General features: G+C 42.6%; 1 protein-coding gene and 1 long non-coding RNA gene across 2 annotated transcripts in view; one reads left to right on the forward strand and one right to left on the reverse strand.

Annotated features, from left to right (window-relative positions):
• Positions 1–8,869: 8,869 nt before the first annotated feature.
• On the reverse strand, positions 8,870–102,716 carry LOC135553115 (C-Jun-amino-terminal kinase-interacting protein 1-like). The gene is made up of 11 exons (XM_064985233.1): positions 102,636–102,716; positions 100,039–100,296; positions 70,702–70,783; positions 68,271–69,374; positions 36,878–36,953; positions 32,299–32,471; positions 25,200–25,303; positions 23,045–23,161; positions 22,065–22,135; positions 21,701–21,799; positions 8,870–12,375 (listed from the first exon to the last, which is right to left on the reverse strand). Exons 1-11 carry the CDS (start codon positions 102,714–102,716, stop codon positions 12,303–12,305), a joined length of 2,238 nt encoding a protein of 745 aa, XP_064841305.1. The 3' UTR covers positions 8,870–12,302.
• A 6,170-nt stretch (positions 102,717–108,886) lies between these two features.
• LOC135506066 (uncharacterized) overlaps positions 108,887–115,866 on the forward strand; it is a 9,237-nt gene continuing 2,257 nt past the window's right edge. Inside the window, exons 1-2 of the long non-coding RNA XR_010450340.1 lie at positions 108,887–109,522; positions 114,238–115,866. The exon at positions 114,238–115,866 is cut by the window's right edge and continues 2,257 nt beyond it. This is a non-coding gene — a long non-coding RNA (uncharacterized LOC135506066). The remainder of the gene's footprint in view (positions 109,523–114,237) is intronic.

A 115,866-nucleotide genomic window follows, 5' to 3' on the forward strand; every position in this document is an offset into this window, starting at 1 on the left:
AAGGTGGCCAAATGGGGTTTTGGCTTTAGGGATGATCAGTGAGATACACCTGCTGGAGTGTGTGCTATGGGTAGGTGTTGCCATCGTGACCAGTGAACTGAGATAAGGCGGAGCTTTACCTAGCATAGACTTGTAGATGACCTGGAGCCAGTGGGTCTGGCGACGAACATGCAGCGAGGGCCAGCCGACTAGAGCATACAGGTCGCAGTGGTGTGTGGTATAAGGTGCTTTAGTAACAAAACAGATGGCACTGTGATAAACTGTATCCAGTTTGCTGAGTAGAGTATTGGAAGCTATGTTGTAGATAACGTCGCCGAAGTCGAGGATAAGTAAGAAAGTCAGTTTTACTAAGGTAAGTTTTACGGCGTGAATGAAGGAGGCTTTATTGCGAAATAGAAAGCCAGATTTGATTTTGGATTGGAGATGTTTGATATGAGTCTGGAAGGAGAGTGTACAGTCTAGCCAGACACCTAGGTACTTATAGATGTCCACATATTCTATTGCTGTTTGGCCGAGGTTGTAGTAGCCAGGAGGAAGGCATGGCCAGCCGTTGAGAAATGCTTGTTGTTGTTTGATTATCACGGATTTATCGGTGGTGACCATGTTACCTAGCCTCAGTGCAGTGGGCAGCTGGGAGGATGTGCTCTTGTTCTCCATGGACTTTACAGTGTCCCAGAACTTTTTGGAGTTAGAGCTACAGGATGCAAATTTCTGCTTGAAAAAGCTGGCCTTTGCTTTCCTGATTGACTGCGTGGTTGAGGTTTAGTGAATGATTTATCCCAAATGCAATGCTTTTAGTTTGAAATATTTAGTACTAACTTATTCCTTGCTACCCATTCTGAAAGTAACTGCAGCTCTTTGTTAAAAGTGTTGCTGTCATTTCAGTCGCAGTGGTAGCTGAAGTGTATAGTGTTAAGTCATCCGCATACATAGACACATTGGTTTTACTCAAAGTGGCAGGTTGTTAGTAAAGATTGAAAAAAGTAAGGGGCCTTAGGCAGCTGCCCTAGGGTAATTCCTGATTCTACCTGAATTATGTTGGAGAGGCTTCCATTAAAGTCAGACAGGTAACTCTTTATCCACAATATAGCTTAGAGCCATAATTCACAAGTTTTTCCAGCAACAGCCTTGTATTATTTCTTACATTGTTAGTCCAGAAAATCTTAAGTGTTATTACATACAGCTGGGAATAATTTTTTGGATATCAGAGTGACATCAACTTACAGGGAAATTGTTGCTTTCCAGAGAGACATCAGGGGTTGTAACATACTCTGTTTCATGGAAGCATGGCTCTCTCAGGATATGCTGTCGGTACAGCCACCTGGATTCTCATTGCGTGGCGCCAACATGACTAATGACTCAAGGTGTGATTGTAACAACATACAGGAACTCAAATCCTTCTGTCCACCTGACAATAATTCTCTTTGGTTATTGTCACAGCCGTGTATATCCCCCCTCAAGCCGATACCACGACGGCCCTCAAGGAACTTCAATGGACTTAATGCAAACTGGAAACAATATATGCTGAGGCTGCATTTGTTGTAGCTGAGGATTTTAACTAAGGAAATTTGAGAACAAAGCTACCTAAACAGCATATCGACTGTAGCACTCGCGCTGGAAAAACACTTTACCACAGTTACTCTAACTTCCGCGATGCATACAATGCTCTCCCCCACACACTTTTGGCAAATCTGTCCACGACTCCATTTTGCTCCTCCCTTCCTATGGACAGAAACTCAAACAGGAAGTACCTGTGCTAAGGAATATTCAACGCTGGTCTGACCAACCAGAATCCACACTTCAAGATTGTTTTGACCACGCGGACTGGAATAAGTTCCAGGTAGCCTCAGAAAATTATATTGACGTATATGCTGATTCGGTGAGTGAATTGATAAGGAAGTGTATATGAGATGTTGTACCCACTGTTACTATTAAAACCTAACCAGAAACTGTGGATAGATGGTGGAATTCGCGCAAAACTGAAAGCGCGAACCACCACATTTAACCATGGAAAGGTGACTGGTTATGGCAAGGCAATCAAGCAAGCTCTATCAGTATAGAGACAAATTGGAGTCACAATTCAACGGCTCAGACACAAGATGCATGTGGCAGGGTCTACAGACAATCACGGACTACAAAGGAAAACCAGCCACGTCACGCACACCGATGTCTTACTTCCAGACAAACTAAACACCTTCTTTGCCTGCTTTGAGGATAATACAGTGCCACCGATGAGGCCCGCTACCAAGGACTGTGGGCTCTCCTTCTCCGTGGCCGATATGAGTAAAACATTTAAATGTGTTAACCCTCGCAAGGCTGCCGGCCCAAACGGCATCCGAAGCCGCGTCCTCAGAACAGGCGCAGACCAGCTTCCTGGTGTGTTTATAGACATATTCAATCAATCCCAATCCCAGTCTGCTGTCCCCACATGCTTCAAGATGGCCACCAATGTACCTGTGTCCAAGAATGCAAGGGTAACTGAACTAAATGGCTATCGCCACGTAGCACTAACTTCTGTCATCATTAATTGCTTTGAGAGACTAGTCAAGGATCATATCACCTCCACCTTACCTGTCACCCTATGCCCACTTCAATTTTTTTACCACCCCAATAGGTCCACAGACGATGCAATCGCCATCACACTGCACACTGCCCTATCCCATCTGGACAAGAGGAATAACTATGTAAGAATGCTGTTCATTGACTTTAGCTCAGCATTCAACACTATAGTACCCTCCAAGCTCACCATTAAGCTTGAGGCCCTTGGTCTTAACCCTGCCCTGTGCAATTGAGGCCTGGACTTCATGACGGGCCGCCCCCAGGTGGTGAAGGTATATGAGGCCATCATTTAAAATAAGAATTTGTTCTTTAACTTACTTGCCTAGTTAAATAAAGGTAAAACAAAAAAAACATAGGAAACAACATCTCACGCCTTCTATCTCAAGGCCATCAGACTGTTAAACAGCCATCATTATCACAGAGGCTGCTGCCTTGAAATCATTGGCCACTTTAATAGATGGAATACTAGTCACTTTAATGATGCCACTTTAATAATTTGTACATATATTACCTTACTTATCTCACATGTATATACTGTATCAAATCAAATTTATTTGTCACACACACACAGAAACATACACACACACACGTGTTTCCAAGATTGTAGGGAGCCCATTTCACTTTCATGTCTTCTGAAGTGCCAAAATCCTGGTTTTGGCCCTAACTCACTCCAACTCGCTCATTCACTGATTTCTGTAGCCAGGTAAGCTGTTAGTTCTGGAACGGGGATGTCGACCCCTGCCTACCTCTACAATGGCCTAAAGTGTTTCGCCCATTCTCTGGTTAATGGAGGGATAGTCGGTTCCTTTAATGCGAGTGTAGCGAAATGCTTGTGCTTCTAGTTCCGACAATGCAGTGATAACCAACGAGTAATCTAACCTAACAATTCCAAAACTACTACCTTATACACACAAGTGTAAAGGGATAAAGAACATGTACATAAAGATATATGAATGAGTGATGGTTCAGAACGGCATAGGCAAGATGCAGTAGATGACTGGGAAGTTAGAAAACTATTCTAACTTCCATTTATTGCATCTTAGCCTATGCCACTCTTTCATTACTCATATAAATATTTATATATTCTTATTCCATTCCTTTACTATACTAGATTGGTGTGTATTAGGTAGTTGTTGTGGAAGTGTTAGATATTACTCATTAGGTATTGCTGCAATGTCGGAACTAGAAGCACAAGCATTTTGCTACACTCGCAATGACATCTGCTAACCATGTCTATGTGACCAATAAAATGTAATTTAATTTGATCGATAATGTCAAAAGCCGCACTGAAGTCTAACAAATGGTTAGATATCGCAAACCCTTGGAATTCTGCATGAACCCTAGCCTAAATCATGAATCAGCGATATAAAAATTGGCTCAATTATTTATTTACTGGCTCAATTATATATTTGGGTTACTACATGATACAAAGAAAAAGTCCCTAGCGGACGTAGCCTATATGACGGCTTGGTAGACAAAGGAAAGGGATGGGGACTGAGAAAGAGTGGCAAAAACCAAATGGATTCACTACTCATTCGAGTATAATTGCAATGTATATATTTACGCCCGTATGTCTTCTCTGTTGGAATCCGGTCCATCTGCTGGAGAGTCAGTTCATCAGAGAGTCTCTGGTTGTGTTCATAGTGGATACATCAGGCGTACCCATGGTTGTCGGATAGAATAGTTGTTTTGGCGGTTGTCGGAATTCTCGTACTAGACTTTTCTGCAGATTTCAAGCTGCAGACTAGTAATTTCAAGCTGCAGACTAGTAATTATACGTCTAGGATTTGCTAGATTTGCAAGAGATTGATAGTCTCAGAGTTGAACCTTTTCCAGCCGTGTAGACAAAACTACAGCTGTATTTTCTTCGTGGCCTATAGAATTGTAGCCATTCCAACATAAGGACTCTGTTCTGGCGTTCTCTGACTTAATGTAGGAAGTGGGTTTCATACTCTGTGGAAAAAGGGGCGATTCCATGACGCCAACATAATATCTATTTTCACGTGGGCATGACCAAAAATATGGTTAACTAATATAAAACCCCATGTTCTCTCATTTAAAAAGGTTACCTTCTTGGATATAGGGGGCGCTATTTTAATTTTTGGATGAAAAACGTTCCCAATTTAAACAAGATATTTTGTCACGAAAAGATGCTCGACTATGCATATAATTGACAGCTTTGGAAAGAAAACAAAACTGCCAAGATATTGTCTGTGAGTGCTACAGAACTAATGTTACAGAAAAAACCCAGATAAAAATCCAATCAGGAAGTGCCACATTTTTTGAAACCGCCTCATGGCAATGACTCCTTATATGGCTGTGAAGGAGCTCGGAGTCAGCTTATGATTTCCACGTTTTCCCCAAGGTGTCTGCAGCAGTGTGACGTATTTGTAGGCAAATCATTGGAAGATTGAACATGAGAGACTACATCTACCAGGTGGTCACTTGGTGTCCTCCGTTGCAATTATTGCGTAATCTCCAGCTGCAGTATTTTTCCGTTTGCTACTGATGAGAAACCAACTGCCACAAATGATTTATCATCGAATAGATATGTGAAAAACACCTTGAGGATCGATTCTAAACAACGTTTGCCATGTTTGTCGATATTATGGAGCTAATTGGACAAAAGTTTGGCGTTGTAGTGACTGCATTTTCTGGGTTTTTTCTTAGTCAAACGCGTTGAACAAAACGGAGCCATTTCTCCTTCACAAATAATCTTTTTGGAAAAAATGAACATTTGCTATCTAACTGAGAGTCTCGTCATTGAAAACATATCCGAAGTTCTTCAAAGGTAAATTATTTTATTTGAATGCTTTTCTTGTTTTTGTGAAAATGTTGCCTGCTGAATGCTAGGCTGAATTCTTACTTACATAGCATAATGCTATGCTATGCTATCAATACTCATACACAAATGCTTGTGTAGCTTTGGTTGAAAAGCATATTTTGAAAATCTGAGATGACAGTGTTGTTAACAAAAGGCTAAGCTTGTGTTTCAATATATTTATTTCATTTCATTTGTGATTTTCATGAATAGGAAATGTTGCGTTATGGTAATGAGCTTGAGGCTATTATTATGCTCCCGGATACGGGTTTGGAGTCGCAAGAAGTTAACCTCACTAGGGGGTGTGAGACAGTAGCATCCCACCTGGCCAACATCCAGTGAAATTGCAGAGCGCCAAATTCAAAAACAGAAATAATCATTATAAAAATGAATCTCGGTCGTGCCCATGAAAAAGCTCTGGGCCACTGCAGTGTCCACTCATTCAGAGAGGTCTTACTCCCTCATTTTTCAGAATACAAGCCTGAAACAATTTCGAAAGACTGTTGACATCTAGTGGAAGGCATAGGAAGTGCAATTTGAGTCCTAAGTCAATGGATACTGTAAAGACATTCAATAGAAAACTACAAAAATTAAACAATCCTACTTCCTGGATGGATTTTCCTCAGGTTTTCACCTGCCAAATCAGTTCTGTTATACTCACAGTTTTGTAAACTTTAGAGTGTTTTCTATCCAAATCTACCAATTATATGCATATCCTAGCTTCTGGCCCTGAGTAGCAGGCAGTTTCCTTTGGGCATGCTTTTCATTCAATATTCCGAATGCTGCCCCCTACCCTAGTGAAGTTAACATCACATCTTTTCACAAATAGTTTCATGTTTAACCACATACATTTTACAATATTTGATGTAAACTTGACTGCTGGGAAATGTACACTTTAAGAGACAGTTGTGTGTTTTCAGTCCTCATGAGATCACCAAATGAAACACACTCGTCATGACTGTCCCTTAAGTGTCCACAGACCACTCCCACATTCTTAAACATATAAACATTGTTTAATTATTCATACTTTTGATATCCAAGGGTCTCTCTATGTTCCCAAATTTACATTCCAATCTCGAACACTACAGAGCATAGGGGCAGCGTATTTTATGACCGACCATATAACAGCTGATTTCCCGCTCTCCCCCTCTATGAGAGATAGCACACTGTAGAGTGTACCCCCTTTAACCTCTTGGGGATAGTGAGACGCTAGCGTCTCAAGAGGCCAATAGCCTCGGGAAATGCAGAGCGCCAAATTCAAATAAAACGCTATAAAACTCAGACTTCATTAAATCATACATGCAGGGTACTACTTGTGAATCCAGCCAACATGTCAGATTTAAAAAATGCTTTTCGGCGAAAGCATGAGAAGCTATTATCTGATAGCATGCACCCACCTGAACCAGTTGTAAACAAAAGAACTAGCGTAGCAGGCGCTACACAAAACGCTGAAATAAAATATAAAACATGCATTACCTTTGACGAGCTTCTTTGTTGGCACTCCAATATGTCCCATAAACATCACAATTGGTCCTTTTTTTGATTAATTCCATCCATGTATACCCAAAATGTCCATTTATAAAGCAGGTTTGATCCGGAAAAAAACAGCTTTCCAAAACACAACGTCACTACAAAACATTTCAAAAGTTGCCTATAAACTTTGCCAAAATATTTCAAACTACTTTTGTAATACAACTTTAGGTATTTTTAAACGTTAATGATCGATCAAATTGTAGACGGGGCAATCTGTATTCAATAGAGCAAGTAAACAAAACATGCACCATTTTCCCTCTTGCGTAACTATCAACAGTGTAACGTTGTTCCAGGATGTGCCTCTTCTTCGTTTCACCAATGATTAACTTCAACCCAATTTCAAAGACTGGTGACATCCTGTGGAAGTCGTAGGAACTGTAAAATGGTCGCTATCAAATTTCCCTTGGCAAAGACAACTTAGGGAACAGAGGAAAAATAAATAATTCTGAACCGTTTTTCCTCTGGGTTTTTGCCTGCTACATAAGTTATATTATAGTCACAGACATGATTGAACCAGTTTTAGAAACTTCAGAGTGTTTTCTATCCACACCTACCATATGCATATAATATATTCCTGGCATGAGAGTAGCAGGAAGTTGAAATTACCCTGTTCCTCAACCGTCCGGAAAATGGTGTTAACTTCTACTGCTTCCATTACAAAACAGGAGAAGCATACTGAACGTGAACAAAACCAATACTGTCTAAAGACTGAGGCCACTGAGGGAAAAATAAAGGGAATTAATCAGTGTAATGCTGAAGTCCAGGTGTGTAAAACGATGGGGAGCAGGTGTGCGTAATGATGGTTGCCAGGTGTGTGTAATGTGGGTTGCCAAGACCGGTGGTTAGTAGAGAGAGTGAACAGGAGTAGGCGTGACAGCTGATCCATGGGGCGGCAATGTAGCCTGGTGGTTAGAGCTTTGTGGGCCAGTAACCGAAAGGTTACTGGATCGAGTCCCCAAGCGTACAAGGTAAAAATCTGTTTTTCTGCTCCTGAACAATGCAGATAACCCACTGTTCCCCTGTAGCCAGTCATTGTAAATAAGAATTTGTTCTTAAATGACTTGCCCAGTTAAATAAAGGTTACACACACATTCTAGCTGAGAAACCTGGCCATCCCTACTCCGGACCTCAGTGAAGACCAAATAACACCACTGCTGAAAGGTGAAACATCACATGCTCACTTAATGTGTACGGAAGGGTCATAGTGAGTGTGTACTTCATCTGAAGTTATTGAAGGGTTCTCTGAAACTGTATTCACTGTAAATGTTGCATATTTCAGATCAATTGGAGCTTGTTTACCCTCAAGCAATCTGTACTTTGTTCCAAACAAAATGGAGAACATGAAAACTATGATCCCTTATTGATATCACCTGTTAAATTCACTTCAACCAGTGTAGATGAAGGGGAGGAGACAGATTAAAGAATGGCTGTATGTCTGCCATTCAGAGGGTGAAAAATCAAAAGTGCCTTTGAACGGTGTATGTGTGTCAATAACTGCAATGCTGCTGGGTTTTTCATGCTCAACAATTTCCCGTACATATCAAGAATGGTCCACCACCCAAAGGACAGCCAACTTGACACAACTGTCGGAAGCATTGCAGTCAACATGGGCCAGCATCCCTGTGGAACGCTTTTGACACCTTCTAGAGTCCATGCCCCAACGAATTTAGGCTCTTCTGAGGGCAAAAGGGGGTACAACTCAATATTAGGAAGGTGTTCCTAATGTTTTGTATACTCAGTATATAAGGAATAAGAGCGGCACTAAAATGTATCCCTACGGTACTCATGAGGTACAGCCTTCTCACTCATCATGAATAATAATGAGTGAGAATTTTACAAAGGCTACAAAAAGAAGGCAAACCTTTCACCATTACCAATAACTTTCTCTCTCATTATTATGCACTATTCATTCATGATTATCCATAATAATGTTAGCATTCAAATTAATGTAGAAGTGTTCAGAAACATATTTTATTCTTACTTACAATAATTAAGTAAATATCAATAAACACAACCAAAACGAACTTCAAATGCATCCAATAAGTTTGTAGTCACAAGCTTGGTGTAGTCATTGATTGCAAGGAATATTGGACAAAGTTCTACACTTCTGTTTACTTTAATAGACTATACTTGAATTTATCCAAACACATGACTTCTTCAAATGTGAGGGACTAGATATGTAAAGTGCTTTAATTTATAAATGGTAAAACAGATATGTATGAAAATACCCTCAAATAAAACATTTGATCTCAAATCCTATATGCTGGAGTATAGAGCCAAATAAAATGTTTTAGCTTCACTGTCCAAATACATATGGAAAATAAGCCATTTACAGTCCCTCTTATTGCCATGAAGCTCGTTGATTGGCCAATGAGTGACCAAGTACTTGCCACATCTCTAATGTATTAATTAATTGAAACACCACATCTTTTCCACCACCGCTAGGTATTGCACCCCTTATTCCAGCTGTGCAAATTTAAAAATATTTCTGAAATGCCCTATAAATTTAGTGCCCTAGGACAGTGCTAAATTGTACCTATTTGTATTTATTACTACTCCTCCTGGTTGAAGACAAAGGACCCTTATTCTATCCGTGCTACAGAGGAGTAGCTGCATCTAAGCGGATGAATTCAAGGCGGAACACCCGGCCTCCACTCCCCATCGAATCGTATCTACACTGTTTCATTCCTACGCTGTGAGCCCTGAGCTACGGGGCTGGCTGTCCTCAGAAGATCTCTTTCAGAAGAAGGGCGAGAAATCAGACCACTAAGCCAAAAAGGACACTGACATCGTGAGGACAACCAGAGAGTTGCACCAGAGAAGTTCGTCATTGAGAAGCCTAAACGGTCCACGGAGACTCATCGGAGACCTTCTACACGTAATTACATCATTATATTCTGACTGATGTCAATGCGGCAGTTCGGGGCAAGGTTAGGGTTAAAATAAGCATAGCTGACAAATTCACCCAAATGTATATTTCTCTCTGTACTTTCTCCCTTTCTCTCTCTTTCATATCCCCATTTTGGGTAACACACATCATAGTGTGTTGGCCCGTTGTACTAAGTTCTAATCAATAGCCTAGACTGTGTTTTGTGTTTTGTGTATGTGTATCTTTTATTATCATTTTAGCTTTCTAGTAAATAAATAATCAACTAAAATTGGTGTGGTACGAACTCATTGGTGGGACACCGATGTGTGCAGATTCCCGGATTATGCGATGTTCAGAATGAGACTGTAGAGGAAATTGATTAATTAGTGACTGTTGTAAAATCGATATTCTTCTAGTTAATTTTCCCATGGTGCCCCAGGTTAATGAGTTAATAATTGCCTGATTAATTTAATCACGCAATTATAAACCGTTAATCATTCGATGAGCAGCAGTTGTCACATTAACTAATACAACGTCACGACAGCAGTATGGGGATGGATCCACCTAGCCTTCCAGTGAACTTAGGGCATAATTGTGGTTCCATCAGAATCTACAAGCAACAAATGGGTAAGAGCGATTGGCTGATTTCAGACCAGGCCATTGTTTCCAGAAACAAAGAACTGGCCATGGGTTGGCCATTTTGAGGTGAGGTCCTATCTTATTATGTTGAACCTTGATCTAGTCTTACTTTACTCTTGTCTTACTATCTCAACACACATGATATCTCCTCCGCAAAAACAGCCTGTTTTCAACCTCTCCTATCAACACACCATGTGGTATATCTAAATGATATAGTAATAACTACAATGATCCTTCAAAGAGGCATTACTTGTAACACCAGTCTCCCACTGCCTTGTACTTCCTAGGCAGATCACCTCTGTAATAGACTTAGGCTTTCCTTTAAAACTACATCTCCCATCATCCATTTCATACACATCATCCTATTTCCTACAAACCTTTCATGTCCTTTTTGTGAGGGTCAGAGGTAATTCCCTTTTATGTTACCAGGGTAACAGCTTGAGTAAGCGTCTTTATCTTATACCCAGTTATCTGAATAGCAACCCCATCTGAACTCTCAATATGAACTCTCATTTCATGTTGAAACTGAGCATGAGAAGAACTATGAGGCAGTCCACAGTGACCCCTCCTGCAAATTAGAAGGCTAAAACATCCTTGAAAGCAAGCCAAAGCGGTTGACTGGAAACTCTGTGGTCCACCTCTTTGTTCCTGATCATGGAATTACAAACCTGTAATTCAATTAAGGAGTGTACCCTTAATGATTTATCAAGAATCAATCTTCCCACAAATAAAATAATAACTAGGGTCATGTTCAGCACAAACAAAAGGAAACATTTTCGAACAGAAAACAACATGAGCGCTTTTATTGGTAGGAATCTCCTTTTTTTTAAAAATGTTCTCTTGATTCCTTAATGTGAGGGTAATATTTGAGGGTCCTGACAATGTACCAGAGATAACACCAAAGGCTTTGCAGCATATTAAAGACACATTCCTGGTCAACAGTGTGACACTAATGCTTACTTGTTTTTGTTTTAGTGGGAGCAACCACATGGAAAATAATTAACAGAGTTAGCCACTGATAATTTGGCAGATCATTTGTCATCCCCTCAATTGTAAAGGTTGGGGTAGGGTAATCTGATCCTATATCATTAGTTACCTTCGCCCACAGGACTCTCCAGTGAGGCCTTATCACCCTCTCCATACACACTGCACCATTAGCTCATGCAGAGTCAGTTTCCCTCACGCAATGTATCACACCAACATTAGAGATTCCAAAGAATTAGGGATTAGAATACTCAAATACTAGTCATTTATTAGGATCTTTATGGCAGGTTCATTAATTTATTGATTTATTTTTCCTGACCTCCATTTGCTGTTACCTTAGTGACTACTGTTTTTTCTGGGGTTCACCAAGTCCACAAAGCCCAGTGTTCTACCTGGGACTCAAGCTCCAAGTCCACAAAGCCCAGTGTTCTACCTGGGATTCAAGCTCCAAGTCCACAAAGCTCAGTGTTCTACCTGGGATTCAAGCTCCAAGTCCATAAATCCCAGTGTTCTACCTGGGATTCAAGCTCCAAGTCCACAAAGATTAGACTCAGACTACTCCAGTCCAGGTCACTATGATTTGAGCATTGTGCTTTGAGTGGACAGCCTGAGGACACCATAGGCACATTAACTTCCTCATCAGTGACTCCATTTTGCATATTTTGCAACCCTCTCTTCAACGTCTCCACTATGTTTGGATCAATTACTTGTTCAACCTTCATACTGTTTGACATATTTGGATAAACAGTAGACACCAATACCTCTCCTTCTTTCTCCCTCTCCTTATTTTTGTCAGATATATTAGTTCATATTTGTTAGAAATGTTTTCTCCGCCATGCAACTTTATGTTATGATAATCTGTAATGTACAGGGTTGTGGGGGAAGTTGAGGCGGGTGCTATTCCAGGTAAATATCCTCTGTTGGACAGGAGTAATCTACAAATTCCTTATAGTACAACTGGAAGGCTTTCCTGTAGAAGAGACAAGAGGGGAGAACAGATCGGGGGGGGGGGGGGTAGATAAACAAAAAGGTTATTCAATCATTCAGTTCCTTGACAGGTATGACAACTCTCTACAGAAACATACACTCAGTTATCAGTTTATTAGGTACACCCATCCTGCACCGGGTCGGAGCCCCCTTTGTGTATAAGGTGGCTGTTGTGAAATTGTTAGGTTAGATTACTCGTTGGTTATTACTGCATTGTCGAAACTAGAAGCACAAGCATTTCGCTACACTCGCATTAACATCTGCTAACCATGTGTATGTGACAAATAAAATTTGATTTGATTTGTCTCCAGAACAGCCTTAATTCTTTGTGGCATGGAAACGTTGCTCAATTGGTATCAAAAGACCGAACGTGTGCCACGAAAACATTTCACACACCATTGCACCACCGATACCAGCCTGTACAGTTGACACCAGGAAGGATGGGGCCATGGGCTCATGCTACTTACGCCAAGTCCTGACACTGCCCACAGCATGATGCAACAGGAAGCGGGATTCATTGCACCAGGTGATGTTTTTCCACTCCTCAATTGTCCAGTGTTGGTGATCGCGTGCCCACTGGTGCCACTTCTTGTTTTTAGCTGATTGAAGTGGAACCTGATGTGGTGTGGTTGTCTGCTGCAATAGCCCATCCGTGACAAGGACTGACGATTGTGTGTACCGAGATGCCGTTCTGAACACCACTATTGTACTGTGCTGTTATTTGCCTTTGTCCCACATGTTAGCTTGAACGATTCTTGCCATTCTCCTTCGACCTCTATCATCAACGAGGAGTTTTCGCCCACAGCACTGCCGCTAACTGGATGTTTTTAGTTTGTCGCATTATTCTCGGTAAATTATGGACACTGTTGTATGTAAAAAGCCCAGGAGGGCTTTTTCTGAGATACCGGAACCGGCGAGCCTGACACTGACAATCATACTATGCTCAAGGTAGCTTAGTCACTCGGTTTGCCCATTCTAACATTCAATCGAACATTAACTGAATGACTCAATGCTTGTCTGACTGACCATGTGACTAACTGTCTAGGAGCGAGCCATTTTCGTGAACGGGGTGGTGTACCTAATAAACTGTGTGTACTGGGCCAACTGCAACCAACAGGCAGAATTTAGAGCTGGATTTCTTAAAATGCTACTAACAGGATGTTAAAACATTTGCTTGCAACCAAAAGCCCACAAACATTAACTAGCAGATCAGTTGATGTCATGTTGTCACTGTTTCAAAAGACTTACATGCCAGACAGCTGCGTCTAGGTTCTCTACTCTTGGCCCAATGAAGTATTGGGAACATTGAAAATAGCAAGGCTGGTAATTAATAACACATATTTATTGTTAGAATATAAACCGAATTAATTTTAAGAAACTCGAGGACAGTAAACTCAAGCAGTGTATAGTTCAGTACAGGAAAATACAGTATAGGTCAGTACAGTAGAAAATAGTTCAGTAGAGCACAGTACTGTACTGAAGTGAACTATTCTGTACTGAACTCTACTTTCCTGTACTGTACTGAACTGTACTTTACTCGAGTTTACTGTACAGTAGAGTACGATACTGTATAGTTCAGTACAGTAGAGTACAATGCAATATAGTTCACTACTGTAGAGTAGAGTATAGTTCACTTGAGTAACGTACTCTACTCTACTGTACTATACTCTACTGAACTATACTGCCTGAACTATTTTGTACTGTACTGCACTGAACTATACTCTAGAAAAAACAGTATGGTACAGACTGTACTGAACTCCACACTACTGTACTGAACTCTTCTCTACTTTTCTATACTGAACTATACTCAGGTTTATTGTACAGTAGAGTAGAGTACAGTAATGTGCAAGACAGTACATTATAAATACCTATGTTTGGGCCACAGAATATAATTTGTAATTTGACACCTTGATTATACTATAATTAATACACATATAGATTATATTAACTCAATCATGATTGGCTTGATTAAGTTACTAATTTTAGATGTAGGCAGTTCAGGAATACTTTATTTTCTCCTTTTCATAAGAAATGACCATTGTATTAAAACGTCTTTATTAATGGATAAAATACATTTGAAATGAAAAGTAAACTAACACAAGCTGTACATTAGTAAAATGTGTAGAGTAAAGATATAAAGTTTAATTTATACCGATGACAATACCCACCAGAGGGCTAAATAGTCTTGAAAAATCTTGGAAGCAAACAGGACTTAAAGGTCAACTGCCCCTTAGAACCACCCTTCTCTGGGTTTAAATGTGGCATAGATATGAGTTAGAAACATTAATTACAGTGTCGAAATTGATTACAAAGTTTAAATCGGATAATTTTGATTATAAAGGCAGTCTTGTCCAAAACTGAGTTTTGTAAGTTAGTTTGTTACGACTTGGGTATGGTTGGGTATGGATTACTTACTTATCATGTGGACATTTGCTGTCAAAGTGCAACGCAAATGCACACACATTTAGCTCGGCAAATAGGAGTTAAAATGGGCTTCCATAAAGTTGGTCCAAACTTCCAATGCATTTCAACAGTATGATAGATTTGATCCGACACGGTCACTTCTGCTGTTAGCAAGCCAGGCCAGCTATGATACCACATATTAAAAGGGGAATGATACTATATCTAGCTAAATACAGTGCCTTATGAAAGGATTCACACAACTTGACATTTTCCATATTATGTTATGCTACTGCCTGATTGATTAAATTGAGATTTTGGGTCACTGGCCTACACAAAATACCCCATAATGTCAAAGTGGAAAATGTTTTAATTTTTTCACAAATTAATAAAACATTTAAAGCTGAAAGAAGTCAGTAAGTATTCAAACCCTTTGTTATGGCAAGCCTAAGTACAGGATAAAAAAATGTCCTTAACAAGTCACATAGGTTGCATGGACTTCTGTGCAATAATGGTGTATTAACATGATTTTTGAAGGAGTATCTCATCTTTGTACCCCATACATAAAGTTATCTAGTAATCTCAGTTATCTATCTTAGTCGAGCAATGAATTTAGAACACATATTCAACCACAAAGACCAGGGAGGTTTTCCAGTGCCTCACAAAGAAGAGCACATATTGGTAGATTAGTAAAAAAAAAAAAGCAGACAAAAAAATTAAATAAAAATACCTTTGAGCATGGTGAAGTTATTAATTACACTTTGGATTGTGCATTAATACACCCAGTCACTGTCACTCCCTGACTTTAGAGATCCTTTTAATTCTGTATTTGGTTAGGTCAGGGTGTGACTAGGGTGGGCAATCTATGTTTTCTATTTCTTTGTTGGCCTGGTATGGTTCCCAATCAGAGGCTGCTGTCTATCGTTATCTCTGATTGGGGATCATATTTAGGCAGCCTTTTCACACCTGTTGTTTGTGGGATCGTGTTTTTGTGTTGTGCCTGTGAGCACACAATTACTTCACGTTTTGTTTGTTTCTGTATTGTTTTGGTGAGTTTCAATAATTAAACATGTGGAACTCTACGTACGCTGCGCCTTGGTCCATTTATTCTTCCAGCGATCGTGGAAGTCACTACAAAGATACAGGCGTTCTTCCTAACTCAGTTGCTGGAGAGGAAGGAAACCGCATATGGATTTCACCATGAGGCCAATGGTGACTTTAAAACAGCTACAAAGTTTAATGGCTGTGATAGAAAACTGAAGATGGATCGACAACATTGTAGTTACTCCACAATACTAGCTAATTGACAGAGGGAAAATACATCTGTACATAATTACCTTCTTTGGGACTGGGGGGCAGTATTGAGTAGCTTGGATAATAAGGTTCCTAGAGTAAACTGCCTGTTACTCAGGCCCACAAGCTAGAATATGCATATTACTAGTAGGTTTTGATAGGAAACACTCTGAAGTTTCTAATACTGTTTGAATGATGAAATAAAACTGTGAAGGACCTCGGCGTTACTCTGGACCCTGATCTCTCTTTTGAAGAACATCAAGACCATTTCAAGACCATTTCAAGGACAGCTTTTTTCCATCTACGTAACATTGCAAAAATCAGAAACTTTCTGTCCAAAAATGATGCAGAAAAATTAATCCATGCTTTTGTCACTTCTAGGTTAGACGACTGCAATGCTCTACTTTCCGGCTACCGGAAAGTAAAGCACTAAATAAACTTCAGTTAGTGCTAAATATGGCTGCTAGAATCCTGACTAGAACCAAAAAATTTGATCATATTACTCCAGTGCAAGCCTCCCTACACTGGCTTCCTGTCAAAGCAAGGGCTGATTTCAAGGTGTTACTGCTAACCTACAAAGCATTACATGGACTTGTTCCTACCTTTCTCTCTGATTGGGTCCTGCCATACATACCTACACGTACGCTACGGTCACAAGACACAGGCCTCCTAATTGTCCCATGAATTTTTAAGCAAACAGCTGGAGGCAGGGCTTTCTCCTATAGAGCTCCATTGTTATGGAACGGTCTGCCTACCCATGTCAGAGACGCAAACTCGGTCTCAACCTTTAAGTCTTTACTGAAGACTCATCTCTTCAGTGGGTCATATAATTGAGTGTAGTCTGGCCCAGGAGTGGGAAGGTGAACGGAAAGGCTCTGGAGCAACAAACCGCCCTTGCTGTCTCTGCCTGGCCGGTTCCCCTCTTTCCACTGGGATTCTCTGCCTCTAACCCTATTACAGGGGCTGAGTCACTGGCTTACTGGGGCTCTCTCATGCCGTCCCTGGAAGGGGTGCGTCACCTGAGTGGGTTGATTCACTGATGTGGTCATCGTGTCTGGGTTGGCGTCCCCCTTTGGGTTGTGCCATGGCGGAGATCTTTGTGGGCTATACTGAGCCTTGTCTCAGGATGGTAAGTTGGTGGTTGAAGATATCCCTCTAGTGGTGTGGGGGCTGTGCTTTGGCAAAGTGGGGTGGGGTTATATCCTTCCCTGTCCGGGGGTGTCCTTGGATGGGTCCACAGTGTCTGCTGACCCCTCCTGTCTCAGCCTCCATGCTGCAGTAGTTTATGTGTCGGGGGGCTAGGGTCAGTTTGTTATATCTGGAGTACTTCTCCTGTCCAATTCGGTGTCCTGTGTGAATCTAAGTGTGCATTCTCTAATTCTCTCCTTCTCTCTTTCTTTCTCTCTCTTGGAGGACCTGAGCCCTAGGACCATGCCTCTCAGGACTACCTGACATGATGACTCCTTGCTGTCCCCAGTCCACCTGGCCGTGCTGCTGCTCCAGTTTCAACTGTTCTACCTTATTATTATTCAACCATGCTGGTCATTTATGAACATTTGAACATCTTGGCCATGTTCTGTTATAATCTCCACCCGGCACAGCCAGAAGCGGACTGGCCACCCCACATAGCCTGGTTCCTCTCTAGGTTTCTTCCTAGGTTTTGGCCTTTCTAGGGAGTTTTTCCTAGCCACCGTGCTTCTACACCTGCATTGCTTGCTGTTTGGGGTTTTAGGCTGGGTTTCTGTACAGCACTTTGAGATATCAGCTGATGTACGAAGGGCTATATAAATAAATTTGATTTGATTTAAGTTGGTTAAATTTTGGCTGATGTAACTGAGCCAGGTCTGTAGGCCTCCTTGCTCACACACACTTTCTCAGTTCTTCCCACAAATTTTCTGTAAGATTGAGGTCAGGCCTTTGTAATGGCCACTCCAATACCATGACATTGTTGTCCTTAAAACCTCTTGAAGCTAGGGAGCACTATTTTTATGTTTGGAAAAATAACGTTCCCAAAGTATACAGACTATTTCTCAGGACCAGATGCTAGAACATATTTACATTTAAGTCATTTAGCAGACGCTCTTATCCAGAGCGACTTACAAATTGGTGAATTCACCTTCTGACATCCAGTGGAACAGCCACTTTACAATAGTGCATCTAAATCATTAAGGGGGGGGGTGAGAAGGATTACTTATCCTATCCTAGGTATTCCTTGAAGAGGTGGGGTTTCAGGTGTCTCCGGAAGGTGGTGATTGACTCCGCTGTCCTGGCGTCGTGAGGGAGTTTGTTCCACCATTGGGGGGCCAGAGCAGCGAACAGTTTTGACTGGGCTGAGCGGGAACTGTACTTCCTCAATGGTAGGGAGGCGAGCAGGCCAGAGGTGGATGAACGCAGTGCCCTTGCTTGGGTGTAGGGCCTGATCAGAGCCTGGAGGTACTGCGGTGCCGTTCCCCTCACAGCTCCGTAGGCAAGCACCATGGTCTTGTAGCGGATGCGAGCTTCAGAATATGCATATAATTGACAGATTAGGATAGAAAACACTCTAAAGTTCCAAAACTGTCAAAATATTGTCTGTGAGTATAAACAGAACTGATATTTCAGGCGAAACCCTGAGAAAAATCAAACCAGGAAGTGGCTTCTATTTTGAAAACTCCATGTTCCATACCCTCCCATTGCTCCATTTAGAGGGATATCAACCAGATTCCTTTTCCTATCGCTTCCTCAAGGTGTCAACAGTCTTCAGACATAGTTTCAGGCTTTTATTTTGAAGAATGAGCGTGAACGACCACATTGCGTAAGTAGATAGGTGGGGGCTCTCAGAGTGAGTTGTGCGCAAAACAGAAAGGTGGCCATTGTTACTCCCGGGTCCTAGTGAAAAGCCAACTGTCCCGGTTGATATATTATCAAATAGATATTTGAAAAACACCCTGAGGATTGATTATAAAAAACGTGTGACATGTTTCTGTGGACATTATGGATATAATTTGGAATTTTTGTCTGCGTTGTCTTGACCGGTCCTGGGCATAACGCACCAAACTAACGGAGGTATTTGGATATAAAAAATATCTTTAAGGAACAAAAGGAACATTTGTTGTTTAACTGGGAGTCTTGTGAGTGAAAACATCTGAAGATCATCAAAATAACATCAATAAAATATTAATTTTATTGCTTTTCAGATTTTCGTGACCAAGTTACCTGATGCTAAGTGTACTTATTGTTTTGTTGAGCGATCGATAAACTTACACAAACGCTTGTATTGCTTTCGCTGTAAAGCATACTTTCAAAATCTGAGATGACAGGTGGATTAACAAAAGGCTAAGCTGTGTTTTGCAATATTGCACTTGTGAATATGAATATTTTCTAGTAATATTATTTGACTGTGGCGCTACGCTATTCAGCGTTGCTGATGACAATTATCCCGGATCCGGTATGGGTGGTTCAGAGAGTTAAGCCAAGTTTGCTTGAGGTCAATGTCCATTTGGAAGACCCATTTGTGACCAAGCTTTAACTGATGTCTTGAGATGTTGCTTCAATATATCCACACAATTTTCAATTCCTCATGATGCCATCTATATTGTGAAGTGCACCAGTCCCTCTTGCAGCAAAGCACCCCCACAACATGATGCTGCCACCCCCGTGTTTCACGGTTGGGATGATGTTCGGGCGGCTTGCAATCCTCCCACTTTTTCCACCAAACATAATGATGGTCAATATGGTCAAACAGTTCTATTTTTCTTTCATCAGACCAGAGGACATGTCTCCAAAAACTACCGTCTTTGTCCACATGTGCAATTGCAAACCGTAGTCTGGCTTTTTGGATGACGGTTTTAAAGCAGTGGCTTCTTCCTTCCTGAGTGGGCATTCGGGTTATGTCGATTTTGGATTGGGATTGATTTGCACTTTTCACATCAAAGTACATTCATCTCTAGGAGACAGAACGCGTCTCCTTCTTGAGCGGTATTGTAAGGGATTTCCTTCTTCCGAAGAGGAGAGGCGAAAAGGATCAATATGTGGCGTGGTAAGTGTCCATGGTTCTTTTAATACGAAAATGTACACATGAACAACTGAATACAAAAACAATAAACGTGGAATGAACGAAACCCAAAACAGTACCGTGTGGTGAAAAACACAGACACGGAAACAAACACCCACAAACACACAGTGAAACCCAGGCTACCTAAATACCCAAATCATAGAAAAACAAACATAGACTGCCCCCCCCAACTCACGCCCTGACCATACTAAATAATGACAAAACAAAGGAAATAAAGGTCAGAACGTGACAGGTATGATGGTTGTGTGGTCCCATGGTGTTTATACTTGCGTACTATTGTTTGTACAGATGAACGTGGTACCTTCAGGCGTTTGGAAATTGCTCCCAAGGATGAACCAGACTTGTGGAGGTCTGCAACTTTTTTTCTGAGGTCTTGGCTGATTTCTTTTGATTTTCCCATGATGTCAAGCAAAGAGGCACTGTGTTTGAAGGTAGGCCTTGAAATACATCCAAGGGTACACCTCCAATTGACAATTGAAATGATGTCAATTAGCCTATCAGAAGATTCTAACGCCATGACATATTTTTGGGGAATATTCCAAGATATTTAAAGGCACAGTCAACTTAATGTATGTAAACTTCTGACCTACTGGAATTGATACAGTGAAATATAAGTGAAATAATCTCTCTGTAAACAATTGTTGGAAACATTACTTGTGTCATGCACAAAGTACATGTCCTAACCGACTTGCCAAAACTGTAAGTATTGTTATGAGACTTGTTTCTACACCTTGATTACACCACCAGCTCTGGTAAATTCAATTGATTGGTCATGATTTGGAAAGGCACACACCTGTCTATATAAGATCCGACAGTTGACAGTACATGTCAGGGCAACAACCAAGCCATGAGGTCAAAGGAATTGTCTGTAGAACTCTGTAGAATCTTTTACATTTTAAAATAAGGCTGTAACGTAACAAAATGTGGAACAAGTCAAGGGGTCTGAATACTTTCCGAACGGACTGTACATGTAATTATTTTTCTGTTTTGGTTTTGTTCGGTATTACTGCTAGGTATTACAGCTAAACATAAGCATTTTGCTACATCCGCGATAACATCTGCAAAATATGTGTATGCGACCAATGCAATTTAAAACATATGTGTATGCGACCAATGCAATTTAAAACATTGTTCTCTCCATAGCAACGCTACCTTACTCGCTGTACTCATTACTGCACCCAAGAAACATCCACATCAAACCACACCCCCAAGATAACTCTTGTTCACCTTCCGCATTTCTTCATGGGCCTTGATGAAAAACGAGGCCAAATTACAAAGTGCAGTTTCCCTTTAAACACTGACATTAGCTTTAGGGAGCGATAATATAATGGCCAATAGTAGTTGTAATTGAGATCAACTGTTCAGGTGAATTTAACGCATATTGGTGGTTTAACGAGAGATCACCCCATGTTGAGACATTGTTCAATGTTGGTTGTAATTGACCCACTATGGCTAAGAACCTCTTGAAACCTCTGGCAATATAAAAGAGGGACAAAGAGCAAAAGAGTGACATGATATGTATATTTTTTAAGCCAGAAACAAACAAGTCCTCAAACCTCACCCAACAGACTCTGCCAGGGGTTTAGTAGAATCTTCAGACACAAACACATGACAGGCAAATCTCTGGTCAGCTGGGTGTTTTGTGATGAAGCCAAAGTACCTAAGGGGAAAACATACAAACCACACATGGGTAAAAAAAAAGAAGAAGAAAGTACAGGGGTCAGAGGAGCGAAACCCCAGAGGGAACCAGGTTCCGGGAGTAAAATAATTTTGACATGTAAAAATGCAGATTTTACAATGGAAGGTACCCAGAGTGATTATTTTTTCTCCATTTCCTCCACTGCTTGCGCTATGACTCTCCCAAAAAGCACATTTTTATTTGAATACAGTGACTGTCATAATTTAATCCAGGTCCAGGTACTTACTTGCTGTTCTTAGGGTGATAGCCACAGAAGGAAACATTCTTCAACAGGAAGAAGTGGCTGCACTGGTTTCCCTGTGATGACAGACAGACACACATCTATACTATAAACTAGTGGTGGATTTGAGTCCTTAAATTTTGGAAGGAATTTCTTCATTTTGGGCTCAAAATAAGCGCATCGCCTGGGACCATGAGGGGGGGGGGGGGGTAACAATGGGAACAACTGTGATGTCCCAAGGCAATGCACACTACATATGAATGCAACACAATTATTTGGTACAAACCTCATTGACCAAGTTCTATGGCTCTGAAAAACAGGTGTTGGGGGTAAAAATTATCCACCCTCCATGTCAACAACTGCATTTCTCATGGAATTTGCTATCTGCTTACACCACATCATCTGTAGGAGCTGTAGCTAGTGAACCTTATGATTGGCAAATTAGATTAGCTATTAAAACAAATCATAGCCTTAATGTCAACAAAGAACCCACTGATGGTTACATAGCTTTACTTCAGTTTAGGTGGGCACCGCTGTTGCCAGATGAAATTCTCACTTGCTTCTATACAACACAACTGGATTAAGATGTGTGGAATGCAATACCCTGGAGTGCCCACACTGAGGGGTTATCAACCTTCTTTACTGGGAATATTTCCCTCAGTGTGATCTTGCTGGTCAGCGGTTTGGATAAAACATCTCTTTGTATCTAGTCTTGCAAGCCAGACGCAAAGTTTTGTAGTTGTACTTTGGTCCAAACTAAACTGCTGTCTTTCTAATATGCGCTGAAGGTGTGCCTTAACAAGTGTGTGTGAGTGTGTGTGTGATGCAAATGCATGTGTTGAGTGTGTGCATAAATCTGAGTATGTCTGTCTGTGTACCTGTCCCGTGTGTCCGTGTGTGCACGCACGTGTGTGTGTATGTGGTGTACATGTGCAGATGCGCGTGGATGTTTACAATGTGTGTGCATTTGAGTGTGGAAGTCTTACTCTGTCAGAGGCATAGTAGTCATCCTGGACTAGGAGCTTCACGCCTTTCATGTTGATCTCAAGGATACACGATGAAGGTGGGTTATACTGTACTGTTATACTCCTATTGGTGGCAATCTGGTGACAATCAAAACAGCATTAGCATCCCGGTTTAGATATTGAATTTATATGTTTAAAAAAAGCACCCTTATTCATTTAATTGGAATTTAGAACATTTAGAACATGAACAGGGAAAGAGGTGAGTTATTGGTCTTAAAATTATAGTGGCATCTCAGCTAGAAATGCACACTATATATACAAAAGTATATAGACACCCCTTCAAATTAGTGGATTCAGCTATTTGAGCCACACCTGTTGCTGACCGGTGTATAAAAATGAGCACACAAAAAATCAATCTCCATGGAGAAACATTGGCAGTAGAATGGACTTACTGAAGAGCTCAGTGACTAGAGCTGCCCCGGTCAACTGTAAGTGCTGTTATTGTGAAGTGGGAACATCTAGGAGCAACAAGGGCTCAGCCGCAAAGTGGTAGGCCACAAAGCTCACAGAACGGGAACGCCGAGTGCTGAAGTGTGTAGCGTGTAAAAATTGTCTGTCCTCTGGAAGCAACACCAGAACAACAACTGTTAGTCTGGAGCTTCATGAAATGGGTTTCCATGGCTGAGCAGCCACACACAAGCCTAAGATCACCATGCACCAATGCCAAGCATCAGCTGGAGTGGTGTAAAGCTCGCCGCCATTAGACTATGGAGCAGTGGAGATGTGTTGTCACCATCTGGCAGTCCGACAGACGAATCTGGGTTTGGTGGATCCCAGGAGAACGCAACCTGCCCCAATGCATAGTTCCAACTGTAAAGTTTTGTGGGGGAGGAATAATGATCTGGGGCAGTTTTCATGGTTCAGGCTAGGCCCCACAGTTTCCAGTGAAGGGAAATCTTAACGCTTCAGCATACAATGACATTCTAGACAATACTGTGCTTCCAACTTTGTGGCAACAGTTTGGAGAAGGCACTTTTCTCTTTCAGCATGACAATGCCCCTGTGCCCAAAGCAAGGTCCATACAGAAATTGTTTGTCGAGATCGGTGTGGAAAAACTTGACTGGCCTTCAGAGACCTGACTTCAACCCCATCGAACACAATTGGGAAGAATTGGAACGCCAACTGCAAGCCAGGCCTTATCACCCAACATCAATGTCTGATGTCACTAATGCCTAGTTAAATAAAGGTTAAATAAATTAAAACGAATAATGCTCGTGGCTGAATGGAAGCAAGTCCCCACAGCAATGTTCCAGCATCTAGTGGAAAGCCTTCCCAGAAGAGTAGAGGCTGTTATAGCAGCCAAGGGGATACCAACTCCATATTAATGGATTTTGGAAAGAGATATTCAACGTTCAGGTGTACACATACTTTTGGTCCTGTAGTGTTGCTTTTGAGCAATACCTCTTTTCAACCTGCCTCTGCCTCTGTCCTCTTTTCTTTTCTATTATGTTTTAATGATTTCCTGTCTTAACCTTTCTAATTTGTGATCTAACATTATTATACTGTCAATGCTTGTTATACAGGGTTGAGGTCAATTCTGAAATGAGTTGCGAATTCTATTCTTCAATTTGAATTGAATTTGAATTGCCCTCACCCCACAGGAAACAGACTTTGAATTGAATTCAAATTGCTTATTTATTCTACACATTACTACACGAATACAAAATTGTAACCAATACTATGTATAATAATCAAACTATGTGGTTGAATCAAAGGAATGACACTCATGTCTTATTTGAATTGCTTTGAATTAATTTACTTCCTTTAATTAAAATTAAATTACAATTTTCTTCCTTAGGGATGTATGAAATGAATACGTTGAATTCAATTCTGAATTCCGATCCCAACCAAGGTGTAATAGAATACTATTTTCATAGAGAATGTACTATACTGTTTACCTCTCACACTTTCACCCCCATTATTTCCCATCTTCCTACTCAATCCATCTGTCTCTTCATCCATATCTGTCTCTTCTTCCTCCTCTCTCTCAGTTAAAGATTATGGTTTTCATTGGTAATGTGCCAGTTGACATCTCTCTCACACTCTTTCTATCTTCTCAATCTTTCTACACTCTCACTCTTTCTTTCACAAGCACACACACAGCACCTCCCCATACCTTGTGCATAGCTGCACACAGAACATCGTTGCCTTTGTGGTAGGGCACTTGGACCGAGCCCAGGAATGTCATGTGGTATCTGTCTATCCATTCACTGCTCTTCACTGTGGGAGAGAGATAGAGAAAGATAAAAATATATATATATAAACTATGGATGCTACAGTACATTTAAAGGCGCAATATATAGAAATAGCTCTGCCATTTCATGGTTTCTAATGACAAAAGCAAAATATAACATAGAGAATAATTGTGCCATCAATAACTATCATGGACCGCATAAAGATTTACCCTCACCTGTTTTCGTATATTGCAGCATAGTAACTCATAACCACCATACTATCCTAGAGGTAAGCAACATTCCATCCTTCACAATCCTGTAACTAATAATTCGACATCTGTAAGTATTCATATTCAAATCAAATTAAACTTCATTTGTCACATGCGCCGAATACAACAAGTGTATGCTTACTAACAATCCCTTAACCAACAGTGCCGTTCAAAAAGAGTTAAGAAAATATTTACCAAGTAGACTAAAATAATAATAAAAAATAACACAATAAGAATAACAATAAGAGGCTATATACAGGGGGCACCGGTACCGAGTCAGTGTGTGCGGGTACAGGTTAGTTGAAGTAATTTGTACATGTAGAAGGGGTGAAGTGACTATGCATAGATAATAAACAGTGAGTAGCAGCAGTGTACAAAAGGGAAGGGTTAATGTCTGGTGGCGATTTTATTGATTGTTCAGCAGTCTTATGGCTTTGGGGTAGAAGCCTTTTAGTCCTAGACTTGGCGCTCCGGTACCGCTTCCTGTGCGGTAGCAGAGAAAACGGTCTATGCTGTGTGTCTGGAGTTTCTGACAATTTTATGGGCTTTCCTCTGACACTGCCTATTATATAGGTCCTGGATGGCAGGAAGCTTGGCCCAAAAGATGTACTGGTGTTACGTGCCTCCTAGAATGAGGGAGGTGCAGGAATCAGGAGCAGGAAAGCAAGGAAGTCCCAGTGGCACAATCGTTTATTCAGAAGTCCCACATCAACAACAACATGGGGGGGGGGGGGCATGCCCAAACGAGGTCCCCACATACAGGGAAATAAACGCCACACGGAGGAGAACCCTCTACTCCTAAACACATACCAAAACGGTACAACTGCCGTGAGAAAGAAAACCCTGTGGTGCAAACACGCACCCCAAACAAAGTAACCACAGCAAACAATCCCGCACAAAGACTAGCAGGCAGCGGTGGTTAATAAACCCACCAAAATCAACTAAATGGACACAGGTGTAAACAAAACAGACAGAGACAAACAAAAAGGAAAAATGGATCGGTGGCAGCTAGTAGGCCGGCGACGACGACCGCCGAGCACCGCCCGAACATGGAGAGGAGCCACCTTCGGTGGAAGTCGTGACAACTGGGCCGTTCGCGCTACCCTCTGTAGCACCTTATGGTCAGATTCCCTGTGCAGTTGTCATAGCAGGCAGTGATGCAGCTGTAGAACCTTTTGAGGATCTGAGGTCCCATGCCAAATCTTTTCAGTCTCCTGAGGGGGACACGGTTTTGTCGTGCCCTCGTCACGACTGTCTTGGTATGTGTGGACCACGATAGTTCGTTGGTAATGTGGACACCAAGGAACTTGAAACTCTCAACCCGCTCCACTACAGCCCTGTTGATGTTAATGGGGGGCCTGTTCGGCCCGCCTTTTCCTGTAGTCCACGATCATCTCCTTTGTCTTGTTCACATTGAGGGAGAGGTTGTTGTCCTGGCACCACACTGCCAGTTCTCTGACCTCCTCCCTATAGGCCATCTCATCGTTGTCAGTGATCAGGCCTACCACAGTTGTGTTGTCAGCAAACTTAATAATGGTGTTGGAGTTGTGTTTGGCCATGCAGTCGTGGGTGAACCGGGAATACAGGAGGGGACTAAGTACACACACCTAAGGGGCCCCAGTGTTAAAGATCAGCATGGCAGATGTGTTGTTGCCGCCCGTCAGGAAGTCTAGGATCCAGTTGGAGAGGGGGTTGTTTAGTCCCAGAGTCCTTAGCTTAGTGATGAGCTTTGTGGGCACTATGGTGTTGAACGCTGAGCTGTAGTCAATGAACAGCATTCTCACAAAAGTGATTATTTTGTCCAGGTGAGAAAGGGCCGTGTGGAGTGTGATTAAGATTTCCTCATCTGTGGATCTGTTGGGGCGGTATGCGAATTGAAGTGGGTCTAGGGTGTCTGGGAGGATGCTGTTGATTTGAGCCATGACCAGCATTTTATAGCACTTCATGGCTACTGACGTGAGGCGGGGCGGTCATCATTTAGGCAGGTTACCTTTGCTTCCTTGGGCACAGGTAGGTCAAGCAGACTACAGTGTGGTATTTACAGACTCGGTCAGGGAGAGGTTGAAAATGTCAGGGAAGACAGTTGACGGTTGGTCCGCATATGCTTTGAGTATACGTCCTGATAATATATCTGGTCCAGGATCTTTGTGAATGTTGACCTGTTTAAAGGTTTTGTTATTCCTTGTTAATGTGTGTTCATGTACTTCTCATTATTTCACCATGTATTACTTTAATGATGTTAAAAAGATTGCTAGATAAAACGGGATTAGCCGACCCCATTGAAATGTATGGTGTTTAGCTTGGCAGTTAGCTAGCCCCATTGCTATTAATATTTCTCTCTTTAATTGTCATGTAAACTAATCAGCATGGATGTGTGTATATGCAAATGTATATTTGTGTTAGTATACTCACCTGTGTCCTACCTGTTTAGTCTATTTTGGTTCATCCTGGATGTTCACCTCCATGTAAAATGCCCTATCTACAAAGGACTATTGTAGCCTATATCTACTTTGTGAGACCTGTAAATCATTATTCTCTCCAAACATGTTATGTGTTACTGTTTAGCTTTGATACATCCAATTCTACATGTATCTATATATACACTACCAGTATACCTACTCATTCATTGTAGAAAAATAGTGAAGACATCAGAACTATGAAAAAACACATATGGAATCATGTAGTAAACAAAAGTGTTAAACAAATCAAAATATATTTTATATTCGAGATTCTTCAAATAGACACCCTTTGCCTTGATGATAGCTTTGTACACTCTTGACATTCTCTCAACCAGCTTCATGATGTAGTCACTTGGAAAGCATTTCAATTAACAGGTGTGCCTTCTTAAAAGTTAATTTGTGGAATTTCTTTCCTTCTTAATGCATTTCAGCCAATCAGTTGTGTTGTGACAAGGTAGGGGTGGTATACAGAAGATAGCCCTATTTGGTAAAAGTTCATGTTATGGCAAGAACAGCTCAAATAAGCAAAGAGAAATGACAGTCCATCATTACTTTAAGACATGAAGGTCAGTCAATACAGAAAATTTCAATAACTTTGAAAGTGCAATTGCAAAAACCATCAAGCGCTATGATGAAACTGGCTCTCATGTGGACCGCCACATGAATGGAAGACCCAGAGTTACCAGGATAAGTTCATTAGAGTTACCAGCCTCATAAATTGGAGCCCAAATAAGTGCTTCACTGAGTTCAAGTAACAGACACATCTCAACATCAACTGTTCAGAGGAGACTGTGAATCAGGCCTTCGTGTTCGAATTTCAGCAAAGAAACCACTACTAAAGGACACCAATATGAAGAAGAGACTTGCTCGGGCCAAGAAACACGAGAAATGGAGATTAGACCAGTGGAAATTTGTACTTTGGTCTGGAGTCCAAATTGGAGAATTTTGGTTCCAACCGCCATGTCTTTGTGAGATGCGATGTGAGTGAACGGACGGTCTCCGCATGTGTATTTCCCATCGTAAAGCATGTTATGGTGTGGGGTGCTTTGCTGGTGACACTGTCTGTGATTAACTTAGAATTCAAGGCACACTTATCCAGCATGGCTCCCACAGCATTCTGCACCGATACACCATCCCATCTACTTTGGGGTTAGTGGGACTATCATTTGTTTGGACAATGGCCCAACAACCTCCAGGCTGTGTAAGGGCTATTTTACCAAGAAGGAGAGTGATGGAGTGCTGCATCAGATGACCTGGCCTCCACAATCACCCGACCTCAACCTAATTGAGATGGTTTGGGATAAGTCAAACCGCAGAGTGAAAGAAAAGCAGAATATGTGTTAACTCCTTCAACACTGTTGGAAAAGCATTCCAGGTGAAGCTGGTTGAGAGAATGCCAAGAGTGTGCAAAGCTGTCATCAAGGCAAAGGGTGACTATTTGAAGAATCTCAAATATTTTATATATTTAGATTGGTTTAACACTTTTTTGTTTACTACATGATTCCATATGTGTTGTCATAGTTTTGATGTCTTCACTATTATTCTACAATTGACAAAATAGAACTCGAAAACTTTTGTCCGGTAGTGTATATGAGAATATCATACTTACCTTTTGTCATGCTGTGCTTATAATTTTTGTGCGTACAGTTTTAGACTTCTGAAATTCAATCTTCAAATTATATCTCCAGCCTGGTTCTTGGAGGATTAGCGTTAAGAAAAGTTTAGCTGGCTATCTACCTAATGAAGGGCTCATTGGAGCATGACTTTAGTGAGAACTGCAAACATAATGTATTATCATCTGTTTGAAGCTGGTGTGCAGAACTGAATGTAAAAAGACACAAAAATATAACTTATGGAGGGGGAGTATAGAAATATTGTACATAGAACATATCTACATCTTATCAGACTTGCATTCAATGAGAATGACATGTCAACTCCCATTTCTATGTGATCATGTATATCTACTGTATGTGATCATCATGGTTGCACCATTTCTGTGCAGTAAGCAGTTTGTTTCTACCTCTCTATATACACTGCTCAAAAAATAGAGGCAACACTTAAACAACACAATGTAACTCCAAGTCAATCACACTTCTGTGAAATCAAACTGTCCACTGAGGAAGCAACACTGATTGACAATAAATGTCACATGCTGTTGTGCAAATGGAATAGACAACAGGTGGAAATTATAAGCAATTAGCAAGACCCCCACAATGAAGGAGTGGTTCTGCAGGTGGGGACCACAGACCACTTCTCAGTTCCTATGCTTCCTGGCTGATGTTTTGGTCACTTTTGAATGCTGGCGGTGCTTTCACTCTAGTGGTAGCATGAGACGGAGTCTACAACCCACACAAGTGGCTCAGGTAGTGCAGCTCATCCAGGATGGCACATCAATGCGAGCTGTGGCAAGAAGGTTTGCTGTGTCTGTCAGCGTAGTGTCCAGAGCATGGAGGCGCCAGACATGCCAGTACAACAGGAGACGTGGAGGAGGGCGTAGGAGGGCAACAACCCAGCAGCAGAACCGCTACCGCTGCCCGACGTCCACAGGTGGGGGTTGTGATTACAGCCCAACACCGTGCAGGACGTTTGGCATTTGCCAGAGAACACCAAGATTGGCAAATTCGCCACTGGTGCCCTGTGCTCTTCACAGATGAAAGCACTGAGCACGTGACAGATGTGACAGAGTCTGGAGACGCCGTGGAGAACGTTCTGCTGCCTGCAACATCCTCCAGCATGACCGGTTTGGTGGTGGGTCAGTCATGGTGTGGGGTGGCATTTCTTTGGGGGGCCGCACAGCCCTCCATGTGCTCGCCAGAGGTAGCCTGACTGCCATTAGGTACCGAGATGAGATCCTGAGACCCCTTGTGAGAGACCATATGCTGGTACGGTTGGCCCTGGGTTCCTCCTGGGTTCCTCCTAATGGAAGACAATGCTAAACCTCATGTGGCTGGAGTGTGTCAGCAGTTCCTGCAAGAGGAAGGCATTGATGCTATGGACTAGACCGCCCATTCCCCAGACCTGAATCCAAATGAGCACATCTGGGACATCATGTCTCGCTCCATCCACCAACGCCACGTTGCACCACAGACTGTCCAGGAGTTGGCGGATGCTTTAGTCCAGGTCTGGGAGGAGATCTCTCAGGAGACCATCCGCCACCTCATCAGGAGCATGCCCAGGCATTGTAGGGAGGTCATGCAGGCACGTGGAGGCCACACACACTACTGAGCCTCATTTTGACTTGTTTTAAGGACATTACATCAAAGTTGGATCAGCCTGTAGTGTGGTTTTCCACAAATACAGACCTCCATGGGTTGATACATTTGATTTCCATTGATCATTTTTGCGGGATTTTGTTGTCAGCACATTCAACTATGTAAAGAAAAAAGTATTTAATAAGAATATTTCATTCATTCAGATCTAGGATGTGTTATTTTAGTGTTCCCTTTATTTTTTTGAGCAGTGTATATAGGTATATAGACCAAGTTCAAGGTCAAATTGCGGATAAAATCTACCCAGGACATCATGTCACTTTTCCGGTACCGGGTTTAATTTTTATTTAATTTGTTTCATTACGTGTTTTGCTAGTTTCAGACCTATACTTATGAAAGCAGATGAAGGGTCATGGTTGAAAAAATACGTTAAATAGTCATTTGACCCGGAAGAGAAGGGAGGGTTAAAGTGCTCTACACAAGGTTGGTTCAACGCCATTAGTACTGTAATGTGCATCAATATCTTCACCTTTAGAGCTGTCAACACAATAGTGTTCTTTAAAGGGGCAATCTGTGATTGGTTTCCACACCATGGCAAAGAAATATGACTTTACTTACATGTCATGTGCTTGAATCATTTGATTATGAGGATCAAACTATTTAATATTTGCTCTCCTTAAAGAGGCAATCTTCAGTTGTTACGTTCATTTTTAGACTTTTAAAATAATTATATACTGTAGACCCATTGACATTGATTCTTGAAGAATATTACTTCCACATTCTCATGAGTTTAGTTCAAAACTATCAGCTTGTTTTACTCCACTGTGTATAAACAATTTAATTGTAAATAGTTACATAGCCTATTACATAGCCTCAAAACATGGTAAAAACTATAATTTTTATATCATGAATGGTCAGTCCTTGCATCCATAGCTCTGATGAGTGGTTACATTTCTCCAGTCCCATCCCTCAGCTGTTTACCAAATCAAATGCAGGGTGTTGGCTTTGTTATCGTTTGAACTACAGATGGCCCCTTTAAAGTGCTGCAAATACTCATTTAGCATTTTAGCACTGTCTAAATAAGCAGGGATCAAAGCACTGAACCTTTGAAGCTCTCTGGCTTCTTGGCGACCTCTATGGCGTAGTAAGCAGGGAAGATGCCGCGGGTGCCTGTACGCATGTTGTAGCCTTCATACCAGTAATCCTCTGCTTGTACTTCCACCAGTAGAGGGTCATCCACCTCCAACTCCAGCTCGTCATTATGGCGAGGGACGAACCTGTAGCCGTCACAGAAACAGGGGCAAATAACCAGACAGAACAACACGTCAGATTTTAGAACCTGTTCATGCTTAGAGAGACAATTTGTTAACTGTGTAACATTCAAGTCCACACCTGTGTACTTTGGCTGGTAACAGATACAGTGCACTCAGTTTATAAGATTCACAGATATACAACTGAACTGCTTATAGAGGTCAAACACCATAACTAAGAAATACTCCTGCTGTGTCATGTGTCATTTAGTGTCATGTGTCATGAATCATTTGGTTTAATCATCATGATCAAACTGTTTAATATTTGTCTTCCTTAAAGGGGTAATCTGCAGTTGCTACATACATTTTTTAAAACTTTTGAATTAATTATACATTGATTCTTGAAGAATATAACTTGTATCATAAGCTTAGTTCAACTGTCATATGCCATCAGAACTCAAAATATAAGCGTGTTTTAATCCCTTGTTTTGTAAACAGAGGGTGCATGACAGTGCATGACATGAAGGATTACTTGTCTTATACTGTTCAAATGTATGATAAAGTTACGAGTAATGGTAAAAGGAAACCAAATTGAAACATTTCTGTGGTAGTATTTGCACTCTCTGTTGAACACAGACCAACAATACACCAAACGACGCGTATTGAGCAGCCCGTTGGTTTGGCAAAATCTGTGTCCAAATCAGTCAAACACTCAATATTTATTGAAAATGTTATTGTATGTTTTGCTTTGAAGAGGTCTGGGGGGGTTGAATTTTTCAGAGAGCCGATCTGTGACCTGCCAAATAACATATACTTATTTAATTGATTTTTTGAATCCAGATTTTTCCACCTTGCTTGCTTGGGGATTCAAACCAGCAACCTTTTGCATACCAGCCCAATGCTTAGTTTAAAGATAATTGACATTAGATCATAGTTAGCTTAGCACAATTGCTGGAAGTCTCAAGGTACAGTAGCCAACTCCTCTCAAAAGCATGGAATAAATATCTCCTTGCTACTCCAAAGCTGGGTGGTTAGCACGTTCTATGTATTTTTACAAGTATGTATAAAACTATACAATTTCAATTCTAGTTGTTTTAAATGCAGTTATTACTTTAACAATTTGATGTAAAATACGCATTTTTTTAAATCTGCTGTAGGCGCAAGAAAATGCTCTGTGCAACCTATCAAGTCAACAGACAATGCTTCAGTTCTTTGCCTCTACTAACTCCACATCCCGCATGTGGGAGCGTAATCATCGCCTGACACTAATTTCCATAACGCATCGTACATAAATATCCCTAGAAAATATTCCTATTAACGAAAATCACCAATGAAATATATTATGCTTTACAGCCAAAGCTAGACAAGCATTTGTGTAAGTTTATCATAGCCTAGCATAGCATTATACCCTGCTAGCAGCAAGCAACATTTTCACGAAAATAAGAAAAGCAATCAAATTAAATCATTTACCTTTGAAGAACATCGGATGTTTTCACTCACTAGACTCCCAGTTAGATAGCAAATTGTCCTTTTTTCCAAAAATATTATTTTTGTAGGCGAAATAGGCGAAATAGAATTCGACCGGAAAATGCAGTCACTACAACGCCAAACTTTTTTCCAAATTGGCTCCATAATATTGACAGAAACATGGCAAACGTTGTTTAGAATCAATCCTCAAAATGTTTTTCACATATCTATTTGATAATATATCCACCGGGACAATTGGTTTCTCATTAGAAGCGATTGGAATAATGGCTACCTCTGTACTTTACGCAAGATTTTCTGCGGGAGCCATCATGTGACCACTTGCTCAGTGTAGTCCCTTACGGCTATTCTTCAACATAAATGCGTAAAAATACGGCACAATGCTGTAGACACCTTGGGGAATACGTAGAAAGCGTAAGCTCATTCGTAGCCCATTCACAGCCATATAAGGAATCATTGGCATGCGGCGCATTCAAAATATGGGGCACTTCCGGATTGGATTTTTATCTGGGTTTCGCCTGTAACATCAGTTCTGTTATTACTCACAGACAATATCTTTGCAGTTTTGGAAACGTTAGAGTGTTTTCTATCAAAGCGGTCAATTATATGCATAGTCTAGCATCTTGTCGTGACAAAATATCCCGTTTAAAACGGGAACGTTTTTTTATCCAAAAATGAAATACCGCCCCCAGAGTTTCAAGAGGTTTTAAAGAAGATGTATTCATATCACGCTGCGCCTTGGTCTCCTCACTATGACGAACGTGACAATTACCTTCAAACTGCATGCTGAGACATAACAATGGTATTGATTTGTTCATCTGAGTAGGTAAGTAGAATAAAGAGCTAAATCCCCAAATCTCGCAGCATCCCTTTAAAAAATAATAGTTTCACTGAGAGTTCAGTTCACATAAAAAGGGTTGACCTTAATATGAGGGACAGACATAAATTAATCACTAATCTCATGAAATCAATGATCTTCGGAAATTACTTTGCCAATGCAAAAACATAACTATGGCTTTCCAATGATGGTGAAAACGTGGAGAAATGTTGAGGTTAAGTGGGTTAAGTGGGTTAAAATCTTCCCAGAAGTCCCAGAAGTCACATGGCGAGTGACATTACAAAATGCAGATTTTTTGCATTTCATAAAAAAATGTATTTATTGACTTGTCCATGTGGTCAACATTAAATGAAATTTAATTTAATATACTGTAACAGTCTTTTAAAATGCAATATTTGTGCACAATTTTACTGAAAATATCAAATTCCCTATTTGTGGAATGACGCAACTATCCATAGGTTGTTCTGCTCTATTGATTCCAAGAGACTCATTTGGCCTGTCAAATATATTTGTTATGGAGGATAACTTTACAGGACACCTTACTAAATACTATAAAGCAAGGCTGAAGTGCAAAAGGTCAATTATTTTAGTGGTTAGGATTACCAAAGTGCTCTGTGTAAGTATGACTTTGTTTAATCAGTGCTAGGATGTAGTTGTGGATTCAATTCCCACATAAGCTATACTCAGCAAAAAAAAAAAAAACGTCCTCGCACTGTCAACTGTGTTTCTTTTCAGCAAACCTAATATGTGTAAATATTTGCATGGACATAACAAGATTCAACAACTGAGACATAAACTGAACAAGTTCCACAGACATGTCACGATCAGAAATGAATAACGTGTCCCTGAACAAAGGCGGGGTCAAAATCAAAAGTAACAGTCAGTATCTGGCCCTAGACCTCACAACAGGTCCCAGACGTGCTCAATGGGATTGAGATCCGGGCTCTTCGCTGGCCATGGCAGAACACTGACATTCATGTCTTGCAGGAAATCTCGCACAGAATGAGGAGAGTGGCTGGTGGCAATGTCATGCTGGAGGGTCATGTCAGGATGAGCCTGCAGGAAGGGTACCACATGAGGGAGGAGGATGTCTTCCCTGTAACACACAGCGTTGAGATAGCCTGCTATGACAACAAGCTCAGTCCGATGATACTGTGACACACCGCCCCAGACCATGACAGTCCCTCCACCTCCAAATCCATCCCACTCCAGAGTAGGTGTAATGCTCATTCCTTTGATGATAAACACGAATCCGATCATCACCCCTGGTGAGACAAAACCGCGACTCATCAGTGAAGAGCACTGTTTGTTTGTGCCCATAGGCGACGTTGTTGCCGGTGATATCTGGTGAAGACCTGCTTTACAACAGGCCTACAAGCCCTCAGTCCAGCCTCTCTCACCCTATTGCAGACAGTCTAAGCACTGATGGAGTGATTGTGCGTTCCTGGTGTAACTTGGGCAGTTACTGATGCCATCCTGTACCTGTCCCGCAGGTGTTATGTTTGGATGTACTGATCCTGTGCAGGTGTTGTTACATGTGGTGTGCCACTACGAGGACGATCAGCTGTCTGTCCTGTCTCACTGTAGTGCTGTCTTAGGCGTCTCACAGTACAGACATTAAAATGTATTGCCCTGGCCACATCTGTAGTTTTCTTGCAACATGCATAAAGCAACATTCACGCAGATAAGAAGGGACCATAGGCATCTTTATTTTGGTGTTTTTCAGAGTCAGTACAAAGGCCTCTTTAGTGTCCTTAAGTTTTCATAACTGTGACCTTAATTGCCTACCAAGACACTGTTAGTGTCTTAACGACCGTTCCACAGGTGCAAGTTCATACATTTTTTATGGTTCATTGAATAAGCATGTTTAAACCTTTTACAACGAAGATCTGTGAGGTAATTTGGATTTTTACGAATTATCTTTGAAAAACAGGGTCCTGAAAAAGGGCTGTTTCTTTTTTTGCTCAGTTTATATACCGAAAGTATGTTCTTAATAAGTCACTTTGTATAAATACCTGCCAAATGTCATTAGCAGTAGTGCAGTTGACGACAACGATGATGGTGACCAAGACAATAATGATGTGATGATGATAATAAAGGTATATCTCACCTGTAGACGACTCTGTGACTCTGTTCCCTCTCCTCCCCATTAATGGAGCAGGAGAACAAGCCAAACGACTTTGCACCTGGAGAAGTCGAAAGCAAAAGAGAATTTGTTTTTTATTCTGAAGTACTGTTTTCAAAGTATACCTAACAGAATACACACTGTACTTACAACAATCACTTTGTTTATTTATCCCTTATTTAATAAAAGGCATCCCGCAAGATTCTACTCTGGGTCCAGTACTTCTTAATGTCTACTGTGCCTTCAGAAAGTATTCATACCCCTTGACATATGTTACATTTTGTTGTGTTACAGCGTGGATGAAATTGATGTTTTTCTCCCCATCTACTCATAATAACCCATAATAATGAAGTGAAAATGTTGAATACATACACTACTGTTCAAAAGTTTGGGGTCACTTAGAAATGTCCTTGTTTCTAAAAGAAAATCTACTTTTTTGTCCATTAAAATAACATCAACATTGTTCAGAAATACAGTGTAGACATTGTTAATGTTGTAAAGGACTATCGTAGATGGAAAAGCATTTTATTAATTAAATATCTACAGAGGCCCATTAACAGCAAGCATCACTCCTGTGTTCCAATGGCATATTGTGTTACCTAATACAGGTTTATAATTTTAAAAGGCTAATTGATCATTAGAAAACCGTTCTGAAATTATGTTAGCACTGCTGAAAAAAATGTTGTTTTGATTAAAGAAGCAATAAAACTGGCCTTTAGGCTAGTTGATTATCTGGAGCATCAGCGTTTGTGGGTTCTATTACAGGCTCAAATTGGCCAGAAACAATGAATAGAAAGAAGAGTGGGAGGCACAACTGAGCAAGAGGACAAGTACATTAGAGTGTCTAGTTGGAGAAACAGATGCCTCACAAGTCCTCAATTGGCAGGTTCATTAAATCATACCCGCAAAACACAACAGTGAAGAGGCGACTCCGTGATGCTGGCCTTCTAGATAGAGTTGCTGCAAAGAAAAAGCAAAAAGCAAAAAAAAAAGCAAAAGTCAGAAGTTTACATACAATTAGGTTGGAGTCATTAAAACTTGTCTTTCAACCACTCCATACATTTCTTGTTAACAAACTATAGTTTTGGCAAGTCGGTTAGGACATCTACTTTGTGCATGACACAAGTAATTTTTTCAACAATTGTTTACAGACAGATTATTCCAGCGGGTCAGAAGTATACATACACTAAGTTGACTGTGCCTTTAAACAGCTTGGAAAATTCCAGAAAATGATGTCATGGCTTTAGAAGCTTCTGATAGGCTAATTTCCAAACGCCTGAAGGTACCATGTTCATCTGTACAGCATGCAAGAATGAGCACCATGGGCTCATGCAGCCATCATACCTCTCAAGAGGGAGATGTTAAGTCTCCTAGAGATGAACATACGTTAGTGCAACAAGTGCAAATCAATCTCAGAACAACAGCAAAAGACCTTGTGAAGACGCTGGGGGGAAACAGGTACAAAATAATCTATAGCCACAGAAATACGAGTCCTATATCGACATAACCTGAAAGGCCACTCAGCAAGGAAGAAGCCACTGCTCCAAAACAGCCATAAAAAAGCCAGACTACGGTTTGCAACTGCATATGGGGACAAAGATCATACTTTTTGGAGAAATGTCCTCTGGTCTGATGAAACAAAAATAGAACTGTTTGGCCATAATGACCATTGTTATGTTTGGAGGAAAAAGGGGGAGGAGCACGGGGATGGCAGCATCATGTTGTTGGGGAGCATTGCTGCAGGAGGAACTGGTGCACTTCACAAAATAGATGGCTTCATGAGGAATTGAAAATTATGATATATTGAAGCAACATCTCAAGACATCAGTCAGGAAGTTAAAGCTTGGTCGAAAATGGGTCTTCCAAATGGACAATGACCCCAAGTATACTTCCGAAGTTGTGGCAAAATGGCTTAAGGACAACAAAGTCAAGGTATTGGAGTGGTATCACAAAGCCCGGAACTCAATCCCATAGAACATTTGTATGCAGAACTGAAAAAGCGTGCGCGAGCAAGGAGGCCTACAGACCTGACTCAGTTACACCAGCTCTGTCAGGAGGAATGGGCCTAAATTCACCCAACTTATTGTGGGAAGCTTGTGGAAGGCTACCCTAAACTTTTGACACAAGTTAAACAATTTAAAGGCAATGCTACCAAATACTAATTGCAAATGTAAACTTCTGACCCACTGGGAATGTGATGAAAGAAATAAAATCTCTACTATTATTCTGACTTTTCACATTCCTAAAATAAAGTGGTGATCCTAACTGCCCTAAAACAGGGATTTTTTACTCGGATTAGATGTCAGGAATTGTAAAAAACTGGGTTTAAATGTATTTGGCTTAGGTATATGTAAACTTCCGACTTCAAATGTATCTCAAACTGGCCAATAAAAAGAAAATATTAAGAAGGATAAAATAAACACAGACACTGGACAGAGGACCTCTGCCAAGAAGGCCAGCATCCCGGAGATGCCTCTTCACTGTTGATGTTGAGCCTGGTGTTTTGCATGTACTATTTAATGGGGATGCCAGTTGAGGACATGTGAGGCATCTGTTTCTCAAACTAGACACTCAAATGTACTTGTCCTCTTGCTCATTTGTGCACCGAGGCCTCTCACTCCTCTTTCTATTCTTGTCAGAGCCAGTTTGTGCTGTTCTGTGAAGGGAGTAGTACACAGCGTTGTACGAGATCTTCAGTTCCTTGGCAATTTCTTGCATGGAATAGCATTCATTTCTCAAAACAAGAATGACTGATGAGTTTCAGAAGAAAGGTCTTTGTTTCTGGCCATTTTGAGCCTGTAATCAAACCCACAAATGCTGATGCTCCAGATACTCAACTAGTCTAAAGGCCAGATGTACTGCTTCTTTAATGAGAACAACAGTTTTCAGCTGTGCTAACATATTTGCAAAATGGTTTTCTAATGATCAATTAGCCTTTTAAAATAATAAACTTGGATTAGCTAACACAATGTACCATTGGAACACAGGAGTGATGGTTGCTGATAATGGGCCTCTGTACGCCTATGTAGATATTCCATTAAAAAATCTGCCATTTCCAGCTACAATAGTCATTTCCATCACTAACAATGTCTACACTGTATTTCTGATCTATGTTGTTATTATTTTAAATTGATAAAAAATTGTGCTTTTCTTTCAAAAACAAGGCCCCAAACTTTTGAACAGTTCAGTTCAGCCCGCTTCTGTTTGTGCGGGCTTGTTCATCTGTATGTGTTAGAGTGGTTTGTGTTTTGCATTTTCGGGTTTTTTCGCTGTCCTTTATTTCTTCACATGTTGTTCGCCTGATTTTTGTTCGTGTGATTTTCTGGACATTAAAGCGTGTTTTTCCCGTATCCTTTGCTCTCTGCGTCTGACTCCACACCTATTCACTCATTTACCGTTACAGAAGCCCGCACCACAATATGGAGTCAGCAGGAGCTGCGACCACCCCTCTTCCCACGATGGAGGAAAGAGTCCTTCACCACACGTCCATCCTCCAACGCCTCGGATCAGCGATGGATCAAATGTTGGAGAGGATGGATCATTGGGAGAGGAGTGGTCTCCCTACTACCCCCCCTACCCTCCCACCAGCAACTCTACCATCTCCCCCAGCGGGATCTGGTTCCAGCGCTCTGTGCATTACGCCTCCGAGGGAGTACGATGGTAGAGTTCCTGCTTCAATTAAACCTCTACCTGGCCACCATTCGGCCGGCTCCCTCGGACGAGGATAGCGTGAATGTCCTCAACACCTGCCTTACGGGTAGAGCCCTGGAGTGGGCCAATGCTGTTTGGAACGGGCCCGACTCAGCGAAGGGCAACTACCCGGAGGTTGTTCCATCTAAGGCAGGGGACGAGGAGCGCGCAGGACTTCGCGCTGGATTTCCGGACCTTGGCGGCTGGAGCAGGGTGGAATGACAGGGCCCTGATAGACCAGTACCGGTGTAGCCTGAGAGAGGACGTCCGCAGGGAGTTGGCTTGTCGGGTTAGACCATCTGCTAGCTGCTCGCGGACGTTCTGAAGGGGTCCTGTTCGTTCCACCTCCTGACCCTCCCCTCCTATCCCGATGGAGCTAGGAGGGGCCGTGTCTAGGGAGATCGGAGGAGGAGGCTCCTCCTGTACCAGTTGTGGCCGGAGAGGGCACACTTCCGGTCGGTGATGGAGGAGTTCATCTAGGAGTCGAGAAGGCAGGCAGAACACTCCTCGGTCACCCCAGGTGAGTAAGCACACACTCTCCCAGAGTTTCCTGTTGGTCACATGTTTGTATTAATTTGTTTCCTCAATTTTTTTCCCTCTCTCCAGCATAAGGCACTAGTAGATTCAGGCGCAGCTGGGATATAGAGTGCGGACTCGCTCAGAGGTTGAGGATTCCGTTAGTAAATGTAGACCCCCCTTTTCCCGTGCACTCTTTAGATAGTCGACCATTAGGGTCAGGGCTGGTCAGGCAAGCCACATTTCCTTTGGAGATGATTACGCAGGGGAATCATAAGGAGCGAATTAGTCTGTTCCTTATCGATTCACCTGTGTTTCCGGTGGTGCTGGGGATTCCCTGGCTGGCTATTCACAATCCGACTATTTCGTGGAAACAGGGAACTCTCCAGGGGTGGTCTGATGAATGTTCAGGCAGGTGTGTAGGGGTTTCCATCGGTGCGACAACGGTGGAGAGTCCAGACCAGGTTTCCACCGTGCGCATTCCCGCTGAGTATGCCGATTTGGCTATCGCTTTCAGTAAAAAGAAAGCAACCCAATTACCACCCCATCGACAGTAGGATTGCGTGATAAACCTCCAGGTAAACACTGCACTTCCCAGGAGTCATGTGTATCCTTTATCCCAGGAGGAGACGTTGGCAATGGAAACATATATCACCGAGGCTCTGGGACAGGGATATATTCAGCCCTCCATGTCACCCGTATCCTAGAGTTTCTTTTTTGTGAAGAAAAAGGATGGTGGTTTGCGTCCGTGTATTGATTATCGAGGTCTAAATTCCATCACGGTGGGTTTTAGTTACCCACTACCTCTCATTGCTACGGCAGTGGAGTCATTTCACGGAGCGCAATTCTTCACGAAACTAGACCTCAGGAGTGCGTTTAATCTGGTGCGTATTCGGGGGGGGAGATGAGTGGAAAACTGCATTTAGCACTACATCTGGCCATTATGAGTAACTCGTCATGCCATACGGGTTAAAGAATGCTCCAGCTATCTTTCAATCTTTTGTGGATGAGATTCTCAGAGACCTGCACGGACAGGGTGTGATAGTGTATATTGACGATATTTTGATCTACTCCGCTACACGCACAGCCTTTGGTGCGCAAGGTTCTTGGACGACTGCTGGAGCATGACCTGTATGTGACGGCGGAGAAATGTGAGTTTTCCAAACAAGCCGTTTCCTTCCTGGGTTATCGCATTTCCAGCTCGGGGGTGGTAATGGAGGGTGACCGCGTCAAGGCCGTGCGTAATTGGCCGACTCCAACCACGGTAAAGGAGGTGCAGCGGTTCTTAGGGTTTGCCAATTACTACCGGAGGTTTATCCGGGGTTTTGGTCAAGTAGCAGCTCCTATCACATCACTGCTGAAGGGGGGGCCGGTGCGTTTGCAGTGGTCGCCAGAGGCGTACAGAGCTTTCCGTAGGTTGAAGGCTCTGTTCACTGAGGCGCCGGTGTTGGCGCATCCGGACCCTTCATTGGCGTTCATAGTAGAGGTGGACGCATCCGAAGCTGGGGTTGGAGCGGTGCTCTCACAGCGCTCGGGTGTGCCACCGAAGCTCTGCCCCTGGCTTTTTTTTCGAAGAAGCTCAGGCCAGCGGAGCGGAATTATGATGTGGGGGACAGGGAGTTGTTGGCTATGGTTAAGGCCATGAAGGTGTGGAGACACTGGCTTGAGGGGGCTAAGCACCCTTTCCTTATCTGGACTGACCACCGTAACCTGGAGTATATCCGATCAGCTAGGAGACTGAATCCTCTTCAGGCAAGGTGGGCCATGTATTTCACCAGATTTCGTTTTACTATCTCGTATCGACCAGGTTCCCTCAATACTAAGCCCGACGCGCTGTCCCGACCCTACGACAGTGAGGACCGGTCCATCGATCCTACTCCCATCATTCCGGCGGCTAAGCTGGTGGCACCGGTAGTATGGGAGGTGGACGCGAACATCGAGCGGGCGCTAAGGGAGGAACCTGCGCCTCCACAATGTCCAGAGGGTCGTAGGTACGTGCCGCTCGCTGTTCGTGATCAATTGATTCGATGGGCTCATAGTCTACCCTCGTCGGGTCACCCAGGTATTTCTAGGACAGTGCAAAGTCTTAGGAGGAAGTACTGGTGGCCCACCTTGGTGAGGGATGTACGATCCTATGTCTCCTCCTGTTCGGTGTGCGCCCAGAGTAAGGCTCCTAGGCACCTGCCACGAGGGAAATTACAACCCCTCCCCATTCCACAACGGCCGTGGACCCATCTATTGGTGGATTTTCTTACTACCTTCCCCCCTCTCAGGGGAACACTACGATCCTGGTCGTTGTGGATCGGTTCTCTAAGTCCTGCCGTCTTATTCCATTGCCCGGTCTCCCTACGGCCCTGCAGACTGTGGAAGCCCTTTTCACCTGTGTCTTCCGGCATTATGGGGTGCCCGAGGATTTAGTTTCTGATCGCGGTCCCCAGTTTACCTCCCGTGTGTGGAGGGCATTTATGGAACGTCTGGGGGTCTCGGTCAGCCTGACCTCAGGGTATCACCCGGAGAGTAATGGGCAGGTGGACAGAGTGAACAAGGAGGTGGGTAGGTTTCTGCGGTCGTATTGCCAGGACCGGCCAGGGGAGAACTCACTAAGCCACTCCTCTACCAACATGTCACCATTTGAGTGTGTGTTGGGGTACCAGCCGGTCCTGGCACCATGGCATCAGAGCCAGACTGAGGCTCCTGCGGTGGAGGAGTGGGTGCAGCGCTCTAAGGAGACCTGGAGGGCCATCCAGGAGTCATTACGCCAAGCGAGTGGACGGCAGAAGAAGAGCGCTGACCATCACCACAGTGAGGCCCACGTGTTTGCACCAGAGGACAGGGTCTGGCTTTCGACCCGAAACCTGCCCCTCCGCTTGCCCTGCCGGAAGCTGGGTCCGCAGTGTGTAGGGCCATTTAAAGTCCTGAGAAGAATAAACGAGGTTTGTTATTGATTATTACTTCCTTCGTATTATCGTATTAACCCCTCGTTTCATGTGTCTCTTCTCAGGCCGGTGGTAGCTGGTCCCATGCAGGAAGGTGAGGTTCCGGAGGTCCCTCCGCCCCCTCTGGACATCGAGGGGTCCCCGGCGTACACGATACGAGCTATTCTGGACTCAAGACGCCGGGTGAGGGGCTTGCAGTACCTCGTTGACTGGGAGGGGTACGGTCCGGAGGAGAGGTGCTGGGTCCCGGTGGGGGATATTCTGGATCCATCTATGTTGAGAGAATTCCATCGCCTCCATCCGGATCGGCCGGCGCCTCGACCCCTGGGTCGTCCCCGAGGCCGGCGTCGGCGTGCTGCGGGAGCTGCGCGTCAGGGGGGGGGTTACTGTCACGAATATTACCGAAAGGTGACACCCCTTCTGGTTCGGGTGGCGCTCAGCGCTCGTCGTCGCCGGTCTACTAGTTGCCACCGATCCATTGTTCTGTGATTGTTTGGTTTTGTCTAATTGGTTTCACCTGTTTCTTGTTTGGTTGTTAGGGTGAGGTTATTTAAATTAGTTCAGCCCGCTTCTGTTTGTGCGGACTTGTTCATCTGTATGTGTTAAAGTGGTTTGTGTTTTGCATTTTCGTTTTTTTTCGCTGTCCTTTATTTCTTCACGTGTTGTTCGCCTGATTTTTGTTTGTGTGATTTTCTGGACATTAAAGCGTGTTTTTCACATATCCTTTGCTCTCTGTGCCTGACTCCACACCTATTCACTCATTTACCGTTACAGTTCTGCCCCTGAACAGGCAGTTAACACACTGGTCCTAGGCCGTCATTGAAAATAAGAATTTGTTCTTAACTGACTTGCCTAGTTAAATAAAGGTAAAATAAAAAATATATATTTTCAGTAAGTACAGACTACCTTCTTTTTACTCTGTCATTTAGGTTAGCATTGTATAGTAACTACAATGTTGTTAATCCATCCTCAGTTTTCTCCTATCAGAGTCATTCAACTCTGTAACTATTTTAAAATCACCATGAGGCAGTTTAAAATCTCCCAGAGCAGTTTCCATCCACCAACAACTGAGTTAGGAATGATGCCTGTATCTTTGTAGTGACTAGCTGTATTGATACACCATCCAAAGTGAAATGAATAACTTCACAATGCTCAAAGGAATATTCAGTGTCTGTTTTTTACACATCTAAACAATCGGATCCCTTCTTTGTGAGGCATTGAAAAACCTCCCTGAACTTTGTGGTTTAATCTGTGCTTAAAATTCCCTACTACTCCACCAGAGACCCTGGGTTCACGCACAGGCTCTGTCGCAACAGTCCGCATCCGTGGGGTGACGCACAATTGGCCTAGCGTCGTTCGGGTTAGGGAGTGCTTGGCCGGTAGGGAAATCCTTGTCTCATCGCGTACCAGCGACTCCTGTGGCGGGCCGGGCGCAGTGCACGTTAACCAAGGTTGCCAGGTGCACGGTGTTTCCTCCGACACATTGGTGCGGCTGGCTTCCGGGTTGGATGCGCGCTGTGTTAAGAAGCAGTGCAGCTTGGTTGGGTTGTGTATCGCAGGACGCATGACTTTCAACCTTCGTCTCTCCCGAGCCCGTACGGGAGTTGTAGTGATGAGACAAGATAGTAGCTACTAAAAACAATTGGATACCGCGAAATTGGGGAGAAAAAGGGGTAAAATAAATAAATATTTTTTTTTTAAGAATCCCTACTCGATTGAGAGACCCTACGGATAATTTTATGTGTGGCATACAGAGATGAGATAGTCATTCAAAAATCATGTTTATCACTGTTATTGAACACGGATTGTGTTGACTCCAATGCAATTTATTTTGCAATTTGGTAAGCACCGTTGACTGAACTGCTAAATCTGTCTTATGTAGCAACATTTTCAGTTTTTTGACATTGGATAAAAGTGGAGACTCAGAGCTACAAAATGGTATATCATACACTACATTTGAGGAAGAATGGTAAGTAATTCTGCTTTGAAAGTTAATAAACCTGTAAACTTACTTTTGAGAAAAAGCTCGTTGAATATTTGGTACCTACTGGAGAGCTCTCCTTTGTCTATACCCATTCAGCATTATTCACACCCTCTTAAGCCAGCCCCACCCATGTCTTTAAGGATTCACATGTGAGGTCATGTATTAAACAGTGATTAGTATAGTAAAGATTAAGACTAAAAGTGGTAGTAATTTACAATAATGAAAAATTCCAGGTAAACAAAAAGTTTACCTGGAATTTTATCAAATATTTTATAGATATTAGATAATGCTTACCCAGACACACTTGTCTAAATTGATTGGTCATGTGAAAGAAATGCTATAACTGCCAGCCACATCCAGTGGTGGAAAAAGTACTAAATTGTCATACTTGATTAAAACCAGATGGCACAATTTAAAAAAAAAATGTTTTATTTTATTGACGGATAGCCAGGGGCACACTCCAGCACTCAGACATAATTTACAAACAAAGCATTTTTGTTTAGTGAGTCTGCCAAATCAGATGCAGTAGGGAAGACCAGGGATGTTCTCTTGATAAGTGTGTGAATAGGACAACACTTTTGGGTGTCAGGGAAAATGTATGGAGCAAAAGTAGATTATTTTGTTTTGGAATGTAGTGAAGCAAAAGTAAAAGTTGCCAAAAATATTAATAATATTAATAGTAAAGACACCCCCCCCAAAAAAACTTAAGTAGTACTTTAAATAATTAACACTGAAGTAATTCACACCACTGCCCAAATGCCTTCAATAGATTAGCATACTTTATACACTGTTACATACACACTTATCACATAGTCTTCCATACGTACAGTTGAAGTCAGAAGTTTACAAACATTTAGGTTGTCATTAAAACTTGTTTTTCAACCACTCCACAAATTTCTTGTCAACAAACTATAGTTTGACAAGTTGGTTAGGACATCTACTTTGTGCATGACACAAGTAATTTTTTGAACAATTGTTTACAGATTGATTATTTCACTGTATCACAATTCCAGTGGGTCAGAAGTTTACATACACTAACTTGACTGTGCCATTAAACAGCTTGGAAAATTCCAGAAAATTATGACATGACTTTAGAATTTTCTGATTAGCTTCTGGCTTATTGACATAATTTGAGTCAATTGGAGGTGTACATGTGGATGTATTTCAAGGCAGCCGTCATACCGCTCAGGAAGGAGACGAGCTCTGTCTCCTAGAGATGAACGTGCTTTGGTGCGAAAAGTGCAAATCAATCCCAGAACAACATCAAAATATCTTGTGAAGATGTTGGAGGAAACAGGTACAAAAGTATATATATGCACAGTAAAACGAGTCCTATACCGACATAACCTGGAAGGCCGCTCAGCAAGGAAGAAGCCACTGCTCCAAAACCGAATAATAGCAGAGAGAATGATTTACTTCAGCTTTAATTTACTTCATCACATTCTGTTGGATGAAATTATAGTTGAAATGATTAATTATGTATACATTTTTATTAGAACCATTAAGTTTTAATACTATTATGTTATGGTATGAAATGAATGGGTTTTCTGGTTAAACTAGGACTGAAAATGTAGGTAAAACGAATTAATTGTCTGTACCTTGCGGGTTTAAGAAAGAGGGATGGTATATCTTTTCAGACAGATAAGAATGTTCTTTGATGGTCCATTAGTGGAGGAGAAAATGTATTTTAGACAGATTGGAATGTTTGCTTTATGAGAGGAGTAGGAGACAATCTCCAGACCTGAAGACACTGCGCTATTGTGTGGATCGGAGAGAGTGTGAGAACTGATGACATCATTTTTATCTTCTCTCTTTAAAATGTAATGTTCTTTGTATTTTGGGTCAGTACTCTCTTGAATTAAACGCTGTTACCTGACTTTTAAGACCGGGGCTCTGTCCATTCTTATAAAAATATGGGTCTTACAATCCCATAGAATGCATTGACAGAGTAATTAATTCTGATTGGGAAACAATACAGAGGAATTTAGAATTCCTTTAACAATTGGTCCTTCGATCCCGGATCTAAATACCCCTCCCTGTTATCTGGAGGTGGTACGCCGAAAATCGTGCACGGACTCGTTTTGACTCGTTTTACTAAAGACCTGACCTCCGAATTGAGGTTAAAATACAGGCCTGCGTATTACCACAGATTACAGGAAAGGTGACAGATTCAAACGGTGCTTTACCCAGTCGGCAGCAGGTCAGTAGCTTTTATTCTCGATTCTGGGGGGATTTGAGTTCTTTGATTGATGTTCTAAAATTTTCAGAATTCGTCAATAAGGGCAGCTTTGCTATTCCCACAGGGTTTTGTATAACCAATATACACTGGGTTTTGTATAACCGATATACACTGAAGCAGGTTCAAAAATAACCTGTGGTAAGGTGCATTACCGTAAATAAACTAAACTTAATCATGAGAGGCACACACGCCCGAGATTAAGACGGGATATTAAATAGGTACTGGGAGATAGGACGGTGATCTTGTACAAATACTGGGCGTGGGGAGACAGCAAGGGAATGCGCAAGATAACTGGATTGGTCATTTGAATTGTGGCAGTATTGATCATCATTCCGATTCAACTAATACTACTGAAATATCCAAATAAGGAGGAGAGGGAACCTAAATCTAAAGAAATGAGATAATAGCCATATCTATAGACAGGAAAGTTCCATGCGAGAGGGAAGTCTAACAATTAGTGGAGTGAGATAACGATTATTAGCGTTCTTTAAAAGCCCTCTGACACAACCGGAAAATAGGATATTAACTAGGGATTTACAAACCCTGGGCTTATAGTTGTAAGGTAAGACCTAATATCTGATTCAAAAGTCAAAGCTATTGATAAGATTTCCATGAAAGAGACACACACATAGTCAGACAGAAAAGCACTAAAAGTAATTAAGTAACGGTAAATCACTAATTCGTAGAAAGACACGCACATAGGATTTAAAATTAAATAAAGAAAGGCATTGATAAGTGATTAAATACCATATCTAAGTAACGGTAAGGATGTTTAGAAATTCCTCAAAAGAAATGTCGGAAACTAGCGGGAGATTACCGTTATAGGAGACAAAGAGAATGGAAGGGAGGCTTCCAAAATCTGACTCAGACAAAGAACCTGAATGGAAGCTGATATTACGAATATAGCCAGGAAGGGTTTTAAATTAGGACGATTTTCTGGGAATTCTCGGTGTCGAAGTTTTGGGACTACGGAAAATTATAATAATATAATTATTGGCGGGGAAACACAATCATTTTAATAGCGGAACACCATTAAACCGATAGACTAAAATTGATTTAGGTTGTAATTCACCTATTTGCATGTTTTGACTGAAAATTACAGTCGCCAGTGTTAGTATAAAATATGAACTGAAATGTTAAAATGTGTTTTAGATAGAATCGAAAAAAGAAGGCATTAAAAAAATTGTAAGGCAATTTCGAGGTAATACGCTATTTTGCCCAAAATGATCTGGAGGAATTGATTAGGACAGTATTGAGAAAAGTGGATAAGGCGAGTCAAAAGGGAAAGAGAAAAAGTTTTAATTGTAACGAAATTGGATATTTCGCCCGGGAATGTAACACTCCCTGCAAAACACGTCACCACCAATATTGTAATTTAACTGAGGGGAAGATCAGAGGCGACAATCGGGTAAAGAAAAATAAGGGACAGATACAAAGAGAGCGAGATAAATGAGAATCCTAACTGAGGGAAAACTTTGGGCGTTGAAATTAGGGCAATTTTCTGTTGTCCAGATGCCGGAGTAACAAATACAGATAACTGTAAAATGGGTCTATTTGCGGAGAATCTCAGTCAGTTACATACCATTGGTGGTATAGTGGTGAGCGTAGCAGTCTTACAAACTACAGTCCAGGGTTTGGTGCCGAGGCGTTAACTAAATATATATATATATATATATATATATATATATTTGATTGTAATTAAACTAATTGTTTTACAGAGAAAGTTATAGTCACTAGTATTGGTATAAGATATAAACTGAACGTTTTAAATAGTTGTCACGCCTTGGTCTTAGTATTTTGTGTTTTAGTTTATTAGTTAGTTAGTTAGACCAGGGTGTGACATGGGGTTATTATGTATTGTAGTTTCATATTGGGGTTTGTAGTAGTTGGGATTGTAGCTGATTAGGGGTGTGTGTGTTTAATAGGTTTGGCTGCCTGAGGCGGTTCTCAATCAGAGTCAGGTGATTCTCGTTGTCTCTGATTGGGAACCGTATTTAGGTAGCCTGGGTTTCGCATTACATTTCGTGGGTGATTGTTCCTGTCTCTGTGTTAGTTTCACCAGTCAGGCTGTAATTGGTTTCACGTTCCGTTTGTTGTTTTGTATTTATTTGTTATTCATGTATAGTTCGTTTTGTTTGTTTCACTATTAAACATGAGTAACTTACACGCTGCCTTTCGGTCCGACTCTCTTTCAACAAAAGAAGAACGCCGTTACAATAGTTTGTTTGGTTCAAATTGAAAGACTAATTCATTCAACTTAAAATAAGAACGAAGCGAATTTTGATGCAAAACGATGTTTGTTCACTAAATGATCTGTTGGGAATAAAATGTTAAATCAAAGACGGGACAGTAACTTAAATCAAATGAAATCTGAATAATAATGGAGAAACAATTATGATAGATTTGTGCCCATCGAAATGTTCTTATAAAATTAGCGAATTGGGAGGTGAGAGATGTTGATTGATGTTGTAAACTATAATTCAGGATTCAACAGATGTGATAAATTAGGTTTGGTTTATCTAACCCGAAATACTGTTGCTGCAGACAGCCAACAATTATTTACAGTTAATTGAAAAACGTTGCGAATTGAGTCGAGGTTGAGCGCTTGTTGATGACATCACTCGCGAGGCACTTTTGTCGCCACGGACTGGGGGTAACGGAGAAAATTGTTTGTGTCTTTTAGAAGGAAAATGTGTGCATTATTGTTTGAGTCACTTTTCAGAAGGTGATAAAAAAGTCCTACTTACTTGTTTGGTTCCTATGAGACTGGTTATTCTAGGAGTTGATTTAACTTAATTAAGCATTTGTTCTGGTGTGTTTAAGTAGGATTCTTCGTACCGGGACGGATGGAAGTTATCTAAAATATGTAAGTTGAAGGAGCCAAGGGGAAAATACGTTTACATTTTTATTAAATATCTGGGATTAAATTACATATTTCTTACACTGAGAAATGTACGACATTTGCGGCAGAGGGAAAAAGTAATACTTTAATGTTATCGGGTTAATTGTATCTAAGGATAGCATGTTCATTTAAGTAATCATATACATTGACGTTGTTTAAAACTTATGATTAATGATTTGAGTTAAAGGGGAATTATCATTAGGTTTGGTTTGTAGTTCATGTTTGAGTTTCTGAATCGATGTAGTGTAAATGAATACTAACTTAGTGTTTTGTGTTTTCTCCGGGAAAATTTATATTTCACTGTCTCTATCTGGAATGTTTCTAGGGACTATACTCTTGGGGAGAGTGAGTGAAATTGAGGTCATAAACAACCACATTGGAGGGGGCCTGGAGGAAGTGTTTTGTTTCAGTGCAAGGGTATTAAAGGTATTTTCAAGGGGCACTCACCACATGGGATTTTAATGAATTTTTATTTTCTGACTTTTCATTACCCACGCAAATTCTTTTGATAAAGGAATATTCTGGAAACATGGAAATACAAAAATGTTGGAACTAGTTGATTATTGTTTGCAAATTGTTTCATATAGTGAAAAACACTGCTTTGAAGGGTTTTGTATGACCTATGACCTTCTGATGACTTTCCGTTGTGGCTTGATCACCCGCATTGGAAAGCCATTTGGATAATGAAATTTATGGTCATTTGTAATACTGCTTTCAAAATAATTTGTGTAATTGGTAAATATGTTTCTTAGCCATATTTGTAATTTGGACCACTGTGAAGGGCATTGCTTTTAACTAAGGGTATGCTGCTTTAAGTCTATTTTCCTATGACCATAGGGGTTAAATCATTTTTCTTTGTGGAGTTCTTTTTTTCAGTTTAGTGATTTTAATTTGATTAGTTTAGTTGAAATTTTGTTTTACATTTATTTTCAGTTTTGTTTTACATTACTCTCAAACGGAGAGATGTGTGTAAAACATGGGGGAGGATTCAGTTTTTGAGGGTTTGAATTGAAGTTATACAACTTAAGTGATATGTGAAGGAGTGTATTGTATTGTTGAGTGTATTGTATTGTGGTGTTTGTTTTGTTCTATTCCCGAGGGGTATAGGTCTAACTTCTTGATCCTTGGCTCTACGATAGAGTTGACAGTGAGATGGGGAGTATAAACCAATTTGAAAGAACAGTTTCAATAGAATGTTTTGATATTCTCTGTGAAATATGTTTAGATATGTGTATTAAGAATAATTGGAAAAGTAATCATTTATCATGTAGTTAATGAACTGAACTAAACTGTTGTTCTGATCTGTTCTTTCGAGGTTATCATGAAAAGTGACATCAGACGGTATCTTAATGCATGGAAGAGCTAATTGGACCGAATGGTGTGTGTACCTCAAAACCCCCTCTAACTGGCTGAAGAAGAGTGACAAAGGCGTTGAAGGCTTTCCAAACCACTTCTACCGAGAGAAAAGAACCAAGCCAGAAATTGGTGTACAGTATCAGATCTAAGCTATCAACTGCTTTTCTTTCATGAGTCCACTTGGATTGATCATGGAGAAAGATCTGTTCTAACATGTTCTTATGATGCTGGTATATTGGTTGACAAATGGACAAGACATGAGTGGTAAAGATGAGACATTGAAATTGGGACATTATCATGGGCCGTCCACTTTGAACTGTAAAGCTATCTGAAGAAAAACGAACGAGACTCCAGAAGATGCTGCAGTGCCTGAGAGGGGGGGGGGGGGGGGTTGGTCAGCTGTGCCATTTAAATTGTTTATACTTTTGTGGTATCAGGTTGATTGGAGAGGTCTACACCATGTAAATTGTAGTAATTTAGATTAAGAATGCATTGAGATACTGATCTGTATTATAATCATGATTAAAAAAGTTAATAGTAGAATTATGGGATAATTATACTGAATGTACTGTACGTAAATCTGCTAATATTGATGTGTGTTAAATTGAGGTTTTTACTTTGAGTGATAAGACAAATTTGAATCACTGATGAATGCTATTCTAAATATTGGTTGGATAAATAGTTGGGTTGTTACATATGATCTGGAATATGAATGATTTCAATTACCTATTCTCTATTCCTGAGTATAATTCTAAGCATGAGGACTTAGAGGGATGACTGTCCTATAGGTTGTAATGACGCTTGTGTTTAGACATGGGTTCTCTTGTAATTTTGGGGGCATTCTTATGTTTTGTTATTTTCATTTTTACTCAACAAATGTATTATTCTATATGTTTAAACAGGTGCAAGTCTGTATTATGGTATAAACATTGTAAACTCAGTTTCTGAAGGGTGAATAATTACATTGAAGGGATTTGATTCTTTATTATCTTTACATTTTGATTATGGATTTTTTTATTGTATTATATACTCTGCAACTACTGTTAGTAAGGTGCCATGTTACTATTCTGATTCTTCAGAAGGGACTGAGTCCCTTGAGAGGGGAATGTTGGGGAATAATCAGAATTGGTTGGTAACATAGATAGGATGTTTTATTTTCATGATATGCTTATGAGTTATTTCTCATAAGAATGTATTTTGTTGTACTGTAGTGGTGGCCATTGGCAGTTATCTGTTCTCTGTTAGGACTGCGTTGCTTGGGCAGCAGAGAGGGGAGAGGTCAAGGTGTCATCATGTGTAAACATATCTTTTGCTCCACTGTGTCTGTGTGCCAGTCACTCCCTACTTTTCCCATCGGGGAGAGGAGGATGGCAGTGTCTGGAATCATTCTATGCTCCCTCTCTCTTAACCTATAGCCTCACTCTCCTCTCCGTGAGCTTGTCCAGGATTGGTTGTATTTAGAATTGGTTGTATCTAAATGACAATTTGTTATATTAAGCCAATAGGGCAGGGAATTACATAGAAAAATAAGTTTCAGTTCTTAGGGGTGATAAATTACTGTAGATAAGGTATTCCACACAACATATATTACTTTGTTTGATAATTAGACGTTTTTTAACCTTTTGAAACTCTAGGCGCGCTATATCATTTTTGGATAAAAAGACGTTCCCGTTTAAAGCGCAATATTTTGTCACAAAAAGATGCTCGACTATGCATATAATTGGTAGCTTTGGAAAGAAAACACTCTGACGTTTCCAGAACTGCAAAGATATTTTCTGTGCGTGCCCTAGAACGTGAGCTACAGGCAAAACCAAGATGAAACGGCATCCAGGAAATGAGCAGTATTTTTGAGGCTCCGTTTTCCATTGTCTCCTTATATGGCTGTGAATGCGAGAGGAATGAGTCTGCCCTTTCTGTCGTTTCCCCAAGGTGTCTGCAGCATTGTGACGTATTTGTAGGCATATCATTGGAAGATTGACCATAAGAGACCACATTTACCAGGTGTCCGCCCGGTGTCCTGCAAACCTCAGCTGCAAGTATTTTTCCATGGAATTCAGAGAAGAAAGCAGGCTTCCACGAACGATATATCAATGAAGAGATATGTGAAAAAACACCTTGAGGATTGATTCCAAACAACGTTTGCCATGTTTCGGTCGATATTATGGAGTTAATTCGGAAAAAGTTTGACGTTGTTGGTGACTGAATTTTCGGTTCGTTTCGGTAGCCAAATGTGATGTACAAAACGGAGCGATTTCTCCTACACAAATGCTTTCATTGAAAACATCTGAAGTTCTTCAAAGGTAAATGATTTTATTTGAATTATTTTCTTGTTTTTGTGAAAATGTTGCTGGCTGAATTCTAGGCTTATAGCCATGTTAGCAATCAGATCAGCCAGCAACATTTTCACAAAAAGAAGAAAAGCATTCAAATAAAATCATTTACCTTTGAAGAACTTCAGATGTTTTCAATGAGGAAACTCTCAGTTAGATAGCAAATGTTCAGTTTTTCAAAAAATATTATTTGTGTAGGACAAATCGCTCCGTTTTGTTCACGTTTGGCTATGAAAAAAACCTGTATCCAGTTATAGCCTCAAGCTCATTAGCATAACGTAACGTTAACTATTTATGAAAATCGCAAATTAAATGAAATAAATATGCTATCTTTCAAGCTTAGCCTTTTCTTAACAACACTGTCATCTCAGATTTTCAAAATATGCTTTTCAACCATAACAAAACAAGCATTTGTGTAAGAGTATTGATAGCTAGCGTAGCATTTAGCATTGCATTTAGCGGGCAACATTTTCACAAAAACCAGAAAAGCATTCAAATAAAATCATTTACCTTTGAAGAACTTCGGATGTTTTCAATGAAGAGACTCTCAGTTAGATAGCAAATGTTCAGTTTTTCCTGAAAGATTCTTTGTGTAGGAGAAAAATGCTCCGTTTTGTACATCACTTTTGGCTACCAAAAAAAAAAAGAAAATTCAGTCACCAAAACGCCAAACTTTTTTCCAAATTAACTCCATAATATCGACTGAAACATGGCAAACGTTGTTTAGAATCAATCCTCAAGGTGTTTTTCACTTATCTCTTCATTGATATATCGTTCGTGGAAGTCTGCTTTCTTCTCTGAATTAAATGGAAAAATACTTGCAGCTGAGCTTTACGCACCAATTTCGAAGCAGGACACCAATGATATGCCTACAAATACGTCACAATGCTGCAGACACCTTGGGGAAACGGCAGAAATTGTGGGCTCTCTCCTTGCGCATTCACAGCCATATAAGGAGACATTGGAAAACAGCGCTTCAAAAATTTTGCTCATTTCCTGTTTGAAGTTTCATCTTGGTTTCGCCTGTAGCATCAGTTCTGTGGCACTCACAGATAATATCTTTGCAGTTTTGGAAACGTCAGAGTGTTTTCTTTCCAAAGCTGTCAATTATATGCATAGTCGAGCATCTTTTCGTGACAAAATATCTTGTTTAAAACGGGAACGTTTTTTTATACAAAAATGAAATACTGCCCCTAGAGTTCAAAGAAATCCTGATAAGTAGAATTAAGATTCTGATGTAGGGTTAAAAACAGTTGGTGTTAAGGTTAGATTTGATTAATGATGGGTGAAGAGTCTGATAAACAGTTATAATAATGTTGGTTATAAGTCTATTCGTATGATAAATCTGATAAACCTTTTTAATAAAGTTAGTTATAAGTTTATTCATAGTTTTATTTTTTATGTTTGATAAAACTAGATGTAGATTTGAATGTATAATATTTAATCAAAGGGAGGATTTGTTGGAGGAAATTATAGTTGAAATGATTAATTATGTATACATTTTTATTAGAACCATTAAGTTTTAATACTATTATGTTCTGGTATGAAATGTATGGGTTTTGGTTAAACTAGGACTGAAAATGTAGGTAAAACGAATTAATTGTCTGTACCTTGCGGGTTTAAGGAAGAGGGATGGTATACCTTTTCAGACAGATAAGAATGTTCTTTGATGTTCCATTAGTGGAGGAGCAAATGTCTTTGAGACAGATTGGAATGTTTGCTTTATGAGGGGAGTAGGAGACAATCTCCAGACCTGAAGACACTGCGCTATTGTGTGGATCGTAGAGAGTGTGAGAACTGATGACTTCATTTTAATCGCCTCTCTTTAAAATGTAATGTTCTTTGTATTTTGGGTCAGTACTCTCTTGAATTAAACGCTGTTACCTGACTTTTTACCTGGCTCTGTCCATTCTTATAAAAATATGGGTCTTACAATCCCATAGAATGCATTGACAGAGTAATTAATTCTGATTGGGAAACAATACAGAGGAATTTAGAATTCCTTTAACACATTCCCAGTGGGTATGAATTGTGAAAAACTGAGTTTAAATGTACTTGGCTAAGGTATATGTAAACTTCCGATTTCAAGTCTATGCGCATACAATCAGGGGTAAAGTGGCTGAGTAAGCAGGATAAAAAAAATAGTAGCAGCAACGTATTGCGTGTGTGTTAGGAGAGAGCCTGTTTCTGTCCTGCCCTTGACTTTGGTGCAGGGCATGTGATGTCCATAGCCTCTTTGTCTCAAAACTCCCTGATCTTCTTAAAAAGATACATTTGTCTAGCTGTGTCCAGTCCAGGTGGTGTACATGCAGACCATCTATGGGAGGAAGGATGTCAGCGTTGCGCAGCAGCTGAAACCTGGTCCCGACAGTCTGAACTCTCCTTGGCAACATCACCAGGCTCCAAAGCATCAAATCTGTATACCACCTGAAGTGCTGATACTGCTTGATCTGTGTACTGCCATTCTCCTAGTATGACTGGTGGAGAGTGTTCTTCTAATGCTGAAAGACAAATTCCAGATAAAAATATTTTAGCTTTATTATACAATAGATGCGAAATGGCATTCTGATATGACATCACTAAACACAGTTCATACACATAATGTTAGCTAGCTAGCCAGCCATCTAACATCAGCTGGCTAGAAAACAGCAAGTTTTAACTAGCAATACAAACCGATTATCATAGCTAGCTAAAGTTAACAAAATAGGTTCAGTGTTAGCTAGTTAGCTAACTAACATTACGTTATACCTCACAATGTGAAATGGCATTCTGAGAAAACACCACTAAATTACACACACTTTATACACGTAAGTTAATGTTAGCTAGCAAGCCAGTCATCTAACATTAGCTAGCTAACAGCAAGTCTTTTGTTTAGACATGTCACATTAACGTTAGCTAGCTAGTTAAAAATTAACTATAACCCCAACCCATAATGTAACGTTACTAGCAATACAAACAGATTGTCATAGCTAGTTAATTAAAGTTAACCAAATAGGTTCAATGTTAGATAGCAAGCCTACCATCGAACTTCAGCTAGCTAACTTTAGCTAACAGCAAGCTTTAACTAGCCATAGTTGGCTAAACCAACAGTTTGTTATTAAGGCACATGAAAGTTTACATGTTCGAGAAGGTATTTCTGCCAAAAAACGCAATATAATAAAAAATGATTGTCAAAGCTAGAGGTTAAAGTTAACCAAATAGGTTCAAGCTATTTAACATTCGGCTATAACTAGCAAATGGAAATGGCATTCTGAGGAAATATCACTAACATTACACACACTTCATACATGTAAGTTCATGTTAGCAAGCAAGCCAGCCATCTCACCTCAGCTAACAGCGAGCTTTAACTTGGGGTCTTTTGTTTAGACATGTCTCGTTAACGTTAGCTAGCTAAAAAATTAACTATAATCCCGATCCATGGAGTAACGTTACTAGCAATAATAAACCCATTGTCATTAGCTAGCCAAAGTTAACCAAATATGTTCAATGTTAGCTAGCAAGCCAGCCATCAAACTCCAGCTGGCTAGCCAACAGCAAGCTTTAACTTGCAATGAAAACAAATGTCTGACAAAATTAGAAATGTATCATATCTGAAACTGTAGCTAGATTCTTACCCGGTTATGGTCTGCTTCATGGCAGACTATAACCCCTTTTATTCCGTTTAGTTTGCACAGCTTGTTTGGCCCGTTGTGTTCCCAATGATTTCAAAACTCAGTCAACTTCTTCCGTGACAACACTGTTGACTGACATTTCTTCCACATCACTGTCATCGGAAGACTCTACAATGTCATCTTCAATGAATGTGTTTTTACCTAAATCAGGGATTTCCTCATCGCCTGATTCATTTTCGGAGCCAGGGAGAGCCAACATGGCACGATCGTCCTCCAGAAAGTAGTCCATCACAACTTCTTCCCACTGACCTTTGTCGATAGCGTCTGATAAATTCAGGGCAGCAATGTTATTGAGAGCAGTAACAACATATTTGCAATTCTCCATGGCTAACGTTATATCTTCTGAAAAACTGCAGTAGAATGGACTTTCTACGTATACCGAGCAGCTTATTTTATAGACAGAAGATGCTACACCGCAGATCATTCTGAAACGTATCTCTCGGCATGTCCAGCCCACTCATTATCTCAGCCAATCATGGCTATCGGAAAGGTTTCTGACTTTTTCTTTGGCTAAACCAACTAGGCTTGTAATTTAACAACTTTATTCGTATTTTCAGATGGCATAACAGTTTGTTATTAAGGCACATGAAAGTTCACATGTTCGAGAAGGTATTTCTGCCAAAAAACTTGCAATATACCCCTAGTTTCCTGAATCGGGTCACATTTTTACTCCTGAACTTAGATAGGCTTGCCATAACAAGGGGGTTGAATACTTATTAACTTAAGACGTCAGCTTTAAAAAATGTTTTAATTTAAAACAAAATTCTACAAAGAAAATTCTACACTGACATTATGAGGTATTCTCTGTAGATCGGTGACACAACATCTTAATTTAATAAATTTTAAATTCAGGCTGTAACACAACAAAATGTGTAAACGTCAAGGGGTATGAAAACATTAACAATATAGGGTTGTCTGTGGAAAAATTGCAATCTGCTCCTGTATGCGGATGATACTGTTGTGTATTCTATTGCCCCCACTGTGTACCAGGCACTCTGACCTACAGACTGCTTTCATTGTCTTACATAAAACACTTATTGACCTTAAATAATTATTGAATGCGGGAAAAACAAAGTACATGTCGTTTTCTAGAGCGCACAACAATGACTCTAAATATTTAATCATCTGTACCATGTTTTGTGCCCACATTGATTGTGTCCCTGCTTGGGCATTAAGTTGTCTTTAAAAAAACATATAAATTAGTTAACTAAGAAGCTGTCCTATACTATGGTGACATCATCTTCATGAAAGCAGTTGGCACTTTATTTATGCTGTTCGATGCGGTTTATCAGGGGTGACAGGTTTTCTTTATCAACAAGTAGGCTGGGCCTCTGACGACGCATAGGTTGAAACATTGCATTCTGTTTTGCAAAAACTCCAGCATTACCTAACTCATTACTAACCTATAGAAATGTGAGATACCATACCTGGTCACAGGTGTGGCCCAGTCTTGAAATTCCTTCTGAAATTCCTTCTTAAACCAAATTTAAGTAAAACAGCTTTTTTTTCTTTGCACCTCATTTATGGAACAATCTTCAGAATACTCCATAATTGGATGCATTGGTGTCTTTCGGGCAATTCAGATTGTTGGTTGAGGACCTCTTCACTGAGGAATGTGGTTGTTTCTTATGATTTTGTTCAGCATTTTCTTTGTATATTTCCTATGCTGCCTAGATTGCCTATGTGTTTGTCATTCAGAGTTCCCTTTTAAAAGAGACCTTGGTCTCAATGGGACTCCACCCTGCCTAAAAAAAAGTTTAAATTAAAAAATACTGTAAATAGGATTTGGGTGCATCATATTTTTGAATATACTGACATTCAATTAATGGTGATCTCATGGTGGTTGTGATGCAGAAAACATTTAATTGTCCACAATTTCACTAATTTAGCAGAACCAGAGCTGCAGGTCAGTTGACTTTAAGGGGAATTTTACATTGGTGTGACTTGCAATATTGTTGTCATTCATCCCTGATTTTCAGGCTAATTTATGCACAGAATGCAGCTGTTGTTTGAAATGTAATGCTTCCCTGAATATATGACATGAGCTAGGCTTCCATCTAATTGGCAACAGATTTCCCACCTGAGGTGTGTCTCTATCAGACTGAATTGATACGGATAAAATGATGTGTGACATAGTGCACATAAAATGTGTTTTGGGGCTTTATCCTCTCTTGGGCAGTATTTTGACTTCCGGATGAAAAGCGTGCCCAAAGTAAACTGCCTGTTACTCAGGCCCAGAAGCTAGGATATGCATGTTTGTTTTACCTTTATTTAACTAGGCAAGTAAGTTAATTAAGAACAAATTCTTATTTTCAATGACAGCCTAGGAACAGTGGGTTCAGGGTCAGAATGACAGATTTGTACCTTGTCAACTCGGGAGTTTGAACTTGCAACCTTCCGGTGACTAGTCCACAGCTCTAACCTTGCTACCTTGCTGTAATTGGTAGATTTGGATAGAAAACACTCCAAAGTTTCTGAAACTGTTAAAAATATATCTGTGAATATAACAGAACTGATATGGCAGGCGAAACCCCAAGGATAATTCAGCCTACCACTATTTTTCAATTTTTATAAGGCCAAGTCCTCCCAGATTGCAGTTCCTAGGGTTTCCACTAGATGTCAACCATTTTTAGAAAGAGTTTCAGGCTGGTTTTTGGAAAAAATGAGCCAGAAATTGTAGTTTTTCTAGGTGGCTCCCATTTTGGCTGTAGTGTTTCGAAGCTCGTGGAAGAGACCGCGTTCTTTGATATTTTTCTCCAGTAAAGACAATAATGATTCTATAATAATGATTCTTAAATTGTATCATTTATTTATGTATTAGGGTACCTAAGGTTTGATTATAAACATTGTTTGACTTGTTTGGAAAAGTTTATTAGTAACGTTTGGGATTAATTTTGTATACATTTTGATGGAGGGAAACTGGGTGGATTATTGACTGAAGTGCGCCAACTAAACAGAGTTTTTATGGTTATAAAGAAGGACATTATCGAACAAACGGTCCATTTGTGATGCAACTGGGACCTTTTGGAGTGCCAACAGAAGAAGATCATCAAAGGTTAAGCATTGTTTATATCGCTATTTCTGACTTTTGTGTCGCACCTGCCTGGTTGAAATATGTTTTTCATGTGTTTGTATGCAGGACGCTGTCCTCAGATAATTGAATGGTTCGCCATAAAGCCTTTTTGAAATCTGACACAGCGGCTCGATTAACAAGATGTTAAGCTTTATTTTGATGTATTACACTTGTGATTTTATGAAAGTTAAGTATTTATAATAGTTTGAATTTCACGCTCTGCAATTTCACCGGATGTTGGCCAGGTGGGATGCTACCGTCCCACCTGCCCATGAGAAGATATTTTCCATGTACTGAATAAAAAGCAGAAGTGTTGTGTTTACATGGCATTTTTCAACTGTTGCAATAAATCTTTAACTTGCCCAATCTGGTCTTGCCACTTGGTCTATATAACAGTTTGCTAATAAAGTGGACAGGGTGGGTTAAATGATGAGAGCAATATAATTTGTAGTTGATAATTGCCAGCCAAGCATTGATCATCATGTCACCAGCATTGTGCATGAAAGTCATCAATTATTTGATTTGCCTTTTAACGCTATAGTGGTAGTAAGTAGCATAGTCTATCATTGCGTGACTCCAAGTTAACTTCAATATGATGGTTTATTATGTTAATATTTGTGTCAGGGTGGCAGGTAGCCTCGTGGTTAGAGCATTGGGCCAGTAACCAAAAGGTTGCTGGAAAAAATCCCTGAGCTGACAAGGTAAAAATCTGTCATCCTGCCCCTGAACAAGTCAGTTAACCCACTGTTCCCCAGAAGGCTGTCATTGTAAACATGAATTTGTTCTTAACTGACTTGCCTAGTTAAATGTATTCCAAGATGGCGTAGCAGTAAGACGTGTCATGTCCCTTGTCCCGTGTATATTTCGTCTTTTTTCGTTTTTACATATTTTTTCTTCGCATATCTTTTAAAACATTTTGCTAAACCTCAGCTTCCAAATACTCTCCTTCAACCCGCCTCACCCAACGTAGCTATTTTTCTTTTTTCCTAAAGTATTTAGTATTTAAATTTACTTCGGAACCGGAACCCCTCAACTGAAGCTAGCCAGCTAACTACCAGCTATGCTAGCGGCCTTCAGCTAACCTTTAGCTCAAAAACCTCTCGCCAGTTCGAACAACGCGACTCTAACCAGAGCATAACGGACCCATTTATTTTTGTATTTTTTTATCCCCGGATTCCCGCCGCAAACGGAACATCTGGATCTTCACAACTAGTTATTTAGCTAAACCGCAACCCCGGACGATTACTGCTGGCTAGCGCTTCCACCCACTTAGCCTGAAGCTAGCCCCGCCAGAGCACCTGTGCTACCTCCGTAGCATACTCCTGGGCTACAATACCTACCACCGTAGCATACTCCTGGGCTACAATTACCGGACCCACGACCGGTCTATCAATGTCACCGCATGAAGAGGAATAAACAGACTCACCCCATTGCGACGTCCCCCAAAGGCTAACTCTCTAGCCCTTGCTATCTCCCTGCTTGCTATTTCGGCCTGCTAACTGCTACCTTGTTTAGCCCCAGCCTACTAACTGTTAGCTTGTTAGCACAGGCCTGCTAACCGTCTGAATCGCCTCGTCCCAAACACTCACTGGACCCATATTTACTCTCTTATCTCTTTCCGATTTTTAATTTGTTTATACCTTCCGGTAACCTGCCTCACCCAATGTGATACGGAATCGCTATTATTTTTAATTTTTAGAACACACTCAAGAACCTCCAGAAGCTAACTAGCTACAAGCTATTTAGTCATTGTCAGTTTTTTTTAACCTGGATAACACTCACTAATCCATCTATCTTCCGTCAAGATAGAACTGCCAAAGGGGGAGGAGTTGCAGTCTACTGCAGAGATAGCCTGCAAAGTAATGTCATACTTTCCAGGTCCATACCCAAACAGTTCGAACTACTAATTTTGAAAATTACTCTCTCCAGAAATAAGTCTCTCACTGTTGCCGCCTGCTACCGACCCCCCTCAGCTCCCAGCTGTGCCCTGGACACCATTTGTGAATTGATCGCCCCCCATCTAGCTTCAGAGTTTGTTCTTTTAGGTGACCTAAACTGGGATATGCTTAACACCCCGGCAGTCCTACAATCTAAGCTAGATGCCCTCAATCTCACACAAATCATCAAGGAACCCACCAGGTACAACCCTAACTCTGTAAACAAGGGCACCCTCATAGACGTCATCCTGACCAACTAGCCCTCCAGATACACCTCCGCTGTCTTCAACCAGGATCTCAGCGACCACTGCCTCATTGCCTGTATCCGCTACGGAGCCGCAGTCAAACGACCACCCCTCATCACTGTAAAACGCTCCCTAAAACACTTCTGTGAGCAGGCCTTCCTAATCGACCTGGCCCGGGTATCCTGGAAGGACATTGACCTAATCCCGTCAGTTGAGGATGCCTGGTCATTCTTTAAAAGTAACTTCCTCACCATTTTAGATAAGCATGCTCCGTTCAAAAAATGCAGAACCAAGAACAGATACAGCCCTTGGTTCACTCCAGACCTGACTGCCCTCGACCAGCACAAAAACATCCTGTGGCGGACTGCAATAGCATCGAATAGTCCCCGCGATATGCAACTGTTCAGGGAAGTCAGGAACCAATACACGCAGTCAGTCAGGAAAGCTAAGGCCAGCTTCTTCAGGCAGAAGTTTGCATCCTGTAGCTCCAACTCCAAAAAGTTCTGGGACACTGTGAAGTCCATGGAGAACAAGAGCACCTCCTCCCAGCTGCCCACTGCACTGAGGCTAGGTAACACGGTCACCACCGATAAATCCATGATTATCGAAAACTTCAACAAGCATTTCTCAACGGCTGGCCATGCCTTCCGCCTGGCTACTCCAACATCAGCCAACAGCTCCACCCCCACCGCAGCTTCTCGCCCAAGCCCTTCCATGTTCTCCTTTACCCAAATCCAGATAGCAGATGTTCTGAAAGAGCTGCAAAACCTGGACCCGTACAAATCAGCTGGGCTTGACAATCTGGACCCTCTATTTCTGAAACTATCCGCCGCCATTGTCGCAACCCCTATTTCCAGCCTGTTCAACCTCTCTCTCATATCGTCTGAGATCCCCAAGGATTGGAAAGCTGCTGCAGTCATCCCCCTCTTCAAAGGGGGAGACACCCTGGACCCAAACTGTTACAGACCTATATCCATCCTGCCCTGCCTATCTAAGGTCTTCGAAAGCCAAGTCAACAAACAGGTCTCTGACCATCTCGAATCCCACCGTACCTTCTCCGCTGTGCAATCTGGTTTCCGAGCCGGTCACGGGTGCACCTCAACCACACTCAAGGTACTAAACGATATCATAACCGCCATCGATAAAAGACAGTACTGTGCAGCCGTCTTCATCGACCTTGCCAAGGCTTTCGACTCTGTCATTCACCATATTCTTATTGGCAGACTCAGTAGCCTCGGTTTTTCGGATGACTGCCTTGCCTGGTTCACCAATTACTTTGCAGACAGAGTTCAGTGTGTCAAATCGGAGGGCATGCTGTCCGGTCCTCTGGCAGTCTCTATGGGGGTGCCACAGGGTTAAATTCTCGGGCCGACTCTTTTCTCTGTATATATCAATGATGTTGCTCTTGCTGCGGGCGATTCCCTGATCCACCTTTACGCAGACAACATCATTCTATATACTTCCGGCCCGTCCTTGGACACTGTGCTATCTAACCTCCAAACGAGCTTCAATGCCATACAACACTCCTTCCGTGGCTTCCAACTGCTCTTAAACGCTAGTAAAACCAAATGCATGCTTTTCAACCGATCGCTGCCTGCACCCGCATGCATGCCCGACGATCATCACCACCCTGGATGGTTCCGACCTTGAATATGTGGACACCTATAAGTACCTAGGTGTCTGGCTAGACTGTAAACTCTCCTTCCAGACTCATATCAAACATCTCCAATCGAAAATCAAATCAAGAGTCGGCTTTCTATTCCGCAACAAAGCCTCCTTCACTCACGCCACCAAACTTACCCTAGTAAAACTGACTATCCTACCGATCCTCGACTTCGGCGATGTCATCTACAAAATTGCCTCCAACACTCTACTCAGCAAACTGGATGCAGTTTATCACAGTGCCATCCGTTTTGTCACTAAAGCACCTTATATCACCCACCACTGCGACTTGTATGCTCTAGTCGGCTGGCCCTCGCTACATATTCGTCGCCAGACCCACTGGCTCCAGGTCATCTACAAGTCCATGCTAAGTAAAGCTCCGCCTTATCTCAGTTCACTGGTCACGATGGCAACACCCATCCGTAGCACGCGCTCCAGCAGGTGTATCTCACTGATCATCCCTAAAGCCAACACCTCATTTGGCCGCCTTTCGTTCCAGTACTCTGCTGCCTGTGACTGGAACGAATTGCAAAAATCCCTGAAGTTGGAGACTTTTATCTCCCTCACCAACTTCAAACATGTGCTATCTGAGCAGCTAACCGATCGCTGCAGCTGTACATAGTCTATTGGTAAATAACCCACCCATTTTCACCTACCTCATCCCCACACTGTTTTTATTTATTTACTTTTCTGCTCTTTTGCACACCAGTATCTCTACCTGTACATGACCATCTGATCATTTACCACACCAGTGCTAATCTGCAAGTTTGTTATTATTCGCCTACCTCCTCATGCCTTTTGCACACAATGTATATAGACTCGCCTTTTTTGTACTGTGTTATTGACTTGTTAATTGTTTACTCCATGTGTAACTCTGTGTTGTCTGCTCACACTGCTAAGCTTTATCTTGGCCAGGTCGCAGTTGCAAATGAGAACTTGTTCTCAACTAGCCTACCTGGTTAAATAAAGGTGAAATAAAAAAAAATAAAAAAAATAAAGGTTGAAATACATTTTACAGACACTAAAAACAACACCATTATAACATTGTGGCACTTTTTTGGGGGGTTGGGCTTTACTCACGTAGAATTAGTGGTGGAAAATGTGATTATTGAGGTAACCAAGCAAACAATATACATATACTGTACTCTGCATCTTTTGAGCAGAAGCTAAAATATTTATCCAAGTTCAAGAGAGCCGTTTCACTGAATACATTCATATTATATGATAAGGAATGACAGTGTCCTGAGTAAAAATCATCTCCAGCACCAGGGGTCTACTAAGCTAACATGGAATTGTTTTAAGGTGGTCATACCATGAATCATTTTGCTTTTGAATTTTGAGCTTCGTATAAAAATACGTACAAAATTATTTTATAAAATATTGAATTTGGCCTTTACTACTATAGCCCATAGAAACACCTTGAATAACACATTCATAAATGGAAAAACATATTTTGAAGTGTCTGGATTTGAAGTGTCTGTCCTTTATCTAGGAGATATAAGAAAGCTCAGGAAATATGTGTTTTTTTGGACACATATTTAACCCCTTATTTTTGTTTGCACAAAACTACCGCCATACTTCCATTCATTTATATGGTTTACATTCAGACGAGTTCCGTGACACTTGTGGATGTTGTAGAGCAAAACGGACACTACAGACCGTTCGGAAGCTACAGAAGATTTCTTGAGAAGTTCGGCCACCTTCCACCGCAGATGCAAAAGGCTCCTGCCACTAAAACTCCTATGAGGAGGAAGGGGATTCCTCATCAGTGAATTTCAGACGCATTTTTATGCATGAAAAAAGTTACCCTTTTCAGATAAAACTATAAGAAATATATTCACGTCACCAAATAATTTATTAATACACACTGTTTTGCAATGAAGGTCTCCAGTAGCCTCCGTAGCACTCTGTAGGGTAGCACCACAGTGTAGCTGGAGGCAGCTAGCTTCTGTCCTCCTCTGGATACATTGACTTCAATACATAACCTAGAGGCTCTTGGTTCTAACCCCCTTCCATAGACTTACACCGTAATTATGACAACTTCCGGAGGACATCCTCCAATCTATCAGAGTTCTTGCAGCATGCACTGACATGTTGTCCACCCAATCGAATAATCAGAGAATTAATCTAGTACTGAAAGCATAAGCTACAGCTAGCTAGCACTGTAGTGCATAAAATGTGTTGAGTAGTTGACTCAAAGAGAGAGAAAGACAATAGTTGAACAGTTTTGAACAAATTAATGTATTCCAGAATGAAGGGAGTAGAGAGAGAGCTAGCTATATTTCATAATATAATGTTTTTCACTTTCACTTACTTAGCTAGAGTCTAACGCAGCTAGCTAGTTAAGCCTACTCAAACACCCTGGTCTAACAGAGAAGGATGCTATATTAGATAGCTGGCTATGGCTATCCAACACTGAAACTCTTACAAGTCAAGGTTAGCTTTTGGTTTTATCAATGTTTTGCCACCGGGCCCACCGGTGTAACTGCTAAACTGCTTGCTGCTGATTGTACACTGTACCGTATGATTGTAGCAGGTTTACTAACATGTTAGTTCTAGTAGCTATGTTGACTATGATGTAACAACATTATAGGCTGTGAAAAAAGATATCTCTGAAGGATTTTAATGGAGAGTTGTTTAATTATGTTACTTAGATTAAGGATTAAAATGTTGTAACTTTTGATGGCGTCATCGGGTAGAACTTTTGAACTTTATATTTGTTTCTAGAAATGCGCCATTTTCACAAATGTTGACACTGGTGTTGTGCTGGAGATAATGAAGAAACTGCAGTGTCTGAACACAAGATGGTGTCCTTGTGGTTCAGTGGTGGTACCTACTGGAGGATCGTGACCGTCCGTTCATGAAGATGTTGAGGAACCTCTTAGAGAAGTGCAAGTTCGCCTCTGGGGTGTAGTCCTCTGACAGACAGGCGGTGGCTTCTCTCCTCACCATTCCCACTCTCACTCTTTCCTTCTCGTCCTCTTTCACTTCTTCCTCTTCCTCCTCATACTCCTCCACTATGGCAGACTCATACGGAGACGAGACGCAGTTGTTGTAGACGGTCGCAGAGTCGCTGTCGTCGCTGTAACATTGGTAACACTGCTGCAGACTCACCAGTTTGAGCTGCATGTGCTCGTCCACGACGAGTGTGTACTTCACAGAGTCGTAAGACAGACCACTTGCTTCTGAACTCATTAAATTCCTTGGGGGGGCACCACAGCCGCCATGTCCCAAATACCGCCTGCCTACCACATCCCTTACCCTCTTATCCTCAGCCTCACCCTCTCCCCCAAATGTCTCATCCTCGGCATCTACATACTCCACCCCTGCCCCTGCCCTCACCACCGCCCCTGCTCCTCCTTCACTCAGGCTGAGGTTCAGGGCTAAGGCTGGGGGTTCTGTGGGGGGGACAGTAGAGGGAGGGGTGAGGAGAGCCTCCACACAGGAGGCGTAGGAGGGAGAGGGCACATACACCTCGACCTCCTCACAAATGCAGAGGCTGGTCTGCTCGGGCAGAGGCTGGTAAGGGGGTGGGCCTTCTGTGTCAGAGCTGATTGACATGCGTCCATGCTCTGGCTGCTGGGACAGGAATGGGCGGTCCTGCTCGGAACGGTGCACGGGAGTCAGATAGATCTCCTCGGTGGGTTCTAGGCGTACGTCTGTGTGATAGCGAATATTCTCTCTGTGTGTACCCCCCTCACCCTTCCCTAAGGGGCCCAGAGGTGCGGGTGTGTAGTTTTGGGGAGGCGGGGTTGCTGGGGGCTTCTCCTGCAGTTTGGAGCGTGTCCCCGCTGTGGAACTGTGGGTGTGTCCAAAGGTGTGTTTGTGTTTGCAGGGAGCGTCAGTGGATGTGCCCCGGTCCTTGGTCTGTGTCCCACCTCCCTGCTGCAGCTTGTCCTCGTCTCTCAGACAGCTGTGCTCATGGGGAGAGGTCAGCCCACCTGGGGGAGAGACACAGACCCAAGCATATGCAGACACAAAAGACATTCATACAAGATTCAGGCATACAGACATGCAGGTGCACAGACAGTAACAAGCAAACATGCAGACATACAGTACATACACAGACACACATGTACACATTAACATACAAAATACACAAACACACACAAGAGCACATAGATATTTTTATCTATGTGCTCTTGTGTGCAGCAGTTCACATATGCAGCAGTTCACATAAAGTACACATAGACATCACACACATAACCTACAGATCAGCATGCACAGACAAACACACACAAATTCTGAAATGTCTAGTTGGTTAGGTAACACTGGGATCCATGCTAATTCCCCATTATACTCATCATATTTAGTGGGCAGCAAATAGAATGTGATTGACCTGGTATGTCATAATCCACTGTTAAAAACTATTACAGCCTTGCAGGGATGCTAGCTATTCACCATGCTGTCACTGCTATCAGAGGACACTAATACACACTTTGAGAGCAAGCTTTTTATAAATTCATTTATAATTACAACCATTACTAATGACTTGGGGTGGGAAGCAATGAACATAGACAGATATTGTCATTATAAGGAGACAAATGCATCCCAGAGTGTATGTAGTTGGCCAATATAGATTATTTTACCAGGAAGTGCAATTGGAATGGAGAAATATATTTTCAAGAGATATCTGATCAAGAAAACTGCAATATAAAGCACAAAACCATATTGGGACTAGTGGACCTAAAGCAGATACGGTTATATATTAGATTGACAGATGTAACTTCAAAATAGTGGTTTGTGTGTACTAGCCCTATGTGTTCCAAGAATAAAAAGTAAACAATTTTTTTTATTTCATTCTGTTATCCTTTCTTTCCATGGACATTTAGTGACAGCTAGGCTAATAGAGGCTTAAAAGTTATGCAGCATCATTCATCTTTTTAACATCTGAATCGGCGCTGCTAGTCTGTAACTCAACACACTCTGCTAGTTTTAAATATAGTTCAGAGAGGCCATTCTATGTATGACCTGTAGTAGCCCTGGGCTGCTAGCCACAGCAGACTGTTCAATATGGCTAGCCTAGGCTACAATGGCATTGTCACTGTCACTGACGCTAATGAGCCACTGAAAGTCATCCAAAAAGATTTTGCACAATCTTACAATGGATAATAGGAAACACTGTATGTATATAGCTTTAGTGGCAGTAGTTGATTCTGCAGTCACTGCTGTGTTGCCTAATTACATCTAGTAAATCAGCGAAATCAGCAACCCCCTAAAATATTAAACTGGTGGTATGAGCCAGCAGTCTCCTGAAAAGCAGCTCACCTGTATTGAGGGGGGAGGATGAGCGCGAGACCTTCTCCTGCCAGCTGTACTTCTTACCAAATGAGTTGTTGTTTAATGTGTCCTGAGAGCGGGAAAAAGAGATACAATGCAAGAGAGAATTGTAAAAAAAGATGGAGAGATGAAGCGAGAGAGAATGACATGGAAAAATGTGAGAGATTTGGATGCACAAAGTCAATGTGCACAATCTCTTTCTCTCTCACTCACTCTCTTTCATACACACAAAGCTTTTATTATGTTGAATGACCAGGGATTATTTTGTCTGCGCTCCATGGTGTGCATTTAAAGGGACCCGTATTCCCTTTTCCAAGCTTGTGAAACACACCCACATTAACAGAGGGGGATTGTTTTTAGAAGCCTGGGGGCTGATACTGTAGGATGGGGGCCAACAGCTCCCCTGTCATACAGGCAGAACCCCCACTCATCTCACTTCTCTGGTTTGGGGTAGAATGTTCTGAATGTCTATGTCTCTGTCTCTGTCTCTGACTTTGTCTCTTTCTCAATTAAATTCAAAGGGTTTTATTGCCATGGAAAACATGTTTGTCACACCCTGATCAGTTTCACCTGTCCTCGTTATTGTCTCCACCCGCTCAAGGTGTCGCTTGTTTTCCCCAGTATATTTATTCCTGTCTCTTTGTGCCAGTTCATCTTGTATGTTTCCATGTCGACTAGCGTTTTCCCCGTTCTCCTGCCTTTTGCATTCTCCTTTTTCTAGTCCTCCTGGTTTTGACCCTTGCCTAATTCTGGACTTTTTTGCCTGCCTTTGACCATGAGCCTGTCTGCCACTCTGTTCCTCCTGACTCTGGTTTTTAATAAACATTGTAAGACTCCAACCATCTGCCTCCTGTGTCTGCATTTGGGTCTCACCTTGTGCCTTGATAATGTTTACATTGCCAAAGCCAGTGAAATAGATTAACAAAATAAACATTACTCACAAAAGTTCCAAAGGAATAGACATTTCAAATGTTACATTATGGCTAATAATAGAAAGATTATTGGAATCTGTGTGTAGCTGGACATGTAGAATGCCTGACAATAGTGAATGTGAATAGCAGATATGGTCATGGGTCAGGTGATTGAGAGGAATGGAGGAGACTGCGTGTAACATCGGGAAGCAAGTTCAGTGAGGGAAAAAATGTATAAATAAATGAAAACAATACAAAAATGAACAACGCACAGACATGAAACAAAAACAATGACGCCTGGGTAAGGAACCAAAGGGAGTGAGATATACACTGCTCAAAAAAATAAAGGGAACACTTAAACAACACAAAGTAACTCCAAGTCAATCACACTTCTGTGAATGTCACATTCTGACCTTTATTTCCTTGGTTTTGTATTTATTTAGTATGGTCAGGGCGTGAGTTGGGTGGGCAGTCTATGTTTGTTTTTCTATGATTTGGGGATTTGTATGTTTCGGCCTCGTATGGTTCTCAATCAGAGGCAGGTGTCATTAGTTGTCTCTGATTGAGAATCATACTTAGGTAGCCTGGGTTGCACTGTTTGTTTGTGGGTGTTTGTCTATGTTAGTTGCTTGTGTCAGCACAGGTCTCATTTATAGCTTCACGGTCGTTATTTGTTTTTGTATTCAGTGTTCAGTACTTTCTTTAATTAAATATTGATCATGAACACATACCACGCCACATTTTGGTCCTCCGATCCTTCTCGCCTATCCCCTTCAGATGAAGAGGAGGAAGACCGTGACAGTGAAATCAAACTGTCCACGTAGGAAGCAACACTGATTGATAATAAATTTCACATGCTGTTGTGCAAATGGAATAGATAACAGGTGGAAATTATAGGCATTTAGCAAGACACCCCCAATAAAGGAGTGGTTCTGCAGGTGGGGACCACAGACCACTTCTCAGTTCCTATGCTTCCTGGCTGATGTTTTGGTCACTTTTGAATGCTGGCGGTGCTTTCACTCTAGTGGTAGCATAAGATGGAGTCTACAACCCACACAAGTGGCTCAGGTAGTGCAGCTCATTCAGAATGGCACATCGATGCGAGCTGTGGCAAGAAGGTTTGCTGTGTCTGTCAGCGTAGTGTCCAGAGCATTGAAGCGCTACCAGGAGACAGGCCAGTACATCAGGAGACGTGGAGGAGGCCGTAGGAGGGCAACAACCCAGCAGCAGGACCGCTACCTCCGCCTTTGTGCAAGGAGGAGCAGGAGGAGCACTGCCAGAGCCCTGCAAAATTACCTCCAGCAGGCCACAAATGTACATATGTCTGCTCAAATGGTCAGAAACAGACTCCATGAGGATGGTATGAGGGCCCGACGTCCACAGGTGGGGGTTGTGCTTACAGCCCAACACCGTGCAGGAAGTTTGGCATTTGACAGTGAACACCAAGATTGGCAAATTCGCCACTGGCACCCTGTGCTCTTCACAGATGAAAGCAGGTTCACACTGAGCACATGTGACAGACATGACAGTCTGGAGACGCCGTGGAGAACGTTCTGCTGCCTGCAACATCCTCCAGCATGACCAGTTTGGCGGTGGGTCAGTAATGGTGTGGGGTGGCATTTCTTTGGGGGGCCGCACAGCCCTCCATGTGCTCACCAGAGGTAGCCTGACTGCCATTAGGTACCGAGATGAGATCCTCAGACCCCTTGTGAGACCATATGCTGGTGTGGTTGGCCCTGGGTTCCTCCTAATGCAAGACAATGCTAGACCTCATGTGGCTGGAGTGAGTCAGCAGTTCTTGCAAGAGGAAGGCATTGATGCTATGGACTGGTCCGCCCGTTCCCCAGACCTGAATCCAATTGAGCACATCTGGAACATCATGTCTGGCTCCATCCACCAACGCCAGGCTCCCATTCCTCAGCAGGGTTCGATATGCTCCCATGCTTCAGCTAGGTGAACAGGTGCCTGAACCTGGGAGGTCTCATCAGGCTCTCACACCTCAGCCGGTTTGTCAGGTATCTGTGCCTTAGCGGAGGCGACCGGTCTGCTCCTGATCCATGGGAAGCCAAACGCACGGGGGGAGAGAGGTATTGTGTGCTCTCTCTCCGACGCTCTAGGCCCCCATGCTCCCGCACCTCAGCTGGATCGACAGGTTCCCGCACCTTAGCATAGGTGACGGTCTGCTCCTGATCATCATCTTGGTCGGCGTCCTGTTGCACCACAGACTGTCCAGGAGTAGGTGGATGCTTTAGTCTAGGTCTGGGAGGAGATCCCTCCCTCCCTCACCATCCGCGACCTCATCAGGAGCATGCCCAGGCATTGTAGGGAGGTCATACAGGCACTTGGAGGCCACACACACTACTGAGTCTCATTTTGACTTGTTTTAAGGACATTACATCAAAGTTGGATCAGCCTGTAGTGTTTTCCACTTTAATTTTGAGTGTGACTCCAAATCCAGACCTCAATGGGTTGATAAATTTGATTTCCATTGATGATTTCTGTGTGATTTTGTTGTCGGATCATTCAACTATGTAAAGAAAAAAGTATTTAATAAGAATATGTCATTCATTCATATCTAGAATGTGTTATTTTAGTGCTCCCTTAATTTTTTGAGCAGTGTATAGATGATGACCAGGAGCAGACCGTCACCTATGCTAAGGTACGGGAACCTGTCGATCCAGCTGAGGTGTGGGAGCATGGGGGCCTAGAGTGCCGGAGAGAGAGCACACGTGACAATACCGCTGAGGCATGGGAACCTGACAAACCGACTAAGGCCTCCCAGGTAGCTCTGTTTCTGACACCTGGACCAAACATCACCTCCAAAACAAAAATAAAAAACACTCCTGAAAGATTAGTGGAATCTGTGTGGGTAGCTGAACAGGTCGGATGACTGACAGTGAAGGTGAACAGGTGGTCACGTGTCAGGTGACAGAGGAATGGATGAGTCTGAAGCAGGAATTCCTTTAACCATAAAGTGGTATATTTACTGAGTAGTCTGTGCTGCATCACAAAGGAATGAAATAACATGTATCCAATCAAATTCATAATCAAAGATCAAATCATATCATTCATTATTAACATACCTTAAGGGAACATTTCAACATTTTCTGTATGGTTAGTGAAAAAGTCCATATTGCATACATAAGGGAACATTGACATTTTCTGTATGGTTAGTGAGAAAGTCCATATTGCAAATGTACCGTCGCTTACTAGACGTCCGAAAACATTTGTAAAATTCGGGGACGGCGTCTGGCCGAGCGGCAGGGCCAGACCTACCGGGAAGTCATCAAATGAACTTTGTCGGACATTCGGTTTTCGTTTTATAAAATAATCAAATTTTGGTCATTTTTCCGCTATCCCGGAAAATCCCACAAGAGGGCATAAGCAATCATACTGCAATTTGACAAAACATCACGAATCACGACGGGGCCTTATCTCGAAAACTGAAAATATTTCGAAGCCGAAACTTGGTGAGCATAGGTTTGGCATAATGGGCAGTTGGCCCCGAACAAGATGGCGTCTAGGCCTCAACGGTTTTTGAGTTATGGCCATTTTTCTGGGATTAAAGGTCCAAAATGAAAATAGAGAAATTATTTTTTTCACTTCACGTCAAAGTCAAGGAGCCACCGGTGTCAATAAAAAAAAATCAGCCATTTATCTATCGTCATTTAAGAGAAATCGTACAATGACAGATTGGTGATGTTCAAATATAGGTGTTTTTTTTCAACAGTTACAGATCCAGTTGCAGGGTGTTCATACGAATATTTTTAAAGTGTGCTGCGGAGCTCTGCAAGATTTCTGTGATTTTCTGTGATTTTCTGAAATAACACACACTCACTAAACCCTCCGTAAATAACTCAGTTCTTAACGTAAAGACTTAAAACTCAGGATTCTGTAAAGGCATACCCCAGTCAGGATATGGGTTTATTTATAGCTTCCTGTGCCAACAGAAAGTGCCTTAAATGGTGTCATAGTGGCTGTTTCAAGGGTTAAAAGGTCAGATCTTTTCAAAACTTCATATGTGTGATTAAATAACCCTCACAGACTGCAAATCGGTATTTCTCCCAACAGATGTCAAGAAAAGCTCTCACACACACACAGCAAGGATGGAGTGACAAAGCGCGGTGCTTAAAGACACAGAGAGCAGGCAATGGCAAAAACATAATCCCAAGGCCGTGCCGAGTTCTTGAGATATCCCGCTTGACCGTAGCTCACTCGGTCTAAGCGCAGCGACCATTAGAAAAGTAGGCCCAAAATGAAGCCTGCACCACAATGTCATTTGCTTTTGGGTGACAGTGAGAGAACCGTTAGGGTGAGAAACACAATTCGACCTCAGGTACGTTCCTAAGGTCCCCCCGATCCGTGCAAGCCTAACCTTGACCGTGTGGCATTAACCCTTCACAGTTAAAAGAAGGTGTTTACATTAAATGTAAATGTAAACAGTTTGCATTGACTTCTCTCAGACATAGGAATACATTGCCTGCACCCCTAAATTCAACCTGAAGCCTATATGGGTTATGAATGCCGTATGAACCTGTCTTCTATGACAGTCCATCAGGCTAGTATGAGGTCTACCTGTGTTGATTCTAAGCTTCCTGGACCAACCGGAAGGGCTTAAAATCACCCTGAAAGTGTATATCCATACCCTGCCTGCAATTTGATAGACATAGTGCATTGAACCCTGTGTAAATCAGTCAATTCTTAACGTAAAGCCTTAAAACTCAGATTCTGTAAAAGCATACCCCAATGAGGGATATGTGTTGACTTATGCCTCCTGTGCCAACCCGGAAGTGCCATAATTGGTGTCTCAGGGGCTGTTTGAAGGGTTAAAAAAGTCAGATCTGTCAAAACTTCATATGTGATTAGGCAACCCCCATGAACTGTAAATCAGTCATTTTTCCCATAAAAATTCAAAGGAAAACTAAATCCACAGATACATAACTTGGAAGGAGGGACGATTATTGGGGTGCGTAGAGACAGACAGTGCCTCCAATAGTTAGCTTTGTTCGAGCAAAAGAACCGTCAGACCTAGAGTTTCAAAAAACTTTAGGAACCTGTTCTAGACCTCAGATAGTGCGTGGTGAGTTAGGTGGCTCTAGAAGGTTCTCGGACCGAGAAACAGCCTCGTACATTTGCAATGACTTCAATTCATTTTGACCATTACAAAAATGGCGACATTTAGAAAAGTCTCATAGACACAAGACTAAGGGCATTGAAACCGGCTAGGCCCATAGAGACGGACCCCAACGTTTCTGTTCGAAAGCTCATTCAAGGACCCCGTAGCAAGTAATTGAAAAAAGGGGATTTTCAGCACCAATTAGGGTTTTACTCGGACACCAAATGACCTATCGAGCCGAAACTCGGGATTTGGGGTCGCCTCACATAGGACTACACATAATGTCTGACCTGGACCCGTAGCTAGAACGTAACTATGTGTTTTACGTTTTTATTATGTTTTAAACTAAAGGCGCTGTGAATTATGGGCCTGCTCTGACATATGTGATAGTTGGCTTCTAAATGAGTTGTAAAAAGTGGGTTTGGTGTCAATTGGTATCAGTTTGGTGTCAGAATGACATCTAATTGACTGATGGACACTGACTTGCTAGTTGACTTTGTTAATTTGCAATATGTTTAAGCGGAGAGGGACCATCACCAAAATGGCATTCTGAAATCAACACAAAAAATGGCATCACCATAGTGTCCAGACTGTGCCGAGTTCAACGAGACGCCCGTAGACCGTAGCTCGCTCGGTCTGAGCGCCGGACCATGAGAAAAGTAGGCCCAAAATGAAGCCTGCCACAACGTCATTTGATTTTGGGTGACAGCGGCGGAACCGTTAGGTTTAGAAAGACAATTCAACCACAGGAATGTTCTAAGGTCCTCCGATCTGTGCAAGCCTAACCTTGACTGTGTGGCATTAACCCTTCACAGTTAAAAGAAGGTGTTTACATCAAACAGTTTGCATTGACTTCTCTCCCATAGGAATACATTGCCTTCACCTCTAAATTCAACCTGAAGCATATGTGGGTTATGAATGCTTATGAACCTCTCTTCTATGACAGTCCATCAGACCACTATGAGGTCTACCTGTGTCGATTCTAAGCTTCCCTGGAGCAACCCGGAAGTGGTTAAATTCACCCAAAAGGTATTTGGATGTACATCACACCAGCAAAGGTGAAAATGACTCTGCATTCAACCCTGTGTAGATCCAGTCAATTCTCAACTAAAGACTTTAAAACTCAGGATTCTGTAAGTGTCTATGTCAATCAAGACATGTGCTTACTTATAGCTTCCTGTGCCAACCGGAAGTGCCTTTTAATTGGGTCACACTGTCTGTTTTGAAGGGTTAAAAAAGTCACATCTTTTTAAAACCTCATATCTGTGACTAGTAACCCTCCTGAACTGTAAATCAGTCATTTCTCCCAGCAGATGTCAAAGAAAGCTCTCACACACACACAGCAAAGGATGGAGTAAAAACGTGTGGTTCCTAAAGACACAGAGAGTGGGCAATGGCATAAACATAATCCCTAGGCCGTGCCGAGTTCAACGAGATATCCCGCTTGACCGTAGCTTGCTCGGGTCTGAGAGCAGCGAGCATTGTAAAGTAGGCTCCAAATGAAGTCTGCACCACAATGTCATTTGATTTTGGGTGACAGCGGCGGAACCGTTAGGTTTAGAAAGACAATTCAACCACAGGAATGTTCCTAAGGTCCTTCCGATCCGTGCAAGCCTAACTTTGACCGTGTGGCATTAACCCTTAACAGTAAAACAGTTTTTTTTGATCTCATAGAATACAATGATATCTCTCCCCATAGGAATACATTGCCTGCTCCCCTAAATTCAACCTGGAGCCTATATGGGTTATGAATGCCTTATGAACCTGTCTTCGGTACCAGTCCATCAGGCCACTATAAGGTCTACCTGTGTCGATTCTAAGCTTCCTGGACCAACCGAAAGTGGTTAAAATCGCCCTAAAAGTGTATATCCATAACCTGCCTGCAGTTTGATAGACATAGTGCATTGAACCCTGTGTAAATCAGTCAGTTTTTATGGTACAGACTTAAAACTCAGGATTCTGTAATAATGCTCTAGAAGGTTCTCGGACCGAGAAACAGCCTCGTACATTTGCAATGACTTCAATTCATTTTGACCATTACGAAAATGTCGACATTTAGAAATGTCCCAGAGTCACAAGACTAGGTGCATTGTGACGTCTCATTTACATAGAGACATTACCCAACGTTTTTGTCCGATAGCTCATTCAAGGACCCCGTAGCAAGTAATTGAAAAAAGTGGATTTTCAGCACCAATTAGGGTTTTACTCGGACACCAAATTACCTATCGAGCCGAAACTTGGGATTTGGGGTCGCCTCAGCTAGGCCTACACATAACACAAGAAATGGACCCGCAGCTAGAACGTAACTACGTGTTTTATGTTTTTTTTATGGTTTGAACCGAAGGCATTGTGAATTTTGGGCCAGCTCTGAAGCATGTGATACTTGGCTACTAAACGAGTTGGGAAAAGTGGGTTTGGTGTCAGTTTGTATCAGTTTGGTGTCAGAATGATATCAAATTGACTGATGGACGGTGACTTGCTGGTGACTCTTGTCAATTTGCAATGTTTAAACAGTGAGGTACCATCACCAAAAGTGACATTCTGAAATCAACCCTAACGAGCGATGGAGAGGTACCAGAATCACTGCCCAGCCATCCCGAGTTCATCGGGCCAAATTTTGCATTCCTGCACAATTTTTATAGCATGACAAATTCGTGATGGTGAATGCCCATTGAACCATATCGCAAATGCACAGTGACTTTGCAAAAGTGAGAAAACATCTGCAATATGTTTTATCAGTGAGGTACCATCACCAAAAGTGACATTCTGAAATCAACCCTAACGAGCGATGGAGAGGTACCAGAATCACTGCCCAGTCATCCCGAGTTCATCGGGCCAGTCATTTACATTACATTTAAGTCATTTAGCAGACGCTCTTATCCAGAGCGACTTACAAATTGGTGAATTCACCTTCTGACATCCAGTGGAACAGGCACTTTACAATAGTGCATCTAAATCATTTAAGGGGGAGAAGGATTACTTTATCCTATCCTAGGTATTCCTTGGAAGAGTGGGGTTTCAGGTGTCTCCGGAAGGTGGCATTGACTCAGCTGTCCTGGCGTCGTGAGGGAGTTTGTTCCACCATTGGGGGGCCAGAGCAGCGAACAGTTTTGACTGGGCTGAGCGGGAACTGTACTTCCTCAGTGGTAGGGAGGCGAGCAGGCCAGAGGTGGATGAACGCAGTGCCCTTGTTTGGGTGTAGGGCCTGATCAGAGCCTGGAGGTACTGCGGTGCCGTTCCCCTCACAGCTCCGTAGGCAAGCACCATGGTCTTGTAGCGGATGCAGCTTCAACTGGAAGCCAGTGCAGTAATCCAGACGGGAGATGACAAGTGCCTGGATTAGGACCTGCGCCGCTTCCTGTGTGAGGCAGGGTCGTACTCTGGGATGCGCTGTAGAGCATGAACCTACAGGAACGGGCCACCGCCTTTGATGTTAGTTGAGAACGACAGGGTGTTGTCCAGGATCACGCCAAGGTTCTTAGCGCTCTGGGAGGACACAATGGAGTTGTCAACCGTGATGCAGATCATGGAATGGGCAGTCCTTCCCCGGGAGGAAGAGCAGCTCCGTCTTGCCGAGGTGCAGCTTGAGGTGGTGATCCGTCATCCACACTTATATGTCTGCCAGACATGCAGAGATGCGATCGCCACCTGGTCATCAGAAGGGGGGGAAAGGAGAAGATTAATTGTGTGTCGTCTGCATAGCAATGATAGGAGAGACCATGTGAGGTTATGACAGAGCCAAGTGACTTGGTGTATAGCGAGAATAGGAGAGGGCCTATAACAGAGCCCTGGGGGACACCAGTGGTGAGAGCGCGTGGCGAGGAGACAGATTCTCGCCACGCCACCTGGTAGGAGCGACCTGTCAGGTAGGACGCAATCCAAGCGTGGGCCGCGCCGGAGATGCCCAACTCGGAGAGGGTGGAGAGGAGGATCTGATGGTTCACAGTATCGAAGGCAGTATCAAAGTCAATTTTGCACTCCTGCACGATTTTTATAGCATGACAAATTCGTGATGGTGAATGCCCATTGAGCCATATTGCAATTGCACAGTGACTTTGCAAAAGTGAGAAAACATCACCAAATGGACATGATGAAATCAACACCACGAGTGATGGAAAGGAACAACAATCACTGCCCGGCCATCCCTAGTTCATCAGGCCAGTCAATTTTGCATTTCTGCAGGATTTTTGAGCATGTCAAATTTCTTATGACATTTGGCCCCCACAAAAAAAAAATTATGATAATAAAATATGACTAAAGTATGTTGATACAGTTCTTATATGTGTGTAATTGACATAAAATTCGAAAGAATTTCGAAAAACAGTCCAGAAAGCACTTTTTTAGGGGTGTGTGAAGTTTTTTATGAAATTTTGCAATTTTTGACTTTTGACGTCCTATGAAATCATATTGCAAATGGACAAAACATGTGCCTTATGCGCAAGTAATTACCAAAAATTATGATAATAAAATAGGAAAAAAGTATATTCATACAGTTCTTACACATGTGTAATTGACAAAAAAAGCGAAAGAATTTTGAAAAACGGTCCAGAAAGCACTTTTTTAAGGGGTGATAAGTTTTTTGACAAAAAAATTCATTTTTTCAAAATTTGGCTTTTGGATGTTGACTTGGGGTCCATTTCCTATATGAAAAACCACGGTGGAGCGCACACGCCACCTGTTGGATTTTTGAAGTGTTACAACTGGCAACTGCCATATGGCATTTGCAAAACATTTTGCATGAATCAACGCCGATTTGGGTGGTATTGGCCATCGTGTACATGGTTTGTCCTATGCCAATGTTTTCCCATTCATTTTTGTCCATTTCAGGGGGTATCCCTTACATAATTTATGGAATTCAACAGTCCATTTCATTAAGTCAATAGTAATCATCCGCGAGTCATTTAGGCTCGTAACTATTTATCAGAAATCATGAAAGAATACAAACAGTGAATACAATACAATCGATAATCCCCATTATCAAAGTCATTCAGCTAATAACTGAATGGCCCACCTTCCCGATCACCACAGATCATTCAGATGAAAGTTAAGAGTCGGTGGACTTACGTGGATTCATGGACGCACAGAACTTCTGGATCTAGATGGAGTTAAGGAAGAGAAAGCAGCGAGATCAGGCGATGGCCATTTCCTCTTTGTATGGAGTTGAGATCTGTTGGACATTTCCACCTAATTAAAGCGCCCCTGGCCCAGCTGAGTAAATGGCAATGAATTAAAGGATTATTCCACCAACTCCATGGGTCTTTTCTACAGCCACCCCGGAAATTTGTTAAATTCCACACTCCTCAAAAGGCTCATTGCTCCCCGTCCTCTGTCATCTCAGGGAGAGGAATTAGTTGGGCAACTGGCCGGATATATGTCCGGGTTCTTCACCTGATTCTCCACTGATCTAACACGACCATCGGTCCCAGGCATGGTCTTAGTATACGGCCCACCGGGCCAGGAGGCTCGAGGGCAGCTGAGGGTCCACCATCATTACTACTTGGCCAGTTTCTAGGCTGGCCATTTCTGTCCGCCATTTCCCTCTGTGCTGTAGACTTGGTAGGTAATCCCAAAAACGGTCAGCTAAGATTTGGCTGTGTCGCCACCGGCGTCTGCCACGAGGTTGGTATCAGCATACATGGCTTGAGGATGTGACGCATCTCGGCGTCCCATCAAGAGCATATTCGGTGTAACCGGATCGGGGTCAGCGATGTCTGCAGAGAGATATCCCAAGGGTTTGGAGTTCAGAATCCCTTCCACCTCTATCAGGACAGTCCTCAAGACAGTTTCAGTGACAGTTTTGTCAAACACTTGAATAGAATGCCCCAGCGCTTTTCCACACGATGACCTAACTTGATCATCAAGGGGCCAAAGCAATCTTCTCCTGTTGACCAGAAGGGTGGTTTAAGGAGGCGCAAGCGAGCAGGGGGTAAATCTGCCATTTTGGGCACCGTAGGCTCGGCCCGCTTTCATCTCTGACATTCTACGCAGGTGTATTGGTGCTTAAGAATGGCTCCTCGTCCTCCAATTATCCAGTACTTCCGCCCTCATCTCCCCATAGACCCTCTCTGGCCCTGGGTGGAGAAGCCGCTCATCATAACTTTTGATGAGGAGCCTGGTAAGAGGGTGTCTGGAGCCAAGTATAATTGGGTGGATAGCATCTGGGTCCAAAACCTCTGCTTGGCGCAGCCTCCCTCCGACTCTGATCACTCCAAGGATTGGATCATATTCTGGGGCAAGAGAGAGAAGACGGCTGTCCTTAGCCACTTCCCTACCGGCTTTCAGAGCTTTTAACTCCTCAGGGAAGCTAACCGCTTGTGCTTGCTGGAGGAGTAGCATCTCTGCCGCGAGGGAGGTGGGTATAGAAGCCACCCCCTCTGAGGTGTGGTTTGTGGCGGTGATCAGATCTGTCAGTGTTTGGGATTGTGTTAGGTCAGGGAGAGCCGTTGTTGGTTCCGTAGAAATGCTGTAGCATTGGGCGGACTTCCTTAACTCATGAGCTTCAGTTGGTTGCGGAGGGGCCGTACGCCTGGGGGCTGTCGGTCACTTGTTCTCTGGTTGGGACAAGAATGGTGGTCCCAAGCTCCAGCGATGGGGTTGAGCCAATTCCTGAAGGGTTTTACCTAGTAATGTCATCAGCAGGATTGTTTATGTTATCAACATACCTCCAGTCCTGGACTTCTGTTAGGTCTTGGATTTCCGCAATGAGAGTTCCGACGAACACCTTATACCTGCAGTGACTCCGACTTGAGCCAGGTTAATACAGCGGTCGAATTACTCCAGTAGATGACCCTTGATTGACAAGGTGAGCTCGAGAGGCCAACTGGGCTCCTGGAAAGGGCAGCACTGAGTTCCAGCCTAGGCATTGACAACTAGGGCATTGACAACTGCTTCTTGTATACCTCAGGGTATCCGGTATGCAGCTCCACCTCAGTCCTAGAGTGTGCTCTTCTGGGTTAGCACCCGACTGGCGTTAGCCATATTTCACTGCTACTGGACCTCAGCTTGTATGGGAGGTGCTGGATAACCTCCGCTCTGTTACTAGCCCACTGTCGGACCTCAAATCCCCCTTTGGACAGGAGATTCCATACTTTATCAAGGAGTGCTTTCGCTCAGCCGTGGATGGGATGCTCTGTAAGCAGTTATCTACATAGAAGGCATTTTCCACTGAATTCAATACATCTGGGTCACTGTCTGGATGCTGCCGTGCGTGTCTCTGCAGAGCGTATATGTTACAGCAAGGACTGCAGGTGGTGCCAAATGGGAGTACCTGCCATTCATAGATTGTGGGCTCTGCATCTCGTCCATATCTCGCCATATGAACTGGAGCAGTGTGGTGTCAGAAGGCAGTAAACAAATCTGATGAAACATGGCTTTGATGTCTCCACTGATGGCTGTAGAGTGCTGCCGGAACCGGAGAAGGACACCGAGCAAGGAAGGACCTAAGGTTGGTCCGGGGAGTAGACAGTCATTCAGGCTTTGACCAGCAGCTTGGAATGAACAGTTGAAGACAAGTCTATACTTCCCACCATGTTGCTGGATAACATGGTGAGGGATATACCAGGATTCACGGAGTGCGTTTCCCTCTTCATGAGCTGTCACTTCAGTGACGTAGCCTGCCTTCACAAGGTTATGAATCTCTCGGTTATGAACTTCTGCAAGCTCAGGATTCTTCACCAGGCGTCGCTCTCCGTTCCACGCAGTAGTGGAGTACAGCCCGTGTCGTGGTTGCCAGAGGAGGATGGTTGGGCACCCGTAGCAGTGGGGTTGCATACCTGCGAACGCCATCCATTTCAGCGGTGGTGGTGCTCTTTTCCAGGAGGTCTAAATCATAGGAGTCTTGTTTCGAGCGTGACCTCCTGTAGCTTCCGGTTGGAGAAGGTGTCCATCTTCCAGAGCATCTCAACATTCCGAAGGAGGTCAGTGGCTGCATCTGGATTGCTTCTGGTGAAGAGGACTTGCTGTGACTGTACAGCTTGGGTGGAGAGAAGTAGATGGGATGGACCTTGCACAGCCCAACCCAAGGATGTATGGACAGCAATGGGCCCTCCTTCTGGTCCAGCTCGTATAGGCTCAGTCGGGGTGACGAGATGTGGGTGGTCTGATCCAATCAGGATAAGTGGTGCTACTCTGGCCAGGTTAGGAAGAGGCAATCCTCGTAGATGAGGATATTGTTTCTGTAGAACACTTACCGGGCAGGAGTGCTCTGCGAGATTCAAGCCATCTGCCGTGAGGCATTGGTGATGTTATAGGCCTTGTCCCTGTTTCCTGAAGGTGAAATGCTAAAGGTTACAGCAGAGCCTTTCATTTGGATAACATCATGTCGCACCGTTCTGAGATTAAGGGTCTCGGAGGTCCCCTCCAGGTTAAGCTGACGGGTGGCCGCCGTGAGAATGATTGTTCTTTCTGACCCATCATCTAGAACAGCGAATGTATCAATGCTTCTCCCTTCACTTTTCAGAGTGACCTTGACCACCTTCAACATGACCCTTGAGACCGGTTCTGCTGGTCGAGGTACAGCTCCTTTGCAGCTCCTACCATGAGCATACTCTGCTCCTTCTGTGCTTGGGGAATTAGATCATGCAACACGGTGAGATGGATTTCTTTACAGCGGTTGCAGGGTTTCCTCAATGGGCAGGTCTCCGCCTTATGGCTACGGGCACACTTGTAGCATCGCTCGCCTGAAGTGATCCAGGCCTTCAATTGAGTTTGAGTGAGCTTCTTTACCCTGTGGCATGAGCCAAGGAAGTGCCCCTTACTATTGCAATATGGGCAGTAAGGCTGGAATTTGATGTTCTTGCTCTTGAGAGGGGTCTTCTTCCCTGGTTCCTCCCCCGGCTTCACTATTTAAGTACATGGTAGTGGGATTTGGCCTTTTCTGTCCCTCCTGGCGTTCAAACTCCTTCCTTCCCCGGTGGCTATGGCTGAGATTGTGGCCTGGTGAGCGATGCTCTTCGCCTTGCCTTCACCTCCAACCATGCGGCCAGGTCTCTAAGAGCATAGGTGCTTCTCGAGCCCTCTTTCAGGATGCCCTTATTCAAACAATGTTCAATGAATCTGTCTCTGAGGTACACTGGAAGTTTGCTAAGAAGCCTGTCCACGTGAGCCACATTTCAGCTCGTTCCAGTCTTCTCCTTCAACGGATTGGAGCATCGAGGTCAGGGATTGGACAGCCAGGGAGAATTCTTGGAAGGCAGCATGGTCTCCCATTTTAATTGGAGATGTGTTCAGGATGTTGTTTAGTTCATTCTGGACTAGCTGACGTGGCTCACCATATCTCGCCTTCAGGGCCTGGAGAGCTGCAGTGTATGGTGTTGCGGAGTGCATAAAGGATTGGGCCAGCCTGTATGCACTGGGAAACCGCAAATTATCCATTAGTACTTGGTATTTGTAGCGTTCTGACAGATGACTGTGAATACCCAGTAGGCTCTCCAATGCCATTTCCAAAGGACACATTCACTCTCCTTTCCGCTTTCAAAGTATGGCAGTTTGGGTCTGGGAATTCCATAGGCTGAGGCTACTAGAAGTTTCATAATGTTGGCTCCCTCTTCTGGTTGCGTGAAGGATAAACCTGGGACTTCTGATGAGCCCACTGTGGCCTCATTGGGCTGGTCCCCTACTGTCCCAGACCCTCCATTTGTGGCAGCCGGAATTGGGCGAGAACCCTTCAACCTGTTGTTTGAGGACTGGCCTGGCCCTGGACGAAAGGAACGATTTGCCTTGGTTGGTAATTGGCGAAAGGCGAAGGAGTGATGCTTTGTCCAGATGGAGGAATGCTAACTTGTGTCACTGGCATAGAGGGCGTTGGCGGAGCGGCCTGTCTCCCGTGCTCCGTGTTGGCTGTTGACCGGAGCCTCCGGGGACTGTGTGCCATGCTGTACCAGAGGGGCAGATTGGAAAGAAAGGCAGACAGTTCAGGTCCATGTGGAGGGGTGGTCAGGTCAACTCCTGTTCGTTCCTCTCCAAGAAGGATGAGACCATCCGTGCCTCCTCCAATTCCCTTCTGGCTTGACGGTGCAGTCGCTGCTGTGCCAGGTCCTTGGCAATGAATTCCCTTTCCTGTAGAGCTCTACGGGCCTGCACATCCAATTGGTGACATCGTCATCAGCCTGTCGTTCCTCCTCAATCTGACGCTCAATTTCCTCCAAAGCTAATAGTTTCATCCTCTCTTGTAGGACAGCAGTCTGTGAATCGCTGAGGGCTAGTGAATGGCGGCTGCCATGGCCACTTCCAAAGGGGTATCCACTGGTCGAACTCCCACTCCGTCTAGAGTGCTTCGACGATTTCCCATTAGTTAAGGGGTGAGCGGAGCCTGCCTCTGGAAGCTGGTCGACCTGTGCAGTGGGAGTTACCTCCTCCATAGGTTCTTCATGTAGACCACTTTCCTGCTCCAAAGCAGTTTCCAGTCCTTGGCTCAGAGGAGATGGTTGATGGCTGAAACGTATAGTTGATCCATCAACACTTTGAGCTCTGGTGGGCTTGCCCTTTGATGTCGTAAAACTCGACCACATAATCCTTAAAATAACCAGGTGCTTGCCTGGTTCTTCTGGTGCTGCTGGTGGTTGAGGATGAAGCCTTTCTTGCTTTAGGCTTAGCTCCTGGATATTTCCTTTGTTCCAAGACCTTTCCCTCAGCTTCTCTCTCCTCCTCTGTTCTTCCTTCCAGTGGAGACAATTCTTCCCTCTCCGCCTCCATTTCCTTTCCACCTGTCTTTGGTTCAGTCATGATCCTGCTCGAAGGACCATTGAAAGATTAGTGGAATCTGTGTGGGTAGCTGGACAGGTAGGATGACTGACAGTGAAGGTGAACAGGTGGTCACGTGTCAGGTGACAGAGGAATGGATGAGTCTGAGGCAGGAATTCCTTTAACCATAAAGTGGTATATTTACTGAGTAGTCTGTGTTGCATCACAAAGGAAACAAATAACATGTATCCAATCAAATTCATAATCAAAGATCAAATCATATCATTCATTATTAACATAATTTAGGGAATTCAACAGTCCAGTTCATTAAGTCAATAGTAATCATCCGCGAGTCATTTAGGCTCGTAACTATTTATCATAAATCATGAAAGAATACAAACAGTGAATACAATACAATCTATAATCCCCATTATCAAAGTCAATCAGTTAGCAAACAATGACGTTTCTCATTTCATTTCACTCTTTCAATTGTCTTCATGTGTCCATATAATTAATTTCAATACACATGAACCATATCGATTGCATAATTGGCCTATGAGGATCCGTAGGGACGTGATCATTGACAATTCACATTACACAATATGTTTGAAGTGTGCTCTCCAAGCCGCGCTCCGCGGTGATAACTATAAACAATAACTGAATGGCCCACTCTCCCGATCACCACAGATCATTACATTTCAGATGAAAGGTAAGAGTCGGTGGACTTACGTGATTCATGGACGCACAGAACTTCTGGATCAGATGGAGTTAAGGAAGAGAAAGCAGCGAGATCAGGCGATGGCCATTTCCTCCTTTTATGGAGTTGAGATCTGTTAGACATTTCCACCTGACCTAATTAAAGCGCCCTGGCCCAGCTGAGTAAATGGCAATGAATTAAAGGATTATTCTACCAACTCCATGGGGCTTTTCTACAACTCCCTTCCAATGCGTCCTGGGATAGCTGGCCCCGTGGACCCCGAGGCTGACCAAAGCCCCTGCAGGGGGACGAGTGGTTCCGGCACAGAGGAAGTTTTGAATGCTACCCACATGATGCTCCAGCAGAAATAAAACAAATATTTAAAACTCCTTGCACACAGAATACCCAGCTGGTGATTACTGAGTAGGAGCAAGTGGATTGTCACCGCAGTGAGGCTCCCATTTTCCTCCCTGGTGATCGTGTCTGGCTCTCCACCGAGGAACCTCCTGCTCCGCCTGTCTTGCTGGAAGCTGAGCCCCCAGTTTGTGGGGCCCTTCAAGGTCCTCTGGAGGGTCAACAAAGTAACATATCTGTTACAACTCCCCACCAACTACTGGATCTCACCTTCTTTTCACCTTCTCCCCATTTCCCTCCTAGGTCCCTATTGGACTCCCAACGTCCTGGGGGTCGGCTTCAGTACCTGGTGGACTGGGAGGGGCACGGTCCAGAGGAGCACTGTTGTGTCCCGGTGGCCGACATCTCGGACCCCAACATCTTCCGGGATTTCCATCTCCTCGCCCTCAGCTGGAGCCGCGAGTCAGGATGGGTGGGTACTGTCACACGTACTCCCGCTCCCCCATCTGAGGCGCTCAAAATGGCAGGTCTACTAAGTACTGGTCCGGGCACCATCATTATGTGCACCTGGTCCTCATCATCATCACCTTGATTACTCTCCCTTTATTTAGCCCCTCAGTAGCCTCAGTCATCAGGCAGTATTGGTGGTGTTCATGTTCAGTATGCTTCTCCTGTTTTATCAAACTTGTTCATGTTTATTAAACTCACCTTCTGCACCTGCTTCCTGACTCCAAGCATATACATTAATCAATAACGAAATCTAAAAATACTCTGGATACATTCAGTAACATAATAAGAATATTAATTTACATTTTGGAGTAGGTGCAAGATAAAAAATGTACAGTTTGAGTTGGAGGTCTAACTGTGGTCTACAAGTGGTCACACACCTCTCCAAACCGGGCACAGTTCTTAAGTAATTTAAATGCACTTTTATAACAAAGAAATATAGTTTTTTTTGCTCTCTTAGCTTTACCATTGAGGATCTGAAGCAAGTACACTTGTATTGTTTTTTGTTTGGAACACAGTCCCGCATTCCCACTATCATACATTCCAAAAACGTTCCTTTGTAAATTGTAGTCAGGTTATTATATTGCCAACAAGTTAGAAAATAAGATTTTATAATGTTAAGCTTTCAAAAGGTAAACATATTGTCATTTGGTGCGCATATAATGGAGTCATGAGGACATTCAAGTGAAGTGCACATTTGGACTCACAGGTTTGTGGTTTTTATTAAAGTATTTATTAAAATTCCTCATCTTTCAGAACACATCCACTCCTCTTGCTTTACAGCATTCCCCTCACTCATACAACCACAATTGTGCAAAAGTAGCCCAATTAGCGAATATATATTTGTGCACGCTGCTCAATTTTTAAATGTCTGTCAGTCAAAACCTATACAGCGCTGTGAAGCGGAGAATCTGAGCTTTGATAGCATGTTAACAGCATTCCAATTCATGCCCTTATCAATAACAAAATCTGCCATTTTCAACCGGGATACTGGATAACGGGCTGTGAGTGGAAAGGGCTTAATGTGTTATCACTGATCAAAAAGCATAGCCAAATTACCTCGATTGCAGTTGAAATTACAATAAAAGTACATAGTACAAGTGGGGTGGCAGGTAGCCTAGTGGTTAGAGCATTGTTTAGTTTAGTTTATTAATTTGACCATTTTAAAAAACAAGCGCACATAAAACTTAAAAAGCCACACATGCACATGAATAAAATCATTAAGGATAACACACAAAAAAGTCCTCTTGAGACAAGATGGCTAGACAAGATCGAACACAGTATGACAGTAAAATAATAAAACAAAAACATAGAAGAAGAACATCCATCTAATAATTCCAGTTACATCATAGTGGTTATTCATATGGGTACAGAAGACATCAAACATATTTTTACTTTCTTTTTATAGCTGTCCAGAGAGGACGTTGTTTTTATTGGCAGAGGCAACTCATTCCATTCTGAGGCTCCAGTACACAAGAAAGTACCTTTCCCAGCATTACTCCTAAACCTGTATAAGCACACACATCAGCAACACCTGATCTGGTGCTGTGATTGTGTGCATCCCTAACACGAGGAAAGTAATCACTTAGATATCTGGGCACAGGACCATAAATACTCCTGTAAACCAAACCTAGTCTAATCTGGGACACCCTAGCCTCAACAGGCAGCCAGTTTAGTTCCTGAAAGCAGCTCCTGCCTGCAGTGGGGCAAAAAATAATTTAGTCAGCCACCAATTGTGCAAGTTCTTCCACTTAAAAAGATGAGAGAGGCTGTAATTTTCATCATAGGTACACTTCAACTATGACAGAGAAAATGAGAAAAAAAAGTCCAGAAATTCACATTGTAGGATTTTTTATGAATTTATTTGCAAATTATGGTGGAAAATAAGTATTTGGTCAAGAACAAAAGTTTATCTCAATACTTTGTTATATACCCTTTGTTGGCAATGACAGAGGTCAAACGTTTTCTGTAAGTCTTCACAAGGTTTTCACACACTGTTGCTGGTATTTTGGACCATTCCTCCATGCAGATCTCCTCTAGAGAAGTGATGTTTTGGGGCTGTTGCTGGGCAACACAGACTTTCAACTCCCTCCAAAGACGTTCTGTGGGGTTGAGATCTGGAGACTGGCTAGGCCACTCCAGGACCTTGAAATGCTTCTTAAAAAGCCACTCCTTCGTTGCCCGGGCGGTGTGTTTGGGATCATTGTCATGCTGAAAGACCCAGCCATGTTTCATCTTCAATACCCTTGCTGATGGAAGGAGGTTTTCAAATCTCATGGAACATGGCCCCATTCATTCTTTCCTTTACACGGATCAGGCGTCCTGGACCCTTTGCAGAAAAACAGCCCCAAAGCATGATGTTTCCACCCCCATGCTTCACAGTAGGTATGGTGTTCTTTGGATGCCACTCAGCATTCTTTGTCCTCCAAACACGACAAGTTGAGTTTTTACCAAAAAGTTATATTTTGGTTTCATCTGACCATATGACATTCTCCAATCTTCTGGATCCTCCAAATGCTCTCTACGTAACTTCAGATGGGCCTGGACATGTACTGGCTTAAGCAGGGGGACACATCTGGCACTGCAGGATTTGAGTCCCTGGTGGCGTAGTGTGTTACTGATGGTAGGCTTTGTTACTTTGATCCCAGCTCTCTACTCGATTCTACAAAGATCCTTTCAAGTTCCTTAAAAGTCTCTTCACAAAGGAAAAAAGTGGAGCTCTAAAAACAACAAAGAAAGACCTCGAGGAGCACCTGAGAACAACAAACGTTGACTCAAAGCGACATGAACATCTGGCCATCCCATCAGATATCCCACCCATTGAACCCCCGGAACATCATATTGAGATCAGCCCTCCGACATGGAAAGAGGTGGAAAACACAGTTCGACGGGCAAGAACAGCATCAGCCCCGGGGCCAAATGGAGTCCCGTACAAAGTGTATAAGAACGCACCAGACGTCCTGAGGTTCCTCTGGAGGCTTATGAGAACAGCTTGGCAGAAGAAGATAATACCCAAAGTGTGGCGTAGGGCAGGCGGGGTCCTGATCCCTAAGGAGAAGGATGCAGTGAACATCAGCCAATTCCGCCCAATCTCCTTATTGAATGTCGAGGGTAAAATCTTCTTTAGGGTCATTGCCCAGAGGATGGCCGAGTACCTGCAAAGGAATGCGTACGTCGATACATCTGTACAGAAGGCAGGAATATCAGGGTTCTCTGGCTGCTTGGAACATTCCAGCATGATCTGGCACCAGATCCAAATGGCCAAGGTGGAGAAAAGGGACCTCCATGTAGTCTTCCTCGACCTCGCCAATGCATTTGGCTCTGTGCCCCATGAACTCCTGTGGTCTGCCTTCAGATTTTTCCACATACCGGACACCATCACAAACCTGGTGAAGTCGTACTTCCAGGATCTGCAGTTCTGCTTCACCACCTCAGAGTTCACCACCTCATGGCAGTGCCTGAATGTAGGTATAATGGCGGGATGTACCATTTCTCCGTTGGCATTCACAATGGCAATGGAGGTTATCATCAGATCCTCAAAATGGGTTGCTGGTGGACAGCGAGTTGACTCTGGTTTCCGCCTCCTCCACTCAGAGCCTACATGGACAACATTACAACATTGACCACCACTGTCCCATGCACCAGGAGACTGCTCAGAAAACTCGAGGAGAACATCAGCTGGGCCCGTATGAAGATTAAACCATCCAAGTCACGCAGCATCTCGATTGTGAAGGGAGTACTCTCTGACCTGAAATTCTTCATCGGAGATGACCAAATCCCAACAGTGTCTGAGCAGCCGGTAAAAAGCCTTGGAAGGTGGTATGATGCAAGCCTGAAGGACAAAGACCAGGTGCAACAGCTGCGCAAAGACATCAGTAGTAGCCTACAGTCCATCGACAAACCCAGCTACCTGGAAAGTTAAAGCCCTGGTGTCTGCAGTTTGGTCTCCTACCCCGGGTGTTGTGGCCCTTAGCACTGTATGAGGTTCCAATCTCAACAGTGGAGAAGATGGAAAGAGGAGTCACAGGCTACTTAAAGAAGTGGCTCGGAGTTCCACGATGCCTTACCACCATAGGCCTCTATGGAGATGGTGTCCTCAAGCTGCCCCTCACCAGTCTAACAGAGGAATTCAAGTGTGCAAAACCAGGCTCCAGATGACACTGAATGAATCTCGAGACCCAGTGGTGAGCAACAACGCGCCGACCTTGGCAACTGGGCGCAAATGGAGGCCAGGAAAAGCAGTCCAGGAGGCAACAGCAGCCCTCAGACATGCTGACATTGTGGGTCATGTTCAGCAAGGAAGAGGAGGCCTTGGGCTAACTAGCCGTGCTGCTTGGAGTAAGGCCACTGCACCAGAGCGGCGGAAGATGGTAGTGCAGGAAGTACGCCATCAGGAGGAGGCTGCAAGGAGGGCCAAGGCAGTCTCTCTTGCCAAACAGGGACAGTGGACTCGATGGGACAGTGTGGAGAAGAGGAAGATCAGCTGGAAGGAGCTGTGGGCCATGGAAGCGAGGCGGTTGAGCTTTTCAATCAGAGCAACATATGACGTCCTTCCAACACCAGTTAATCTTCACCAATGGTATGGTGAAGATCCGGACTGTGCCCTCTGTTCCATGCCAGCCAACCTCAGGCACATTCTCACAGGGTGTAAAACAAGCCTCACCCAAGGACGCTACTCTTGGCGTCACAACCAAGTCCTTAAAAACCTTGCGTCCGCCCTGGAGGACAAGCGAGCTGCCACCAACTCCCTACCACCCACAGCAGCATCACACTCCTTACGGACAAACTTTGTCCGCGAAGGGGCTAAACCACCGAAGAGCGGCTCTACACCATTAGAGCGAGACCAGCTGCGCTTGGCCCGCGACTGGAAAATGCTAGCTGACATTGGCCGGCAACTTGTGTTTCCTCCGGAGATCGCAACCACCACCCTAAGACCTGACATGGTGCTCTGGTCCCGTTCACTCAATAAGGTCTTCATCATTGAGCTCACAGTACCCTGGGAAAACTCAGTAGATGAGGCTTATGAGCAAAAACATCTGCGCTATGCTGATCTAGCTGCGAAGCACGGCATCATGGCTGGAACACAGAAGTCCGACCAGTGGAGGTGGGCTGCAGAGGTTTTGTGGCAACATCTACAACCAGACTGCTTAGAGACCTGGGAATTAAGGGCCAGAGCCAGCGTTCGGCAATCAAAGCTGTATCAGAGGCGGCAGAAGGCAGCAGTCAGTGGCTCTGGATGAAGAGGAAAGACCCCAGCTGGGCCCCGAAGTGAGAGGGCCAGGAGGTATGCGGTCAACAATGCTTGACTCAGGGAGGAGGACGCCCTGCCATGCATAGTCCCATGGGATGTTGGCTATCAACAACAAGGCAACTCCTATGACTAATTGGGAATGGGACGCAAGCGTAGGATTGATCACCCTGTCGCTGGCCGCCTTTGGGGAGGGTGTATAGTGTGAAAGGCCGAAACACCCTAGGAACCAAAGGTACACTACTGACGATGCGCTCCCCAAATTTCACCACGTTCACTGTTTATTAACTCTTGAAGTGCTTGCACAACGGATAGTAACATCTCATCCTGTGTTCTTGGAATCAGGTCATTCACTAGGTCCCCCCCATGTGGTTCTGGGATGTTTGCTCACCGTTCTTGTGATCAATTTGACCCCACGGGGTGAGATCTTGCGTGGAGCCCCAGATCGAGGGAGATTATCAGTGGTCTTGTATGTCTTCCATTTCCTAATAATTGCTCCCACAGTTGATTTCTTCTAACCAAGCTGCTTACCTATTGCAGATTCAGTCTTCCCAGCCTGGTGCAGGTCTACAATGTTGTTTATGGTGTCCTTTGACAGCTCTTTGGTCTTGGCCATAGTGGAGTTTGGAGTGTGACTGTTTGAGGTTATGGACAGGTGTCTTTTATACTGATAACAAGTTCAAACAGGTGCCATTAATACTGGTAACGAGTGGAGGACAGAGGAGCCTCTTAAAGAAGAAGTTACAGGTCTGTGAGAGCCAGAAATCTTGCTTGTTTGCAGGTGACCAAATACTTATTTTCCACCATAATTTGCAAATAAATTCATTAAAAATCCTACAATGTGATTTTCTGGATTTTTCTTCTCATTTTGTCTGTCAAAGTTGAAGTGTACCTATGATGAACATTACAGGCCTCTCTCATCTTTTTAAGTGGGAGAACTTGCACAATTGGTGGCTGACTAAATACTTTTTGCCCCACTGCATGTGAGTAAGTGGACTCACCTCCAATACTACCCTGATAAACTTATTGGGCCGAAAGGTTGCTGGATCAAATCCTTGAGCTGATGAGGTAAAAATCTGTCGTTCTGCCCCTGAACAAGTTTACCAACTGTTCCCCGGGAGGGGAAATAAGAATTTGTTCTTAACTGACTTGCCTAGTTAAATAAAAAAAAGTGATCAATGCAGTTGAAGATTCTGTGCAGATTATTATAGCAATTGTGAAGATCTCCACAGACCTGCAGCTTTTGCATGCTATCTGGAAACATGCACGCTTTCTGTGATTACATTGGAAGACATTATAGTTGCAGTAACCTCAAAATGTGTCAATGTGGGCCTCCTGAGTGGCGCAGTGGTCTAAGGCATTGTAAATGATTCTGGGTTGAGTCCAGGCTCTGTCACAGCAGGCCACAACCGGGAGACCCATGGGGCGGCGGACAATTGGCTCAGCGTCATCCGGGTTAGGGGAGGGTTTGGCCGGCAGGGATGTCCTTATCCCATCGCACACTAGCAACTCCTGTGGCAGGTCGGGTGCTGACACTGTCACCAGGTGTATGTGTTTCTTCCGACACATTGGTGCGGCTGGTTAAGTGGGCATTGTGTCAAGAAGCAGTGGGGCTTGGTTGGGTTGTGTTTCGGAGGATGCACAGTTCTCAACCTTCGCCTCTCTTAACTTTGTACGGGAGTTGCAGCGATGAGACAAGACTGTAACTATCAATTGAATACTGAGAAAAAGGGGTAATCAAAAAATGTGGCAATGGATGTGTTGGTAATTTTCAGGTTGAATAAATACTGTTACATTTGAAAATATCCTTTACTTTACAAAAGTAATAATGAATTGTGTTTGGTTGACAATGCCAATATCAGTATCTTTATTTAAAGTACACTTAAAGTTTGATTTGAGTTGATTTAGTTCTATTCTTTAACTTAGATTTTTGGTTGAGATTGAGACGTGAATCCAACATGTCAATTATACATTTGTAGACAAACTGGAATTAAAGACAAACTAAGTCAGTGGCACAGATAGGACTATCGAAACAGAAGATACATGGACATCTCCTTCAAATGTTGATATTTGGTTGTACTGACAACAAAACACAATTTAATATCCTGTTTGTCAATAAACACATCATTTACGTATATGTTGGATTCATATCTCCATCTCAATCAAAAATATAAGTATAAGTTTCTAGTTATGACTTATAAAGTACGGTTACCCTTCATTTTCTCTGTTGAACCTACGCTTTGGAATGACTGACAGCAATAGTATAATCTTTCTAGTTATTAAGTGATCTCTCAATTATCATGCTCACAATAGCATATTGGTAGTGTTCAGTGACAAATATCAAAGCTAAGCATTACTGGGCCTGGTTAAAATCCTGGTTGAAAGCAAATGGATAGCTGTAGATATACAAACTCGAGTAGGAGAGTGCTGCCCAACCTATAGTTTGTTTCTGATATAATGTTGAATATCTGACGTTGTTTCAAATGTAGAAATGAAACATATTTTATGTTTAAAGGTATGTTGAAAATGATACAATGTATGTTGAAAATTGGTAACCATGATTTCATAATCCTTGTATAAAAATGTTACCCTCAAAACAATGTATTTTCCACATAGATTTCCAAGTCACAATATGTTGACAAATTACGTTGAAACAGTGGGCACCCACCCATTCCTCCTCTCCTTGCTGACTCACCCTCATTGACACATCAGGCAGAAATGGTGTGTCACCATGGTACCCCTATCAGTGACGTAGCAGATGGGGTGTGTATGGCATGTTTGTGTCATAAACCTAGATGACTAACCGTACGATGGCTAGCTGTCTAAGGGCTAGATTCTATCAGATCCGTGCTAGCCAACATCAGCATAGCGGTTGTTTTGGAGGTGTCGGAGGTGGGTAATGCCGAATTACCCAACACGCCAGATGACTTGAATAAGCGGCCAATCAAAAATGATTCCCAATATACTACTTTCATGAATATTGCCTGATTACCGACCGGGCACGCAGGGCATGTACTCAGGGGCCCCGACCTCCTGCGGGTCCCATTGATTTTGTTATAATGTTCGAGTCATATGAACACGGCAAAAAGTGTGCATTGCAGGATATTTGCATTAAATTAGAAAACACTACAGTAATTGCTATAGTAGTGTAGTCACAATACCAGAATTCAGACTTAGATACCAATACCAGGTTTAATATCACAATACTCGATACCATCACGATACTCAATACCAAAATGATACCAAAACGATACCATGACAAAAAAGAAGGCATATTATCCAAAGTCACAGACCGATATGAATATCATAAAATGTAAAAAAAATTATGTCAACATTTTTCAGACACCCTTATCTTATCAAAATGTATTAATATTGCTTGCCTTCACATCAAACATGATCTCATGCTGCCAGCCTTTGGAATAATTGAGAAAAAAATGTATTAATATTGCTTGCCTTCACATCAAACGTGATCTCATGCTGCCAGCCTTTGGAATAATTGAAAAAAAAGTCTAGTGGACACGTCATTTCCGGTCACAACTTGCAGACTTGTTTTCGAGTTGCTGTGCTGTGCGTTTTGTTGCCAACCTATTTGCTACCTGACAACTTTACGGTTTTTACTTTTTAATTACTGTTTATATATATATTCCCCCCCCCCCCAACTTTTTCACTCCGGACGCTTTATCTGGACACGATTCGTCAGGACCTCCAACAGCCGAAGCTAAGTAGTAACATTAACATGATGCCTTCTAATTGCAGTCGCTGTACTCGCCTTACGGAGAGGATAGCTGTGCTACAAGCCCAGCTTCAGACGCAATCGTTAGGCAAGGGTAATTTCAGTGTAGGAGAGGATGAAACAGCGTCTGTGCCACCAGTAAGTACAGTTAGTAGTATAAATCCCCTGGCACAGTCCCCGCAGCCGGACAACTTTCTCACGGTTTCACGGTTTTCCCCATTAAGCAGCGAGCGGGAGTCAGAGGCCGAGTCTTCTCTGGTCTTTACTCCTCCCGTTACGGGGTCTGAGACGCCGAAGCTTCCCACCATTAGCTCTGACAAATTGAAAACTCTAGTCATTGGCGACTCCATTATCCGCAGTATTAGACTTCAAACGAATCATCCAGAGATCATACACTGTTTACCGGGGGGCAGGGCTACCAACGTTAAGGCTAATCTGAAGATGGTGCTGCCTAAAGCTAAAACTGGCGAGTGTAGAGAGTATAGAGATATTGTTATCCACGTCGGCACCAACGATGTTAGGATGAAACAGTCAGAGATCACCAAGCGCAACATAGCTTCTGCGTGTAAATCAGCTAGAAAGATGTCGGCATCGAGCAATTGTCTCTGGCCCCCTCCCAGTTAGGGGGAGTGATGAGCTCTACAGCAGTCTCACAACTCAATCGCTGGTTGAAAACTGTTTTCTGCCCCTCCCAAAAGTTAGAATTTGTATATAATTGGCCCTCTTTCTGGGACTCACCCACAAACAGGACCAAGCCTGACCTGCTGAGGAGTGACGGACTCCATCCAAGCTGGAGGGGTGCTCTCATCTTATCTACCAACATAGACAGGGCTCTAACTCCTCTAGCTCCACAATGAAATAGGGTGCAGGCCAGGCAGCAGGCTGTTAGCCATAGTGGAGTCTGCCACTAGCACAGTCAGTGTAGTCAGCTCAGCTATCACCATTGAGACCGTGTCTGTGCCTCGACCTAGGTTGGGCAAAACTAAACATGGCAGTGTTCGCCTTAGCAATCTCACTAGGATAAAGACCACCTCCATTCCTGTCATTATTGAAAGAGATCATGATACCTCACATCTCAAAATAGGGCTACTTAATGTTAGATCCCTTACTTCAAAGGCAATTATAGTCAATGAACTAATCACTGATCATAATCTTGATGTGATTGGCCTGACTGAAACATGGCTTAAGCCTTAAATGAGGCCTCACCTCCTGGCTACACTAGTGACCATATCCCCCATGCATCCCGCAAAGGCGGAGGTGTTGCTAACATTTACGATAGCAAAATTCAATTTACAAAAAAAATGACGTTTTTGTCTTTTGAGCTTCTAGTCATGAAATCTATGCAGCCTACTCAATCACTTTTTATAGCTACTGTTTACAGGCCTCCTGGGCTATATACAGCGTTCCTCACTGAGTTCCCTGAATTCCTAACGGACATGGTAGTCATAGCAGATAATATTCTAATCTTTGGTGACTTTAATATTCACATGGAAAAGTCCACAGACCCACTCCAAAAGGGTTTCGGAGCCATCATCGACTCAGTGGGTTTTGTCCAACATGTCTCTGGACCCACACACTGTCACAGTCATACGCTGGACCTAGTTTTGTCCCATGGAATAAATGTTGTGGATCTTAATGTTTTTCCTCATAATCCTGGACTATCGGACCACCATTTCATTACGTTTGCAATTGCAACAAATAATCTGCTCAGACAAAAGAGATGGGTACCAAAAACACACTCTCTCTCCTGACAATCCCAGCCATTGTTTTGACCAGCATAACACACTCACAGAGAAAAACAGACATGGTGTCTAGGGGTTGATATCATCATAGGTTTTCCCCACTGATATTATACACACATATAGACTAGATACAGTAAAGAATTTCAGTTTTATCCTCACATTCTTATACATATAAATCTATAATTTCATTCTTCCATCCTTCCAGCTCTCAGTATTCACTCAGCTGTCACAAACAGAGGTTAAAAACGAAGAAATAAAAGGGGACTGTGAGTGCAGTCAGCCAGCGAAAGGATGGGAAGAGTACTGAAGGGATAACGGAGGGTTCATTTGGACTCACCTGAGTGTGTGGCACCATGGGGAAAAGGTTAAGGGTTGTGGGTCTCTTAGGGCGGTATATATCCATGGTTACTAGAGGCGGGTACTCGGTTACTGGCAAGGGTGCTGTGGAAGATGGCTCCTTGGATGACTCCTTGTCATCGCGGTAACCATCGGCCTCGTCAATCAGATCCAAATGGAGCATCTCGGCCTGGAGCTGGCCGACAGCACCCAGCTCTGCCTTCCCCACCACACTATTGTGGCCCCGCCTCACACAGCCCTGCAGGGATTGGACGATACTCACGTCAGTCAGTCCAGAGAGAGCGAAAGGCAACGGAAGGTACAAGCAGAGACACACAAAGGGAGACAAAGATTGAGAGAGAGAGAGAGGAAATGGAACAAGATGAGAAGGTAGAGAGAGGAAGGAGAAGTAGGAGGGATGGGGGATTGAGTTGGCCAATTAGAGGCTGATCTGACATCAGCTTGCACACTGTTACTGCCGACGCTGAGCGACTTATATCAGGGAGAGTAAAATAGAGCGGGAAAGAGCCAAATGGAGAGATCAAGGTAGACACTTCAGAGCAGCAGTTTGTTTACTGACAGCATCTACATAAATGGATTGACGGACATGAATGCCACTACTTGTAACATTACTCTTTCTCTGAGGTGCTGGAAATAACTGAAGGTGCACACACACACACACACACACACACACACACACACACACACACACACACACACACACACACACACACACACACACACACACACACACACACACACACACACACACACACACACACACACACACACACACACACACACACACACACACACACACACACACACAAACCATACTGTAAAATATTGTACATTCTGGGAAAATGTTGTGGACAGGGAAATAATTGTATTTTTAATAAATACAATACTTTTGCATGATATTATTGTTTCTGGCTCATTTACATATTTTGAGACGTGCCTTCAACATGGCTATATTTGTTGCATCTGTTAGTTAGAGTGCAGTACCAGTTTAACTGATAGGAGTGCCTCATCAATTTAAAATGTATAGGGGACAGATTGGAGTGGCAGCAAGTCATGGTTGAGCATTTTGCCATGTCCTTTTTGTATGTTGCCTATGTTTTAAGTCTTAAGTTTGGAAGCCTTAGCTAAAATCCCAATGCTGTCAAAATTCTGTGTTTGATGTGTCTTGTATCTTATTGTACAGCTGGTGAAACTAACACTGTAAAAAGTGTAAACATGTTATCAGTGGTATTTCCTGATAGTTGCTCATTGATATTAGTTGCACTCTACAGCGGAGTTTCGGCTTACCGTGGTGACATCACCATGCTGTAAATTGGTTTAAAGACCAAAAACAGTTCAAAATCTCTCTGCCAATAACAGCAAGTTTTCAGTTTTCACATCCCACTCAGATCACTCCCAGAAGGTCCTAGCAAAATCCTTGCTTGAATTTTTTTTTTGCTTCACATTTTTGGGGGTTATCCATTTTAATGGAAATCTATTACATTAAGGTACTTAATTTGTACCCAGAAAGGATTTGATATTGATAGAAAAACGTCTGCATTAGGCCTTTAAGGCCTCTCGAAGTGCAAGGGATATAAAAAACAAAATATTGACCAACTCAGTGGTCTTGTGGTTTGAATGTCCGCCCTGAGATTGGAAGATTGGGAGTTTGATCCCCGGCCGTATTATACCAAAGTCTGTAAAAATGGGACCCAGTGGACCCAAGGCCCTGCGATATGCTAGCATCCTGTCCAGGGGGTGTATTTGTAAACCAAGCTACATACTTCTACAGAAACAGGAGATAGGTTCCTGCTCCGATGAGCCGGCTCACACAAGCCAAGGCTAGTGCAAGGCTAAATACTTATTCACTGATATGCTGTAAATAATATGTAAACACCTTACCTACCAGCCGCCAACCTGCTTGCACCAATCATGTATAATTACAGTAAAATACAAACCCCATCTCCCCTTAATGAATTGAATTAATCTATTCATGAATTCCAATTACAAATGCATTAACTATTTTACAGTATAATACAGTCAATTTGACAGTTTTGTATTGTGTGTAGTTGCTCTGATGTTACAGTAGAGGCAGTTAATGGCAAGTAAATTACTGTGAATATTACAGTAACCCCTTTACAGTGTACGTCACTATTATTGTATACACAGTATACACATTTGCATACAAATAATAATCTAGCATACTGTTAATAAATGTAACAGATTGGGATAGTTGCGGTAGTGTGCCCTTAAGCTGAGCATGTAGTTATCAGGAGTAAGTAAAAGATAAAGAGTTCTTTGCACCCCATCACTGTGAGAATATTTTTCATTTTGTGACACACGTCTTTCAGAGCGCTGTTTGTCCCGTGATTTACGCCTGCCTTAATAACGACGCCTTTTGCCTATTCCCTGTCTGTACTTTATCTGATTTCCTGTTATCTACTTATTGCATGATCTCCCAGACTACGTTACCAGCCATTTCCCTGCCTGTACTGTTGCCCTTTTGGACCCCCTGTGTATGACCTTCTGCCTGCCCCTGGACCCAGTTACCTGCCTCCTCCTGTGTATGACCTTCTGCCTGCCCCTGGACCCAGTTACCTGCCTCCTCCTGTGGTCCTTTGCAATAAACACCTGCTGCGCCCTGCGCTTGAAACCAACTCTGTCTCCCCTCGTGTCCATTACAGGTAGGGTAACCTTGAGGCATTTATAGGTTATATTCTTCAATAATTAATGGGACAATATTAAGAATTTAAATGACCACTGAACAGCTGTGCCTATCCCGGACTGTAGCTTTAATGAAAGAGACACCCATAAGTGTAATAAGTTATGATGTGGACGCTAATCTGCATCTACAATATATACTCCTATCTCAGAGCTATATAATCAGTCAGTTGTACAGCTGGTGCTTCTGAATAGCCACCTCCATCTTCAAAAGAATCGGTGATTAAAATTTTCAATGGCCGTAGTCCAACATCAAACATTTCTGCTTTAAAATGTATAGTGTTGTTTTTTTTTATTATGACATTTTTTTGAATTTTTTACATTCCCATCGCTGCAACTCCCGTATGGATTTGCGAGGTGAAGGTTGAGAGCCATGCGTCCTCCGAAACACGACCCGCCAAACCGCACTGCTTCTTGACACACTGTGTGCTTAACCTGGAAGCCAGCCACACCAATGTATCGGAGGAAACACTGTACAGTGCGCCCGGCCCACCACAAGGAATCGCTAGAGCCCGATGGGACAAGGACATCCCAGCCGGCCAAACCCTCCCCTAAACCTAGATGATGCTGTGCCAATTGTGTAGCGCCTCATGGGTCTCCCGGTCGCAGCCGGCTGCGACACAGCCTGGGATCGAACCAGGGTCAATAGTGATGCCTCTAGAGCTGATGTGCTGTAGACCGCTGCACCACTTGGGAGGCCTGTATAGGGTCCTATTGAATTACAGTGAATTACTTTCTACTCTACTCTTACAACCACCCCTCACTCCTAGTTCCCTCACTCTATTCGTACCTTGAAGTACCCATAAACAATCGTACTCTGTCTCAATTGAGGGAGCATCAGACTTTTCCCTCTCTCCATCCTCCTCTCCCCACAGTGGTGATCGATATGCCCTCAGGCAGTCTAACCTTCCCCCTTGTTTTATAGTATAAATTATGTGTTGCCCCTTGTTAAAAGCTTTGTTGCTAGGAGACCAGGAGCCTTAGAAACAGGGCAGGCAGTAGTTGGTGGTGTTCCTGCCTGACTGACTAGATGCGCAGGCATTGCAACCGTTGGTTGATGCAAAAACTGATTGCTATATCCTACGTGGTTAACTGACATCCTGCCGTTGTGAGATCTGGCATGCGTCTGCAATGTAGTTGGGCAGGAACACCACCACAGCCTGATGATCTTGATGCCTTGCATTGCATTGGCCAATCACCAGTTTTTTGACAAAGATATAATTGGGGACTTGCTTCCATTCGGCCAGAAGAGCTTTATAGAGGTCGGGCACTGATGTTGGGTGATTAGGCCTGACTCGGAGTCTGCATTCCAATTCATCCCAAAGGTTTTGGATGGAGTTGAGGTCAGGGCTCTGTGCAGGCCAGTCAAGTTTTTCCACATTGATCTCGACAAACCATTTCCTTATGGATCTCGCTTTGTGCACAGGGGCAACGTCATTCTGAAACAGGAAAGGGCCTTCCCCGAACTGTTGCCACAAAGTTGGAACCACAGAATCATCTAGAATGTAATTGTATGCTCCAGTACATCCTGTGCCTCCTCTCCTCATTTGCCCTGAGGTGCGTGTCACCGTCCCGGTACCACCAGTGCCGGCACCACGCATCAGATCTCCAGTGCGCCTACACAGTCCAGTACGTTCTGTGTCTCCTCCCCACACTCGCCCTGAGGTGCATGTCATCAGCCCGGTGCCACCTGTACCGGTCCCACGCATCCGGTCTCCAGTGCGCATCCACAGTCCAGTGCATCCTGTGCCTCCTCTCCTCACTTGCCCTGAGGTGCGTGTCATCAGCCCGGTACCACCAGTACCAGTCCCACGCATCAGGCCTCCAGTTCGCCTCCACAGTCCAGAGCTTCCGGCGACAGTTCCCAGTCCAGAGTTACCGGCGACAGTTCCCAGTCAAGAGCGTCCAGCGACGTTTCACAGTCCGGAACCTCCAATGACGGGCCACAGTCCGGAACCTCCAACGAAAGCCACAGTCCGGAACCTCCAACGAAAGCCACAGTCCGGAACCTCCAACGACGGGCCAGAGTCCGGAACCTCCAACGACGGGACACAGTCCAGAACCTCCAACGACGGGCCACAGTCCGGAACCTCCAACGACGGTCCCCAGCCTGGGTTCTCCAGCAACTGTACCTAGCCAGGGTTCTCCAGCGAAGGTCCCCAGCCTGGGGTCTCCAACGATGGTCCCCAGTCCGGGGTTTCCAGCGACGGTCCCCAGCCCGGGGTCTCCAGCGACGGTCCCCAGTCCCGGGTCTCCAGCGACAGTCCCCAGTCACAGGTCTCCAACGACGGTCCCCAGCCCGGGGTCTCCAGCGACGGTCCCCAGTCCGGGATCTCCAGCGACTGTACCCAGCCCGGGGTCTCCAGCGAAGGTCCCCAGCCCGGGGTCTCCAGCGAAGGTCCCCAGCCCGGGGTCTCCAGCGATTGTCCCCAGTCCGGGCTTTCCAGCGACGGTCCCCAGTCCGAGGTCTCCAGCGACGGTCCCCAGTCCGGGGTCTCCATCGACGGTCCCCAGTCCCGGGTCTCCAGTGACAGTCCCCAGTCCCAGGTCTCCAGCGATGGTTCCCAGTCCGGGGCCTCCGGTGGGGCTGCGTCCAGAACCGGAGCCGCCACCGAGGGTAGATGCCCACCCGGACCCTCCCTATTAGGTTCAGGTTTGCGGCCGGGAGTCCGCACCTTAGATATCTCTGTTTTCTTTATATTTTGGTTAGGTCAGGGTGTGACGAGGGTGGGTTTGCTAGTTTTTGTATTGTCTAGGGTTTTCTATGTCTAGCGGTTTTGTAGGTCTAGGTAATTTGTATGTCTATGGTGGCCTGATATGGTTCCCAATCAGAGGCAGCTGTTTATCGTTGTCTCTGATTGGGGATCATATTTAGGTAGTCATTTTCCCTTTTGTGTTCGTGGGTTATTGTCTCATTTGTATAGCTTCACGTGTCATTTTGTTATTTTGGTTAGTTTGATATAATAATAAAGAATGTACGCATACCACACTGTGCCTTGATCCGATTCATACGACGAACGTGACACAGTGGACTCGGAAAGTGTTCAAAACCCTTCATTTTTTCACAAATTTTGTTACGATACAGACTTTTTCTAAAATGGACCCCCAAAATCCTCATCAATCTACACCCAATACACCAATAATATTCTATATATTCTAAAATAAGTTAATATTTTCTAGAAATAGGCATGTAATAATTGATGAGACAACCCATATTCAAGAATAGCTTAGGAAAATAACCCCATCTAAAAACATTTTATAGCGAAAACATTATTTAAAAAAAAACATTTTTGCACATTTAGAAAACATTACAAACAGAAATACCTGCTTTACATAAGTATTCAGACCCTTTATTGCTTTATTTAGACAGGTAACAGTTTATCATCTAGTCAGGTCCATGTGGCCTCTGTTTCTAAGATACAGTAATGAAATAATCTGATTATCCAGCAATCTTCACTTCTTCTTGTGTAATACAGTGGGTGTTTCTCAAAATGCATACTACTCCAAGCACGCAAATTGGAGCATGCAAACAGTTGGAGAATGAATCCAAATTAAATTATGCAAAACGGAGCACGTAGGGCATTTCTCGGATGCGTACTTCATTTCTACACATTTTGAAGCATGCATCGATGGCATCCGTTGTCAAGCTAGCCTGCGATCTATGACACTGCTATGGTTATTCTAGACAGTTAAACATGCCTAAATGAACACGATGTATTTGTTAACCTATCAAGAAAATCCACTGTAGTCAGGAAACATATAAGATGTGAATTAACAACAATTCATTCCAAAGTCAGAGTTTATTTAATGTTCATTTAGGCATCTTTAACTGGCTAGAATACCCACAGTAGTGTCATAGATAGCATTCTAACTGATGAAGAATTTGTAGCTAACGTTGGCCATTGCATACTTTGATTTAGACTCCAACCGTTGTACGCCAAAATGTATGTGCTCGGCCTAGCGCAGAATGGCATGCCCGTTGATGAGTCATCAAGATTCCCACTGGGCACTAACTGGTTTTAAATCAACATTGTTTCAACATCATTTCTTAATGTATTGTGGTGTGGAATCTGCGTGTAAAATACAATTGATTTGATCTTCAACATTATATCCACTATCAGCAAAAGAACAACAGGCTGGGCTGCACCTCGTACTGGAGAATTTATCCCTTTGGTCACCCATCCAACATTTTTTTTAAAGTATTTTATTTTTGCATTTTCCAATTAAGAACATTCAAAACAAAAGTGAAAAGATATTAGACAACGATAGGACAAAGTGACAGTAACAGACAAACGTAACCAAAATAAATTATAATTATAATTATATAAACAAACATACAATAATAAAAAAATAAAAAAAATAAAAAATAACAAAATAACGAGACATTGGATCACCTGCCGTAGGCTACATATTATACATTACGTGTGAAACATTATGTGAGGATTATATATAGATTCAATCAATGAGATGTGGGGGGAGATTCTCCATATAGTCAATAAAAGGTTGCCAAATTCTGTAAAATCCCATGTCCCATTTGTAAAACAAATCTGCCCCAGTGTCATCATTTACCTCAAGCTTTTCAATGTTCAACCATGAGGGAGAGGGACCCTTGTCAAACCTCTGAGCCAGAAACCTAGACTGTGCAGCCCAGTAGTACATTCTAAAATTGGGGAGGTTTAAGCCCCCTTGACTGTAATCAAGGGTCAGTTTATACAGGCCAACCCTAGGGGTTTTGCCGTGCCAGATAAACCGTCTGGTCAGCTTGTCGAGAGAGGGAAAAAATGCTGCGGGAACAGGGATAGGGAGAGATTGAAACAGATATAGAAACCTGGGCAGGACATTCATTTTAATTACATTGATTCTACCCAGTAGAGTGAGAGGTAAGTCCATCCATTTATAAAGGTCAACCTCCACCTTTTGCAACAAACTGGCCAGATTTATAGAGGTTGTTCAGATTACCATCCACCATTATGCCCAAATATGTGAAGCCCATAGGCGACCATCTGAAAGGAAACTTGTGCTTGATGGTATGATGGTCAAAGACAGACAACGGTAAGATTTCGCTTTTATCAAGATTGACCTTATATCCAGAGAAAGAACTATAACACTGTAGTAGGATCTGCAAGTGAGAGAGGGAGTGTTCTGGGTTTGTTAGAAATAAGACAAGGTCGTCCGCAAAGAGTGATAATTTATGGGTATGGGGGCCTACCTCAAAGCCATGAATGTCAGGGCACGTTCTAATAGCCTCAGCCAACGGTTCGATTGCGAGGGCAAAGAGGTGGGGGCTAATTGGGCAACCTTGTCTGTTCCCCCTAAAAAGAGGGAAAGATGAGGAAGTAATCCCATTGGTAGCAATCCTAGCTTTAGGAGATTTGTAGAGTGATTTTATCAAATTTACAAACACGGTACCTAACCAAACTTTTCCAAGACACGAAAGAGGTATGGCCATTCAACCCTATCAAAGGCCTTTTCAGGGTCGAGGGAGACTGCGACACTAGGTATTTGTTTTTGTTAGCAAGGTGAATTATATCAAAGAACCTTCTGAGATTGTTGGAGGACAATCTATTAATTATGAAGCCAGTCTGATCTGGGTTGACCAACAGGGGAAGACATGACTCCAGTCTCTTAGATAGCATCTTGGTGACCAGTTTACAATCTGTATTAAGGAGAGAGATTGGTCTATAGGAGGCGCACTTTAGCGGGTTTTTCCCTTTCTTGTGGATTACAGTAATCACTGCTTGAGAGAAGGACTCTGGAAAGCAGTTGTCTTCTCTGGCTTTTTTAAGTACCTCCATAAGGTAGGGGACCAACAGCTCCCTAAATTCTTTATAGAACTCTGAAATCCTCCCCAGGAGATTTATTAGAAGGTAGGGATTTAATGGCCTCCAACAATTCAGGAACTGAGAAGTGTTACCTCAGGCGCTCGCTGTCTACCCCTGACAGGCATGGGAGGTTGAGAGAGGAGAGAAAGGAGTCTATCTCTGATAGATCATTGCTTGATTGGGAAGTGTAGAGGTGATAGAGGAAATTATGGTTGACATGACTAATTATGTATACATTCCAATCAGAACTGACTAGTCAAAATGCTATAATGTACTGTACATGTGAATTTTCTCTCTTGCTCCCATTCACAATTGTATATAATGTAGTCAGGAGTTTAGTAACAATGAAGGTCTGTTCCTTAGTTCATTCAGTTGTACAATCTCCAGGTGGTGGGAACGGCCCATCTCCAGACTGTCTAGAATGTTGATTTATACTGACTGGCCTTGACTTCGTGCTGATAACGCGAAGGCTCCAGAGCTAGAGGGCCCCTCTACTTGTGAAATAGATAGAACGTTTAGAAAACGCTGACGTCATTTTCAGTTTATAACCTGTGGAAATATGTGTATGCGGTTAGTACTCTCTTGTAATAAACGCTGTTACCTTTGGCTTTTAAGACTGGTCTCGATCTACTTCATGCATAATTAATGAACTTACAACTCATTAATGAATTAGAAATGAGTGCGAATTGGTTTTGGCAATAAAACATACAGGAATTTAGAATTCCTCTATCAATTTGGTCCTTCGATGCCGGATCTAAATACCCCTCCCTGTTATCTGGAGATAGTACGCTGAAAATCGTGCACGAAACGAGTTCTGACTCGTTTTACTAAAGACCTGACCTCTGAATTGAGGTTCAAATTAAAACAGGCCTGCATATTATCACAGAGGACAGAGAAGGTGACTAGATTCAAATGAACAATGCTTTTCCAGCCGGCAGCCAGGTAAAGTAGCCTTTATTCTCGATTTTGGGGGGATTTGAGTTCTGGGATTGATGTTAATTCATCAACAAGGGGAGCTTTGCTATTCCCACAGGGGTGTATGACCATCATACAATGGGTTTTGTAGAACCGATGAACACGGAAGCAGGTTCGAAAATAACCTGTGGTAATGTGCACTACCGTAAATAAACTAAACTTAATCATGAGAGGCACATCCGCCCGAGATTAAGAAGGGATATTAAATAGGTACTGGGGGATAGGACGGTGATCTTGTACAAATACTGGGTGTAGGGAGACGGCAAGAATGCACAAGATAACTGGATTGGTCATTTGAATAGTGGCAGTATTGATCATCGTTCCGATTCAACTAATACTACGGAAAATATCCAAATGAGGAGGAGAGGGTAACTTAATCTAAAGAAATGAGATAAAAGCCATATCTATAGACATGATAGTTCCACGCGAGAGGGAATTCTAACAATTAGTGGTGTGAGATAACGATTATTAGCGTTCTTTACTGACACAACCGGAAAATAAGATTTTAACTAGGGCTTTACAAACCCTGGGCTTATAGTTGTTAGATTAGACCTAAAAATCTGATTGAAAAGTCAAAACTATTGGTAAGATTTCCATAAAAGAGCTAAACTTAATCATGAGAGATTAAGACAGAAAAGGAAGGATTGTTTAGCCGAATAAGGAGGAGAGGGAAACTTAAATCTAAAGAAATGAGATAAAAGCCATATCTATAGACATGATAGTTCCATGCGAGAGGGGAGTCTAACAATTAGTGGCTTGAGATAACGATTATTAGAGTTCTTTACTGACACAACCGGAAAATAAGATTTTAACTAGGGCCTTACAAACCCTGGGCTTATAGTTGTTAGGTTAGACCTACAAATCTGATTCAAAAGTCAAAACTATTGGTAAGATTTCCATAAAAGAGCTAAACTTAATCATGAGAGATTAAGACAGAAAAGGAAGGATTGTTTAGCCGAATAAGGAGGAAAGGGTAACTTAAATCTAAAGAAATGAGATAAAAGCTATATCTATAGACATGATAGTTCCATGCGAGAGGGGAGTCTAACATGAGAGATTAAGGCAGAAGAATAACTAGAAGTAACTAAGTAACGGTAAATTACAAATTTATAGAACTGCACGCACATAGAATTTAAAATTATATAGAAAGGAATAGATAAGAATAAACAGGGGTTATACACAGCCGGAGTTTGGCTTTCATAAGCAAAAAAGAGAAAGACGCGCAGAAAATGAGAATTCTGAGGGAAAACTTTGTGCATTAAATTGGGGCTATTTTCTGTTGTCTAGATGTCGGAGTAACAAATACAGATAACTGTAAAAATGGGTATATTTGCGGAGAGTCTCAAATTCATAGCGCTGGTAGTATAGTGGCGAGCACAACAGTCTCACCAACGGTAATCCACGGTTTGGTTCCCGGCCGAGGCGTTTAACTAAAAGTGATTTTAGATCGTAATTGACCTATTTGCATGTTTTGCCTGAAAAATACGGTCGCCAGTGTTTGCAAAAGATATAACTGAACGGATATTATGTGTTCTAGATAGAATTGAAAAAAGAAGTCATTAAAAATAACGGCGAGACAATTTCGATGTAAAACGTTATTTCGCCCAAAATGATCTGGTGGAATAATGTATTGAGATGGGAGTCGTACTTAAATAGATGTATCATAGAAGAGAGAGGTACCTAAAGTTAAATGGAGGGGATAACGGAGAGATACGATACAATTTACTACCCGGACGTTATGGCTATTTATGAATCGATTGACATATGAGAAATTTAACACAAAAACATGGTACGTTTAAATGTTAGGGTATAGTAAGTAGAGAAGTTTGGTTGGGTTTACTCTGATGATTAGAATTTAAAACTGAACTCAATCTGAATAGGGAATATATATTTTACAAAGGCAGGCAGATTTGTGGCTATAGCCAGCAACGGAATTGCTAGACACTCAATGGGGCTATATAGTGCAACGCTTTGGACTATAAATTAGGTAAGAATAGTTTAATCGTAAAAAGTTGTGATTGTTTTTCCGAATATTGATTTTTGGTTTGGTAACGCCAGTGAATTCGAACAAAAAGTAACGTATTCTAAACATGATCTGTTTTCCGTTTTCTTTGCGAGGAAAAAATGAAATGTTTTATCTTAAAGGGACAGTGCAGGGTTATCACAGTGGTTTGAGTGTATGGCAGTGTATAAATATTTTGGGATGACAATTTGAAGATAGACAGAATGAGTTATATGAAACATCAAGAGATTTAAAACAAACGATGTGAAGGGATTATCAGAATTATTGGGTGTCGTTGTAGTAGTAAAAGTTTGGGTTAAGGGGATTTCCCTGTTCCCAGAGACAAGGTATTATAAAGGTGAACACTCACATATGCTAGTATGAGTTTTAATTAGACAAGTGAATAACGTATTGGGAATAGAGTTGTAATTAAAATACTAAGTCAAAGGCGAGACAGTTACTTAGAGCAAAATGGATTCTAAATGATAACAAAGAGACAATTACGATTTATGGCCATCGAAATGTTTTTATAAAATTAGCGAATTTAGAGATATTGGTTGGGGTGGTAAATTATAATTCAGGATTTGAACAGATGTGATAAATTAGGTTTGGTTAATCGAACAACAATTATTTACAATCCATTGAAAGTCGTTATGGATTGAGCCAAGATTGAGCGCTTGATGATGACGTCACTAGCGAAGCACTATTGGTCGCCACAGAAATTACGTTGTGAATGGGGGGTAACGGAGAAAATTGTTTGTCTGTTAATTAGTGTTTCGAGTAACTTTTCAGAAGTTGATATAAATTACAAAATACATTTGGTTACAGTAATTTGAGAGTCGCCAGGATAGTCAGAGAAGATGCTAAAAACTATTAGCTGATACGTTAGGTAGGCATCATAAGATTTGTGGCGTTTGTTTGGATTGAACTAGGCTATGGGAGAGAGAGAGACTGGATGTCTGAATCGTAAAACATCGTGATAATGGATTCCGAATGGTTGTCGATTCCAGGTTTGATTGTTTATGTAACACCAGTGAATTTGAGCACTGTTTTCATTGTGTGGAACTATGTTAGGGTATTTAAAGTTGAAACGCAACCTCTATAGAAAAACATAACGGCATATGTTTCAGGAAATCAGCTAGGTTGAATTAGGTTATTCAAGCTTTTCCCCTGATACGTAGACATCCGTAACAGGGGCAAGTGGGTTTTTTCTTGAGGAACTAACATATGTAAACATGAGTCTCTGAGTAAGTTTGCCATCTGAAGCATTATAGTAGTGAGTTCCCGTATAGTTTGTTTTTTGCTGGTAAAAGTGTTTTGTTTATTTGTTTACTGGTTATGGTCAATTTTAGGGTTTGATTTAACTTAGTTGAACATTGTGTTCTGGCGTGTTTAGGTAGAATTCTTTGTTCCGGGACGGATGGGAGTTACCCAAAATAAGTAAATTAAAGGAGCCATGAGAGAATGCGAATGCATATTTATTAAATATCAGGGATTAAATTACGGATTCCTTACACTGAGAAATGTACGACATTTGCGGCAGAGGGAAAAAGTAATGCATTGGATAATAATGTTATCGGGTTAATTGTATCTAAGGGTAACATGTTCATTTAAGTAAACATATACATTGACGGTGTTTAAAACTTATGATTAATGATTTGAGTCAAAGGGGAATTGTCATTAGGTTTTAGTTATAGTTCACTTATTGAGTTTCTGATTCGAGGTAGCATTAGTGAATGATAGTTAGGTGTGTGGTGTCTCACTTTTAGAGGCCTCCTGGGATTATAATTTTGGGGAGAGTGGGGGAGAGAGCAGCTTTAAACGACCAAATTGAAAAAGGTCTGCAAATTATACACATAAAACAACTGTTAGAACTATTTGTTTTAGTGCAAGGGTAATTTAAAGAGGCACGCTCACATATGGAACCTTATGAGATGTTATTGTATGGGTTTTAATTACACAGGTGACTATTTCTATTGTAAGGATAAAGGGTTCTTTATGTCTAATATGGTATGACCTTTTGACCTTATCATGACTGTCTTCTGAGGTCTGATCAGCCTCAGGGGAGAGTCATTTGTATAATGAATGGGGTCATATTGAGTTACTAGTTTTAAGGTAAATTCATTAGAAATGAAGAAGTTTTGGTTGAGGGGTTAGAATTACTGTTTGAACCGCAAATGAGAAAGTGGTTCAGGATTCTGTCTTATAACATTAGCTGGGAAGTTTCTTGAATGGGCTATTAGTTATTTGGTATTGTAACAGAGAGAAAGTCATATTTATCATTGAGAATAAATAGGGGAAGATAACAACATATTTTGAGCCAACAGGGCAGGGAAGAAATTGAGATATTTTTGTTTGGTTTTAACACCTGTGTACAGGAGTGTCAAAAGACGGGGGACATTACCTGTGTAATGGGGGAGGGTGTCCGTATGGGGATTACATGATAACCAACTTGGGACAGTTCTGGGATTGGAGAAGAGGATATCCTTATAGCATAGGGGATCCCACAAAGGTGGATAGGTTTTCCATGATATGGGGGAAACCTGGGAGCACTGTTGAACTTTGTAAAGGTGATGAAATCCTACTAACCATCAAAACTATTAAGCTCTCTGATGCAGGCACTTACACCCTCAGACTACAAAGGACTGAGACAGACACGATGGGTGTGTTTTGTATTAAGGTACTGCCAAAACCAGAGGTCCCAGACGAACCAGGGCCAGACACACTCCTCTACCACCCCTGGACCGAACCTGTCACCACTGTGTTAAAAATCCCATTCAGGTAATTAATGTTAGACTATTCAGCTATTGATCAATTAGGCACAGAGACTGGTTTTGATGGTAGGGACAATTTGTGGCTGTCTTATACAGAATAGACATGCTTTGGATATGCTTCTTCCCAGTCAGGGGGGCGTCTGCAAGATGTTCGGTGAACAATGTTGCACGTATATTCCTAATAACACCAGTCCAGATGGTAGTATATCTAAGGCCCTTAATGGGCTTGATGCACTATCTGCTGAGATGAGGACCATGGCGGGGGTGGAGGAGTCTGGACTGTTATCTTGGTTGTGAGCCTGGTTAGGTAAGTACACTGGTATGGTGGTTACTGGATTTCTGACCCTAATTATTGTATTTTTGTTATTGATGTGTTGTGCTGCTTGCATCATACCGTGTTTAAAGAAGTCTGTTACAGATGTGGTGAAGGCTTCAGGCATGATGCCTTTGCTTGATGCTCCAGTTGGAGATGCTGATACTGAAGCATGCTTTCAGGGGAGGATGAGACTGACTGAGGATGACCCATGTATGTTTGTTCTCCCTGTCGTGAAGGGTGGCATGGTGCCCACCTGGTGCAGGATAGGAGTAGCTGAGAGGACCAGATGGGTTATAATAATGCTTTGTTCTGCTTTACTCTGTTTTCCATGACCAAAGTTTTATTCCACACTTTGCAACACATATTAAATCCATGTTATTGTCAGATAGAATACTGAGGGTCCCCAAGGAGAGGGCTTGTTAGTGTAGGAAGGATTTTTAATATGGTTAGCATTTATTAGACCTTGATTGATTATTATAAGTTTTTAAATAGTATTATATTTAACAGGAATATAGGACATCTATGATGATTTAGGATTATTGTTAGGATTAAGATAGATTGATTAAGGAAATGTAAGGACTTTAGAGAAAAGCCGCTCATAGACATGTTTTTTTCTAAAAGAAAATCCATGAGTTTAGATAAAGCCAAACAGTGAGACATGTAGTTCAAATTTGGGAACGTGAGAAACAGAGCCACAGGCAGACAGAAGAGCCCTCCCCCGCACTGCAGAGACCTTGAAGGTTGGAGAGCAGAGAGAAGTTTTAGAAGGGGAGCCAGGACGAGCAAAGATAACATAATGTGTAGATAACAGTTACTGAGTGGAGACAAAAGCGAGAATTGGACATGTGGAAAATGAAAGGGGCGCTCCTAAATGATAATGTCAGAACAGAAGGATAATATACTAAATCTTACCTAAGTCATTGTTTAAGAATAAGGCAAGGTTGTTACCTGGGCAGAGCCAGGTAACAAAGGGGGGATGCGTGAATGGTGTTCTAGAATAGGATGTGACCTACGAGATAATTAACTGATAAAAATAAATAAATTAGGTAATAAATGAGAAACTGTTTGTTAACCTGTATGTCCAAGATTTTATGCACTACAGGTGAAATACAGGTGAAGTCACTCAATCCAGTCCCATAGGCCTGTCGGGGGGACCATACCAAGAACTCCTGGTGACAGCAAGCTGAAAGAGCTACCCGGATTCATATCGCACTGCGGG

This window comes from Oncorhynchus masou, chromosome 2 (assembly GCF_036934945.1).
Source record: "Oncorhynchus masou masou isolate Uvic2021 chromosome 2, UVic_Omas_1.1, whole genome shotgun sequence".
NCBI classification, from domain to species: Eukaryota; Metazoa; Chordata; class Actinopteri; order Salmoniformes; family Salmonidae; genus Oncorhynchus; species Oncorhynchus masou.

Excerpts from the sequence above, each read along its gene's own strand:
- LOC135553115 (XM_064985233.1), bottom strand. The coding sequence starts at position 102,716 with ATGGACACGAGGGGAGACAGAGTTGGTTTCAAGCGCAGGGCGCAGCAG. Across the intron at positions 70,784-100,038 it reads CCATGGTGCCACACACTCAG|GACACATTAAACAACAACTC; the intron begins GTGAGTCCAAAT and ends TCCCGCTCTCAG. Across the intron at positions 12,376-21,700 it reads CCCCTGGCAGAGTCTGTTGG|GAAAGCCTTCCAGTTGTACT; the intron begins GTGAGGTTTGAG and ends TCTCTTCTACAG.